The 114,553-nt window shown below is 40.2% G+C and overlaps 8 protein-coding genes across 22 annotated transcripts in view; 3 read left to right on the forward strand and 5 right to left on the reverse strand.

The window, feature by feature from the left end:
• Positions 1-272: 272 nt before the first annotated feature.
• mib2 (mindbomb E3 ubiquitin protein ligase 2) lies at positions 273-39,394 on the reverse strand. Of its 7 annotated transcripts, XM_034876547.1 has the most exons (20): positions 39,226-39,378; positions 36,359-36,409; positions 28,322-28,720; positions 26,839-27,010; positions 19,555-19,661; positions 18,051-18,245; positions 17,562-17,704; positions 17,110-17,217; positions 16,846-16,950; positions 16,106-16,268; positions 15,434-15,567; positions 14,436-14,584; positions 13,863-14,019; positions 12,735-12,889; positions 5,383-5,509; positions 4,984-5,241; positions 2,842-3,020; positions 2,423-2,616; positions 2,162-2,227; positions 273-1,525 (listed from the first exon to the last, which is right to left on the reverse strand). In XM_034876547.1, exons 3-20 carry the CDS (start codon positions 28,542-28,544, stop codon positions 1,284-1,286), a joined length of 2,877 nt encoding a protein of 958 aa, XP_034732438.1. In that variant the 5' UTR covers positions 28,545-28,720; positions 36,359-36,409; positions 39,226-39,378; the 3' UTR covers positions 273-1,283. The 7 variants fall into 7 exon arrangements, with proteins under 7 accessions (XP_034732438.1, XP_034732439.1, XP_034732436.1 ...); XM_034876548.1 differs by lacking the exon at positions 36,359-36,409 and having other exon boundaries at positions 39,226-39,394; XM_034876545.1 differs by lacking the exons at positions 36,359-36,409; positions 39,226-39,378 and adding an exon at positions 38,051-38,096.
• Positions 39,395-41,375: 1,981 nt separating this feature from the next.
• On the reverse strand, positions 41,376-45,624 carry ubiad1 (UbiA prenyltransferase domain containing 1). 2 transcript variants are annotated; one of them, XM_034876589.1, is made up of 3 exons: positions 45,383-45,624; positions 43,702-44,315; positions 41,376-42,231 (listed from the first exon to the last, which is right to left on the reverse strand). In XM_034876589.1, the coding sequence occupies exons 2-3, from the start codon at positions 44,261-44,263 to the stop codon at positions 41,744-41,746; spliced, it is 1,050 nt and encodes a 349-aa protein (XP_034732480.1). In that variant the 5' UTR covers positions 44,264-44,315; positions 45,383-45,624; the 3' UTR covers positions 41,376-41,743. The 2 variants fall into 2 exon arrangements, with proteins under 2 accessions (XP_034732480.1, XP_034732481.1); XM_034876590.1 differs by lacking the exon at positions 45,383-45,624 and adding an exon at positions 44,953-45,254.
• A 1,837-nt stretch (positions 45,625-47,461) lies between these two features.
• Positions 47,462-56,101, forward strand: mmp23ba (matrix metallopeptidase 23ba). Its single transcript, XM_034876586.1, has 8 exons — positions 47,462-47,843; positions 51,116-51,252; positions 52,055-52,194; positions 52,630-52,797; positions 52,908-53,072; positions 53,934-54,044; positions 54,996-55,122; positions 55,687-56,101. The coding sequence occupies exons 1-8, from the start codon at positions 47,709-47,711 to the stop codon at positions 55,859-55,861; spliced, it is 1,158 nt and encodes a 385-aa protein (XP_034732477.1). The 5' UTR covers positions 47,462-47,708; the 3' UTR covers positions 55,862-56,101.
• A 1,046-nt stretch (positions 56,102-57,147) lies between these two features.
• cdk11b (cyclin-dependent kinase 11B) lies at positions 57,148-71,910 on the reverse strand. 5 transcript variants are annotated; one of them, XM_034876567.1, is made up of 20 exons: positions 71,805-71,910; positions 70,276-70,406; positions 69,669-69,808; positions 69,385-69,512; positions 69,149-69,293; positions 68,422-68,558; positions 67,995-68,120; positions 67,389-67,487; positions 66,931-67,047; positions 66,760-66,834; positions 66,064-66,284; positions 65,852-65,942; positions 65,643-65,764; positions 65,429-65,534; positions 65,149-65,270; positions 62,894-63,001; positions 62,432-62,548; positions 61,273-61,421; positions 58,306-58,495; positions 57,148-57,761 (listed from the first exon to the last, which is right to left on the reverse strand). In XM_034876567.1, the coding sequence occupies exons 2-20, from the start codon at positions 70,384-70,386 to the stop codon at positions 57,669-57,671; spliced, it is 2,397 nt and encodes a 798-aa protein (XP_034732458.1). In that variant the 5' UTR covers positions 70,387-70,406; positions 71,805-71,910; the 3' UTR covers positions 57,148-57,668. The 5 variants fall into 5 exon arrangements, with proteins under 5 accessions (XP_034732458.1, XP_034732456.1, XP_034732457.1 ...); XM_034876565.1 differs by having other exon boundaries at positions 68,422-68,597; XM_034876566.1 differs by having other exon boundaries at positions 69,657-69,808.
• A 5,081-nt stretch (positions 71,911-76,991) lies between these two features.
• Positions 76,992-81,036, forward strand: szrd1 (SUZ RNA binding domain containing 1). 2 transcript variants are annotated; one of them, XM_034876604.1, is made up of 4 exons: positions 77,000-77,334; positions 78,636-78,685; positions 79,184-79,453; positions 80,236-81,036. In XM_034876604.1, exons 1-4 carry the CDS (start codon positions 77,290-77,292, stop codon positions 80,345-80,347), a joined length of 477 nt encoding a protein of 158 aa, XP_034732495.1. In that variant the 5' UTR covers positions 77,000-77,289; the 3' UTR covers positions 80,348-81,036. The 2 variants fall into 2 exon arrangements, with proteins under 2 accessions (XP_034732496.1, XP_034732495.1); XM_034876605.1 differs by lacking the exon at positions 78,636-78,685 and having other exon boundaries at positions 76,992-77,334.
• Positions 81,037-84,647: 3,611 nt separating this feature from the next.
• Positions 84,648-103,977, reverse strand: atp13a2 (ATPase cation transporting 13A2). 2 transcript variants are annotated; one of them, XM_034876538.1, is made up of 29 exons: positions 103,727-103,977; positions 98,050-98,126; positions 97,510-97,677; positions 97,054-97,112; positions 96,866-96,932; positions 96,709-96,788; positions 96,436-96,513; positions 96,279-96,348; positions 95,968-96,102; positions 95,806-95,872; positions 95,095-95,226; positions 93,816-93,977; positions 92,712-92,822; positions 92,498-92,544; positions 92,198-92,386; positions 91,894-92,100; positions 91,028-91,132; positions 90,123-90,276; positions 89,878-89,989; positions 89,627-89,751; positions 89,362-89,516; positions 88,692-88,784; positions 88,351-88,430; positions 87,962-88,114; positions 87,724-87,820; positions 87,227-87,450; positions 86,887-87,038; positions 85,677-85,846; positions 84,648-84,955 (listed from the first exon to the last, which is right to left on the reverse strand). In XM_034876538.1, the coding sequence occupies exons 1-29, from the start codon at positions 103,746-103,748 to the stop codon at positions 84,788-84,790; spliced, it is 3,459 nt and encodes a 1,152-aa protein (XP_034732429.1). In that variant the 5' UTR covers positions 103,749-103,977; the 3' UTR covers positions 84,648-84,787. The 2 variants fall into 2 exon arrangements, with proteins under 2 accessions (XP_034732429.1, XP_034732428.1); XM_034876537.1 differs by lacking the exon at positions 103,727-103,977 and adding an exon at positions 98,751-98,815.
• Positions 103,978-105,157: 1,180 nt separating this feature from the next.
• On the reverse strand, positions 105,158-108,791 carry LOC117947555 (succinate dehydrogenase [ubiquinone] iron-sulfur subunit, mitochondrial-like). 2 transcript variants are annotated; one of them, XM_034876597.1, is made up of 8 exons: positions 108,550-108,791; positions 107,446-107,579; positions 107,267-107,352; positions 106,976-107,112; positions 106,688-106,804; positions 106,161-106,262; positions 105,511-105,633; positions 105,158-105,429 (listed from the first exon to the last, which is right to left on the reverse strand). In XM_034876597.1, the coding sequence occupies exons 1-8, from the start codon at positions 108,613-108,615 to the stop codon at positions 105,349-105,351; spliced, it is 846 nt and encodes a 281-aa protein (XP_034732488.1). In that variant the 5' UTR covers positions 108,616-108,791; the 3' UTR covers positions 105,158-105,348. The 2 variants fall into 2 exon arrangements, with proteins under 2 accessions (XP_034732488.1, XP_034732489.1); XM_034876598.1 differs by having other exon boundaries at positions 108,553-108,713.
• A 1,501-nt stretch (positions 108,792-110,292) lies between these two features.
• LOC117947531 (ATPase family AAA domain-containing protein 3-like) overlaps positions 110,293-114,553 on the forward strand; it is a 10,690-nt gene continuing 6,429 nt past the window's right edge. Inside the window, exons 1-6 of the mRNA XM_034876539.1 lie at positions 110,293-110,542; positions 111,099-111,176; positions 112,669-112,745; positions 112,880-112,981; positions 113,089-113,148; positions 113,232-113,301. Coding sequence (XP_034732430.1) covers positions 110,425-110,542; positions 111,099-111,176; positions 112,669-112,745; positions 112,880-112,981; positions 113,089-113,148; positions 113,232-113,301 — 505 coding nt within the window. The 5' untranslated portion in view covers positions 110,293-110,424. The remainder of the gene's footprint in view (positions 110,543-111,098; positions 111,177-112,668; positions 112,746-112,879; positions 112,982-113,088; positions 113,149-113,231; positions 113,302-114,553) is intronic.

Consider the following 114,553-nt stretch of genomic DNA (forward strand, 5'->3'; position numbering starts at 1 on the left):
CTAATGAGAATGACATTTTAAAGGTTGCTAAAGTCAATAGTAAGTCATTCACTATGCACAACTTTATTAATAATCTCTTCTTTCAGTGACCCTCCAATATAATGATCAGTGCAGTTCCATCTACTGGTGTGTGTGTGTGTGTGTGTGTGTGTGTGTGTGTGTGTGCGTTTGTGTGTGTGTGTGTGAGTGTGTGTGTGTGTGTGCGTGTGCGTGTGTGTTTGTGTGTGTGTGTGTGTGCTTTATATTCATACATCTGTATGAATATAAAGTTGGGGGGGGGGGCGCTCTTTAACCTGTTATGGATATCACAAGTGTTTTCAATGATTTGATACCCTGAGTAGAGGACATAGGCTTGGGGTGAATTTTAGTACAAACAAAAACATCTTTGCCAAGCAAACACCAAAAAAAAAAAAGGACATAACTAAGTAATACCACCTTTCTTTCACACATAAATAAAAACCTGTACTGATCAGTACATTAAAAACCACAAATGTAACCAGAGAGAAATAAAACAACAACGACAAATCACCCATGACAACACAGTCGTTTTCAGCTTTACAATATGCATATATTCATGCATATATAGTGTGTATTTCCCCTTACATACAGGCGAGTGGTTGGGGACTATATGGAGAGCCTTTAGTTATACCAACTCCCTCTGCAGAGACTAACACTGATTATTAAGAGACTGGTACAAATGAGAGCAAACATAATTCACAGGACAGGCTGAGGGGGGAGAGGACGGGGACTGATTTTGTGCAGCCTTGTAAACAGAGGAGGCCACACAGCCAGAGAAGATGATGGGTAACAGACATCCACTTAAAGCAGCAAAGATAGGACAGATTACTCGAGGTGGAGGCTGAGTGGGAACCAAGAAAAGAATAGGTGTGGGGGCTTTTTCTTCCAGCTTACCATTAAAGTATTAAAAGTGGTAGCGTCACCTCACAACGTTGCCTCGTCTGTTTTCCGAAACATCAGTTCTGATGCCGAAAATTAAGTTTAGGTCATCGACATGTTCCTGCCTGCACTGCTCAAGAAGGAAACTACTCAAAATGTAACAAACGTGGACTCTCAGCAATGTAACACAGCATCTTATGGTAAAGAAACCTATGGGCTGAGTGAGAATTTGACAGGGGGGGGGAGAGGGTTGAGAATGAGGGTGTGACAGGCAGATATAGGTCACTGGGTCTTCAAAGGTACTGTAACAGCTGCCCACCCCCACTTCTCACCAGCCCCCTCCAACATCCTTTTAGGGTTTTTAAGAGCTGAGAGGACAGAAAAGCTCAGACAAATAACTGGATGCGCTCACGGATGGTCTGCCGACAGATCGGGCAGGTCTTGAGCGCGGCGCTGCAGTCGATGCAGGAGGCGTGTCCGCACTGGAAGACCAGCTTGATGTGGTTGTCTATGCAGATAGGGCAGGTGATTCGCTCCTCCATCTGACGGTAGCGAGACTGCAACTGCTCCAGCAGGTTGTGCTGCTCTGAGTTCTCTGTGCCGGGGCTGCAGTCCACCTCCGTTTGGTCTGGGGTGGGGGGTGGGGGGGTTGGAAGTGGTCAACATGTGAAGAAGAACTGAGTTTACAGACTTAGACAATAACTAGGTTATTGTTTTCTGATGTTAATAGAAGTCAAATTTATGAACACTGTGCAAGATAAGACTGTCCTGGTGTTCAAAGATAATAAGGTTGCACATACGGCAACTGACCATGGATATAGCATGACTCAAAATGTCTGACAATGTCATTGGTTGCTTGTCCTCAACACATTACCTCAAGACGGCTTACAAAGAAGTCCTGGGATGCCCACACAAAACGTGCACAGTGCATATGGGACTTTGACATCATTCAAACTCATGAATTAATATTAAGGCGAAAATCAGTCGCAACACTGAAAGCTACATTTAAACTGGTTTAGAAAAAAGAAACGGTACATGCAGATAAATTACAATATTGAAAAGTTTGCTTTTAAAAAAACAAGCAAACCCAAAAATTAAAGCTGTTTAGCCACTATCGGGCTCATCATTATGTTGGACAAAGAGATATTTCTGTCCTAAACATGAGTATATACTTATAGCAGACCTTAAATGTTTTGTCTGAAAATGTTCCATTATATCCTTTTCCTAATAACACATATAACAAGAAGAAGAGGCGTTTTCTTACCTTGTCTAATTTTCTTTGTGATTGTGACTTGGCATTTGATGCATTTCTTCATTCGATGGGCACACTCTGTTTAGACAAGGATCAGGTCAGCCAAGAGATACAGAAGCGATACAAAGAGAATACAACAAAAAATACACCTACAATATAAATAACACACAAATCAATGATCTGCCAGGTGATAACAGTGTGGCCCTTTGCGGCCGTTGGCATCATCAATAATGGCCATCAAAGAGTACTCCGCCAACTCCAGTCTCCACCCACCTTCACAAGCCACGCTGTGCTGGCAGGGGCAGAAGAGAACCAACAGAGCCAGCTCGGAGCAGATGAGGCATTCGCTGGGCCCCGGCGGTGTGGGAAGAACCAGGTTGGTCATGGTGTTGGGTGTAGTGTGGACCCGCCGCAGGCTAGCGCTGCTCAGGCCCTGTCCACTAGTGATGGCTTGCAGACGCTGCAACCTAATAGACAGCACACAGCAGTGTTTCATTTCTAAAGCTTTTTTTCTGCAGCAGCGGATTTCTGTTCCTCTATAAATTCTAGTTTATTTGCATTTAAAAAAGGGCATATGCAGTTTTAAACACCGCACTATGAAAATGGCGTTAACAATGTATTCTTTGGTTTATCAATCCAACCTATTTAATAGTAAAATTATCCAAAGGCATTATGCTTTTACAAACATTTACCTGTGTTTCTCAGAAAAGCTCTTGATGAGCTGCAGCATGGCGCTATCAGCCACCAGGTCCAGGGGACTCTTTCCCTTGTGGTTGGCGTAGTTGACGTCAGCCCCTTCCTGCGCTAGAAAACAAGCGATAGCTGTGCCAACACTCAGCTCGATATTCCCCAGAAGACCTGAAGCACTCAGCTGTGGATCCACAGGATGGCAGTGGGAAGAGAGGAGGTGAAAGACAGAACAAGGGAGAAGTTGCAGTCAAAACAAACACGTTTCTGAGGTAGACCACCACAGACACACGTACTCTTACAAAGGCTAACAACTAATCTTGTGGAAAAAGTAGTTGAGAATACATTAAAAACTTATTCAAGGACAGAGATTATAGTGAGGACAAAAAAGAAAATAGAGGTATAAAACAGTACGATCCAGCTAAGGCTGATACATAAAGCCGAAATGTAATCAGCACTGAAGAACTCCCCCAATAACTAACCTGCTGACAATGGCCAAAACAGCCCTGACCACTTAAGTCTAGCCACCTTCATGGTTGTGTGTGTGCGAGCATGCATGCATGTGTGCGTGTAGGTGTGCTTATTGTAGGTCTGCGTGCGTGCATTCGTGCGTGGGATTGGCAGGTGCCCAGGATGCTGAGTGGAGCTGCAGTGTTTGCGGTCATGTAGACTGGAAAGGACGTTCTTCATTGGTGCAATGATATTAACAACAACTGATGTAACAGTCATATATAAAGTGCTGCACAAAGCATGGTGTCAAGATCTCTTAACGAGGAATATTAAACTAGTTCTTGTGAGTAAATGGCTCTCTGACAAGTGTGATGGAGATTAAAAGGGATGCTGTGACATTATAATTTTGATCATCAGCAGCGGGTGGATAAAGTTACAATGTTACATTGCAGGTATTTAAAGCTGCTCTAATGAGTACTTTTTTAAATTTGAATTATAACCTAACATTGCAGTTCCACTCAGCTCTACAAAGCATTTTTTGTGTCTTTTAGCTCATTGTTTTAGTTTTATGACCCACAACTTCACGGCAAAAAATGCTTAGAAACACCCAGTGTCTGCTACCTGCTCAGCACCAAACAGCAAGCAGACACAGTTAGCAGCCAGCTGGTCAACATAGTGGTGCATTTAGCAGCTAAAGAACCAGATATTTTCCTCAGAAGTTGGTGGCAACAATAACAGACCTAAGACTAAATCAACCCCATAGACTATAAAGTAGGGTTGGGCAATATATCGATATTACATTGATACAGTGATATGAGACTAGATATCGTCTTTGATTTTGGAAATCATTATAACGCAAATGGCTCCTTGAGTGTTGTCTTTTCTGGTTTTAAAGGCTGTATTGCAGTAAAGTGATGTCATTTTCTGTGTTCCCAGACTGTTCTAGCTTTTCTATTTTACCTTTACCCACTTGGACATGTCCTTGTCATTATATCTACATTACTAAAGATTATTTATGTTAAATCTCATTGTTAAGATATTTTGTTAAAGCACCAAGTGTTAACCCAAAAATATCACCACAATATCGACATCAAGGTATTAGGACAAGAACATGGTGATTTGGGATTTTCTCCATATCCCCCAGCCCTACTATAAACAAAGACCTTTACATTTCTTCCCTCTGTTTTGTTTACCATTCCCTCCCTGCTTCAATTTTTAGTCCGTCCAATTCCTTTTTTCTGCACCTTTAATGTTAATCCACCTGCCTTAAGTGTCTATTTACCTATTATTCCATCTACATTTAATCCTCTTTGAATGAACATATACCATTTGCTGTGGCCTGTAAGTGTATGCAGCCATATCGTCAGCATGCTTTGTGAAGTAAAGTACTGAAGCTTACTTTCTGTATGTGTTCATATGTTATCAATACTCGAACATAAGAAAATGTGCCAGTTTGAGCTTTTTAATAATTTCTCCCCTAAACCAGACAAAACAAAGCTTTTGTGTTGATGAATGCACATTAACTTTCCTCCACCCCAAACCCTGGCAAACAGTTACTGATTTGAAAATACTGATTTTGAATTTCTTTTAATCAAACTCTATTTGCTCACTGTAGAATAAATAAAACTTTAAATGGAAAATTAGAAACCAGTTCAAAGAACAAATAAACATCATCCCACCTCCCCGTTTGTTCTCACCCTGCAGTAGAGCGATGTGGAGCAACCCTCGCTGCTCTCCTCTGTGCTGCTGGTTCCCACGGTGGGACTTAGCATAACATTGGCCAGCTGCGGGCGGAGGAGGGCAACGTGCATGGCCGTGTCACCGTCCTCATCCTCCATGTTGACGTCGGCTCCCTCGGACACCAGCAGCTGCACCAGGTCGATGTGGCCCTGCGTTACTGCCAGCTGCAGCGCTGTCTGGTTCCGGTTGTTGCGGATGTTGATGTCACAGCGTCCCTGTGGAAGAGGTTGTGAATGAAATGTATAAAACTATGGTGGTTGCGTACTGTACTGCAACTCCCGTTCTGTATTAATCTATACAAAAACAACAGAAAAACAGTTTTAAAGGAGTCTGATGTGTTACTGGCTTCAGCTTACCTCCTTGACGAGGATCTCGGCAACATCACGGTGGTTGTTGAGGGAGGCTAGATGCAAAGCAGAGAAGCCGTCCTCCTTCTTTACATCCACCAGCTGCCTCGCTCTGGCTAGGATCTTCTCTGTGGCCCTGCCACCAGGACAAACAACACAAGACTCAATCCCTCAAGGCTCATAGCTATATCTGTGATAGTTGCTGAAGTGCTTTTTACTGTACTGTTCCTCCCTTAAAAAATGGACGAATGTTGCTGTTAGCACAAATACCTTGTGCCCAGTAGTAAGGAAAAGAATTCTGATATTGGTCATTGAGGCAAATATTAATAATTTTCTTATTAATTGTGTTACTTTATAAAATATTAAAAAAGCCACTTTCATATCACGTCTTGGTTTAGCCTAAGTATTACATACAATACAGGAACCCGATGAGACACAATGGAACATAATACGTCCAACAACACTGCTGCAGAGAGTATATGCCACTCAGAATATCTTCCTGTGCCACAGTGTACTTGACATGAGCATGGACAGACATATAGCAGCTTGTTCAACTCTTAACAAGGAAACAATGAGGCACAATAGGCAGCCACTTCTCACTAAACACAATCAACTGACCTCTTGATTGACTAACCTTTTCTTCCCCTACCTAAAGTGTTCCAGGTAAACTGTTGCTTTAATCCTTAAACAACAGTAGATCCCTTTTATCCTTGTAGCTTGCCATCATCAGATTCAGTATTCAACCACAGTGTGCTATAATATGGACAGAATATCACAATCAACACCTCACAGCTCGACAAAACTGAGAGCAGTACGCTCAAATCTTTCCCGGTCAAACATTTTACATTTATTTAGTCAGATAACAACATGTCATTTTTAATGTGAGGAGCTCTCTGAAAGTTGTCACCGCGGTCAATAAAGTGAGAGTATTGCAAACGTATTTTGTGTGATTCAGGCAGTAGGCTGATGCTGCTGTGTGAGGCTGGTCTGCACTGTCGAGGAGTCCTTTGCTCTATAGCTGAGCCTGCTTTATGACATGTGAAATTGAAGCTGACAGCCCTAGCGAGCACCCAGGAAGCTGGCATGCCACCATAAAGGCTTAAGCACGACGTGACCCAATCTTCTACTGACGTAAGGCTAATTTTAATGTTAGTTATGATTTCCCTATTTAGGACTACTGGTGTTGCAGAGGTTTGATATACAAGACTGCTGTCAGTTTTTCAGATTGATCAATATATCAGGATGAAGGAGACTGATGGACAACACACAAGGGATGCTTGTTGCTCCCAGCAGAAAGGGGAATGCCACCTAAATTAAAGCAACAATGAGTAAGAATTTCTACCATCTAGCGTTGAGATCATAAAATCGCAACAAACTCTCTCTCGCCACGCAGTTTAAAGTATGTATTGCAGGTACAGTAGCCATCACGCTTCAAAAAGCGAAAGTGTACAAAAGGCCGTCTATCAGCAGTGGTTGTTGGCGTGCATGTCAGAGAGTGGCACGGACACGCGCTTCACACGGGGCAAGTCGTGTGCCTCCACTGAAATTTAAAAACTCAGCGCGAGTAAAGATGGCAGAAGGAGGGCAGCCACAGCAGTGTTTGGTGAGCAAAAAAGGCAAATCCAACTCTGTTGTCTGGGAAAAGTTAATGTTAGATAACCCTGCGGTCCCTCTGCCTCTCCGCTGTAGTAGACATTGTATTCCCCCAACACGCGTTATTTACTCTGTTTAAAACTTTTTCCAACTGGGTTCATATACCTACTACTGCTCAAAACCAACAGGAAAAAACATAGTAATGTTCCCTCAGCATTTAGTTTTTTTGTTAAACTGTATGTAAAATGACTCGGGACTCACGTAACGTTATTCTAAGGTCTATATGTGCTGGATTTTTCCTTAGTTTGTAAATAAGCCCACTGAGAGCAACATAATTGTTCATACTTTAGCACGTTTAGTAATGACAGTAGTCTAGTAGTAGTCATAGTAAGTAAAAATGTGACTTGTGATGCAATATTGTTTCACGTATCTGGAATTGTTCATTAACTGCGTAAAGTTATGTGTGAAAAGCTGAACCAACTCAGTACAGTAGTAAAACAGATTTTATTCTGATCCAAAGACTCTTTTTGTGAGATAAAGGACACTAAAGACTATATTCTGGACACTATCCATTTCATCCAAAGGTTAATGAGTAATCGTGATTTCAGTATTGAACAAAATAATTGTGATTATTATTTTTTCCATAATCAAGCAGCCCTAACAACAAATCTCTCTCCCTTAACTCTCATATAAACCCTCCCAAGTTTAATATTAAACAATTGTCCCTTCCTTAACCAACATAACAAAAGCACAATCTAAACACTCGATCCTTCCTGAAGCTCAATATTAGTCATTCTGCAACCTTTAAAACTTAAGAAAATTGTCCGACTGAATGAAATTAATTATGAGCCATTTATGCCCATCTTTTTTAAATGATGCATCTAGATAGTGTTATTAGGTTTGTATTACACTGTTAAAATGCCCCAGTAGCATAGAGGGAACTTGAGAAATGCAATTTTTTTTTTGCATCAGTGTAAAAAGGGGCCTTTTAATAACAATATAATAATAATAATAATAATAATAATAATAATAATAATAATAATGTATACCTTATTAATCCCACACGGGGAAATTACAATTGTACAATAATGAAGCTCCAATTAAGATAATTAAGAAATATCAATGTTTACAGGCTCATTAGTAGCAGATTGCTGATGCATTTCAAATGCATTACAGAGGGCTTGACCGCTGAGAGCCTGGGCTGCTTTAGTATGCTCCGCTGGGTGCATTAAAAGGGATGAAGGCTGTTGGGGAGACATTGTGTTGGAGGTCATTTGTACCTGCAATGCAGCTCCGTGTGTGTGTGTGTGTGTGTGTGTGTGTGTGTGTGTGTGTGTGTGTGTGTGTGTGTGTGTGTGTGTGTGTGTGTGTGTGTGTTGAAGGTATTGATGGAGGGAAATGCCGCTATTAAGTCGGCTCCAGAGCACCTTGGCTAGCAAAAGAGCTCACCCTCGCAGATCTAAAGTAGACACTGCCGTGTCAGTTGTGTCACCTTTGTGCCCACTATGCCTCATTTTTCTGCATTATTTCCATAATCTTTACTCCTGTGTCTTCATGAATATTCAGACTTGGGCTGACGTTTTGGGGCAGTTTTGTACAAACACTCCTTCACACAGCTAGAGGGCATCTTGGACACACTGGTGATGACTTTTCTGGAGACTTGAGTCATCATTTGGTTATTTGTGAGAGTCTGCATCATGCTTATTTGAAACTTGCTTCTTAATAAAAGAGAAAGAAAAGTACAAGTTCTAATTCTTGAAGTGACAAATGAAAAATATATTATATATAAAAATATTTCTCAGAGTGAGAATGCTGTGAAATCAGTTTACTTTGTACTGTCGAAAGGCACAAAATACTCCAGAAAGAGTAAGAGTAAATAGGAAGAATAGAATATACTGTTGGGAAACAAAAGGGATCTGGTGAAAGTGAGGAAAACATAGAAGCTACGTGGACGTGCGATTACAGGAAATTGGGAGAAATTCAGGCAAATATTCTTACCTTTCAAGTAATTACAGTAAACAGACTAATCATTCTATCCTACTCTTCTGTCAAGCTGAAAAACTCAAGAAGAAATCTGGCTGCTTGCCTTGTTTCTTTTCTTTCCCAGAACTGTTTGTGAACTTGGCCTTTAGCCCTCTTTTTCCATTTCCTCAGAAAAAGAAAATGCTTATAAACAAACAAAACAATCTCATCTTTTTGTCACAAAAAACAACCGAGGGCCACAGCTGCTCCAAACAGTGTCCCATCAAACAAAAACTCCACTTTTTCCTTTCCTTTAAAAGCGAAGGATAGTTAAGTAAAATATCAATGTATCAAATATAGCGGCAAGCAGAGATTTGCGGGTTCAAACCTTTTTCTCAATAGCAACTTCAGTGTAATTTCACACATCTGGTCCAGCGTCGTTATAAACGTATCCTGCAAGCTTTGTAACGATTGGAGAAACAATTCTACCGCTTCGCGGTTTGAACCTTAATTAGAGGAAATCTCTGAGTGTGTGTGGTCCCCGGCATGCGCAGTACAGCAGCAATGGCATGGAATAGCTGCATTCCTAGAGCTAGAAGGCTCATTAATTACGGTTCACCGGCAACTGGTGTCATATACCAAAAAGTGTCATATGCCCAATAAGTGGTCATCCGCCAAAAACTGATTGCTGTCTACTCTACGTGCAAATACAATCAGACATAGACACATGTTAGATGAATGCCCAGGCTCTTTGGCTCTCTGTCCATTCCAAGCAAGCACACGCTTCAAACGGGCACCGCACTAGTTACTATAAAATTCTAAATAAAAAAAGTTTCGAATTTCCTCCAAAAAAATGAATAGGTGATAAGCTGTGATTGATGACAAATTTACATATAAAAATTTGTCATTAAGCCAGAATTAACAAGAAAAACATACTATACAACAAACACAGCACATACACGATACAGATGTACCAACTCATGATATACGAATGAACTGGTGAACTAAGCCAATCCTGAACACTATAAATCCTGTGTCTCTACTTTTGGCGCAGCGGCTGATGTCAAGCTAAATGAGTGCTTGGGAGTGCAGCCTAAACTCCCAGCACTGCACATATGACAGTTGCCAGAACAGATTGGACATTTATTAAATGACTGTCTACTGCGGCCTCCACTTCTTTTTCCTCTCTCAATTGCAGTTATTGCTTGCCAACGGTCTTTTCTTCCCCTTGCTAAGTCTACATTTGTCCACACACTGCACTCAAGTACAATGCCGTCCTGAGATTAGATTTGCTGTAGGATCTTTTTTCTACTTGTGTATATGAGCTGCGAGGGGGATGGTTGTCACAGTGATGAGGAAATGTGGGTCACTGGCAGGTGAAGTTGGGAGGTCACAATTTAGCACTTCAAACTTTCCTTTGAAAAGAAAAATGGATCGACTTACAGTAATTTTTTTATTGGTTTAGTACTTGACAGACTGGCATAAGTAGATGGTGGAGTCTGCAGGAAAATAACCAGCTGGATGGTAATCTACTCACAGCATGCAAATCTTTATTAACAACAATAACAGGTCTTCCACATAGTATCCATCAAATTACATAAAATGCAAATCTCCAGTTGAAACCTTGAACGAATAGGCAATGCCTCAGGGAGAAAATGTACGGTGATGCTAGTGTTTTTTCATTCCTGGTTCCTTTCCTTTATGGCACCTCTTAAAAAAAAAAAAGAAAAAAAAAAAAGGGGGACAATTTTCCATTACATTGTTTAGCTCATGAGGTCATGAAAGCCCTGGAGCAAAGAAGCAGGAAGTTTACCATGGTGTGCACTGTGAATAATAAGTAACTCAGTACTGTGAGGGGATTTCCTATTTTTTAAAACATGTGGAAAAAATATAAATTTTCTTGATCTTAGTGATCTTCCTTACCAATGTGATTAATTTTGACTTAATAATAAATTATGCAAACATAAATCACCTGTTAAGATGGTTTTCGAAGCCTTTTACTGTAACGATTTAATTGTACTGCTAAAATTAACTAGCTGTACTGCACAGTGCACCTTGTAAACAGTCTTAGATATTCATATAATAATATTCAAAGGACAAGCTGCATAACTGTTAACGTTGGTTTGAGTCATGGGAGAAAACAAAGTAAATTATATAATTCTGTATATAAGCTAATATGTAACATTTAGATTTTAAATTGATTAATAACATAATATTAAAATAAATTCAGAGTACTACTGAGGACTTTCTAAAAAAGGAACCATTCATTTTGGTATATTCTCTCTACATTTCCAGGCTATTCAGGGTGTGTGGGTGCTGATGTGATGCAACATAAACAGAGCAGGACACACTGGCACACCGAAAAACTAGCCAGACAGAAGAGTTGTGTTGGAGGGATGAAACCTTTTCATTAGGAGAACATTAAGTTATGCGATGCATTTCTGCTTGCCTGGTCAGTGCAGAGTCAATGCTCAGCTTGTGATTAAGCACCTCCAGTGGCAACCAGCCGAAAACCAACCAGTCAGAAAACCAGTCAGAATCATGTATCCCTGGTTCGGCATTGCTGAAAAAATGACTACACTAAAAGTACAGTAGTTTGGGAAAAGACCAAGTCGATGTGTAGGGAAACAGGGTGCAAAAGTAAATGTTGCATGTTTGACTGCTAGCCTGCTGACAGCTGCAGAAGCTGTGTGGGTAATGAGCTCTCTATCTGTAACTGATAGTAGTGTTGAGAGTTCACCTATGAGTCCTCATTTGAATGCACAGGAGAGATTCTCACACACGTGCCCATAACCATGATTTCTAAGGCTTACATCAGATACAAACACTCAAATTACCAAGACACTGAAAACAGCTCAGCAGACTGAAAAGAATAGACATCACAGTCTGTATATTTTTTCACTTTGCATCTTAAGGAAGCACACTGTTGAAACGCAGTTGGATTTATTTAGTGCATACATTCTTGATGGCAAGCTAGATTTAGGGAATGCACATTCACAAAACATGGCTGTCATTTGTCCATTGTAGGGCTGACCCAAATGCTTTAAAGCATTTGAAGCTTGCCATGCCAATGGTATTTTAATCAACTCCCAAAATAGTATTGGAATGCATTTTTTTGTTCTGTTATCCAATCCTCACAGACTCTATTTTCCTTAAAGGTCTCTGCCAGTCATCACCCCAGACAGCTGACTTTAATTTCCCTTCCCATCGTAGCAAATGAGGGAAATCTGCCTGTAGCAAAACACACAAGCCCACAGACAGACTAGAAGCGTTGACCTATCAATTTAGACATGTAAAAAAACACTTGATTGCTGTTGCGTGAGATGTGCGACGGATGTCAAAGCGCCCAAATTATTGCCATTATTCACCATTATCTGATTATTGTCAGTCAGTTGTTGAATATTTTTCAAGCTCAATCAAAAAGTGACAAGAACCAAAGCTGAATGTTGGAGCAGTTACAAAAATGGTTACGTAAAACTAGCCACCAGCGCCTTGACCTGCTGAGTCGCAGGCACCACCATCAGTTGGCTTGAGTTGAGTTGAGGCAGGCAAGTTCAGACTGCTGCGACCTTTCCCTGGGACGTTCCAAAACGGTTTTGTCTTGTTGCGGATCTTTGGTATGAACTGGATTTAAGAGGCAGGTCTACTAATCCTTCTAAATGAAGATTACGAGAAAATACCAACTATATTGAAGTTTGGGTTTTATAAAATGTCACTTCTTGTAATATGAGTGGCCCCTGGGTCGTAACTCTTAACCAAGCATTAAAACATAGTTGCAGAAAGTTTTGTCTATAATTAGTACTCACAGTTTGTTTCCTTTAAGGGCAGCATGATGCAGCAGGTTGAAGCCCCTGTGGTTCTGCTGTGTGAAGTCAATGTTGGGCACCAGGACCATGATCTCGATGATATTGCGGAAATCTTTAGCAATTGCGTCATGGAGCGGTGTGTCCCCATATGAATCCTGATTGAGAAAAAAAAAGTACAGAGTATCACCTTAGTACAGAGTAGCACCTTAGTACAGAGGAGCAAAAAATGCAGTTTTGTCTTCAAACAGCATAATTAATCTATTAATCTATTATGTATAATTATATTATACATATAGTATATAATTTATAGATCTATAATCTCCTCTATAATACAAAGGTGTCAATCTGCAACCATGACATGATTTTGTTCACTAGAATTTTTAATCCTGAAATCTATACTGTATACTAATTTGGTATCTATATTATCTACGCGATTAATGTTTTACTACATTCTGCTTGTATGTGGCACAAATTAAAAAGTGTGGGCTGCTACCCCATGTTTTTAGCTGAGTAGGAACACTACTCAAGCAGAAAAAAATGCTGTTAGGGAATTCAGGGCCTGGTTGCAAGCATGTTAGACGGTCTGGAATATGCCCTACAATAGACACTAAATGGTTTTAATGAGAATGAGAGCTGAAATGAAGCAGGGTCACAGTCATGCTGACCTTAAAGCATGACTGTACTTCCCTAAATGTAAATGTGCGTGTTTACGACTGCTTGGAAGGGCAATGTGTGAGTTGCTCTAAGTCATGAGTTTACTAATCCTGACTGGTAAACAAAACCTTTACAGTAGTTGTAAAGTAAACAAAAAAATTATTATGGATGTATGGATTCTGCTTTTCTGTAAAAGTGTACTTGTGCGGTATGTGTATTGCTGTACAGAAATCAACTAACTAAGCCTATTTGAGCATGGATTTCATTAAAGAACCTGACTATGTTATCACACATGACAAAAATGTAAGCAACTGGATAATCATGTCATGTCTCCAAAGCTAACAATACTGTACAGTTGCTAAAACTACACCAGCACCGAGCTGGATTTCACTTGTTTTTTATGCCAGAGAATCAACCAACACCAGTTAATGCAGCTAAATAATATGTAAAGATAAAAAAACATGAGAAACACACCTGCAGGTTGACGTCAGCCGAATGTTCGGTCAGCACTCGCACCACATCAGTAAAGCCCTTGTTGACGGCAATGTGGAGTGCTGTGCACATTGAGTTGTTCAGAAGGTTGACATTCGCCCCCTTGCTCAACAGCAGCCGTGTGATCTCTGCCTGATTGCTAATCCAAAAGAAACCATAAACAGAAAAAGACACATACAGAGATTAATCCTCACTGTCCTCCATGGCCAAGCCTAATGGTTGTATGTTAATTAACATAAATAGCATCCTTTTAAAAACCTGCCACTTTGCAACCCAAAAAAGTTATATATACACAAGTACAAATTCCGGAGGAGATTTTGTTAAATGTTCTTCTACTTCCTGAGCATGTGTCATGTGGTGAGAGGAGGCGATATATTAGCTGACTGATTAAGCAACAGTTTAATGCAGTCCCTTCTGTGAATAGATTATCACATTACAAGAAAAGAGACAGGCAAGTGCTCTGCTGTACATCTGTCAGTCTCCAGGTCTTTCTAAAGCCACAATGAGCAGAGCTGCGTGATTGCGTGAGTGCAAAAACTGTGTTTGTGTCCTTACCCGAAGGCAGTGTAGTGCAATGCTGTGTCTCCATCTTCATCCTTAACTTCTATGGAGCTGTTGGCTTGCAGCAGGGCCTTCACTACCTCCATGTGGCCTTGGTGAGCTGCAACCTGTAGTGCAGTCTTGCCCTGGTTCTTTATATCCACCTGTCAGGAACACAAATGCGGTAAAGATTCACTCAAGGCGATGATAGCCTTCACACTATCAGAGCTGAACATAGACTGGCTGGAAATAATCTGAGCATGTTTGTCATACACTTAATAATCCACATAATCCTAATTAGGAGTAGAGTCATCACAGAGAAGAAATGTAGTCAAGACCATAACAAAACAAGTTCTTATATTTTGCTTTGATTTAATTGTGCAATGAATTATTACTTTTTTTACTATTAAAAAAACATCTTAGACAATATTTTACAATATATAAAATATATGCTCAAGTGATATGAAGAGGCAATTATAATATGTCTATTACTATGTCAACAAATGTTATGATCTACTGGAAATATTGTATAAATATATATCTATCTATATATATATACAAACACACCCGCACACACACATTATATTGATGACAATAATATAATAAAGAAAGTCAAGGGAAATGTTTATTGTCAAATGTTTATGAACAAGGGAATAAAAATATGCGTAAACAAAAGAAGAGCAACATATTCCCTAAATTATGTATTCTACATACAGTACTATATTTACTACAATGAGGAGTGGAAAGAATGCTCTGCCCCAGTGCTGTGTTGGAGCACAATACCCCAGAGTCAATACTTAAGAGTGGTGTGAAAACGTGTGGTCTAGTCCAGAGTCGATAGCTTCATCGGACAGACTGGCAAATGCCAGCGTACAGCATGTCCCTTGCCTAATCTGGATAACTAAGTCACTGACTCTGGCCCTTAAATTCCCAACCGTGTCTTGGTGTCCTGATGGAAAGAGCTCTTGGAACGGGCAGTAGACTGCAGCAAAGAGAAGGAGTGCTGCACTAACCTTGTCAGGATACTTCTGCACCAACTCCCGCACTTTGTTGGCACTGCCGTGTGCAGCCTCAATGACCAGCCGACTGGGATTGTCCTGCTCTGTGGACTGAGAGAGCAGCTTCTCCAACACTGAGATGACAGTACCTGAACCGGCAGATTTTTAAAGAGAGGAGAGACAAGAGAGACAAAAAAATGTTTATTTAGCTTAATCAGTCCAATGTGAACAATATGATTAGAAATGGTGTCGCAAAGCCTTCCACTGGGCTAAAATAGCAGAGATATGGGTTAGTTGAGCTTAATGCAACACCACAGGAATGAGTCAAAATGCCCCTTCATGCAGTGTAATCTGACCACACACATTCACAAACACATACTTCTGACATGATGACAAATGTCTGCTGTACTGCCAAAGTATCTCGCTGTCAACATGCAGGATCATGACATGCTTTAGAGAAGAACTTTTCAAGGAATGACACCTGGAAACACATTGCTGAAAAAAGACAGACAGGGAATGGCGTGACAATGGCCATGAAAGCCACAGCTGGAGTCTGAATGCAGTCTGAGCCTGCATGGCGGAGACAGAGCTGGAATTAGGAAGGATGGAGGAATGAATGCATGCAGAAGGTAAAGTTGGAGCTGGAGTGTTAGAGATGAGCCCCCCTTGTCACGGCATAGGCCTTACTTCCAGATTCGTTGGGGTTCTCGGCTGTCATTAGGTTGGCGTCCACCTCCACGCTCTGGGCCGAGAGGCACGCTGGGTTAAATGTCCACGTCTGGCCTCCAAATGCCACCCGTAGGTCACCATCCGCATATACTTTCAACACCTTCCCGGCCTGGCCAAGCACCTAGGAACAAAACCGTAAGTAAGGTGGATGTGGAGTGGATCACTTTAGAGGACCATTTACTGTGCTTCTGTAATAACCAGGCCGCATTCAAGCAAGTGTCTCTGAACTTTATCACTTCCTGATGTACAACCAATTTTAAGGAAGTAGGTCAAGTATAATTCAGAGGTAGGTCTGCCAAGTAAAGGCTTTACTTTAGCAAGTGACGCAGTTTACATCATGCACACAGACGGGGAGTAAGCTTAAGGTTTCCAGAATACAGAGGGAAGACAAAATCATTGTTTTATAAGTCTTAGTATAGTAAATAAATAAATAAATCATAATAAATCATTGGTTGGTCATTCAAAAACAAAAGGTTAAATTAAGTCATGAGTCTTGGTGAGAAAGTTAAAGTTGAGTTAAAAAACGGATTTTGGATTTTTTCAAGTCAACTCTAAAGTCCTCATGACTTTAGTCTAAAGATTCATGACACAATGACACTTGAGTCCACACTTCTGCCTCTACAGTTTGGCATGAATTCAGCCTTATTAACTAACTCTGAAATACCATGAAGAATTAGTATCAGGCTAAATGAGCATACAGGAGCCATGCTGTCTGTCCACTCTCCATGGCCAGCCTGCAGTCTCTTCACACTCTCGATGTCCTCCAATACTCTTACTAGTTCGCCAACTCCAAAAGTGTTCACCTAGTGGAAAGAAAGACAAATTGTTAACACATTTGTTAAGCTATTAAAATTAAAAACTGAATACATACTGATAACCCAACTACACTCCTGTTAACGTTTGGAACCATGTAAGATCCTACTTTCAGGTCTTCTGGCCGAAACTAATCTCTAACTCAATACCTTGGTGAGGGCCCCAGGATGGAAAGTCCAGCGGATGTTGTTGCTGTACTGGACTCTGACATCTCCTCGGTCAGTGATTCTATGAACAGTTCCGATCCGGCAAATGTACTGCAAACATAAATTGTCTGTGTCACCCAGGGTCTCCCTCTGCATGGCTGTGACCTAAATGTTCCCTTTAGCAGCTGTGATTTGAGAGTTGGATGCTCAGTTTCCTTTCACTCTGTTGCACGCTAACATCCATCTGAGCCACTTATATGAATATTCTATATGTCAGGCTCAAGAGGCACATGTGTTTTGAATCTGAAGGCATGTTTGTCTAAAACATAAAGAGTACATACTATGCGCAAAAGTACAATGAGTTCATTGCAACTAAAAAAGAAAATACACCTATTGTGTTAATAGGTTTGAAACTGTGTGATTTGTCCTTCTGGCAGAAGAGAAGACTTTCATACCTCAGCCATTTTGGGGTTCCATCCTCCGTGGCCCTCCTGCATCTGTCGCAGGATGTCCACCTCCAAGAGACATTTGACCTTGTCACCCTGCTGGAAGGAGTGGCCATCAGCACTCTCCTGGCGCTGCAGCTCTGCATGCTCTCCTGGAAGGACAGGTGTTATATTGGAGACTTACGAGGGTTTCTGAAGTTTGGTTTTGAAGTCAACCTGTCGGTGGTTTCTGCAGACTTTCATATTCACATAGTTGTAATGTTTAAAAAAATGTTATGCAACAATACCAAAACACATTACAATAATACAGGGCAAACTGCCACCCAACAAGTTTTTGACCAATTCCTGCAACAGACAGAAATTATTTCTAGGTTGAGGATGAAGTGGAGCTCAGCCCTTCACTTCATCCTCAACCTAGAAATAATTTCTGTCTGTATTAAGAAGTGACTATTGAGAAAAAAATGAGCATACTTTGAAACAGGAATCAGTCAGTCTTACCGAGCTTTGGTAGGTGGTCTTTGTAATAGAAGCCCCCTTGGCCGTCAGATACGTATTTGAGGTCTACCTTGCCCTTGTGGCCCATTCGGTAGACATTGGTGGTGCCATTAGACCAGGTGACGCTGGCTACACTGCGACCAGACTCTGTGTCCCAACCGCGAATGTCCACTACCTTCCCAACCTTACCCTCCCCGCCTACACACACACACACACACACACACACACACACACACACACACACACACACACACACACACACACACACACACACACACACACACACACACACACACACACACACACACACACACACACACACACACACAAATATGCAATAAACATTAATGCATCATTGTGTGGGAGAAGTGGGAGATAAAGCCAATGAAAGAAAAAACAGCAACAATTTTGCTGTAGAGACATAAGCTGACAAGTGACATTCACTTCCATTTTTTAGAGCCAGCTCAGTTCTTAATGGTTTCTTCATATATCAAAGACCTGTCAAAACAGAATTCCCCTTCTTGATTCAAATACAAAAACATCAAAAGGAAAAAAGAATAAGAATCACCATTAAACAATAAAACACTTCACAAGATGGTTTCAGATCTATACATCAGGTTTTATGATGTAAGAAAACTCTTGTTGAACCATTAAAGTCATTAAGCTACCTCAGTGCCCGACCACACCAGCTAAACCAGTGACCCGTAAGACTACATGGTGGGCCGGGGGCTTCTGAGCATGCTCAGAGCTGCCTGTATGGCTTACCGCATACACCATTTAAGCCTGATGAGTGACTTAACTAACCCCAGGGCGCTGATTTCAAAGACACCAAAAGGACATTTTGACTCATTCGCTCTAGCCCAGGAAATGGGAACGTTGCTATTCTCAGAGAAAACGATGACTCCAGATCAGGAAACATAAAGACATATTAGCATTCCATTGTCCCCCTAAAGGGAACATTTAAGGGCTTTAATTAAGCCCACTAATGTGGAAGATTGCTTTCAATTATTTAAACTATTCCAAACATTAGCCAATGCGGGCTGGCTGTATCTGAAAGAGAGCACAGTCAACAAAAGTGTAGATTTGCAGTTTGACACATGATGAAAAACTGCAGACATTCATGGAAGCCACAAAAAGACACTACATCTACATTATCTTGCAACATAGACTATATTTTAAGTGAAGGGGTTTCTCAGTTTATGCCACTACATGGGGTTGGAAAAAGAAAAATAAAGAAGATAAATGTTACGGAACAGGGGCTCTGTATAGGCACTCACAGACATCTGTGGAACACACTCATGAGTCACTGGCAATAAAAATCCACGCAGACACATACTAACACGACATTTCAAGGGTTTATGAGACGTGAGGTTAGAATGTTATTATGGGTTGTGGATGGTGAAACACTTTGAAGAGGTACAGCTCCATGCTCAAGAAGGTAGGGGGCCTGCTGAGTCGGCAGCACCAAGTTAGTGGTTAAGAACAATTCCCCCCACGCACCACTCACCGTCTTGGTTGCCCCAGTCCCAGTCAGGTCCACGAACCACTTTAACCCCCTGGAAGATTCCTTTGAGGATGATCCGCGGGAGATTCTGCCTGGGTGCCAAGCTTACTCTATGATAAAAGCATGGAGACACATCTGAACAAACTGCTCTATCAACCATCTAAGACCATTTAAAGACTTGATATGAATCCCTTAATAAAAAATATGTTCCAAGTATGCATATTAAAACCACAACAAAACATGTAACAGCTTTGGATCTGTGGCTAACCAAGGCAGACACATCCCAAAAGCCAGAAAATATGCAGTATCACAATATTTCTGAGCAAATACGTTTATGGTTCTTCATTATTCACAAAGAAAAAGAAAATGGCTACTGTGCATTGAGTATAAGACAAATCAAGTTGCTATGATCTCCTGACAACTGACTAAAAAAAATACCTTGAGGAGTTTACATGTACACAAGCTTGCTTTTGTTTACATTTATTGTTTCTGGCCATAACATAATGTCCACAGTGCTACCTGTTTCATGTTATCCGGTGCTCATGACATGTGCGTCTTCTGCCTAACAGACAACTTCTCATTAGTTTACTGAAGGGGTAGTTGTGGTAGTTCTTCAACAAATGGTCAAGAAATAAGTAGGCTAAATTCTACTTAGATAAGTGATAGTATTTCAGAACTGTGAACAGCTAAGATCATAAAACACACATTGAGAAAACCTGTGCCTAGCTGCCGTCATTAACACTCTACTATAACACACTGACCAACAGCCTCAACTGCAATTACAGATTCAGGTACTCAGGTGAGACAATCATATTCTCACTATTTGACATACCTTATGGTGAAGATTTGATCAGATCTTGTTGCAAAGGAGCTGCCTATTCCCATACTTTCTTGACGAGATCAAACCCCAGCTTCCATTTAAACCAAACAGCTTTTTGTATAGACTCAAAGTCATATAGAATCCAATGTGATCAAAAGAAAAAGAGCCTTGTGAGAGCTGTCGTCCTCAGGGAGCCACATAGAGTTTTTTACTGCTCCCACATGTTTCTCTAGCTCTGGGGGTTTTGCTTAAAATTAGACTTGGCTATCTTCATCCCGCGTCACTGGATAGATTTTCCAGGTTAATGGGAAAGATCAGTAAATTTGGCTCTGAGAGCCAACTATCTCAGTGTGGGACTGGGCTTGGACAGGTCTGTTCTGAGAACGTTGTGTATCTGTAAAAAGAGCTTTGAGCCTAATCCCTGGACAGCAAAGCAGGCCACCTCAGGGCAAAGTATAGAGCATGCACGTGCTTGCATATGTAAATATCTAAATATATGGACTGTATAAATGGAGAAACAACAAAAAATGCAACACACATAGTACATAGGATTTGTACAAACACATTTTTCTGCATTGCTTCAATGTATTGAATTTATTGTGTAGCTTTTATTCCCTTTTTTATTTGAGTAATTCGGGACATAAATTGGTACAACTGCGGCAAGCCCAACTACCAGATATAGTAACAGACTTCTTGAACTTGTAGTATTAAGAGTCATGGAGGGAATGTAGCAAACTGTGCCAATTTCCTGATGGCACAAAGCTGATTTAGCTCAGACTTGAAGGACTGATTGAAAATACACCAAGAGTAGTACTGTTTATGACGGAAGAGCTGGTTAGTAAGAGAAAAGACTATTATTTTTACTATTATTTACAGGAGTAAAGAGGATGTGAACTGAAGATGTCCCTAGAAACAAGAACTCAGTGTTTGACATGTTTGTCAATGTAGCTACTCTGAGAAAGACAACAGCTCTATCAAGGGATCAAGATTTCTAATCCTGCTCGGCCAAATGTCACCCCAGCACCCAGACAGGAACAGGACAAGATAACCTACACCTACTGACACGACGGACGGCTAAAGTCAACAGGCAGCCAAGGGTTATTTTTACTGTTTAAAAAAAGGCAGTGGAATAAAAAGAATTAGCATTTGTACGTAGAACTTAAAAGCACGAACACACACACACAAATAGGATTGGCGTGGTGACCGAAAAATACAGTAAGGCTACGAACTAGTGTAATGACACCAGTTGGGGTCAACCCTGTTAGCATTTACTGTAATGTGTTTATGGTACCTTAACAAAAAATTCAAATCCAGGTAAGAGCAGACTCATTTTTCAAAGCATACATTGTCTTATGTCTGACAACTCTGCTTAGTCCACACTTCACCTACTAAAGCACCAAAACCCTCTGTATACATACAGTCCCTGACACTGATGAGAAGTTAGCAGTTAGCCAACTACAACCAAATTCAGGTGAAATTCCAGGCAATTATGACTAGCAGACCAAGAAAGCACTGCAAAACTCTGCAGGCCAGTGGCCGGGTTGGGTTGGATGTGCATTAAACAAGAGTACTACTGTTGTGTACTACCGCTTCACCTGAATTGAGAAGGTCAGGTGGGGCAGTTAAGCTTGATGTGTGAGTGAAGGATTAGGCATTGAGTTGACCCGATGTGTTCCCTGGAACTCCGTGTGTATTGTTTGTATTGAAGAGCCAAGCTCCATACCAACCATCTCCTCCTGAACATACGCTGCCCTCAGTAATTGGCATGGACACACGTCTCAATGTAGTGTAAACCTATTTGTTTTAACAAAATGCAGCCATTCAGAACACTGAACAGCATGGCTAGGTATTGTCAATGACTTTCTGAATTGATTTCATTCTGATTAGCAAGGTCACTTTTACTCCTGATTGAATTCAAGTGGGTTAGGAACATTTCAGTTACAATACCAATTTTGCCTGGATATGAAAGCGATTCTACAATTGTCCAAGATTCCCCCTAACCTGCTGCCTTCTTAAAAGTACCAATGTTTACATACAAACAATAATACAATAAAGTGCCGATAACTTGAGGTGACAAAGGCACCCCTTTGAACAGGGCCATGCCAGTTTTTTGCTTACCAAAATATAGCCTAACATTGGAGGGTTATTTAACCCCTTTCCTAAAAAGCTAACATAGTTGGTAGCAATGGATTCCTTATGTTTTCATGTTTCATATGATACAGACAAAGATTTATTCTTGTATTTTTGAAATCTATTTTGGATCATTCAAATGAAATTTAATTTAAATCGGAAAAACATCCCAACTAAACAGTTATCTACAGTACAGTAAAGCCTCATAGTATTTGGATCAGAAAAACTACATTGCAACAATATTAAATCTAATCTATTAAAACCTTGTATCCTAAAGATTCACAGTAATGTCCTAATGTGTTTTGAGGAAACAAAACAGCCATCAGTCATCTAGGTAATTGAAAATGTTAACAAGCTAATCCTCACACAGCTGAGAATGTCTACATGCTAATCCAGTTAAATCTGTTGTAATTACAATAGAACACTTATGTAATGTTATTGTACATCCGGCTCAGGTCTCACACCATGTTAGTGATGGTGCAGCTCGAGTGTCAGTGAGCTGCAGCCGTTTATAGTGTTGACAACTTCTCAGTGCCCCCTCTGGACACCAACAAAGTTTCTGCCTACAGTATGTCAAGAACTACAAATAGATCCACTCTGCTTAAATCGTCACTCAACTCAACACATGTTTGGTCCACATGAAAGGAGTCCCTGTTAATCATGCTAAGCCAAAACCACAGTCTCCTTACATAAATCACTGCTGGCACAACAACAATAAGCCCCACTCATTATGAAACCAAACCAAATTTGCCTTTCCAAGAAAATATCAAGTGGGTCCCATGACTGCCAGGTTAAAATATGTCTTTTAAAAAGCTGTCAATGAAATATGGGTCAGTGTGGTCTGGAAATAAAGATGCCTTGTATGTTTAGCACCACATACTGTAGAGCAGATATCTTCAACAGGTGGTCCAGAACACCTAGGGGGTCCGGGGGCTCTCCAAATTATTGTTACGTTTTTTAAGTTTTTTCAAATGAAAATGTCTTAACATTAATTCTAACATTATTAGCAAACATAAACACCCACTGATGATAGGCTTTCTGGCCTATGGGTGCGGTAGTCACTAAGGCCATCCACAGATACAGTAAATCCTAAGGAATCACTAATGTACGTGCACATGTATGTTTGACCTTCAAATATTTATAAAATCCCGGCAAATTTTTTATTTTGATAGCTTAGTATTCTATGCACAAAAAAAACTGCACTGTCTCTCCTTCAGTTGAGGGGTCCTTGGTTTAAAAACATTGAAGGCCCCTGCTGCGGAGTGTTCTTCACTTTCATTTATCTGATGAGAAAAGAAGTGATCATCATGTGATGTTCTGCCACATGATCCGTCTCTCCCACTGCTGTGTGACAATCACAACTCCATTTTCACTGAGATTATGGAAAGATGTCTTTAAAGAAAGCATGAAGAGAGACGGCAAGAACTGAATGTTATGAATAGATCATTTCATGTTAATATGATGAGCTGTAAAATACATTGATCAAAAATCTCTCTTCTAATTTATTTATCTTTGTTGTCATGCACAATTTGCAGACATTCACTTGTTTCTTCATCACTACCTGTAATGAAGGTCCTCTTCATCACTAATATTTTGCAACATTATTACACTGTAGCTCCTTATGTTACGGGTTAATGAAATGAGGCACAAATGTTGCGAATGCTTATTGGATAATATTAACAATCGGTTTTGTGGAGGTCGCAGATAGTGTTGATTGGAGGCCAGCCCTGTCAATAGAGACACATGTACTCAGTTTGCTAGTTCTGTTACTTAAACATGTGCAGTATGGTATAATCTTTTCCTGATAAATTGAATGCAGGTTAACAGTTGCTGTTTGTGCAATAGTAGAATGTTTGTGTTCAAGTAATTCATCCCTGTTCTGTGCCCAAGGGAGCACCATTTTAAAGGTTCCGGCAGATACCATGTTTCAAGTAGAGAAGGGGTGTTTCAGTTCTATGATTAACTGTACTTTGATGAATTGTTCAGACTAATGATGTTTGATTGTATTAGGTGACATAATGCAAGTAAATTGAGATAACAGTAGGGAAGTAGTATTGTATTCAATGTGTTGGTTGTATTTTGTATGATTGTTTAGATTGAGTACATTTCAGAGATAATGTCAGTGGAAGGCTACAAAAGGCTTCCAGTTTCCATATAGCACTGCTGCTGTCAGGATAACATGCGGCTTGTGGTGCTCAATTTGCTTCCGGTTCAAATCCCCGTATGGACCCAAAAGGTTGGGAGCATAGATTGGTGCCTGGAGAGATGCCAGTTCACCTCCTGAGCACTTCCAGGTGCTGTTGAGCAAGGCACCGTACCCACCGACCGCTCAGGGCGCTGGTTCAGCTGGCACCCCACTCACTCTGACATCTCTCCATGTATAGTGCATGTATAGGTCCTGAGCATGTGTGTGTATTTCAGGCCTGTGTGTGAGTACTAACAAAAATCTTATCTTATTATCTTATCTTAATTTAGGATAATAAATGGAGTGGAGGTGGACATTTTGAAGGCAGACTAACAGGTCTTTGAGGGTCAGAATTCTAGCTGATAGACAGGTGTTCAAATACTTATTTGCAGCTGTATCATACAAATAAATAGTTAAAAATTCATACATTGTGATTTCTGTTGTTTTTTTAGATTATGTCTCTAACGGTGGACATGCACCTACGATGACAGTTTCAGACCCCCCATTATTTCTAAGTGGAATAACTTTCAAAATAGCAGAGTGTTCAAATACTTATTTTCCTCACCACACACACACACACACACACACACACACACACACACACACACACACACACACACACACACACACACACACACACACACACACACACACACACACACACACACACACACACACACACACACACACACACACACACACACACACACACACACACACACACACACACACACACACACACACACACACACTAAATTATTAGAAATCATAATATTCAATAACATGTCTCAATTGGCTTGTCAGAATAAATGTGTTTTTTTGTCCACAGATGGTTGGGCAGTGAAATGTTCCGACCGGTTTGGAAGGTCACACAAAGGTTTGTTCCAACAACAACAAAAAAACATAATGAAGGACACTGCTGAGCAACATTTGGGCATCCATGACAAATCAATACTTGAAGAGAAACTGGTGTGGGAGACGAAATTAGATTCCAACTACTGTCAGAATGCTAAATGATTGCTGCAGGCCAGGTTTCACTTAAAGACCAATTCTGTAATTGGTGTGCAACTCCAATATGCACCCCAACAATCAGAGTCAAAATGGTAAAAAAAATCTAACTTAACCCAACCTAAATCAAAAATAACTTTCAAATCAAAATCTTTTTCATTTTTCATATCTAGTGAGAATGTGATGACGGGACATAATAACAGGAAGTGAAACAAAAAAGCAGAGAGGTGGCAAGTCATGACCAGGTCAAGATTTGGAGCTAAGGGTATAACAGTTCATTTGTTGCACTGCTGTATAAATTAAACCATTTCAATGACATGTTAAACATTTGTCATGCTGTCTGTGTTGTTTTTGATACAACCACCTAGAGTCAAAGTCAGAAATTTCCAAATCCTACATATTGAGGGTTTTAATTGCCATACACTTTTGGCTTATCCTGACTGGATCAAATCATTGTTTTGCAAACTCTTAAGAAAAGAAAAAAAAGTATAACCAATGCCACTCTTGCACCTAATACCTAACTAGAAGATGTATTCAAACCAAAGCAAAAGAGTAACAATTCTCAATTCTTGACCCCATTTCCACTACTTACTGGACAGCAGGCACAGGAAAATGAATTGAACTTGGTGGACCTGGACTAGGCTAAACTATAGAAGAAATCTGGGTCACACATATCACCTTGTTAAAATGAGAACAGGCCATCCAGCTGACATTCAGACAATGCCTGAAGCAGTTTGGAGCTTTACTGTGAACTGATGCAGAAGAGTGGATTCTGAAGGGAAAACTCACTCCATTTAATCTGGATACACTTGGAATCAGCTAGGCAAAGTGTGATTTGCCAGAGTTGACTTAAGGCTAGCCACTAATTTAAAAATACAGTAATCTAGTAGACATGTAGAAGAGTGGAGAACCTGATGATATTGCTGTCAAAGCCCTACCTTGAACTGTTGGCCTGTGTAGACAGACATCAGTCTAATGAAAGTTAATTGGAGGAAACAACACAAATAAGGTCTTATCTCCTATGAGTCAAACTGGATTAGAACAGAGCAAGCTACTCGAACAGAGACATTGTTAACGGAAGCCACCATAATTACAATTGAAATGAGGATCAATTGTGCTGGGGAAGTGGCAGTGCAGTACTCACGGCTGGGAGTGTGCTGTCTCATAGCGCTCAAAAGCGTGGCTCAGGTCGTGTTTGTTGTTCATGTAACACTGGGTGCACAGGTCATAGTCAAAGCACACCTTGCACTTCCATCGCATTCCCATGATGCCATGCTTCTTGCAGCTGTCACAGATGATGTTGGAGTGACGCACGCCTGAAGAGGAAGGAGAGTTGGTTAAAGAAACGTGAGTGGGTTTATAAATTCAACATGCCTGAGGTTGAAGATGTAAGTATTAGACTACTATTTATCTCCCATATGCAAGTCACTGAAGCAGTCAAGGCATAGGCAATGTCCTTACCAATGTTAGTTATTACAGTAGCTTATATCATGAGATGTGGAAGAACTGAGGCACAAACATCCTGACAAAAATAGCCCCCACCCCCTTAGCTCCTCATCTCTTCTCTTCCTCTTCTTTCGCTCCATTAATTGAAGGGCAAGCTTCTGAGGCAGAAAAATGTCGCTTTAAATGGAGTAAAATGCTAATGGGTCTGCACTATTGTACGTGTCAATCAAGTCCAGAATGAAGGCTGGTGATGAGAGATAGTCTTTCCTGTGCCCTGCTACTCAAACTGGGCTTTTTGTGAAGGCTGTGTGCGTGTTAATAGCTGATATTTGCGCTGAATTTGATCATCGGGCCGTAAAACTCTAGGATAATGATGCTTGGACCAAGTTAAGGCAGGGTTCTCATTCTTGTCCAGCCAATGGACACATTTTAAGGTCCCAAATTTTCATGGCCCCAGCAGCAAAAGTAGGAATGTAAATTTTAGTATGGGATGGGCACCTGCAAATCGATTAGATAGAAAGGCTGAACTTATTTTTTTAATTAAAAATACATTTAACTGTCAATAATTCTTGGGAAACAACAAACGCCTGTATTTGGTATCCAATAGGAGTGTGATAAGACAGTCAGCTTACGAGACAATACATGATATTGGGTTTACAAGAGCAAGAAGAGATTGTAACACTATTTTAACAAAAAAAAAATGTATTCAATCAAAAGTCACAAAATGAAAAACGAGTACTGTAAAAGGTTTCGCCACAAACTCAAACTTCTCTCCTGTATAACTAACCTCTACAGACCTGTAACATGGTCACAGGATCTTTTGTGCTAATAGTCAAAGCTAGACATCACCATGCTGGCTAGTGCTCTGCACTTGTGTACTGATGTCGGGGGACAACTTTTCACCCCAATGAGAAAAATCGCCCCATTTTAATATTGCGACATCTCGTCACACCTGTAGTATCAAGCTTAAATTATTTTTGGATAACGACCGAAATATAACTTAATTGTATCAAAACTATGAGGTCTCCAACACTTGCATTTAATGCTTGTGACATAATGTAACATATCAAAATCAATTTGGTATACTGAAACTCGTGTTTTGTATTTGCACTAGCACATTTCAAACTAGAATCAGCTCTAGTTGGCCCAGTATTTAGTACTGTGTAGTCATGAGTGCTTACCAATTTGAGCGTTATCATAAAGAAGCAAGTCGAAGGAACCCTGGTAGCCAGTGCGGTAGTTGGTCCGTGTGCCGCTGTCCCACTGCACCACCACTGTCTTGTCTGGCGTGGTAGTGCTGCCCTGCCGCCCGATCTCCACCACAGTTCCTACGTGGCCCTCGCCGTCATCCTGGTTTCCCCATTTCCAGTCCAGGCCACGCACCACGCGCATGCCCACCTCCATGCTGCCTCTTCTGGGGCCTGGCCTGGGGGCTGAGCGCGACGGTCGGGGCCTGGCAACGCTGTCACTTCCGCTGCTGCTGCTCCTCCGGGGCTTCTGAGAGACGGAGCTGGCTCGTGCCGACAATATTGCAGGAAGGGACGGCACCGTGGGTATTTCCGGGAACAGATCAGGGGTGGCTGGGGGTAAGAGACAATAAAACTTCAGTGAAACCTGGTAAAAATACAGCAGCAAAGTCCAAACAGGACACTGCTAGATTAGATAAGATAAGATAAGATAAGATAAGATACACTTGATGGACCCCACACAGGGTAAGTTCACTGCAAGTACAAATTAAAGTAGATAGATATGTGTTACAAAGTAAGAATGCAATAATAACGGCATCTCTTTTAAAGTCAATACTTAACATAAACAGCTGCTTTTTGCCAACTTGTCTAGCGTTCTTATCAAAGCTTTACTCGGTCCTCTGAAAGTTTTTGATTTATTCCTCTTCTTTTAAATCAAGGAAAGCACACAACCTGTGCATTTTCTGACTACAGGTCTGTCAGTGGCTGCTCAGGGACTTATAAAGCAACACGCCATATGTCTCATAAATTTCCAAACAGTGTTTTTCTCTTTGCTTGTGGATTATTCACTGGAGGTCTTGCTGTGTGTCATGACACATTTCTGTAAAGAGCAGCTGGACAAGACAACGATACCCCTGACCTAATCAAGCCCTGACCTGACACACACAAACACAGACTTATACTTTCATCCTAAGCAAGACGGTCCATTGGCTTCACTCATGTCAACCATAACATTCAACTGCTAACCCCAACATAGCGATCACGAGGTACGAGTACCCTACATCCTAAAGCAAAACAAAACCTATTTTTGTTAGTTCTGGAGGAAGCTTTAGGGTAAGCTATGTTCTCTGAATGGTGGATGTACATTGTTGGGATAAAGCATGACATCTGTGGTCCCTCCGCTTTGACTATCTATTTGCAAGGGCAAATTACCTCAGACAGAAGTAACTGTATGCAGAAGCAACCGACTGCATCACAAACGCTACTAATTTCTTCTATGAGAGGCATCTGCTTAAGCGTGAAAACATATGGTATGTAAGGGATCAAAGGAGGGAAAGCAGACTGCTTAGGCTATACTCCAATTCCTGTCTAAAAATGACAGCTTAACCTCTTATATGCACCGAAATAATACCCCAGCCAATCATCAAATATTTCACCTGTCAACAGAGGAGCTTTTGCGAGAAGTGGACGGCTTTTACATAGCTCCCAGCATTCTGTGTGTGGATGGATGTAGGAAATGGCATGTTGGAGTAACAATAACTGAGATGACGATGAATGTCAAACTGACCTAAAAACACAACACTTAAAACCACACAGAAAATACTTTGTTCAACAATTTCAAACACTGAAAAGCCTTACTTCAACAGTTGCAGTAAAGCAAGTCCAAAATCTAGCATTCCGGATTGAGGAACTGTTTTGCAGACACAGACAGAAAAAAACGTAACCTACCAGCTACATTTAAAATGCATGCCCACCCCCTCCCACATCACCAACTCTGCTGCCCTCACACTGTATGTTCCAGAGAGAATTCAGGCCAAACACACTGATATTAATCATAATTAAAAAGTAGATGCAACACAGGGGATTCAGGGGATGACTACACAAGCTCATTAAAAAACATCTACAGGGAGACCATTTCTTAGTGTACACTTGATATTTTGCCTCTACAATAACATCAACCATGCAAACCCCAGAAAAAGGGTTAATACACAGTTCAAACTGCACTTGCCAAAGATATTTAGTAAATCTTCTTAAATCCCAATGCCCATTATTGTTTTGTGTTGACAGATGGTCACTGATAGAAAATAAGAGTAAATCCCAAAATTGGCTCCTAAACAGCAGTGAGCAATTACTACATACCAACAAAGTATTACCTCTTGCTAAAATGTGTGACTGCTGATGAATGTATTAAGCAAAGCAGCTTTGAAAATCCCGACTCAGCAGGTGTTTGCACAAACACACTTCTGGTCTGAACAGTCTGGACTCTAACTTCCATTTTTTGTTTCTACACTTTTGTGTTTACTTATGCATTTTACATATATGGTATGTAATGTTATCTGCAGAAACAGCGAAGTCTAGCAGATTAGTAGGGGTAAACCAAAAGAAGTTTAAAGCTAGTTTGGCAGGAGACTAGACTGGATAAACCCCACCCACTCTGCCAGCGATTTGATTTTGCCCTCCAGCTTGGTCTGGAAAGCCTCACATTTAATTCTACAGAGTCATTTGAACTTTCTAACTAGCTTTTGAACATAAAACCTCTTGGGCATAGAAAATACAGAGCAGGCCCCCCTCACCAATGCTCAATCTCAGATCTATTGAGCTTGGATTGGTCTGGTGATGGCCAGACTAGCAAGAGATTGCTTACTGTTACTAAAATCACTCAAATCTAATTTGACCCCTATTAACCACAATTGAAATTTCACTAACTAAGCATAACCTGGACTCCGTCAGCATTGGAGGATGAAATCGTAAAGATTCAACAAATCCCAGTTTATAGATGGACTGAGGGCTAAACCAGGCAGGATTACAGCTCTCTGCTTGCAATAACAGATGGACCGGCTTCCGTCATACACACTGCTGAGGGCCAATCTGTGAGGGCAACGTCAACCTCCTTCACACAAACAACTAGACAGCCGTTTGGCCACAACACAACTAAACACACACACCATAAACAAATGCTCGAAAATGCTCAGGAATATTATGTCATTTCCATGCAACACATGGTGTTTTATACATCAATATACAATAGGCAATGTACTAGCAAAATCATTTTATATTTTTGTAAACAAATGAGGTAGAAATTAATGAAATGCTATGTATTTCAAAACTGAATTACATTACATTTTTCATTTGTAACTGTACAACTGTACCACCTATATATTTATGCTTTATCTGTCTTGGAGATGTTAGGCAAATTTATTTTAAATTTTGTAACCAAGGGGGCACAATGTAAAATGTGGTGCATTGCTTCTATACTAGGCCATTGTCAACTGAAGTGTTGCAATGGGACTGGGATGCCACAGGTTCAACATGATCACTATCACCAGGGAAGCGAGTGAAAGTGAGACGTTGGATCTGTGATAGAAGGAAGTAATGATCGCAATTTCTGCAGGTGCAAGAAGTAGTCCATCACAAAACTGTGTGTAGTTTAGGACTGCAACTACAAATTTTTTTTTTATGGATGATTATTTTCTCAATTAATCGATTAGTGTTTGGTCTATAAAATGTCAGAATAGGAAAAATCTTGATCAATGTTTTCCAAAACCCAAGATCACGTCCTCAAATCTCTTGTTTTTGCCACTTGATATTCAATTTACTGTCACAGAGGAGGGAAGAAACTAAAAAATATTTACATTTAAGAAGCTGGAATCAGAGAAAGTTTTACTTTTGTTTTCATGGAGAAAAAAAAAAGAATTATCCTAACCAATTGATCGATTCTCGAAATAGTTTGATCAATTTAATTGTTGACAACTCTTTGATTAATCTTTGCAGCTCTAGTGTTAAAGTTCTTTGTGACTATCTGGTTGGGTTGACGTAATGAAACAAAACGTTTTAGAATCAATACAATAATGGTACACGTGTCCCTCAGGGCAGGGGCATGGGCAACTATTACACAATAAAAAAAGTCTAATTGTCAATATTTTTACATAATATGTTTCTTTGTTTAACTGCAATTAATTGCTAACATTAGCTAAGGTGCTAAAGAGTATGAATATTGATGGTCATTGTTGACTTTGTTTGTTTATTCCAAATTTTTATTATACATGTATATGGTCAGACTGTTAAGCTATTGCTATGCTAGTTGTCGGCACTTGACCCTACCCACATTAACGGTTTCACGACGCTAATAAAGCATATTTAAAATTCTTTACAAATAAGCATACAGGCAGACCTACATTAGATCCACTAATAAAAGTCACTGAGCAGCTTCAAAATGGAAAATGAGTCAGGAGTATTATTACTGGTGGACCCAGTGCCATCACATACGTGCTACTGTGCAAAGCAGCGAAGGCCTTCTTGTGCTGCATGTCCTGTGAAACGTGGTCTGACTGGCTTATAGCCTCACTCTAATGTCTAATAAGAAGAGGCGGTTTGCCTGCGCTGTTCTTTTTATTTCAGTAACGCTTGACCTAAATGCTTAGCAAATTGCAATTTACACACAAGGTCTATGGCTATAGCCTCATCACCCTTATATCAGTAAAATGAGTAAAAGCCTGCTGGAACTGGTTTATGTCAGAAACATCTGGTGGACATAGGACTTCCACTAAAATCAATAAGGACACTGAGTAAATAACACATTCACAAATATTTCTTCAGAGTGAACTAAAATTAGACTCTACATTTTCCATTTCAGCCTTCTGCTTGTTCTGCCTTCCATTTCTTACATCTCACTCAAACAAGCGCTGCGTACTGTAGAGTGTGGAAAAGAATAATAGTCACATATTAATTAATTAATCGGAACAACCTTAAAAAGTACAAATGTGTTGTCTTGTCAGCTTTGTCCAAAAGCATTCTTGCTAAGCTTAATGTCCGCAACAACAGATTCAAAAGGCAACTTGATACTGGCAGAATTGTTCCCATCAGCAAACTCTGTCCCTGAAGCATTTTACAAAAACACTCTACCATAGCAAAACCATGATACCCTACACATTCTGTACATTTGATGACACTGGGCTGAGATTATCATACCAAATTATCTTGGATTATCATACTCACGCCCCATGATCTTCAGACCACTTTTGAACATGTTGGAAGATTTATGATTCCTGTGTGCCACGAGCCCTGCACTGCTATGATCCCAGGTCCCCCAGCAGGACCATCTGAAATCCTGAGTGCTACGACACCGTCATCCTACAAATAGGGGGAGTAAACCCTTTCTGGCACAGTCTTTCGGTTTGCTGTGAACTTTGCTCTTTGTTTTGGAACATGCAGTTCTATTTCCCTGTTTTGTTGATTTTTTTGTCTGACAAATGTTGCTCAAGGACTGGATGAGACTGATGCCTTATCTGGAAGAAAAAACATGTAAATGTATAAAAAAGAAGAAAAAAAATTGAAAAATACTTTTAAAAGAGCAGTGCTGATTCTACAAGAGATAAATACATTACTTTGTGGGGCTACAAAATAAGGGACCCCAAAGTCTAGCATAGGGCCAACCTGTAGTCCTTTGCCTCATGTCATTCCCCCCCCTCTCTCCCACTTTCCTGTCTTTAGCTGTCCTATCAAAGAAAGACCAAAATGCCAAAAACATATTTAAAAAAAAAGATACATTACTTTGTATAATAATGGGGCATTGTCATATCACAATCAGTCTCTTGTAAAATGAGCTTAATTCACACAACAGTAAATCCCAAACTATGCTCTAACAGTCTGGGCTTAAGCCCCTGACACACCAAGCTGACCAGTGGCCGTCAGTCTAAGTTTGGCCGAAGGTGAGCGACCGTCGCCCTAGTTTGTGCAGTGTGTCCCGCACACCCGCCATGCGCCGGCCTTAGACCAATGCAAGTAAAATGACATTTCAAAAGTCAATCTTGAGTCACATGTTGCTACATGCGCATTAAGCTCTCACACCCAATTTGTACTAACTTTACCCAAAACAAACAGAACACTCAATCTAACCTAGGCAATGCCGGGGTAGGATCCTTTTATTGAATGCTTGAAAGATGAAACTCAATACGCTATTGTGAGCAACTCAATCACCCTCCTTAAATGAAGCCAACACATCCACTATATGATTAAAATCTCTTTGATACTGATTCTGACAGCACTGTAGACATTGTCTGTATGTCACATTTAAGTAACAAGCATCTAATGTTGTAATAGCTAATCAAAAAAGTCTAACCTGGGCACTGAACATGCTACCTCCAATAAATAATCGACAAGCTGGAACCTTTAACTACTTGCACAAGTTTAACAAAGCCACAGTTACAAGTCACGAAAACAATTTATTTGCCTGTTTGATAGTCACCAGTTTGTTACACAGTGATAACAGCGGCCAGTAAAGCCAGATGTCTGCCTGCCTGCTTAGCATGTCTACTAGCTTTACTCTCTATTGCAATGACATGTGGCCCAATTGTGGTAGCATGGCCATTTACCGATTGTAAGCGTGACTGCATGGACATTTACCGACTTCATGATCATTTTACCTTTCTAAAAGGGAAACAGTGAAATCAGCCAATTATTTGTACACTATGACGGTGAAAGGAAAACAAAAGCAGCCATATTTTATTTAAGACAAAGGGCGCTGTAAAGCTGATCTTATTTCTGAAATACCAATCTTATTTATTTAAAAAAGATTCAAACTGAGAAAATACAGCATCATCACATGGATTTTAATGTCTTAAAAAACAGACGTGCTAGCGTTACCCAAACAGTCAAGACTGAAACTGCATCATTTGATAAATAAAGCCTGTCCTGTTTAGCTGGTTTACCTGTTGGTATAGTGATGTGCAGTAGGGTGAATAGAAAGACCGAAAAAATAGGGAAGGAGAGGAAGCAGCTCCTACCTCCTGCTACATAAATACATCAGATGGTGGAGAAAAAAAAAAACATCTTCCAGCGAGATAAAAAAAAAAAAAAAACGCCTCCTCAGGGCTAAAGCCCTGTTTCAATGCCCACCGTGAATAAACCGGCCAAGAAGGAGGAGGGGATACAGGGGGTGAAGGAGGTTAGCAGCCAGGCCGGTATTCCAGAGATGTGATATACAGATGCAAGCAGTCTTACGGAAACAGCGTCCTGCTGTCCAGGCAAACAGCCTGGCTGTAATGGGTCAGAGCTGGAGGAGGAAGAGGTGAGCCCTGCTGCTGGAAGATGCAGCCAGCATTTAGTCCTTTGTGCGTTGTGTCAGCAAGGATTACCACCGCGGAGGAGGAGGAGGAGGAGAGGAGAGGAGAGGGAAGAGGATAGCCAGGGAGAGCGGCTGCCCGATGAGCACTGCATTCAGGTTGTCGTTCTCTTGCTCTCCCATAAAAACAGGCCAATTGGCTTTGCTCCGCTTAGGATGCCTCTGATGATATATCTCATCACCAAGGTCGTGAGCATCAGTAACGCATGTGAAGCCAACACACTGTGTTTACTAATCAATATTTACAAACCACATGCGCATCAGGCTCTACATAAAGATGTGCAGCCCTCTCTTTCAAAGCATCTGTTCTACTGCCAATGAGCATACAAGCAGAGGACAGAGGGGAGGGGGAGGGGCAATATGTTTGAGGGGGAGGGTCTGGGTGTTGTTATTTTTTGGGTGTGTGTGAGGGGGGGGGCTCAGGGAAAAGAAAAGGGGTGGGCTGGAAGAGATTTTGATGAATGGGCACCTGCCATAATAGTCATTTACTGTGTGTGTGTGTGTGTGTGTGTGTGTGTGTGTGTGTGTGTGTGTGTGTGTGTGTGTGTGTGTGTGTGTGTGTGTGTGTGTGTGTGTGTGTCTGTGTGTGAACAATACTCTTTACTGAACATGTCCACAGCTGTGGGAGACCTCAACAATATGGTTCCAAGAACCAGCCAAAACGGCATTCTGTTATTGTTGGCACACACATGAATGTACAGCTGGTATTGCCAGGACATGAGTAGCCAATGAATAACTGGGGGCTTAGAAGGCGGTCAAGACACTGGCTTATAATAAAGTTTATTACACCACACTCCCCTCTTTTCAACAAAGCTGCAGTTATCTGTAATAGACTTGTTGGTCTGCCTCATTTAAAAAGGGAGCATTCACTTATTTAGCTCCTCTTTAAATAGACAATGAGACACAGGCACATGAACATGGCAGTCATCAGACCAGGAAGACTGCTGAAACATGGTTACAGCCTGGGAAAACACACAGTTTAGACCCTGGAATAAAGCTGAGAGGTGTGTCTGATCAACCAAACCTTCTGGCTGGTACCAAACATTGTTTAAAACCTTAAGTAAATTACAAAAGAGTAGAGGGAACCGAAACATGTGTAGGACTCTGCATAATCCAAATGAAATACTGTGCATTTTGGCCTGGTGTACTTGAGTAAGCCATCCTTACTGCTCAGACTAAAACCCATATCAACTCTGCCTTGTGAAATTAAACTTGACTATCGCCATACGGCATGCCACCCTTTCAAACCAGACGACTCTGGGAAGCACACATTGCAACTCAATCTTTCATCTTTTTAACTATTACAGGACTGGCTTGTGGCCAGAGGGCTGTTGGTCTGAATCCTTAGTCCAGCTGGGAAGATCCTGGGGGGGAAACAAGTAAACAAGTTGCAGTCTCCTCTTTCAACTTGTGTCAACTGGCCATTAGACAAATCATGGGGCAGGCAATACAGATAAAACCAGGATGAATTTGATTTTATATTGTGATATAGATATATATTGTGAGATGAAGCCTTTTCTGGAAAGTAAAATCAAAAACCATCAGCACATATGTATCTTTTCATGCTGCTAACATATCATATTGCTCCATAACAACAACGACAGACAAAGCACAGTGCAACAGCTCACTGGCCAACAGTATGAAGTCTGACTGCACTGGTAGTAGGCAGGCTTAATATGACAAAAATGCTTTAATTAAACAACAAAATACTGGCCCATTAGTGTCATTGAGTAGATATATAATGGCTGGTGGGGGGAGGTTTAATGATTACATATTGTATAATTGAATCAATATCACTGGTTCGCAACTTTAGATTGAGGATCTTGAAAGAGGCTGTTCCTCCCAAAGAGTGATTGCACTCCACTGGAAAGTTAATTACCACAGAATGGTCACATTTTAAAGCCGGAGGCTATTTGGCATTAATTCTGCTTTCTGCAACCTCAGTCAAAACATACTGGTGTTGGCCTGCAGCAAAGCATACTGGTTGCTGTGAAAACTGTCATTCTATTGTGGTGACAGCTACTGTCAAGCTCCACATTGGGATATCATGCCCGTCTGGCGCCAGAGGAATGCCTTTTTCCCCCTCAGAATTTTAGCCAGATAATGTTCTTAATAAATACACAGTGTGTTTGAAAGATGATGTGGAAACAGTAGTTAGCATTCCTCAGTCAAACAAAATATAGCTAGTGGCTATATAATGCACAAGCTAGCTTCTGTACTTATTTTTTTGTCCCTGTGCTGCTGCAACACCCAAATTTCCCCCTCTGGGGATGAATAAAAGCTTAACTTGCATCGATAGTTATGGTTTCCATTAATTCTTTAAAAAATATATGACATAAACACTGAGTCTGGAGTCATAATATCAAGGTTATTTCTCATTCAGTCTTAAACTGCTAAAAAGTAACATGTGCAGAGACAAACGCGTTCCAAGAATTTATGAGAGGTCTAATCAGAGGCCAAGCACTAAAATACAAACAGACAAAAACTAGGTCCTGTAATACTAAAAGCTAGTTTAGCACAATGTGCCTTTAAATTACCAATAGAGAGATGAACATAGTGGGGACACCTTTCTTAAAGGTATTCCTAAATGTTTAAACTCTTACCTTGATCATTTCCAAACAATATTTTCCCCATTCCTTTTCAACGGCAATCAACTGGTCCCCTCTGTTCAGTCTAAACTAGTCATTTCCGTGTTATAAGCCAGCAAGCATTTCAAGCTTGAATATTGTGATTTAGATTTGTGGAGCCGAGAAGGGACAACAAGACAAAGAAAGGCTCCCAAGTAGGTGTGGCTGAAAGCAATCCTGACTATGTCCAGTTGCAGCTCCAGTGTGTGGCAGCTGCTGCTGGGCTCTGCTGCATCACTACCAAATGACCAGAAAGATGACAGGTGTAAAGCGTTAGGCCAGGTCTAGTTCCAGGTCCTAATGATGTCATAGTCCTAACATGTCAGTTCAGCACGTTGTAGACTCAAGAAACAACTACAGGCATTTTTTTTTCTCAAACAGTGCTCATATCATTAATTAAATAGGCTTAAGTCAAGTGTGCTCCGGACACTTGCTTCAGGTGACAACTGGTCCTACCATACAACACAATATAAAGTACAGACTGACAACTTGGCCCACCCACTAGTCAGCTAGCCGGAGTACGCTTAGCCTACTTGTTAGAAAAGTGAAAGGCAGAAAGCCCTGATACTGCCCGTTGTCTAATGTGGAAAAAGCGTCACACCTTATTTTATTCAGTCTATAGTGCCACCAAACGTCGTTCAGAATTGTCCACCCCAACGTTAACTACTTTCGTTTATATGAAGAGCATTTGTACGATACAAATAGGACAGACTTTTGACGAATTGTTAGACGAAACTCATCAGCAACTGGCGAACATACAACCACCAACATGTCTTCTGACAACGTTAACGTTCTCTCAAGTGTCAGTTCCTAAAATGAACAGCTATTGTTAGCGCTAAGAATCAGGTCAAGCTGTACCCTGTCCCCTCACCTGATATTAGGAAGATATTTGACAGGAAAATAATCTGGCATCTTCGCAGACGTAAAGCGCCGATGAGTGGCTTACATGCAATGTATCAATAGCAAGCAATACGCTAACATATAACGACACTCGGGGTAACAATAATTTGGCTATGTTGTAAATTGAACTCAAGGACGGTGGGATTAACAATAACATTATGCGTACTAACGTTGACGCTAGCTAGCTAACTTATGTCGGTCCATCCTTTATTGGTATAAAAACAACTTCTTTCATGGGGTAAGCTACTTACCGGGTCAAGAATGTTTACTCTGAGGTAAAATATAGTCCCATGTCGCTGTCCGCCACCAACGCTGACATGGCGTTTTTTTTTTTTGGACAAATAAGTATATACTATATTAGAAGGTTTTGCAGCACACAGCCATGACAACACGCCCATGCATTGCGTCACTACCAATGTTGCCTTCATGTGATCCTCGTTATAAACATGACACATCCTGAATTCAACTACATTTAATATCAAGTAACCAGCCGCCAAAAGTAAACGCCTCTCATGTAGACGTGCTTATACTTTGCTGCATTTTTTTTAAAATTTTGAAACTTAATAGAATTTTCGTCAAAAATGCTCAGCAGTAACCACTGCACATTACTACCCCAAAACCATTGCTTAACAGACTGTACTTAATAGGAATAATATAACTTTATTAGAATATAGTAAAGTACACGTTTTAACTTTGCAATGTGCAACTGTGCAAAATAACAATTTACACAAATCATTTGACATAAATTGAAATAAAAAAAACTGTAATTTGTTCAGAAAAGTTGCCTTTTAGGGAAAGTGTGTATATTAAAACAGCACAAAGAAATCACATTGTCACAATTTCCCAAATCATCACTTCAACAGTCTGACCTTTAGTTGGCTCATGCCTCAGACCTGATATGTGGCCTCTCTCTCATTTCTCATCATGTTAAATTAACTTCAAGTGTAACATTAATGCATGCAAGGAGTCACAGGGTAAAACATCTTGATGGCTGTACTTCATATCAGCCAAATCTCCCATTTAATTTCACAGTGTGATCATATTAATATTATATTTATATTCTGAAACACAGACAATGGCTGATGTAAACGTGTTTATTAGAATTTAAATAATATTTACAACATGGGAGTGACAATTTATAATTTCCAATTCAGGGCTGTGGCTGTAAACTTGTGCACTCACAGACAACCCACACAGATACAGCGAGAAGCAAGTAATTATTAAAATTAAGCTTGGGGTGAGCTTCTCATTGAAATACTATATTAAAGTATTTAAGTCTAAATGTACTTAAACACTGTAACTAATGGGAAAATGCTTTTTCCAAAAGCAGTGAATGAATAAAGGACAATGAATACTACATGACGCACAGATTGCATGGAAAGTAATACAAATGTTACATCAAAATACTTGCTGTAATGTCTGATAATGATAGGCATTCTGTGCTTTCTACTCTTTTGTTTCCACATAACGTTCTTCAGAAAATGTTTAAGGGAGTTTCTAAGAGATAACACAGGATGACATAAATGATAATATACTGTATGTTACAGGAGAGTAAGTTAGCAGTTTAAGAACAAATGAAAAAGATCTAAGGAAAAGTTGTGCTACAGTTAGGGTATGTAGCCCAATCAAAATTTTAAATTTGTATATAATCATTTGAAGACACATCATGTAGATATAATTAGACCTACCAGTTCTGACTGCACAGGAAGAACAGAGCCTGAGAAGGTTTCAGTGCATGTTGGCTTAAAGGTTGTCCAATACCGCCCCCTGCTGACAAATACCATGCTACACATATTCAGAGTTTTATGTAAATGTCCACTTTCGAATGCAGACTGTGAAAAAAAAGTAATATAATCCTGCATTATGGGCAATTTAATTGATATTGACTCTATTCAATTACTGAGTTCGGTTTGTATGATTTGTTTGAATGAAACAATAGAGTACATTTTGATTAAAAACAATAATGTGACATGTTGCCCTAACTTTGTATCTTTAGCAACCTAAGGGAAATTTAGTCGACGTAAAATATGTGTGGTCAATCACACCTAGGGCTTTTATTTTTGGTCCAACAAAATTTATAATTGTTTTCCATTTTGCAATTAAAAAACCCATCTGACAGCCATTAACCGCCACATTTGTACACACATACAGTGCTGCTTTATTACTGTATGTACTACAGTAGGTTTCATGTCAAATGAAGCCTCAATGGTTTTTCAATGTTCTAACGTGTAAATCAAGTTATTCAAACACTGTTAATTCACTTGCCATTTATCTAACATTTAACATCAAATTTCTCACTTTGCATGTTATATTTTTATCTGATTTGTTTAGTCTGCAAGAAAAGTGAATTCAGATCCAAAACACATAAAACATTTGGGTCTCCAAAGAATAAAAATGTCAGTACAATTTTGAGAATAATGGTTTATTGAAGTTTTTAGGTATCATGTTATTTTGCATCTTGGAGAAAAATAGATATGGCAACTGTAGGTGTCGTTTGTCCTTACATGGTGAAAATGTTGCCTGCCTATACAAAATGACACCAACACTTGTTACTTTCACCAACACATTACAGCAGGCTTAATACTGAAATTATACCTCTGATTAAACCTTATCACAGAGGAGGACCTAAACTAAATATCTGTTCAACATATAAATATGACAATAAATTAAAGCCAGTGAAAGCCCTCAGATAGCTTTGTACAAATACAAATAGGTAAATAAACTAGTCTGTATTAAAACAACAACAATTGAAATATTAACGCTAATTAATCACAGTGACGGCAAGCTGCCAGGAGGTGCCAGAATTATCCCAAACACGTAGAAAAGTCCCATGAGAAGGTTGAGCTTGGCCGTCTTCTGGGGGATCTTGGCGTAGCATTGGCTGCGGAACTGCTTCTCCAGGGGAAAGGCCATGGGCAGCGTGAGCAGAGGCAGCGCCATGCTGATGGTGTAACGGGTTGCGAGGATGCAGAAGAGCACGTAGGGGACAAAAAGCAGGAGGTTGTACAGAACGTAGGACAGCGTGGGGCCTATGAGGATGGCCAGAGTGACGATGCCCGCCTGCTTGTCAGAGTCCATGTCTCTAGTGTTGTTGCTGTGGAGGATGGCTTCTGTGTTTAGGGCCAGCGGGATGGCGTACACCAGCGGCAGCACTGACAGATAGCCAACCTGCACCGCGTGGGAAAACATGACCGCCAATGGACCAAAGGTGATGAGGATTACCACGTCTCCCAGGGCCACGTACTTGAGGCCGATGCCTGAGGGAAAAAAGTAAATAGAAGCCACATTTAACCTTTTGATCAGTGGTTGGCCTCAAAGTGCCATCAATTTCTGAAAATACAGAGGTATAGCATCAGTTCATGGTTTGATTCATACTCTCTTGTCCCATTGGTGCAAATCAGTAAATTGAAGTGTTATAGTGAGCCTCACAGGCAAACTCAATAGGCTAATATTCATAAAAGCGGTTTAAATTACTATGAACATTGTCTTCTTCAGTCTTCTTACTTGTAGTAGTCCTTTGTATGGGTCATGCTTAAAAAACACTACATCCTTCACGTCACATAATTAGTGGTGGAATGTAACTAAGTGCGTTTACTCAAATGCTGTACAAACCCAGGTTGTAACGCAGTGTCTCTGTTATGCATGTAGTCTAAAAGCCCAAGCTGAGATAACTCTTCTCCAGAGCCAGAAAAAGCCACTGTTTTCACCAGATGAGTAGCATTAACCACAACAAATAAAACAGACCTTTAAAAAGGTCCCATGGCATCAGAATTTCACTTTATGAGGTTTTTTAAACATTATTATGCGTTCCCCCAGTGGCGAGAAATGGCGACTGGTGTAAACCGAGTCCTGGGTCTCCTGCTCTGCCTGTGAGAAAATGAAAGCTGAGGTCACAAGGACATAAAAGGTACAAAGAACTTTAAGTTTCATATCTGAAGTTTGCATTTTTATACATTTAATTTACCAGAACTATTAATATATTTTGATGGTCCTCTGTTCTATTTTGACAATGAAACAAATTATCATATTATGTTAGTGAGAACTCATAAATAACTACAAATAACTAATGTTAGGAAAATCTGTTTATGTTTTCTAACGCGTTTCCGGATTTTTTAAAATGTAAATATACATCGGAATATCGAATTTAAATAATCAAAGACTTTTTAATCGGTATTGGCCTTAAAAATCCTTCGTCATTGGTCGGGCTCTAGTCTTGACGCATAAACCTTAACTATTTGAGTAGCTAAGTAGGTAAGATTAGTATGTTTTGTAAAACAAAAACAACATGCAAATTTAGTAAAAACAGAGTAACCCCTTTCCTGGTATCATACGCAAGTTCCTATTATACAAACACTAGTCTCACTTTGCAAGACCCTCCTCCACAGTGTTGAAGAGGGTCTGGCTAGTCCACACTGGATTCTGCGATGGGATGAAAAGAACATGCTCTGGTTTATTGCCATTTCTTTAAACCAATCACAATCGTCATAGGCAGCGCTAAGTACATGGAACATGTATGTTTAAAAGTTGTTTTAGTCGTGCAAGAGAAAACTCAGATTGGACAGATAGTCTAGCTAGCTGTCTGGATCTATCCTACAGAGATCTGAGGAGCAGTTTACCATAGTCCTCATAATTCCACAGAATTTAAAATGTGTGTGTGTGTGTGTGAGTTTTGAGTGGGGTGGCAGATGATGAAGTGAGGCAGCAATCCAAGTTAATATTTCACTCACCTCCAGTGTATAAAAAAGAGCTGGACAGTCCCCCGAAGTAAATAAGGGCTAGGTGCTCCAGTCTAAGTGTAGACAGAAAAAAGAGCAGAGTGGCACACAAGCACCCCAAGGAATATAACAATGCTCCAAACATAACAACATCCTGCGGTGCCAAGATTTCATCCACAAGAGTCCTATCGTCACTCTTCTTGTGGTCAATCCCTTTGGAGAAGTCATAGTAGGTGTTTACAAGGTTGCCTGCCCCATGGACTACAAGGACAGTCACCGCACACACCATCAGAATGACCAAGTCCACAGAGCCGTCCAGTTTGTACGCCAACGCGCCGCCGAGGGCCACTGGTGTTAGTGAGGCACTGAAGCTCCACGGTCTCAGTGCTAGCACATAGGCCGCACACTTCTGCCTCACATGCGAAGCAACACGGGCCATCCTCGACATGTGGTTAGTGCCTGGAGGATGATTGACCAAGTTACTCAGACCAGTCTGCCATTGTTGAGTAGTGTGACCATTTGATCCAGCCAATACAAAAGTTTGTGCCATGCTTTGTTTCTGCTCTTTGGCCATTCCTCTGCAAAGGGTCAACAGTACCAGAAATGTTCCCAAATGTCTGGTGTTCCTGTAGCAGTAAAAACAAACAAAATTACAAGACAGTTCACGTTGCTTTACAAGCAAAAGCCTTGATAGATATTTCACCAGTTCTTGTATATAACACTAGGGTTGAGTAACAGATTGCAATACTTTGAGGGCCAAAGAAATGTGCAGTAGCATTGTATATAGAAATTGTCCAACGTCGTAGGTTGGCATTAGTTACTTGTGTGTTAACTTGTTCTTAAAAGACATATTTCCATCTAAAACAGGACATGTAGGGGTCTATTTAAGTTAGTATTAGTGAACATATATGCAATACAAGAAGTAGCATAGTTTTTAAAATAAAAACATGACTAACGTTACTTGTTTATTGCCCACAATAACTAGCAATGAAAGTATTGCTTTGGCATTAATACAGAAAAAAATTAACTGGTATCATAGAAGCATCATTAAATATTTCCACAGATGCCTAGCACTAATATTAAATATTGAAAACAAATGCCATACCACAAATGTTGCCTTCCTTTCAGAAATACCCAGATCACTGAATTACATATTTTTCTAAAAGGTACTTGATAATTATTTGTTTACATAATCAGACAATTTAAGATTTTTCTGGGACTTGCAGACAGAGTTGTTCAAATTATTTCACAGAGTACACTTACTTTTCAAGTATGAATATGTATTACATTGCAAACATTACTGCTGCAACAGATCAGATCCTAGCAGGCCCACTGGCCAGAGAGGGAATAGTCTGTTATAGATGCTAGCAATGTAATAAACTGACTATGACATAACGTTACAGTAACGGTGCTTGACTTGAAAGTAAAGTGGTTGTTTTCGAGGCTGTAAATCAATGGCTAATTGTTTAGCTTGCCAATGACACGTGGCATTTCGGTAAATACCACCAACACTCAAATCCTGGAGACACTACCATTGGGAGAAACCAACATATTTGCACCTAGATAACGGGACCATATCCTCAGGCTAAAAACTCAGGCTAGCTAACTGCTGAGATTATGGGATTAAAGCTAACTGGTTAGCCACCGACCTAACGTCTCTGTGCAGGGACAAATGTCTGACAGCAGAATTTACCTGTTATGTCTTCAACATACGATACAAACTTGTTTTCTCTCCACTTAAAAACATACTTCTGTGCCCGTTGAGTCTGGTACAGTGAGAGACAATTATATATCTAACGTGTCAACTTCGAAAGTAGTGGTTGGCAACTAACCGTTCGGCATCTGACAGGCGCCATTTCCTCCGCCCAAAGTGCAACTTTGCACAGAGGTCGAAGAAACCTCTTGTCATACATTGGTTCCGCCTAGTTCTTTGTTCCTACAGGCAATTTGACACGGATCGTGTACCGACACTGTCTGTGGGCACAACCACAACACGAAAAATAATGAGCTAATAAGAATGTTCAGTTTATATCGAGACGTTTACATCGAAACCTTGATTACGTACAATTGGCTCTCTGCAGATTTTAAAGAACAACAATTTTTTTCACAGAAGCTGTTTTTAAATTATTAATATATTCTTATCATCACAAATCAGAAAAGGTTTTATTGCCACAATAACTTATGTGGAATGTGCTTTGGTGAAATACAAGGTGAGAATATTTCCATGAAATTCGAGAATGAAAAAAGGTTTTGGTAGACATAGATCATAGTTAATATCTTCAAAAGTAGGCCATGGCATTGTTTCCACCCACCCAAGCTCTCTGTGAAGACAGTAACAAATGATGATGCAATCTAATCTAAGTGTCTAAGAAAAAAACAAAGCAAGACAAAATCACAGGAGAGGAAATTTCGAGAGAGGTAAGTATAGGCTAAAGTGTATCTATGGAACCATTTTATGAAAAGAAAATTGTAACTGTATGACAGAACAAGTCAGACCCACATTCATATAACTAAGCCGAACCATTACACAGCCCTGTTGCTACCAGAGACTGAATCTATTTAGAGTAGTAGAAGCCACTTAGCTTCACTGTCCAGATTGGTACTGGATCACAAGTACATTTCCTTGCAGAAAAACATTTTATGTAAAATAAAACAGAAGTAGATTATTTTTAACCATGTGTGTTCACTAGAAACCCAAGAAGGTTGTCCCTCAAATCTAATGTACACAGGGTTTTTAGAACATTTCATTGAATGTTAACAGCGCCTTAGTGAAAAATGCCTAGGTTCGTGCACAGCACGCGCACACTGTGCTTGTTACACACACACACACAAAACACACACACACACACACACACACACACACACAGGGAAGCGCAGCAGCACACAAACATGCAAAAGATTAAATATAAAATATGAACGTGCCAATCCGCCATCATAATAGCAACATACCAAGATACAAACACGCCCTAAACGCACCTGCGCCATGTGCTTCACGCCGTCCGCTTGGATCGTTAAAACAGGGCCCCATATGCCTATTGTTTTGGTATGAAGGTGGTGCAAGAAAACTGAATTAACGGATAAGATTTTTTTTAATTTTTTTTTTTTAGATATTCTGTTAGTGGGGGGCATTTTAATGAAATTAAACTCATGAAACATCCGTAGGAGTTCCTAAACTGAACTTTACTCTGACCACCCAGAATTACCACATGTTATTCAGTTTAGCTAATAGTATTCAATGTGTTGCTCAAAACCACATTGTCTATAGCACATTTTCACCTAATCTATAGGCTATGTTCCACATTCAGCAGTTGCGGACCATGTATCCCACACTTTATGGCATGGGCCAGAACGCGCCATGTAGGCTAGCAGACACTGCCTTGCACAAGGGGTCAGGTGTCTTGTGTGCAAAAGTAGGCTACATGCACCCCAGAGTCCCTTCAATCTGGCAGTAGGCCACTACAACCTAAACACACTTTGCCATGTCAGGGTGATACCCTGTTTTGTTTTCTACCCTGCCTTGAAACTGTCTGAGCATGCCACACTGGGATAGGGAGAAGACCAAACAACGGATTCCCCAGCCCTGCAGCATTAAATTAACTTTAGAAAGTCATGTTCAAAATAGGCCAACTGATCCTGCTTTAACGGAGCTCCAGTGGTTGCAACATCTGGTTTGATGAACAGAGCGGTTGTCAGCAATTTGGTTTTCATAAGATCGTCTCGACACTGACCCCCTGCCCCATCTACAGTAATATGAGCCCAGATTTCTGGCGGGCGTTCTGTGCGGAAGAGAGCTGCAGAGCTGATGCAGTCTGCACTGCTGTCACTACCCGGTCCGTACGGTCCGCAGGTTTAACTGCGCTGCCGCACACTGCACCAGCAGCTACCCACGCAGTAGCACACTGCCCGAACGGGCAATGGCCAAGAAGTAGGGTTTACGGGCATCTATGGTAAACCTGTGCAGTGTTCGCTGAGGGATTATTTGAATATTATTTTTTTCCTGGAGGTGTGATATCGCAGCCATGGTGAGCTGTCAGACTCCCAGAAGTTTACGCTGGGGCGACCGGGGCTTCGCTCCTCTGCTGGCTGCCGCGCTGCTCAGTCTTCTGTTCGCAGGGATACAGCAAACCACAGCTTTTCCCTCCTGGAGGTTAGAGGTATGCTGGGACCACTTCATAATATGTAACAAATGTGACTGCAACTGTAAACTCCAATGTCTTGTCTGGTTTGACAATGTGAATTGAGTTAAGTAAGTTGTTTCCTTTATTGTTTAAAAAAAACACAACACCAAACTCCATTCAAAAATATGTGACTCTGTGAAGCTACATATCCTGCTAGGAATGCTAAGGCTTGAAATAGTTTTTAATTAGGCTATTAAAAGCCAGTTTTCTGTTCGGCATATACAGCAATTGGACTTGTGTCAAACACTATCTATGTTTTTAAAGTAAATTATAGGCTACAAATCCTATTCACATGTGAACCCGAATGTAGAAGTTTATATTACATTGAAATAAAGTAGTACATGGTGGATCCTTTATACCCCGAATTTACCAAAAGTACATAAAGAATTAACCTACCTTATCATGTGTTGTACAAGTGTGGTATATTTGACAGTGAGTAAAATACAATTAAAAGCTAACATTCTTTAGTGAAGTATGGTCCTCAGAACGACAGGTCTCAGGACAAGGTCAGAACTATAATTAACAGTCAACGGTTTTTCAAAGTAGCCTAAGCATCCTTCACACAATTTTCCTTCACTAGTATCATGCTGAAGTTCTGCATAAGAAAACTGTCCATGCAATTTCAATAATTTCTCCGGTTCAAAAAATGCAAAAAGTCACAAGCCATTTCATAAGACATCAGGTGCTGAAGTTTGATAAACTGCATAATTAGATTAGCCAATGGAATGGATGACATGTGCAGGGAATTGGGTAAATGTGCTCCTCCAGTCTGCCACCCACCCACTGGGATACAGAGCTGGAGGGATAGCTTTATGTCATTTCCTTCGCCACACACTCAATATGTGTCAATCAAGAACACTGCTGTGGAGAATTACATAACTGCCTTAGATAAGCTTCTTGGCTAACAGAATGAATTACAACATAAGTAAAAGACACATTGGAGCCTAAATTGATCAGTTAGTGAATAAATTTAGGTCAAAATGCTGTCAATGAGCATTGTTTTCTTTTCTGTAGACTGAAAATAATGCACTCATTTGCATGATTCATAATCTATAGATGTATCAAAATGTGTATAAAAACACAAAGTATACTTTGTTAATAGGCTATAGGAACAATGTTTTCTAACATGTTGACACTCAATGATACACTTGCAATCTACTCAGAATATTTCACTTTGTTGAAGGATAACAAGAAAATAGCCTTAGTTAAACAAGGATATAAATCATAATTTAACCGTCTCTCTGGCACTGAGGTTAAACTCTTCCAGACTAGCCCCAGGATCTTCTGGGATTCGTCCTCAGATGTGTTGCCCTCAGAGTCAGCGCTCCACCACTGACTTCAAGGTTTAGTCTAGTGCGTTTGTTCGGCCCTTGTGGTTTATGGTTCATCTCCATTGGTGCCAAAAGTGTGAGATTACATTTGGAGTGAATATAAGAAGACACGACACTGAAAGAACTGCACTGGCTTTACTACATTAAACCCCTCATAAATCACAAACTCTGTGTGTTAGCTAATATCACGAAAGCAACTGTTAAATAAAATGAACAGTACGTATAATAAAATACAGAAACATTATATTTAACATCAGAGCAAGAAAGGCCATTCAGTTTAACAGCAGTCTGGGACAGTCTGCCAGACTGCCTGCCCCTGTTTCACTATTTTGGAAGGAAATGAAGGAAGTACTGCATATATTTGTCTTGACTGGGTGAAGCAGGAACAGGAACCAGAGGATAGGGTGTAGAATACCAAGTGAAGGGAGTGTCTTTGATGTTTGCTCTCCATCTTCAGTACTTTTTCCCAGTAAGAAAACACGCGCTGGTGCACATGTTGCATAGGTTGTGAAAGAGTGACAAATTTGAATTATTTTTTATGTTCGTAAGAAGTGAAATGATCAAATTCATGAAATAATAAAAAAGATTTAAATACAAACAAGCCAGAAAATTGAGTAGCATTTTTTTAGGCTATAGCCCAGAGGACAGGAACCACTGCATTAAATGCCAATGATTTTCATACTAGTATATTAGTCTGACCAGGTTTACAGGCAAAAGAATTTACAGCTGTCTGAATGGACACACTTGAGGCGGCAAAAAGCCCTCTGTCATAGAGACAAGTGAGACAATGAATTGTAAAAATGGGAATAACAGCACACACTTTCTGTCAGACTCTCCACAAAGGAATTCAGAGTCTTGAAAAGTGATGGCAGTAGTTGTGTGAAAAACAAAAGCTTGTGACAGCCTACTTTCACACCTCCAGACACCTGGCCAAATGCCGTGTAAAGGGAGTGTTTGTTGGATTGTCTTCTCTGAAAGAACTTCAGATTCCGAAAGGACATTTTTTAACTAAACAATCGGACAACAACTTAGTTTGAAGTATATTAAGGTCTTTGCACTTCTCACTGCAACCTGTATGTTGATGGCACGCTCTCTTCACATCTTACACTTGATTTCCAGTTTTTACACTTGTCAGTCTCCAAGCTCATATAAGGTTAAAACATGTAAATTGGCCTTTGTAAAGAATCAAGATTCAAGGTTAATGGACGGTAGTGTAGCTTCAGAAGTTTTTCAGTTTTCATGCACATTTTCTTCAATCCTTCTTAATGTATCTGTCAGGACAAGAAGCCTTCCTGCTGTCGAGCACAGAATGGGCTCCTTTAGTCAGAATGGGGGTTTATTACTTAAACCCGCCTCCATAAAAAGTTATAGATTTTATCAACTGGTGCGATTACTATTATGGAATATCGCAGCCAAGGCAAACCACAACTTAACTTCGCTCAAAGAATATTTATGAAAGCACAAACTCAAAACACCCATAGCCGACCTTTCAAAGCAATACAAATATCGTAGAATCCAGGTGTGATGACTTGGAGTCGATGTTACCCATCCCCAAAGGGACATAAGACACAACCGATCTGTGAAAAGGCTCATACTTTATGTTTGGAAAGCACTTTTACTGCTGACCACTTCCCGTTTCCATGAGATGGAATGCCCTAGCATGAAAATCTAATAAGTAACATTCAGATGCAAGTCACTGAGCAAAAGAGTGCAGTTGTAACCATCAAGATTACAGATGGAGTTCAATGTCTGCAGCTTCAAAAGTCAAACCCTTTCTGTGGCTTGTAATAAACATTCAACTGACAAAAACAATGGATCTTATTGATTTTTTTTTTGGAATGCTGAACATCTGAACAGCTTCAGATGTTCCTTCATTTGAGTGTGATGTGATTAATTAAAGGTTTTTCTTTGTCCAAGGAAGAAGCTTACACCACTGTGTTGCTCATCGGGATCCGCAAAGAGGCCCGCTCACAAGTGCTCCACCTCTCCAGGAACAAGCGCTACACCCTCACCCCGGAGCAGCTCAAATGGGACAAGTTCAAGCTAACATACAAGTATTCATTTGCGATTCTTGCTCTAGTCAACACAACAGCAAAGTACAGTTGTAGAAAATGGAAGGAAAAAACTAGCTGAAAAACACCATGGTGAGGTAGACTGGTGTTGGTTTTGGCAGGAAAACAGATATTTTTTCAATTGAAATAGGCGAGTGGTGGTGTGTGTTTGCAGCACCATAATGGAAATTTTTTTCACCCCAATTTGAAGAGCTTGTCAATATCTTTTCAGCTCATGTCAATCAAAAAGTCCAATTAATGTTATGGGGCCAACAGTTACAGAAGTCTCTGCTTGCCTTTTGTCAGAGGGGAAAATAAAGCAGTGTAGGGGGCACTCTTGCACCCACACTGCAATTAATTGGTTACAAATAATTGGATTGTGTTGCACTAACTGTTTGGAGACAATCCAATGACACTTCTATCTGGATCTGTGCAAATATGATCCTATTAAGTTATTTATAAGAAGATTGGATTTAACCAAGGAGGTGTGATTACGGGGTTTTGGGGAACAAACTTTAGTGGGCAGTGGACCAAAATAATAACCAAATTTTGGTCTGAGTTAATTAAAACAATATCTTCATGTCATCCAAATTACCGACTGATCAATTCCTGATTTGTACTAAAAGTATCCATATAATTCTAACCTTAGCCAAGATATAAGAGAATATCAAGTAATGGAGCTGTTTGCAGTGCTTGTGGGAATTCTGTCTGAACAGTAGCCATTGTGTTTTGGCAGATTCCTCTGCTGTGGAAGAATGTGTGAAGAGGCCGGTAATAACCACATAATGCTTTTGTTTCTGAGCAGGTTGCTCTCCTACCCTACAAACTTGATAAATGCCAGTGATACGCGCCGAGGCATCGCCAAGGCTTTTGGCATGTGGAGCGACGTCTCACCTTTCAGCTTCAGAGAGGTGCCAGCTGACCAAGAAGCAGCCATTAAGATCGGTAGGTACTCTGCATGTGGCTGCATCAATCCCCAACAGATGTTCCTTGGCTCCTGAGCTCTAGACTCGCAGAAGTGTCTTCGCCTCCAAACGTATTAAATCAAACTACCTCGACTGTATTACCAAGCTTATATGGTAATTCTAAATGAAAAAAAAAGAAATGCTTAACAACTTCCATACATGTGTCAGCCTACGGTGAAGCAGTCTAAACTGTGCTTCATCTGTCCCTGTGGGTGTAAACTCCAGGCTCCTGCATATATTCTCAGTGACAGTGAGAGGAATGGTTGAAATCCTGTGGGGTGAAGGCTGAAGAAAGAGCTCTGTCTTTTGTAATTCACCCCCCCCCCACCTGCTGTTGTCTACACAGAGTGAAATAATGGAGTGAGGGTTTCCCTCCTCGGCTCTGAGGTATGTCTCTCTCACTCTGTCTTGGCAGGTTTCTACCCCATCAACCACACAGACTGTTTGCAGTCCTACTTGCACCATTGTTTTGACGGCATCACAGGAGAATTGGCTCATGCTTTCTTCCCGCCAACTGGCGAGATCCACTTCGACGACCATGAATACTGGATTCTAGGAAACATGCGCTTTAGCTGGAAGAAAGGCATGTGTCTTTATTATGTTTGTTGAAACTCCTAATATTTAACCAATAGGGTGCTGAAGGCAGCAGATGCTGAGCTGGGGTGCAAATAATCAACCGTACCTTTGTTGCAGGGGTTTGGCTGACGGATCTTGTCCATGTGGCAACCCATGAAATTGGCCACGTCCTGGGACTTATGCACTCCTTGGACCCGAAAGCTATAATGCACCTGAATGCAACTCTGACAGGGCGCAAGCTGATCACACAGGATGAGGTGTGGGGTTTGCACCGTCTCTACGGTATGTTCAGAATCCTTCTTACTTTTCTAATAGAACATTCATGGGAAAGCGCTCCTTTAGGGCTTTGACAATTGTTAATACATCTGACAATATTGTCAGTGATCCAAGACACAGGATGTCTAGTAGTAAGTCAAATTGACTAATTTGGTTTTGAAGTCCTTTTGCAGTTCATCCCAGGTGAACCACGGAAGCCTCTTGAATAAAATGGAAAACATCCTCGAGACCTAAACAGCAAATCCAGTTCTCCTGCTGGGATCAGACTACAAAATAGGTGTGAAGGCTCACCCTGTCAGGATTCAAAAGCGTAGTGGAAGACAACTGGCGCAGCATACAACAAACCTCACAGCAGTTTGGCAACTCTGCGAGTTCCACGATGTTGGCATTAAATGCTTTACATGCCAAAGTGGAAGAGAAATTATGTTGTTGGTGCTGTCAAGTGGAGAAGGGAAGTTATAGTCCCTGGCACCATCTTCCCGATCACCTGCACATGGAACACGACAAGCTCTGATTGTCTCTCGGCCAAGTCAGGGCAAGAATTCAATAATTTAAGTGATGGCTTCATCTTGACACAGTGACCATCTCCAAAGGCAAACATGTTGTGTAATCTGGTCCCAGCATTAGAAGAATTATGTCTTGATACATTGGTGAAGAACCAGCTGTACGAAAACCTTTAATTTATTTTTGGCCACAATCAACCAGAATGTAGACTACAGCATTTGTCTTTGAGGACACTGACTGTGGCATTAATGAATGTTGTACAAACTATTGAGTCATTTTCATTGGACGAAAAAGTAGATCGGAGATCCAAATTCTTTTGCTGCTGACTTGTCTGATCCTCCTCCTTCTCCCCCTCTCCTCTAGGATGTTTGGACCGGTTATTTATCTGTCCGGCCTGGGCTCGGAAAGGCTATTGCGGAAGCAAACGTAAACTGATGCAGAAGCACTGCCCCTCCAGCTGTGATTTCTGTTACGGTAAGACACAGCAGCAAAGCAGCAGCAGTCCAGGGGGAAAAAAAGGTTTTCTCTCAATTGAGCAGCGCAAGAAGTTGCTGTGAACCGTTTGCCAATGGAGCAATGGGAGCCAACAGGGTCCAGCCATGCAGAGCAGCCATAGGGGTTTTAAAGAATCTGATTCGAAGGGAGTCTGTGTGTAGTTCTGGAGAGTACCAGCATCCCAAGGGACCATATGTGTGTTTTGCCCAGAACACACAGAGCAGGCACCCAATAATTGCTGTCTCCCCACCAAATATTGATAACACATGAGCACCAATTTAGGTTTACTGTGGCATGCACAGCTGCTCAGGTCTCCTGTTGCACAACAGGAAATGGCTCCACTTAACCATCGCAGCCCTTGGATTGGGGCTTTCAGAGATTTTTGTCAGCAACAAGGGACAGTGTGGAGAGAGGCAAGAGGATATGATTCCTGGCTCGCAGTAATCTGTTCCTCATTGTTGATTGGGAGACGTTGTACGGTTGTGGAAAATTCCTAAGTGATTCCAAACCGCTGGAATTTCAGACTGCGGCTTGAGGGTTAGAGACACACAAGGTCACTTTGGATTTTTGCGGCTTTAACGAGAGTGACTGTTTTTTAAGCAGGCTCTCGGGTTGATCACAAGGCGGCCGGTTGTGTTTGTCAGAAAGCAGATGGGAGAAATTACATTGATAAGACATCCGCAGCTCCGGCAGGTCAGGGGTTGTGAAAAGCATATTAAGTGTCTGACGTGATAAGTTTTGTATCAAAAAGTTTGACGATAATCAGAGTTTCATGGAAAGTTGGAACATCTCCAGACAACGAGTTTTTTTTTCCTCATCTTGCTCTCAGATGATTGGTCAGGATCATTTTTAAGATCATTAAGGCTCTTTACTTTGGTCTGTCTTATTTTGGAGCATCAGCTTAAGTGTTTTCTCTCCACACCTCTCCAGAATTTCCTTTTCCCACTGTGGCTCCCACCACGACCCCCCCGAGGACCAAGCACAAGCTGGTCGTTGAGGGCAAGAAGCTCACTTTTCGTTGTGGGAAGAAAATAGCATCGAAGAAAGGCAAAGTATAGTGAGTATCTCTCTCTAATCTGTTATCAGTCCACCCAACCTGCATAGATTCGACAGCATGATTTCCAGTGGTGCAATGCAACAAAGCACAGTTACTCAGCTACTGTACAAATGTACAGTAATGTACAATGTACAAATTTGAGGTTCTTGTACTTTACTTATGTTTTTTTTTTTCATGACACTTTCTTCTTCTACTCCACTACATTTCAGAGGGAAATATTCTACTTTTTACTTTTTACATCTGACGACTCTAGTTATTTTACAAATTAAGATGTTTGCCCACAAAACACTCATATAGGTATTATAAATTAAAGTAGGCTACCCAACAATATTCATACAAACACTATTTGATTGTATCCAGTGTCTAAATTTGAGGACTTTTCTGCATTGTGATTTTAATACTTTTAATAGATTTACTTGAGTTATATTTTCAATGCAGGACTTGTACTTGAAACAGCTTATTTTATTTTTTTTAAATGTGGTATTAGCAAGTACAGGTTCTGAATACTTTGTCCACCCCTGATGATCTCACTGAGAGCCGTCTAACGTCTGACTCCGGTTTCAGCTGGTACAAGGACGGCGAGCTGCTGGAGTTCTCTCACCCCAACTACATCTCCCTAAAAGACGACCACATTACTATAGTGGCCAATGCCATCAACGAAGGCACATACACCTGCATTGTGAAGAAAAAAGACAAAGTTCTCACAAACTACTCATGGAGAGTGCGTGTGCGCTTCTGAAGGCTTCTGCACAATGAACAGGACGCATTTACACATACGCTCACAAAGGACACCTCATTCACCATGGGCACATATTTCTGTTTTTTTTCTTCTTTTGAACTGTCTTTCCTGTATCTTCTGCAAACAACGGTCTATTGTTGATTGTAATTGTGTAAATGCGTTTTAATAGGTGCAAATAATAAATGTCCCATGACAAGTAGTGCTCCAGTGAAAACACCATCTGTAAAAAGATGTTCATGACAGACGTGGTTTCCATTATATTTGGTGATGAAATATTCTTGCAGCCTCCGTCAGATGTGTGGGACAATACTTTCTACTCTGGATTTCTTCAATGCTCTTGCTAAGGCAGTGGTGGTCCAATGCCACCCAGGGGTTCTTGGGATGCTCCCAGCAAAATGGGAACTAATTAGATATCACTGTAGTTTGATTCAAAAGATATCAGCTAAGCTGGAGAATGTATAGGAGCATCTTATCATGTACAGTGAACCAAAAATATTCCACTAAATGTCCCAGAGAAAAAGTGTCTTCCAAAAAACAACCATGCCCCTAATGTGTTTTTGTTCAGGTGCCCCTGCTTATATGAATGCCCTTTGAATAAGTTACACACTGACCAAACTAACCCACTACAGCCAGACTAAGCAATGTTGTCTACAGCTTTTGGGACTATTTGGACCTTTAACCACATTTGGAACACCTCAGACGTCTAGCTTACTTTACTAGGCTCACAGTGAAGCCAGCCGTCTGGCCCCAGGGACCGAGCAGTCAGTTCCACTAGTCCCTCTCCTTCCAAGCTTATTCGACACACCAGGTGTAATAGTGTGCAGAAGGACACCGGTGGGGGCGGGGGACATATCAAACTGATTAATGAACCTTTCCATTTAGTGCTGGCTCTAGACGTCCCAAGACGAGGGTTTTTTCTGTTCCTCTTACTGTGAAAGCAGCGAGTGGTCATGCAGGGAATGAAACTGTACTGTACTGTTTACTTTTCTTTGGCTCAAAATCAAAGAATTTATTGGTTTAATTCTGAAATCACAGAGCCATTTAAAGACAAAGGCAGAGTCTGGGCCTCTTTTCCCCTGAAAGAACAAAGTACAGAGACAAAGTGTGCAGTGCAAAGAATGACATCACTTTTGGACAGCAACTACCAAGTTGGGTTCAAGGCAGAATTTCGTTTTTTTTTTTTTTTTGGCATGACTTCCCTTAATTTTTTTCTCCTCTGGCAATGAGCGGTTGTGTTTGCATAGCTTTGACAGAGTTTATAAATATATGGAGGACGGCAGACAAAACAAAGTTTCAAACTTTATTTCTAGCAAAAACATCGTCCCCCTGTCATCAAGAGACAGTCCTTAGTAAATTTCTCACATAATGCTGGATGGAAAGCACAGCCAATGCTGCATCATTATACAGTAGCTCAGGCAGCCAGGAAATACCAACCATTTAGAAAATCTGGTCCTCTCTCACGAAGTGTAAAATGGAAAATAGAACAAAAGTCAAACATGAGAGCTAAAATTCTAACAAATGTATGGTTGCGTATTCTATTTAAGAGCTAAAATTTACACATTTAAAATGGTGAAATGGATTGAAAATACAGAGAACACACCAAAAAGTTGAGCGAAAACTCTGGAGATTCAACATGTTTGAGCCACTAGTCTTGCTGTGAGACAGTCCTGACTATTTGGTAACAGTTGTATTTGATCAGATATTGATCTGGTTTGCAGCTGTAAACCAGCGACACCGTCCAATTCCAAAAGAACAAGTCCCAAAACTGTCCCAGAACCCGACAGGCAGGTATCCTGCAGTTTTGGGCTCAGAATTTGAGGCTAAATCCTGGACCGACTGCCGACACTCCCTGGTTGCTGGTTGTCAGGTGGAAGCCTGTGTCTCTGAGGTCGTCATCGCCCTGGAGAGATTATGGAAACAAAGTTAACTCATGGTTAATGCCTAGAGTCCGTTTCATCCCTCTTCCAATTTCACAGTTTCATTTCTTACGTATTATAGAACTGATCAGCACTACAATGCTTATCTTTAGAAAACCCTTATGACACATTTTCATTGTATTCCATACAAGTATGCATGGACATTTTTCATCTTTGATATTACTATAGTTAGTTTTTTTGTTTCACAAGATTTTCCACTTCTAAAAGAATAAAGCTGAGATAAAACACTAATACCTTTGGCAGGAAATGGTATCATTTGTCGGTAAGATAGCAAATAACAACACTAACTTTCATTGAAAAACATCATTATCAGCCTTAAGCTTCTGGGTGGGTAGGACCACTGCTGAAAACATTAGGGACTAAAAGGTGCTCATCATGGAAAACACAAGAAGGAAATACCAAGACACAAAGCAGAAGCCTGTAGGTCTGTAATCTATTTAACACAGACAGCGTTCAGAAAGCCTGGTAGCTGTATGTAATGGAGAAAGTGGAGCCTAATGCCCTTACCAGGTGACTGTAGCCCAGGCCTCCCTCGGGTGGACGAGGACTGGTGGCTCTCTTCACCCTCTGTTGCTCACTCTTGGCCGGCCAGGTGGGGAACATGGACGGCTCGATGGGCAACGGCGTCTCGCGAAAGTAATCGTGCTTGAGCCCCTCGTCCGATAAAATCCTCTTACTGGGGCAGTAGGTGAGGAATCTGGAAAAGAGTCAATGACCACGTTCATATGGTCAGCTACGTTTCAATAAAGCAGCACAGGTAAGCAAGGTAACCAGGTAGATTAAAAGGTAGCTTAAATTCTTGTCGACTTTTATTCTCTATACACATACAGCTGTGTTTACAAATGGTAAAACTACATGTTGAACTTGTTTAGGTAAAGACTTTTTTGTTGACTAAATAATATGTTGATTTGCAACTTTTGAGGCAGACGGCTAGCTTCAAATGAACCCGTGCTGAGTTCAAATTTAGCTGTAAATATTGGAAAAGGATGTGCTATATTTAAAAATCTCTGTATTAAAAATATAGGCCTAGTGGTGCGACTTTAATATCAGCTGTATAAACTAAACTACATCTAGACAGATAATCTGAACACGAGATGCAGGCCTGATGTGAGGGGGCAGTGGGTTTGTGCAAGGAGTCCTAATTGGTTATGACAGGATCAACGCAGCATAATGGGAGCTGTTAAATTGTGATAATTAGGTTTTTAACTGTCTGATTCCCATCTTCCATGTGAGTGGGAGCAGTGGAATAAATGATTTCCACCAGCATGAAAAGATTTTATTCAACACATTGACTTCTGTTTGTTTTTTAATGTGGAAGGAATCTGTGAGAAGGGTTACTAATTGGGATTAGACTGATACCACCTTTCTGTGGTATCAGTGCGTCCACATCATTGTTTAGGATTTCCAAGAATGTGCTCTCTTCCTGCACCAGTGAACGTACTCCTCCTCAGCACCCTAAGGACCCAACTACCCTGTTTATACTTGAGAAACGAGTGGATGGAAACTAGTAAGTACTAGGGCTGCACAATATGAGGACATTTTCTATTTGTGATTATTTTGACTGATATTGCGAAATGATTCACGTTATTAGAGGGAAGGGTCGCTTTTGTATCATTATTCTAATTTTCATTGAAAATTATAAACATTGAAAGGAATTTAAATGATTATAGTGCGATTTTTGCGAGGATCTGTACCAAAGATTTTTTCTTTAGTCTCTAGGATAGGATTAGTAGGTTGGGATGTCTCTGCAGCACCACAATACTTAATTCAGAATGGTTTGACTAAAAATTTTTCGATTGGCAAATATTGCACTAGTCTGCCATTTTGATAATATTGCAATTTATTGTGCAGCCCTACTAACTACATAGAATTTTCTAAAAACAGTATTCGGGGTCTTGAGGCCCCACATTTTATGGTTAACCTAAAGATTGAAATAGTAAATAAAGCAAGTTCATGTTGAAGTCCTTCCTCAGGTGAGATCCCAATCCTCAAACACTTTCCTAGACAGACAGGTGTGATATTCCAAACAGCTCTGTGGTGTCTACCTGCCAAATTACACCGCTAAACTTATCCTACGCCGCACTGTCTGAAGCATTTCAAACCACACTTCTCTACAAGTTGACCTCTTGAAGTCTGAATCTGTCCCTGGGTAAACGCCTCGCCAGTCTTCTCTTCTGACAGCTGGAAGGTTTTTGCTGCACTGAACAGGTGCCAAACTCCCATTAAACCGTGATCCCGTCACAGTGGACATGCTGTTGCCATCCGCTGTAGTTAACAACCAAGCAATATGTTTTTTTCGGCATCGGTTTTTATTTTTTCAACTGTTTGTGTAAAGCACTTTGACTTGCCCTGTTGCTGGAATGTGCTATACAAATAAAGCTGCCTTGCCTTGCCTTAAGAGGAGAGATGAAAAGCTTATTTTTCTTTTTGCGGCTACTAAACAATGTTGATCAACGGAATGTGCAAGAAAGAACTATTAACCAATTTCTATGTGTGAAAAGGATTTTCCGTATTAAATATGTGTTTTCTAAAACATTTTCCTGTAGTGTGGAGCATCACCATGGTGAGTGTGTGAAACGAGGATGGAACAGGACTGCTGCTGAGGCACGTTGAATTATCAGTCCGCTACCATTGTCATGTTTTAAGTCAGCTTGCAAGAAATGCACTTACTTACTAAATTAATAAAAGCGCTTGAATGGGTAACAGAATATGACAGGGTAGCAATGGGTTCATCCAAGTAAGGCAATTTTCACTGTAGGAGTCATGCTGATCGTTACTGACATTAGGGCCATTAACCAAAGTTTGTCAGTCGAATACGATTTGGCTGTTCAATACGAATATTCGACTAAGCATTCCACTTTTTCATAAAGAGTATCTAGCAACGCTTTATTTAAGTGTCAGGTTGGTCCTGTTTTTGTTTTGTTTTTTCCAATAGGATTTGGCGGGACAATTAGGGTGACATTCATGTAATAATGTCAACAAGCCAAATTATCCCACTGAGGTCATGCGTGCTGCTAACTACTGTAGCCCAGGGTAATTAAAATTCCATCGGCCCCAATTGATATTTGTCTTTCATGGATAATGGTCTTCGGGTTCTATCAATAATGGATGGAAAATAACGCAATATCTATGCGGCGATTTTTGAAGATCAATTCAATATTTTTGACCTTGAACATTTTTCAAACTATGTCAACTAACAATAATATGATTGTAAAAAAACATGATTACATGATTACATGTCAATTATTTTCTAATTTACTGGAAGAAATACGATATAGTGTACTCATCATACTGCAAGTGGTTTGTCAAGAACAAAATTATCCATCCAGCTATACAGTCATATGTGCGCACAGAGAGAAAATAGTTGGAATACCTCTGCCAGACTGAGTGTAGCGTAGTTAAGATGCAGTGCAGACTGTGTGAGGTGCAATGTTGTGTATTGTGCGTGGAATAAGAAGCCCACAATAATCCTACTTGTTCATGAGGTCAAAGCCTTGATCTGAGAGCAGCGCTCCAAAGCGCTTTCGCAGATTGTTGTAGGGATACTCTGTAAAAGTCATCTTCTTCACAGCGGGCAGCTCGCTGTAGCCAGGCCAGATCTTCTCGCTGGGTGACCCCAGATCCTACAGAAAACACACACATAATTCAGCAGACAGCATATTTTTAGTGCCAAGAGAGATGAATATGAGATATTCCCACTTTGGCAGAAGTATGCATCAACCACAGACAATAAACCAGTCCTAAGTACATTTCAATACTTTAATTCATAACAAGGTAATGACGGTTGGATGACATCAGTCCACACGGCTGTCATGCTTTATGCAGATCATAAGCAGGGCTGGCCAGGACAACCCGTTACCGTTTCCTCCTCTTTGCTGTGTCCTCAACAGCTTAACTTGTGTGAGTATGCTGAGACCTGAGAGAAAGCTCTGTTTTTGAAAGACTCTTTTGAGTCTTTTAGAATTTCTACCTTAATCTCTGTGGTTTGGAGTTAGTTCCACTCCTGTGTTCCTGTTTGTAATTTCACACATCAGCCTTCACCATTTGCTTCAGCCGTATCAGAGCTGTCCTTTTACTGCTGATGCAAACTGAACCGCCTACTGTTCCAGCTTCACAGTAAAGGTTTTCCACTTGCTAACAGGCATGCAGCTTTTATGGTAAATTAGCAGTGCTGTTCTTCAAGAACAGGTCTGATCAACCTGACACTGACATATTCTGTGCCATTTTAATCTGTTTTTACTATTGATGGAAAGAAGAACAGCACAAACAGTAACAGACACATTTAGCAGAAAAGGGCTGTAGGGAACAGCCTGGGTTTGTGACATCTCAAATAAGTTACTTTCTGTGCTGTGCATTGGAAAAACACTTACACCGTGCCAGTGCTCACGACATGGTTCCGCTTGACTACCTCCACTACTATGGAAAAACCCCTTTATGGTGATCTTCTCAGTTTCATAATAACTTCATCAGCTGGGTTTACGTCTACCAACATCTCCACCCTGTGGTGTATTAAGGAAGCCCATGCTGACCTCCTCCGACAGATGACAGAAGATTTACAGGCTGTAAACAGAAAAGCTTTACCCTTTATGGTGAGGATTTACTTAAATTTATAAGAGAAAATGAGGGCATTTACCTTAAAAACCTTGTTAATTTGGTCAATTTCAGATTTTCCAGGGAAAAGAGGTTTCTGGGTGAGGAGCTCGCCAAATATGCAGCCCACTGACCACATGTCCACAGCTGTGGAGTACTCCTGTGGAGAGAAAAACAAACAGTGGCAGACCGCAGAAACACAAAGTAGACAGTCTGCATGGCAAGCTTCTACATTGGAGTCTGTCTCGTGTGTGAAAGTGGATGTGCTCTGATGGGCTTCTGGACCTCTAACATCTGGATATGTATATCATATACTGTGAAACTTAAATAGTGTCTCAGGGGTATTTGGGTTATAAACTAGTCTTCTCTTGGAAACATATATCTTAAACCAAATCAATCAAGATGGTGTAACCACATACACGAAAAGTACATCACCTTAATTAGTTGTAGTTTTGATTATTGCATAGGTATTTCATCTGGTTCTAGTGTGACGTTGAATTCTCACCTTGGCTCCGAGCAGCAGCTCTGGTGATCGGTACCACAGGGTCACCACTACAGGGGTGTAAGGCTTCAGGGGCGAACCATACTCCCGGGCCAAACCAAAGTCGCCAATCTACAGTACAGGACGGTTGGCTCACATTAACACCACTACATTTCATTTTGGGTAAAAGAAGAATGTCTCGGCATTTATAAAGTTCTTCCAAAGGTTTCATGTTTTTGATGTCCAAAAGGAGATCAAATGACCATATACTCCAGTGTGGCAGGGTACAGCAAGATTACAAGATGCAGTGAGATTCATAATTTCTACTGTTTAAATCCCCTGCTGTAAAAATGTGGTCTATGTACACATGGACTTTGTCTGCTGTTAATTTTAAAATTCATGCTCTAATTGACTCATAGTAACCATGTGGTTTGTTCAACTGTGCTGTATTGCTGCTAGTTCGGGAGAAATTTCTACATAATCTAAAGATAGATAAAAACAAAAACTACTAAATTTGTTAATAGACATAACTATTAAATTCGGCAAATTTTAAGTTTAGAACTTCTTATCAACAAAACCACGCAAATGACAACTTTAAATTGTGAAAATATAACTTAATCCATTTGAGAGAAAAGATGACAGTGGAAAATGCCAAAAAAAGATCAATGTGAAGGAAGACTAACAATAAAGCGGGCCCAGGTGAAGCCTCGGGGTTGACTAAGGAAGCAAATGCTGGAGGGGCCCCCCGGAGAGCTGACGATGACGATGTGCTGAAGGCTATAGCATCGCTCCACTCAGAGCTAACACTCATCAAGTCAGAGAGTTGTAAGAAAATTGAAGCTGAGATGTCATAGGTTAACACTAAATTGTGAGGAGAGATAGTAAAAATGACACAGCGATTTCAGTGCTAAAAGCCCAGATGGACTCACAAAACCAAACTTTGAAAGAGTTAGCTGACTCGGCTAACAGCACTTCTGAAAAGCTGCAGGAGCTGAGAGAGAAAGTTAAGAAACTTTTGGCCCAAGTTGAGACTCTCAGCAAAATGCCTTGAGCTGGAGGGCCGCTTAAAATGACAATAGCCAGAATTGGCTTAAAACAAGGGATTTCGTGACTCAGATGTTAAAGGAGGTATTACACTTTGAAGAACCCCCAGGGGTAGACTGTGCCCACAGTGTGCTCCGGAGACAACACAGCAACAACCATCCCCCTCAACGCCTCATTGCAAGAATACATTACTGTTATGCTTGTAATCCAGAAGGCAATGTCAACCAAAAATCTGACATTCTGTGGCTAAAGGATCCAAATTCTCAGAGACCTGCCACCTGAAGTGGTAAGACATCGAGCTGCATTCACCCCGGAGGAGGCGGAACAGTGTGCCGAATGTCACTTCGGACCTTCAGGTGAAGTGTGAGTAGAAAGACTCATCATAATGGAACCCTGGATAATATAGACTTTTCATTCTTCTGGAGAAAAACTGAACAAGGTCTCTAACGGTAGCCTCATGCAGGTGAACATGGAATGCAAATCTAGCTGAGGGTTATTTTTAACATGCCCTGTTACTGTTTATAACGTTGCTCATTACAAAATGTAGCAGCCTGCTTTGTTCAAGGGCTTGATTCTGCCAATGAGCCAAAGCATTTGAGCTCTCGCTAAATTAATAAATCTAGGGTGCACAATCTAGCAGGAGGACAACTCTGTGTAGACAGCACTGATGGTTTTCATTTTTCTCGCTACTGACAGCACTCCAAATTTACAAAGAGCTACGTGTTGAAACCAACCTGAATTCTTCTTTAAGATTCACTATGCAGGCATTAGTCTTTATTGCATCTAAGTTGCACTACACTGGAGTGAGAAGGGGTGGGTGGACACCAGTGGGTTCCAGTTTTAGTTTTTTTTAATTAGTATTAGTAGTATTTTTATATGTATTTAATTTTTTTGTGGTTGTTACTGCTTTCAATTACTTCTATGTTTATCCATGTTGTTGTTTTATTGTGTTTGTTGGTGTGTTTTTTTATTGGTAATGCTGGACCCTTTACGGCTTTGTACAGTTTGTCTTTTGGTTCAGTATTTGAAAAGAAGCAGGATATCCTGTATTACTGTTGTTCTTAGGCTTCATAATCTAAATATTTCAAAAGATAAAATTAACAATAAAAATGATGGTGGAAAACAATGTTTAAATGCTCTGGACCCCATGGAGAATAGTTGTTGCCATGGTAACAATTAACTAGCTTTCTCCTTCAGTTTGCGGGCCCTGAGTGAGAACCTCAGTCCTAGCATACCTTGAGGATACCCTTGTGGCTCAGCAGCAAATTGGACGTCTTCAGATCACGATGGAGAATCCAGTTATCGTGGAGATGTCTGACACCTCGCAGCAGCTGAATCATCAGAGTCTTTACTTCACCTGAAAGACAAACATCATGCTTTAACGGAGCTGTTGTGAGGCAGAGGGTTTAATGCTAAACCCACAAACAAAGAAAGAAAATAAAGACAAAACTTTTTTTGTCCCATTCAACTTTTTACACACACAGTGGACCAGAGCTCATCAACGTCTCACTTTACCTGGCAGGAAGGGCTGCTTCATGGTTTCCATCAAACTCTTCAGGTCATGTTCTACATAATTCATCACAATGTAGATCTTGTCCATATTACTTCCCACAACTATTTCCTAATATAGCAGGAAAAGCACTGGTTAGATTTAGCTAGAACATTTAAGGATGCAGATTAACCAAAGTGTTCTTGTACATCTAAATAAGTCATTTTTAGTTTCACTCACCCTTACTGTGACGATGTTTGGGTGCTGAGCTTTCAGGATTGTATTTATTTCTCTTAAAGAGGTGATGGGGAAGCCCTCCTTCTCCTTCTCCATCTTTAATCTTTTCAAGGCCACAATTTCATCTGCAAACATGAGACCGTATTCATTGTTTCACCAATAAACACAGAGTGAACCCCAAAGGCAACCAACCTACATGTTTATTTTCATACCCGTCTTTTTGTCCTTGGCTCTGTACACCACACCATAGGTTCCCTCTTCTATTCGGTTCAAGCACTGGAACTCCTCAACACTGCGACAACCCTGAAAAATCAACAATTTAATTGAAGGCCTCAACATACTGCTGGCTTGCATTAGAGGATTACATACACATAAATGATTTGTTGCTTAGCTGCATAAACATCTGCGTTATGTTGGTACTGACCTGTAAAGCAGGCAGATATTTGGGCAGCTCTTTTTTCAGCTCCACAGGTGAAATTGGGGGGGAGTCTGGGATGTAGTTCTCTTCGGGGGTGGGAGAGCGAGAATGAGTTTGAGAGTGAGGAGTGGGGTCACCCTCTCCTTCATCCTCCTCATCCTCCTCCTCCTCTTCCTCCATGTCCTCACCGCTCTCTTCTGAGTCGTGATCGAAACGGGACTCTGGCACTGTGAAGCGAAAGGTGAAGAAGTTGGTATGGAGAGGTCAAAACTCCAGCTACGCTTTTAGAATAAAGAACAAATTTGTGTAGTGAGACCAACACACTTTGACTTGTTACCTTCATCATGGCCGGGCTATTATTGTAAACTAAAACAAGCAAGGAAAAAAATTCTTTAGCAAACTAAACTTTCCACTAAATAAAACTAAAATAAACTAAAACTAAATAAAAACTCAAACCTTCAAAAACAAACTCATACTACACCAATACTGACAGGTTTAAAAATGAACATAAGTTTTTTAGCTATAATATTTCACTACAAAATTAATAATAATAATAATAATATTAATAACTAAATACTTTTTAACAACACCCAACACAAAACATTGCTATTTAGTTGATCTGCAGGACATTTGAATAACTTTAAGAATAACTTCAAGAATATAAGCCTTTGGACAGACATTACGGGTGACATGTTTACTCACCTAAAAGTATGTGATTTCCATTTTCCTTCTCTTCTTCAAAGTCTTCCACTGACTGCTCCTCCTCACTCACGTCCTCTGAAAGGGAGGAAGCCACCCTGTTAAACCTGTGATGCTGTGTAACTGGACCCGCAACATGAGCCACACTAGTGGAGCAGTTTTCGACAGTTTCACCTGCACTCTGCTCAGACCTTCCTGAGCCTGAAACTGACTCCTCTTCGTCTTCTTCGCCCTCACTCTGGCTGCTTGACTCCTCATCCTCATCTTCTTCATCGGAGCCGGACCCTGATGCTGGTCAAGGTGAATAAGACACAAGAGCAATTGTTAAAAAAGAAAAAATAAGAATTGGAAGCAATTCAACTGCAATAGTGAAACTGCCAGGTCATCCAGCAGCTGTTGGTTCGGGTGGTTAGGTTTTAGCACCAGTACATTCCTGCAGTTTTGATCCACTTATCCCTTCTTGTAAAGTTTAAAGCTATAATGACTAACATAAGTGAATGATTATCCTCATTCCAGTTTCCTGATCATTGTCAGAAGTGAAAATGTCCAGCCAGAGTGTTCAGCTTTTTACAATAATAAGAGTAAATGGACAACCCAAGAACTGCAACTTTGTAAGTTATATAACCCTTTACCGATGGAAGATTCTCCTGAGCTGGTCTTCCTTTCACTGTCACTGATGTCCTGGAGGTCTGCGAGCAGGTCTTGGCCCTCTGGCTTCTCCTCCTTTGATGCTGCAGACAAAACCCAATGTGAGATATGCTGTAACGTATGAAAAGTTGATGATCTTGGGGAAACTTGGTATTTGCACATGATTAGTGTACCCCCAGGGATCTCACAGTTAAATCTAAGACATTAAGACCTTTTTAACACTACACAAGATGACACACAGCCCTATATTCAATTATATACATATATACCTACATATGTATACATATTCATATAAATACATATATACATATATACACACACACACACACACACACACACACACACACACACACACACACACACACACACACACACACACACACACACACACACACACACACACACACACACACACACACACACACACACACACACACTGTATTTAACACCTTTAAGGCCTTTATTTCACTTTTAAGATTTCCAAGGTACCCTGATGATTGATGATAAAGCATACATATAATATTTGTAAATAAGAGATAGTTTTTTCGGACTGTGAAATGATAAATAAATAAATGAATAAATAAACTCACTTGCACTTTTTCTTGGTTCGCTGAGTTCGGATCTCTCCCGAGGTGTACGGTTGGGACTTCGGCTATGATGACCTTGTTTTGATTTATCCTCATACTCATCAGGTAGCATCCGATGGTGAGACGGCACTGTGGACAGGAAAGTCTTTTATTACTCTACAATACAGAAATAGCATCACAGCCGACAAGGTTTTACAAAACAAACCTTATAACTTGGATAGAAACTCTGGTTGCTTTGGATTTTGAGAGATTGTTGAACATTTTAGGAAATAATTGCTCTCTTTCTGAGAAAGAGATGAAAAAATCCATTTCAATCTGATGTTTGTATGTAAACTACATAGCTGGAATCAGGGCATGTTAAGCCTCGCTTAGCATAAAGACCAAAGGCAGAAGGAAACACCTAGCTTTCCAAGGTGAAAAACCCACTGACCTTCTCGTCTACCACCTCGCTCTTTGCGTCGCTCCTCAGCCCTCCTCTCCCGATCTTTCAGCTCCCGTTGCTCTTTCTGCTGTTCGCGCAGCTTTCTGTCCCGTTCACGCTGGCGCTCCAGCTGTTCCAGCCGGTCCCTGTGGTCCAAAAAAAACCCAGGAGAATCCAATCGGGGTCTGTCCAGACAACCAAAAGCCCAATCTTGTCAATGTTTGTTTATATTTAGTTTGGTTTGTTAAAGCTTTTCTTACTCAAACATACAGTTGGTTTATGGCTGCAGCATTGCTCTGGTACCTTCACAGATGTATTTAATGATTATCATATAGTGTCATGAGATAACTTGAGTCTGCATTGCTTACGTAGGCTTGATTGAATTGGCCTATAAAAGAAAACACACCTACAAACTTGGAAAGGTCAAAATAAACTATAGTGATTTTTAACAATTATGGTTCTGTGTGACTTCACTACTTTGTACAGCACATCATAATTACATGTACACTAACAGTACAGCAGCTATGGTTGAATTTTAGATCCAATTCATGTTGCTCGAATGTTGCTTAAACATGCTGGCAAATAGACTACTTACTACAACAAAACAGCCGTTGGCATTCAAAAACATGTATACTGATTAAACTCAGGTGGAAAATCGTTAAGGAACAAATACTCCTGCGTCTACATTGCTCTAAGCTAATTTAACATGCGGTGCCTTTCCAGGGTCGGCGCTCACCTCTCTCTGCGTGAATGAGCTCTGGCCTGTTCCCTTCGTTTCTGCCTCTCCCAGTCTCGCCGGGCTTTGTCTTCCTCCCACTGACGCTTCCTGCGATCATTCTCTCGCTCTTTTTCTTTGTCTTTGGGTCGTACATGTTTCCCTGCTGTAGAAGTTAAACGTCGTGAGTAGAAGCAGATTCTTAAACAGTTCAAACATGTTGTATTCAGCTGTACAACTAAGCAGCATTCCCACACCTCCTTCAGCAGAGTGACTGCGATGCCGTCTTTTATCTTTTCTCTTCTCCTCCTTTCTGTGGTGAGACTTGTCTTTTCTTGCTATTTGCTGTGGAGGCTTGATTGCTAATGATTCGTCTTCCTCACCCCTGCATAAATGTAAGAAAACATTGTGAGACTCTAAATAGCCAGCTACACTGTGTTACATATAACTTCTAAATACATACTTTGAAGTTAAACTATTACACGCATATTACTTCCACTTTTAAAATACAGTAATTTTTGTTTCCTACAGTTCCAAGGACCTGTCCTCTGTTGAGTCCTCCCGTGTATACGGGGAATTACGAATTGTTATTTCCATCTTTTGATCCCGTAGTTCTCCTTCCTCCGGAGTATCTCGTTTGGCTTCCCGATCATCCGACTGTGGAACAAGGCCCTGTGGGAACTGTGCAAGAGAAGAAGATCACAATATGTGGTTAAAGCTAAGGAGACATCATAAAAAGGTTCCCAGATAAGGAATAAGATTGTCAATACTAATACTAGCATATTTGGAATGTATCTAACAATATTCAATGTCTTCAAAAAATGTATCCATAAAAAAATGTTTGTTCCAACCAGACGTTTGTTTTTCTGTTTTGGTGCAAAAGCTTCAGAAACAGTATTTAGAGAGTCAGTGTCCTTAAACTCATAAAAGCACAAAATAATAATGAAAATTACAAAAACGCAAGAAGAATTTTTTTAGATATTACAAACCTATACATTGAAAACCTTAATTTAACTTACCATGGTGAGCTTTAATAGAAAAAAATCTTCAACAACATGTGTAAAAGAGAGTAACTCGCAATTATTTTCTATCCCTGTGACAACATGTAGGGGTCATATCGGTCTTAAATTAGCTTTGAGATACTTTACATTTTTCTGGCGCTTGGGGTCTGATCTCTCTTCTAATTCTCTTCTGCGTTTTTTCTCCTGTAGTATTTCGTCAAGAGTTTTAACTTTCCAGGTCTCCTTTTCGTCCCCCATCAGCGTCCACTCTCCACCGCCTGCTCCACACACACATTCAAGACAAGTGTTCATTCCACATCATTTAAGTTCAGCCTCATTTGAATCATGAAGAGTAAGGTTTACACAGAAAAAAACAATAGTTACAATAGATCAATAATGAAAGAGAAACCCTACCACTTGTTGGTCATTGTTTTTTTCCCATTTATCATCCATTTTACTTTTATGTACGTTGTCATAAATTGAATCATCATTGGTAAATTTGATTAGAATCTTACAGTTTGTCCCACTGTTACAATATGCTTAAACTCCTCCAGTTTACTTCCTTGGTCAACACCAGGAATCTTAGAAAGAAGGAAGATTCAAAGTCATTAGAATTCTGTATTGGTGCCAGTCTTTGTGTCAGTTCTATTGAGGTTAATATTAATAACAATAATGTCTACTTTATTAATCCTGCAAGGGGCAATAACAATGTTTTCACTATGTTGTGAAAACACACAGGCCTGAATTACACACAAATGTTTGGTACCTATACAAGCACTCAAGCAGTGCCCACTGCCAAGGTAACTGGCTGCTCTCCAGCTACCAGTCCACCACCATACTTTGGTCCGTATTGGGACTTAAACATGCGACCCTCCGGTTCCCAACCCAACTTCCTATTGAGCTACTGCCCCCCCATGTGGGCAAGGCAAGTCCCACTATAACCCATCATATAGCTATACGTTTCAACTTTGACTGACAAAATGCTTCCACAAAAAAGAAGAAACACTGCTAATGTCAGCGAAACAAAGTGCAAATGTTGAGGTGTATACAATTTGACTATTACTAGCGCCACTTGATGACAATTAGCTAGCAATATTACTATTATGATAGAGCTGGCTAACGGTAGCCATCATGAATATTATTAAATAAATATTAACAATTTGATGGTTGTTTAATAATTTATAGCAAAATGCTCGATTACAATTAAATACATGTACGGTTGGAATGCTACAGGCTACACACGTTGTCTGTAATCGGTGTTCAGCTAAGTTACGTTAGCTAGCTAGCTAGCTAACGTTAAAAGGCCAACTGAGGCAAGTTAACGTTAGATAGCCCGCTGACGAAGTTTATAGTTAATTCTGAATAAACCAGTGGATAAATTGTAAGGTACCAGCACATTTAACGACATATTAGATGAGTTAAGTGTTTTGAGTCCAGTGGTAGGGGCTAACTCTTTAGCTAACGTTAGTTAGCTCGCTAGCTAAAACTAGCATGGTCGACTGTGGCAACTTTGAAAGGCTAGCTAATTGTCATTACATGGTTTTCATCTGAACAGTTAGTACAGTTGGTATATCTATATACTGGAGAGCCTATGACTGTGTCCGTAACTATACCTAAAAGCCTAGGTACAGAAAACGATGCAATAACCAGCGTGCAGATGAAATGGTTAAACAAACCTGAAGTTTGCGCAGCGGTATTATGGCACACCGGAAGTCTCAACGCGTCAGTAACGTCTGTAAAACCTCCGATGTGAAACAAATATCCAATCGTGACTGTACAGTCTATGTATATGCAGGCTGCTACGAAAAAGAAACCATTTTACAGAAGTTCAGTGCACAACAGACAGACTGAAGACAGACTGACTGGGACAACTAGTTGAAGTCTCCGGAGTTTGCTGCTGCACATCATGTTTTCATAGTGTTATAAATGTTATTTTAATAAATTCAATAAACTCAAACTCAAATACAACACATATTGCAGTGAATTTGTAAGACATCTCCTCATCAAACAGATACGGATAATGGCATTTACAAATTGCATCTGCGGTTTGTGAAGGAATTGTTGAAAGTGGATACCATTGCTCTGAGTCAACATCAGATACTGTTAATCAAACAGAGGAGGCCTCACAAGGGACTCAATTCAAGGAAAGATTGTAAACCTTCTCCTGGCACCTGCTGCATAATCAAATAATTTTGAAGCAAGACAAAAGCAGTGCTCATTCAAAAACCCAGAACATGCCTGTGAATTTCACTAATGGCTGCATTGTTTACATGGGGAAAATCACAGTACATTTATAAGCCCATTGAATCTGCTGTGACCTGGTTAAGTCACAGTTACACAAAAAATCCTCAAAACTGAGGCTGCTGAGATTGCTGTATTTCTTTACATAAAAACACAGGTGCACGACTGCTGTTATTCTAGCAGAAACATAGCTTCAACATGTCTCTTCTCTGCAATTAAGCCAAAGAGCAGAACTTTGAAACAAAAATGTGATACAAATCCAACCAAACAACATTTTCATGCAGGAGAGGGAGTATCATGAATATCTGCAAAACTAAGTATTTTGCTTTGCAGTCCATTGTCTGCACAGGATGTGATGAAACCGGAGACTACGCTTGAATTGTCCTTTATCACTGAGAGTCATATAAGACAAGTTGAAGTTTAACCAATGGATTTATGACAGACTGACCTCAGTGAACACATGAACTACGACCAAGGTCTCATACTAAGCAGGAGATATGGCTCTCTCAGTCTCAGTCATGGCTTTAAAAGTGAGCAGCAGCAGTCTTTAGACAGGTTGGTAGGTGTTTAAGACTCATACAGGTGAGCACCAGTTACGTTTATTTGAGCGTGGGGATATACTGGAAAGTGAATTCTGCTTTGGATGACAATCATCAAATCACTGCTATTGAGTTTGATTCTTATCATAATTTTTGTCATGTGGTCAGATTTGATTCTGGATAGAGTAAACATTGTGAATGCTTGTCTGACATGATACATTAGCACCTAAACTAATTTATGAATGTCATGTTTACACTTTATTTACAGTGTATGATGATGCAAAGCATGTAGGTTTATTGGCCTTTTTTGACAAATTGACTGCCATAAGATCCGTTGATTCTCATTATTACTACTCATAATGATACCACATTCAACTTAACATTAATTGGCAATTTTTACTTTAACAAAGAAACCTTAAAATGATTAATGGACATTGTTAAGGTGTCCAGGCTGAGCAGTGAAGCGGTGAGTGAACAGTGATTCTTCAGTGATTGGAAGAAGGACTTCCAACATGGACTCCAACAGTGCCGGCAGCGTGCAATATGATCGCTGGAACGAGGACAACATCAACATGAAAGTTGATGCATCACAGTCTACTGTGATGAGGTGAGACAAAGTGATGCCTGACATAAAGATGCATCAAATATAAAGTTTTCATGTTTGAGAAAATGTTCTGATGCTGTTGAAGAACAAACATAAATGTAAGAAGATGTGGATGAGATAAAACCGTATGTGGACATGTATAGACTAAAATGAGGGTTTAAAGCTGACACCAGTTGAAAGCCAAAGTACTAGTAGGCTTTGTAAATCATTTATAGTAAAAATGAAGCGAGAATGTTAATTGTTAAGTGTTAAGCCAGGTCATAAAATAATGTCAGAATGACAACAGTCGACCAAATGCTGAGTTGTCCTCCCTCTCTGTTACATTCACAGGATCTACGACAGAGTGTGTAACGGCAGCGTTGGAGTAGCAGTGAAGGCCACAGGGGCTTTGGCTGCACTGGTGTCCATTTACATCATAGGATACGTGACAGGCTACTACGTCCATAGGTGCTGATGACACTCCCTGTGAAAGGAGCTCGGAGATGTTGGATAAATCACAAATTAAAAAAAGTTTTGTTAAATGAAAAATCAACCAAAAAGTTTGTCTTTGTAGTACTTATTATTATCACCTCTGTCCTCCCTCAGCCTCTTTGTCATCAGAGCAGAAGTCTTTTTGTTGCTTTACAGAGACTTGCACCACAATAAACCCTGACTGGCGTCACCCCGCTGTTCTCACTGGCTTTAGCATCATTGGTGTTCTTCTTTTGTCTTATTGGACTCCAAACACTACACTAACAGACTACAAAAATGATTTTTCAAAAGCAAGTTCATTAAAAAATACATTCGCGGTATTAAGTGTCTGTAAACTCTTTTCAGGAAAAATGACATTTTCTGCAAAGAATTAAAAAACTATTACAGCTTGTTTTAAAGAACTGGGCAATGTTATGAGCACCTATAACAACTACAGGCGAACAGAAAGATGCACTACAAACACAAACCAAAAGTTCATTCAAATAAAATCTGGTACTTAACACTTAACTAAACAATGGGTTCTGAATAAAATGGATTTGCTCTGCAATACCATGTCACATATGCATTTCAAATAAATACCATACCACTTTTTTCATAGACTATCTTGTCTGTTTTGTTAGTGTAAATGTCTGATATATTCACCACTGAGGATATTTAATCTGTCCCTGACACTGGGGACATGTGGGGCTGGATGTGTTGAGCAGGAAATGACTTAACCTAAGGTCTTGATTTCAAGTCAAGTTTAAGAGCTTGTTGTTAGGTTTGTGGTCTTCATTAGTGTCTTCCAAAATATTAAAAAGTACATGTAGTGCTCCTTGAAAGCAGTGAAATTAATCTCTCAGATATCTCTACAGACTTTAACTACTGGACACATTTCTATGAAATTTGTAGTGCCTATTATTTTACAAATGTACTCACTCTTAATGACAGTTACTTAAGACTGAACAATACAGATTTTTTATGAGTGTCAGAACATCTCAGAAGAGTGCGTCCTTCATGGGTTTTTTCTTTTGGACAAAGGTCCAGTCCTGGGGCATTAAAGGACATAGGTAATCAGTCCTCCTGTTCATACAGTCCATTAAAAGATTCCTTCCTAACATGCTCCCAGTCTAAGGGATATGGGCCAAAAATGAACAGTTCTCGATTGTTGAAAATGTGGCAAAGTCTATGACACCTTTACAGATCTGCAGGCTGGCTCAACACCTGATCTCAAAAACAAATCTTCGGTCATCTGTCTGTACACTATATCAGCTTCACTATATCCGCTCCAAACCATTATTACAGCTCACTATTGGTGTATAAAAATCTAAGGACACACTTTTGATAACGAGGAAGCAATTAAAATTCCGGTGGCAATTAAATTCTTACTGGTCTAGTCAGGACAATGTACAAAGTTCAATAAATACAAAACATGTGCTTTGCCGTTATCAATCAGTCTAATTTTCATTGCAATACCTTCTTACAATACCATGTAAACCTCCAAGGTGTTTAAGATATTTGCATAATGTTACACACACACACAAACACACACACACAAGCACACGTGATGCATATCATTATAGACCACATGCTCTGATGAAATGCAATCACACTGGACAGAGATGTTAAGCTAATCGGATTTTGTTTATCAGATTATATCAACTCTTGAAAATGGGTGGTTCAAAAGGGAAAGAAGGAATCTGAAATCAGATTAGATCACGGAATTCAATCCTAGTTTGTATCTGGATCAAACCTTCTGGTTTGTGTTGTTCAAAACTTGTCATTAGGATTTGGATAACTTTCATCCAAAAAAAAAACGGATTACCCTGATCCCAACAGGGTGTAGGATTTTAAAATGGATTCCAGGAACAAAATGTAGAAAAACTTTAAAATTGGTCAAATAATACATTTGTATCACTTAGTGTAAACACTTTTATTTAAATTTTGCACTTGACTTGTGTAACCATTGTAACAATGGTAAAGTAGATTGGCTACCAATTAAGCTGTTCAGTATAGTAAAGTAAAAATGTACAAAGAAATAAAAAATCTTGTCCCCATGAAACAATCCTCCAAACAGATTTCAATAACAAACAAAACTAATACATTACATTGTTCTATCATTCATCACCGTGTATTAATTTCAAAGAAACAAGCATCAGAGATGAGCCTGTCAAAAATAATTTCTGTTCTCTCTCTCTCTCAGAGGAAGAAGAACCCTGAACATTCTATATTTTTGTTAACTATTGGACTTTTAGCCTTTTTATAATTTAAGAGGTTTTCAAAATATCCACAATGTATTTGTTAATGTACATTTGTAGTTTTTTGTAGTGGTTCAGATGTGTCATAAAAGAAATTATGACTAGAAGTGGATGTTTATGTTATAGTTGTGTTTTGTCTCAAAATAAGAAACACTTACAGTGACCCCATGTTGGCTCTTCTACCTGTTCTCGACATTGTTCTTGACATATGTTGTCCTAGCACTGGTAATCCAGATTTGGTAATCTTGAAAACTGTGTATCTGGATCAGGGTGATCCAGTCCCATGTTGCTTTGAAAAATGGGCATAAATGTAGGACGGATTACCTGATCCTGAATAGCAAAAAATGGAATTTCCCAATCATTTTGTTTTTAGAAGGAGCTTTAGAGTCACAACTTCTTAATAACAGCATTGTAGTATTGCATGTAAAACATACTCACTTGTATATACTCCACTCAGTGGACAAGGCAACTTTCCTTCAATGCCCCTATTTCTACTGTGCCTACAGCCTTTTTTCTTCCCCCAAAATATTGCTATTATAATGTTTCTTCATAAAGCTTAACCTGTATGGAGGTTCAGGGTAGCCCATTAAAAAAGGAAATAATTTAAACAAATTTAATTTTCTACGTATGTGTATTCGTAAACTACATCCTGTTAATATTTCCCAGATTATTTCAATTGATAGATACAATAGTTTCAATTTATAATTTGTATAATCTACTGTATTATCTATCGGTCTGTCTATCATCGTTGATTGTCACATATGTGGGAGGGCCCCAGCAAATAAGGAAGCAGTCACTAAGAACCACAGTTAACATACCTGTAGCATGTTTGGAGCAAACAGGAAAAACGTCTTTTACTTTTTCTCACACAATTAGGGGGTTATTTATTGTCACTTCACTGAAACATTGTTAGCCACTTTTAGCCCATTTTTATTTGTCTTTGTAGAGCGGTATTATGCGGAGGGGAAATCCGTCAGTGTGATGTCAAAGCCTGTGGACAGTCGAGAGGCGGATCTGAAGGAGCCCAGGACGTCCACCACCTCTACAGCGTGTCTGAGCAAAATGAAACATGGATGAGGAGGTCGCGGAAAGTTGGGAAGCTGCTGATAGTGGGGTAAATAATGAAAGGCTTAATATACATTCAGCTAAAGGCTGATATCCTTTTGTTAGCTACTCTAGATTCACAGGGTTGCTTTTAGAAGTTCTCACAACGTTGTTCTGTGTTACCGACTCCCACGGGCCAACAATGTGGCTAAAGCTAGCGTTAGCTTTAAGAAACTTGACGCGCTAACGTCAAGTAGCGTTAGCTAGCTAGCGAGTGAGAAAGGCTTAATGAGACTTCACCAACTTACTAGCCAATTTTACTATTGCTAACTAATTTCGCATTAAATAACATAAATTGTTCTAAGTACTAGCTAATGACTCTTTAGTTACATGACGCGAGCTAAAGAGTTCCTGGTGAAATGTTTGTTTGGTTGACAGGGGCTAATGCTAAGCTAGCTATTTATTTAATGGCTAACACGGAAAACGTGTTAATTGAATGTTGGCTCACTTAATGGCAAATGTACACACCTCGTACAAGACAGAAGACCCATCCGCGAGCTTACGTAGTCTCGTAGTCACCTCGGCATAACGTTAACGTTACATTTTATAACACTTGACAACATGATTCAAGTTAGCAGCAGTGTGGATCAGGTCAAAGTGAGATAAGTAACTTTGCTAGATCGATTCAGATCTTACAAAGATTGAACAAATTATTTAGCTAAATGTGTACAGCAACGATCACATGATCGTTTAGCACGTTTGTAATGGAGTGTGGTATTCTACATACTAATGTCAGCTTGCCTTAATGAATTGGTAATTTCCTGCAGTTTACAAGGCCAAGTAGTTGGTTGTTGTGGGACAACAATTTCGGCCATGTTGTAAAGTAAATTAAACTGGCCATAGTGGCCTGGGGACGAGCTAACGTCAGTTAGCAATGTGGCAAAAACCGGAAAGTTGCCAGCATTTAGCTGAAATCAGCTCTTCTCGCGGTAGTTCGGTAGACTACTATAGCTAGCGTGTGACGTCCTGAACATGGCTATGAGAAGGAGTTAACGTCAGCAGCTTGTCAGTTTAAAGTTACACATCTTTTTTAAGATGTCTTCATGGGGTTAGTCTGCACAAAATGCACCACGTCAAACCTCAAATAACCATTTTCGCTTGCAACATCAGCCGGCCAATGTTGCTAGTTGAGTACTTTCTGTTATGACTTGGCAGCTGTCCTACACATGTATAAATAGCTTGTAATTGTATCCTGCTTTACATCCACTCTCCAACTTGGTTACTACCGGCTGCACTGTTCTTTCTGCTCAAATTCAATTAGTCCATGTTTGTTTACATGAATATATGTTTGCACTATTTTTCCCCCCGCAGGAAATGGAAAAACAATTAGAGGAGAAGCTAAGGATCAGCCAGAAAGAAAAGTAAGGTCTTAGAAAAATACATGGCCCATATTTGTGACTTTTTAAAAGGATTCAAAACAATGCTGTTTTGCTATGTGTCTTGCTCATCTGTAAAAGTACAAACCTGGACATAACCCAAGACTTTTTTTTTACTGATTCTTAAGAGCCACTCTCAGCTCATCTTACAGGTGACCTACAAGAGACAATTTATTTTTAGGGATTCACAAATTCAATTCACTTTATCTATTTTTGTGAGTAATTATTTAAGTCTTTTTATTTTTTTAAATGAGGTTAATTCAGAAAATATTTGTAAACCTATTTGACCTAGTATGTTACTTTGCTGATGAAGCAGGGAGAATCTAAATACGTAATAAATGTTTTTGGATTTATGTTCTAAGTCTTTTGGCGATGGATGTGTCATCTAGCTATTATTGGCATTGCTTCTCTTGCTTCATTGCCTCTTCCTGTCTGTCATATTACTAATTGTGGGTGGACTGTGTTCTGTTGGGCTGCTTCTAGGGAGTCCAGTAATAATTCCTCGCAATCTCCATTGAAGACAACCATGGTGATACAGGACGACTCTCTACCAGCAGCACCCCCACCTCAGATACGCATTTTGAAGCGGCCTACAAGTAACGGGTCATTGGGATCACCCTTGAATCACAATAGGCCTACACCACAGGTCAAGTCTCTGGCCCAGCGTGAAGCAGAATACGCAGAGGCCAGGAAGAGAATACTGGGCAGCGCCTGCCCAGAGGAGACAGCTCAGGACAAACCCAACACTGATAGGTAATAATCCACAAATGTTGACAGTTTAGTGGTTTTACCCACAGGCTAACAACACCTTGCTGAAGGGCTCTGGGAATTGGTATATTCCACATTGTGCTAAAGACTTTTTTTTTTTTTTTGTGTGAGCTAAGTATCCAATTTAAAGAGGACAGCAAATGAACAAGCATTATTTTATGGTCATTCCATAAACCTTGATTCCAGAATTGTGTCTATGTATGTGTTTGTCACCAAAGCGTAGTGTCATCTATTACTCTTATTCCAAAACAATGTTTCTCATTTTGCACACAATTTAATTTGATTTAAGAATGTTTAACCTTTCTTAAAACGTCTATATTACTTTTAGACTACAGTCTTGAACTACATAGGAAAAAAGGGCATTTATTTAAAAAAAAATGTAAACACTATAAATAAACTTTTAACAAAACATAATGGTACCAACACAAGCCAACACTCAGAACGATGACTCAGGCAGTGGCCACGAAACACAAGACCACTTCCATCTAAATTGCAGAATCCATGTCAGTAAGGTTGTGATGAGCCTTACTGACGTCCAAACAAAAAGCTAAAATGGAAGTTTTGAAGCACTAAAACTTAGAGGGAACACTATAACTAAAAGCATGTGTGGAGATCAGGGATCCTGTAATCAGAATAGTTCAAGAGAAAGACATCCGTTGACAACAAGAATGCTGCTGAAACGAGTTAGGAGTCGTGGATGTCCAGCAGCTGGCATGTGTAAAAGGCTGCGGTCTGTAATTTATTCCTCTTTCCCCTTTTTCTGCCAGGGCAGGGCGTAATAACGCTACATTGCCTTCAGAAGACACCCGATCAAACAATCAAACGGTCCGGCAGCCAGCCGGCCCAGATGGCACCCAGGGGTTCCGACAGCACAGATAAGTGGGTCGTGGAGGCCGCCCAGCCTTTGAGGGGAGAGACAGATCAAGGGCCACCAGAGAGCAAATACAGCACTGTATTCTTAAAACCTCCTTCAGTTCCATTATATCGGATGGGCCGGGAGTACAGCCACGCTGCTGCTCAACTCTCCCCACTAGCAGGGTCGGGGAGCAAGGAACTCCAGGAGGAAGCGAGATGGAAATGTGCTGTCCTCTCTCCCCACTCCGGTCTGTTTGACACTGTGATTATGAACATCTTCAGGACTCACTGTGATGATCCCTTTAAAAGACGCCCTACGGCACCATCTCTCTCCTCCAGCGGCTTCGTCTCAGGACGCTAGCAAGCCAGAAGCAAAGACTTAAACTAAGGATGGCAGAGAGAAGGGGAAGTGACAGGCCATCGCAAAATAACATGAGCTGGAACTAAGGCAGAAGCTTCTCCTCAGCAATAATACCAGACATCACTTCTCACACCTTTTTTACTTGTTTTTTCACGTTTTATTTTCAGATGTTGGCTCATAACATTTTTGTCTTTTTGTTTTTCTTGCTCGTCGTTGTCTATAGTAGGGATGATCTGATATCTACGGAGTACAGATAAATATACTTTACAATATTCATACACCACCAAGAACCTGTTCATGAAAACAGTATTTAATAGTGACATTTTTTTACAAACTATATTTACAGTGTTTATGAAATAGGAAGATTTCACATTTCTATTAGTGATAAAATAGCCTCACGTCACTATGTTTTGGTTTGTCCTTACAGTTTAAACACCCACACCGTGCACAGCACCTTGTGGTGTCATGTCCCCAACTGTTAACTCACCACTAAAGCTGCACACTTAACTGGTACCTACCCGGTAACTGGGCTGTTACCATTATCTGCGCACCCCTAGTATGTAAATCGCCATTTCTTTTTAAAAACTGAGAGAAAGGGTCACGTGTCAAGTTGTATATCCGACAAGTTCTGTTTACTTTTTGTCTTCTGTTTTTTAATAAGGCTTTTAAGCGATCTTCTGTGGACTCTTACATTATTTGTATTTAAAAGTTAAATCAAGAAACAAAGACAAACAAAAAGGTGATTGTGGATTTAGGTCTGTTTTTTTTTCTGCCTTTGAGATGTCAGCAGTATTTTAATTGAAATGAACCAAAATCCCATTGTAAAATCAACCTGTGTGTGTGTGTATATACAGTATATCGGTTAATTCAGTAGTCATTATTTGAAGGTGGTTTTGGCAGCAACTCAAGGGAGGGGCAGACGAGGAAAAGAATTTTTCTGCTGTATGCCTCTTCGTCATATCTCCAGCTTGTCAGCGGCGTGCTCGTTTCCTCATCTCCTTCACTGACGCACAGTACGCAGGAACTCAGGTGCAAGTGAACGAGACTGAATGAATGAAATGAACTAAGATTGTATTTTTCCAGCGGGTTTGATTGCTCAAGCAACAAATGTCCGTATTTAAAGCTAGAGCTGGCACTTTGTTAGAAGCAGTGCTATACAGTGAAATTTACCTGAAACAATGTCTACGTCCCAAGAATGAATGTCTTTTTTTTAACATCACCGTGCTGAAATGGAACATGGAGACGCTGCTATCTGTGATCCAGAGCGGTAGTGGCCACCTGTATGACCAGGACCATTGTGCCCAATAGATGTTCTTTAATTGTTCAAACAGAGAAGGGATCTCAATAAAGCCATATTCAGTGGTGCACATCATCAATAGAAATGTTCTTCTAATGGCTGAATTCAGCTTGTGCCTCCTGTATCACATCTTTACTTCCTGGTTGTAACTGTAGCTCAAGAAACTGAAAATATCCATGTGAGAATACACAATACTGGCAAAAGATTTTAGTTTAGAAAATAAAGCAGCAGAAAAGGAGGCAAGACGGTTTTAGCTGAGCTGAGTGGGAACACAAACTGCCTGGGAATACTGATTAAATAAAAACGATTTGCAAAATATTGTCTTTCATTTTGTTATTCATTTTAATACTTAACATTCAATTAGCAGGCACTTTTGTCCAAAGGGGATGCTTATACATGCATTTGAAGTTGAACAGGAACATTATTCGGTTAGACGTACTTCCAATGAACACTTATCACTGCAAGCGCTAGGGTTGGGTGTTTGGGTTTTTCCCGATACATAAAACAATACTTTTAAAACGGTGCCGGTGCGTGAGCCAATTAAAAAGAAAATTAAGAGTAGGCCTACTAAACAACCATCAGCATTATGAAAGATGTAATAATAGTGTAATAACTAACTTATAACAATAACTTATTTTACCAGTAAAATGCGGTTGAAAGACAAAAACAAACACAAGATGGGAAAAGGGTATTTTACAAGAACTTTGAATGCACCACGAGGCTACCTGTGTACCGTTGTGTTAAATTCCGACAACAGCAGCTGTTGCGCGGCAGACCAGACTGTTGCGTCCAGGTGTTGGAATCTACTACAGTGAAATACAGTCACACTTCACACTCTTTGACGTTATTGTCAGAATTTTAACGGTGTGTAATCCAAATGTTAGCCTAATGTAATGTTATGTAAAGTCAGGCACAAAAAAGTGATGTAGGCTAGTGGAGGCTAAACGCACGTAAACACCGTTAATGCACCTCTCAATATTCGGAAATGGAAATGGTTATAACCACCTCCAAAGTGCGTTTATCCACCTCTGAATATCCTATCGTCACAAAGCCATTCTAAATTAAGCATGTGTTTTAGTTTCATATTGTTCATTATTAGTTTCATAGGTTGTTAAACCTAAGAAGAAGTCTATCATATTGCGCTGCGTTACTGTCAGTGTTGACCAATCTCTTGCGGTGTTTGGGGTGCCTGAAAGGCGACGTTGGGGGAATATACCCCAAACACCGCAAGAGATTGGCAGCGCTGCCTGGAAGGTATTAGGATTGAGCGGTAGTTGAGTGCCTTGAAGTCACGTTTGCAGCGCTGCCTTAAAGTCGACTCTGGGGGCTTAGAATATTAAGAACATCGCGGGTACTGTAAACGTTTCTATGGTAACAGCGAGTTGTACCAATCAGAAACGTTGCTGTTACGCTAATGATTTTGGGTAATGTAGTTTTTATACGTAGGATAGTGGATAATTGTTTTTCTTATAATGTTACAAGGTGGATATCATACAGACTTCTAGCTTCATCAGGAGCAGAAACTGGGTCAGTCTAACTCGGATGATTTATACATTATAGCTGATAATCTAAATTCATATGGAGAATATCAATGGGGTTTTTAATAAATTGTAATCACCAACTATTTTGACAATCGATTCATTGGTTTGAGTAATTCTTTTTAAGACACAAGTAAAAAGGTATTTGATTCCAGATTGTTAAATGTGAATAATTTACACATATTCTTGTTGTCTCTGTTTTATCATTTAGTAAACTTTATAGTTTTCAACCATATAATCCTTCTTGGGTCTTTTTAGCAAGAACTTCGATTAATGTATGAACTGAATGCTGATTGAGCCATGAGGGAACAACCAGTGATAAATGACTACAGCAATGTCATCAGGATACAGCGGTAGGCCTTGGTCCACCTGATCACAGAATTTATAGTTTACCCACCTCTTTTTTTCCCACTACACCCCTGATTTTAGCCATACATATAGTTGGATGTTAATGTGTCCCTCATGTTAACTAACGACAGGATTTCTAGAGAAGGGATAACAAGGATCTGCACTAAAATAAACATGTTAAATTCTTCCCAAGACTCCTGTTTATTTTTATATTGTAAACGGTTTTCACACTTCACTCATAATCTGCATTTATTTTATAGACGGACATTTAATTTTAAGTGTTAAAAAAACCTACGAGATATTTCAAGTATTTTATTCATGATAGCTGACGCGAGCTTTTACTTTGAAAAGTAACAGAGATATTGTTTAAAGTATTTTATTTCAGATGCGAGCTTTTATTTTGAAAAATAGAAGCTCGGGATGGCATGACACGTTCCAGGCTGCTGCCAAACAATCCTGACCGTTTACATCGGCATGCGCTTTGGTACCCAACCCTAGCGAGAGCTGTAGATTATCCATGGCAACTATTGGCGAAAATGTTGCGGCCGAACATTTAAATATTTGAAGCTTTGAGCACCACATATTAATTAATACTATATTGGAGAAAAGGCATACAAATCAAAACCTGGACAAATCCAACCTAAGCTATATGCGTCAGGTCAGATCGAGAGAAAATGCTTTTGTAATCTGGTTAAATTAATTGGCTAATAAGTGCAATATGGTCCTTTAACACTCCCAGGACTACACTATTAAATCACAACATCTTTCAAAACAAACAAGTAGTTTATTTTATAAAAATAGTTTTTTATTAATAAAAGGTAAACATAACTTTGTATTGTTGATCAAGTTGGGGATGTAACTCCTTCACAGCATCTTTTGGATTGGGTTATGACAGTGTCCAACAGAGGGGCAAGCAGGTGCTAGCTAAATTGGATTACTGTGTAATCTCTGGCTGACAGCGTTTGATTAAGGGGCGGCCATGAGGGGGATTCAGACAGAAGGATGTTCAGACGTTTATACTGTTTCTTGGATTCACGTCTGCCACGCAGCAAACGAAGACAGTTCAGCATACCCAAATCGATCAGTACCTGGGGGAAAAAAAACAGCAACAGTACAGTTAACAAGAGCTTTTAAGCAATATACCAAGCTTAAACAGGTTGTCCATTTGGAGTGGTTAACTATTAATGATGAAACCTCATGCCTTTTTTAAGAGCAGACCTTTGACTAGCAGCCAAGGTCTATCCAACTGTCCCAGTGAGCCATGACAGTGAGCCAACACTAAATGATGTGCTTTGCTAGCTGACATTCCTGTCTTTGTAGAATAGAAAGTTATATGTTGTGCGTTGTGTTAGCATGAAGCCTGCTTCCACCCAGTATTGTGTATGCTGGTTATTAAAGTGGTCAACTAATCCCCACCAACACATAAATGTATGAGATCCAAGATGGCTGTAATCATACATGACAAGCGCTTATCAAGTCAACAATAACAACAGCTTCAGCAGGAAGTGGAGGTAGGGGAAGTGTAAAGGGTCAAATTTTTTAGGGTTGTTGTGCACGCTTGTACATGAGCATGAAGAAGTTACTATGGACATTTTTATAGCTTTTCCACAATTAAAACATGTCACCATTGATGTCAATATTAACTGACATGAACTCAAGATAGATTATGTTTGGGGTATAAGTTATCAATGATATCCATAGACTGTCATGCGTCTCATCTGGTTAATGTTGGAGCTAATGATTGAAACAGCAATGTTGCATTAATATTTGTCTGAACAGGGAATATCAAAGTATAATGCCATCACTCACCTCCACAAAAAAACAAATGAGGAAGTTAAGAGCAGCCAGAGCGATGAGCAGCATTTTGAAATTCATATCAAAGAAGTCGTACAGGTCAAGTATTTTCAGGAGAGGCCCAGGATTCAACATCAGCCAAGTCATCAGGGCAAAGAGGATCAATAGTAGACAGAGGAAAATCCCTGGTAAAATAAGAAGAAAAAACACCTGAGTTTAGGGTGAAATATGTTTCACTTGTAATATTGTTGAAGCAAAGTTGGTGTCACCTTTGTCCTGTGGTGGAGGAGCACAAAACCGCATGTGATGAGTGTGTGAAATGTTTGCTTGTATGAAGATTTATGGACCATTATGGATTATTTTAGGTAACACCCAGAAAACCGTTTTCAGTGAGAAAAAAATAAATACCATCGAAGGCAATGAGCAGAAGTGGGAGAGTTATTACTCTATTGTGCTACATCGGATGCAGCCTCTTAGTGGCTTTAACGTTTAGGCAATGCTGCTACGGTTATATTTAACTAGAAGGCCTCCCCATTAGGATCCACACCAAAATGCAGTGGGTTCTTCCTTAGCCTGTTCTAGACCCTTCCTCCAAGTTTTCCATAATCCTGCTGACAAATTAAAGGGGAAGCTATACTATGCTTTTTTTTTTTTTAGCTAAATTTACCTTAACTGAACAGCTTTGGAGTCATTGGAATGGTTTTATAACTTTTTTGTGGGCTCTTTAACTCTTTAACTTTAGCATCAGGAAGTATCGCATGATATTAGGTCTCAAGTTGTAACAAATTGCTTCATGGCACTGCACACATAGGCCTACACGCCCCCATTCAGGAACCGGCTGGTTATAAGAACAAGGTAGTGATAGACTTTTTCACACTATCGTTATGGCTGAGCCGGCAAAAAAGATGCAGAAACTTCGGAAAGCATTATCTGAGGAACAGAGAAAGAAAAAACTGCGGACGGACCAAGCAAAGAGTCAGACACAAGTAAACATAGGAGCTTCCAAATATCTATTACGGAGCTGTAGGGGGAGCTCTATAGAGAAACCTGCAAGCAAAAAGCTAGAAAAGAACGACGAAATTCCCCAAACTGTAAAATGAAATATAACCTCATTGGCAGAAGTAATAAAGAAGTTAAAAAAAAACGAGTCATTTGACAGCATGAGTCTGTATGCATCACCCCTCCATCCCCAAATTGTCATCCTTGTACATTTCTGATGACTCACTATTGTAGTAAAAGGGTTTCTTGTGAGGGTATCCCTTGGTGACCACCACAGCCATGATGATGTACTGGAAACCTGACAAGGCAAACACACTGGTGTCCTCCATGTTTGGGAGATTGGCTGCGCCAATACTTGTTGAATTGATTGGAATGTACCTTTAAAAAAAATATATATATATCAAAGTGAGATATATCAAAGTGCATCAAGTGTAAATGTGATGGTTTATCCTTTTCCAAATCTGAGATATTGGATTTTGTTCAGTGAATGTAAAAACAGAGAAATATAACATCTTTCTTTAGGAAATTGGAATGAAAGCTCTTTGAATGTGTGTCTTTTTACTGACCAGTCCTGTGAGGTGGTGATGAAGAGCGCAGCCAGCTGGCCCAGAACAATCATGCAGGTGTGGATGAAGAGGCTGCCCAGCACAGGCACGGACAGCAGACTGGCTGAGGGTCTGGAGGGGTCCAGCTCGTCACTGGGGCCTCCTCTCCCCATCACAATGGCCAGTGTTGTCACCAGAAAAAAGTCACAAACCAAGAACTGCGAGTCGGACAACCTCGTCCTCATCTGGACACACATCAAGAAGTCACGTTTAATTCTAAGCTGCTTTGGTGAGCGGTATGGCGTGTGTTTAGAGTGTCAGTGTGACATGTTGACAGCTGATTGAGGTGCAAACAAATGGCTTTGGATTAAAATACATGAAATTGTTACTTTTACAATTCTTCTCATCTTTTTTTTTTTTTAATTTAATAAGAATGGATTTGACAGATATACAAATGAATGGCAACAATATGATGAACTTTTGAAAGTGAGAGTGTAATGAGCTCCACTGCTACTCACTGTGTAGAGGGTGAGGACAGAGCAGAACTGAATGAGGCTGTAAATGGCCATGTATCTAAAGAGACTGAAGGAGGTGACCAGAGAACACCGGCCCTCTCTGTACAGACAAGGAGAAAAAATGAGTTATTTTTTTCTGCTGCCGGTACGCTACCACGAACATTACTGGTTTGATCTGTTTTCAACAGACGTCATCCATATTTACCCCGCTATTCTAACTCAATGCCTCCTACTTTCTCACCTGATAAGCAGTGGCACACAGCTGATGTTTTGAGTCTTGGAAGTGAAAGGTGATGCAACTGAAGCCTCGGCTTCAGACAGAGAAACCCCAACATCAGCAGCTCTAAGGGCCCCGCAATCGTTGGCCCCGTCCCCACACATGCCCACCTTGTAGCTGTGGTAGAGAGTATTATTTAAGTCAGGTTGTTTAATTATATAAATGATTACAATGTCAAATATTAGACATGTTTCATGCAACTCGGGGAAGCCCTTAACTTCAGATGCAACATTTTATGTGGATTCCACAAATAGATGATTGACTGCTATTGAGAGTCAGTATCCTTTATACTTTATAAAGTTAGTGTCATTTATGCATAACTGAAAACTCAAGCCTTTTTTGTCTGAACTTACTTAAGTTTCTGCAACTTCTTCACTAGCTGGGTTTTCTGGTCAGGAGCCATGCGTGCAAACACTGTGGTTCGCAGCAAAACCTACGATGACAGCATGTCAAAAGTTGAAAAACAATTGATCCCATCTTAATTGTATAATCATCATCTTCGTTATTAAAAAAGGAAAATGTTGATTGAAATACAGGCTGACAGTCTAATGCTTCAGTTCGAACCAAATTATAATTTTGTTAAATCATTGTGCCTGTCACAAGTCCCCTAGTTGTTGTATGCATGTGTCATTTGATTGGCAGACTAGGGGGATATAGTAGAACATTCCGGCTGGGATAACAGAGCATACATTACCTTTGGCAAATACTCAGGGAAGTGATCACAAAGGGCAGCAAAGGACTTGCCATTAATAGCCAAGTGATAGTCAAAACCACCTTGGTACAGGCCCTGAGAGGAGAAAAGAAAATTATAACAGCAGCCAAAATTGATCCTCCCTGTTTAAAAAAAAATAATTGAAGTAGGTAATGATTGTGCTCATTGTGGGTGCTATCCTGATAACTACTTAATCAGGATTGACAGAACCATGATTAAGTAGTTATCCCATACATCGGTTAAAGATCTATTCTCAGAGAGAACAAGGGAGACTTAAACGGTGCAGTAAGCAATGCTGCGCAAAGATTGTTGATATTTTAACTCAACTGGCAAACAAATAACAACCCGCCCCCCCTTCAGAAGCTCTACCCCCCAGATTAATGGATAAATCACTACTGGCCGGCCGGCACATTCACATGCTGTCTCCCCTCTTCCATCAACTGTTGCCGCCTGTTGTCAAATGTTTTGTGGCTCTTGCACTCCTTTCTGTCTGTTATCCATTTACAAAGCGACAGCTGTGTATTAACTAGGTGACCGTGAGGCAATATTCGCTGCATTTGACAAAAAGTGTTTTGGATTAGCATTGCTTACGGCACCTTTAACCAGACTGACGAGCAGTCCTTGAACTGCGGCCTGTATGAGCAGGACCAACCTGAGTGATGACCTGCCCTCTGTCTTCCAGGCTGAACCTCAGAGTGGGTATGGACTGGGCAGTGTGGGGGGTTGCATTGACGAATATCACCTTGTCATCAAATCCTACCATCCCACAGCTTTTTGCTACACTTACTGCTGTTAAAATGTTGTCCCCTATGTCAAGAAAGACAAAACTGGAATTAACAGGATATTGATGGCATTTAAGATGCCTGCAATAATAAGGCTTTAATGATAATAAAAAAAAAGTGCAAGATATCTCTCACCAGTGACCATGACACTGCGAAGTTGTGCCGCTCTCAGCATCTTAATAACCTGGGCACTCTCTGGCTTCACCAGATTCTTCATCATCATCAAGCCCAAGAACTGCATGTCTTTCTCTACCTCCCCTCTGTGGAAAGACAAACAGCTGCATTTCAGTTTGACTGGATTTACAACACACTTCAGGTGTAGAAAAATAAATTTTGAAGGAGCTTTGGAGCCACAGGCAAGCCAGAAATATGGACTGGGTTTTCACCGTTCAATGGTGCTTAAGTCAGTGTTCCTGTCTACTGGTTTATAGGCAAGTGCAAGAACTCGGAGACCTTCACTGGAGAAACTTTGCAGTTTGCTGGAGAACTGCCCCGGGACTGTTAACATAAAGTATCCTGTTTAGTATGAATGTAATATAAAAGAGTAGACACAATGCAAAATGAATTTCAATCCAAAATCACAAAAGAAATCCTGCACTATAGTTGTATATATACACAATAAGTTACTGACCAGTTTCTGCACGGCAGAGGCTAGCCACCATTTCTGGGGATCCTTTCATGAATGCGAGAGCCGAGCGTCCGCCGCGGGCCACCGTCACCACACTCATCCTCTGCAGTGCCGAGGAGAAGGGAAACCTCTGAACAATGGCCACCGCCTCGCTTGTCTGACAGCCAAATGAAACATAAAATAAATCAGTTATGCATAACTGAAAACTCTAGACCGATACTGACTAAGAAGTGGAAGGGCCTTAGTGCTGAATGCTGATGTACCAACTGGTGTTCACCTAATTAGAATTTAATTCAGTTTACAATTACATGCATTTGCCACAATGTCAAAATCTAAAATGAAATTTAAGTAATGGAAAGATCAATAGCTGTACAAAAGCAGTTAAGGGGATTTGACGTGAAAGGTCTACTGAACAATCCTTATGAGAGTGGTTTTGCTTTGCCAGACCTTCTTCCACAGCACTGTAAAAGAGGGTCTGGCTAGTCCACACAGCAATTCGGGATAGGAGAAAATGTGCTCTGGTTTATTGGCATTTCTTTAAACCAATCACAATCATCTTGGGCGCCGGACGGAGTAACAGCGCCTCTGCAAAAAAGCCTCAGGAAGAAACGTGTTTTGGTAAAACGTGTACGTCCAAAGGCTGTTTTAGTCGTGCAACAGAAAACTCTGATTGGAAAGATAGTCTAGCTAGCTGTCTGGATTTACCCTGCAGAGATCTGAGAAGCAGTTAACCATAGTCCTCGTAAATCAACTGTATTTTAGAATTACATCACCAAGAAAGCCGAGGGTAATGGACATCTGGCTGAAAAGAGTGACATCTAGCGGAAATTCAGGTGGCATTGGAGAAATCCCGAAAATGGAACGTCATAGATATAGACCAATAAGAAAGTGATGGTAGGGACACTCACAGCTCCTTGAGGCTGTTGAGTAGGCGGTCTCAAAACAGCCAAAATGCTGTGGCCTCCAAACTCTGCATCCAGCACATTTCCGTCTCCTTCTGGCTCCTGGAGTGTCTGGGAAAAAATACACAATGTAAAGATACTGATTTAGATTAACATTTTATAAAAGATGTTCACAGTGAGATAATATGTTATGCATGGGAGAATGGCTCTGCATTTGCTTTAGGAACGTTAAAACAAAAAGTGGTTCTTGCAATCCCTGGTGTGAAAACGATATGTAATAAAAAATTTGAAAAGCGCAACATCGGTTCACAATGATAGGGGAAAACTGCCAATGTGGATGTCATGTTTTACAATGATTGTGTACCTGATGGCAACAGAATAATTGCTATATTGGGTGTATTTACAAATTCTTTCAACAATTTCAAGTCAAGCTTGGAGCCTGATATCCTCCTACTATAAACTAAAACTCCTAAGTTCAAAACAAATTTAAGTTTTTATTTTCGTTAAAACAAAGCTTTGCCTTTTAGTGCTAGAAATATATAGCCCAACCTTCCGTACACGTCATCGTAACTTATATGAAATGGTTCAATGCACTTCAATTTGTTTAAGGATAAAATCTGTATGTAACTTTGTATTGCAAACGCTTTGCTGGGTAAATTACCGCAGTACAAATCCAGCTTACTGACACATTACTCCCGTAGCTTTAAGACGAGATCAATAGAGGCACTTTTTCTTATGGTCCCAACCATCCAAACAGAGCTGGGTAAATCTGCATGTCTGCATCTGCACTATAGCTTTTAATGACAAAAGAGTTTTTACCCGGTTCTAGTAAAGTACCTCTTGAATTATAAAATAACTTTATAGTGTTATACCCAGCCAGTGGACTCGACCATCTTGAGTTCCAGAGGGTCTCCGAGGGGCTGTCCTCGCAACAGTGTCACAGTGTGACAGCAGGCCAGCCCTGAGAGCATTGGACCTGGGAGCAGGAGTCTGGGATCCGGAACCAGCTCTGAGAAACCGGCAGGGCCCCCCTCCATCACTCCCCAAACATCCATACCGTCCTCCGTAAGAGTTCCTGTCTGGAGAAACAAAAGTACTCTGATGAAAGGCAATTTCAACATGTGGCCACAGCTGTTCTCTGCATATAAATACTTTAGCTAATGGAATCCCCCTCACCTTGTCAAAGCAGAAGAGTGAGACCTTGCCACAGATGTTGATGCGTGGTGGACTGATGCAGAAGACGCCCTGGCTCTTCAGCCTGCGCTGTGCATAGATAGTGCCAGTGGTGATGGCTGCAGATAGGGCAGGAGGCACTGCGATGGTCACAACATCCAGGCTCATAACCACCAACTCCAGCCAGGTCGCCTGGATACACACCCACAGAACAAGTCAGTGATATCACTGTCTTTATTGTTGGCATGCCAAATAAAGACAAGCCAGAGAAAAAATGGACTTTGCATTGTGGATTGCACTTACACCCAATCTATAGAGGACCACAAAGCTGTAAATGGTGCCAACAAAAGCTGTAACAAGATGAAAAATACTGGAGTTTTTTAATGTTCAATTATAGGTAAAAAACAAAAGGCTTTAAATAAATAACCTTGAGTAACTCAGTTGTACATACAGATAACATTAACTCCTTCATACAATCTTGACACAAACTTAGGCAGGTAGCTGTTAAAGCTCTTACCAACAAAACCAAGGATGAGCAGGAACTTAGCAGAATCTTGGTAGAAGCGGAAGTTGGTTGGCTGAGGATACAAAATGGAGCTGACCAGGTTACCTTTGGCTGTGAAAAACCCTTAGGATGAGATATAAACAGGAGAACTGGCTTGACTTGGAGAGAAACATAAGATCTCAAAGTTGTCCTGTGGCATTTCAACAACAAAATGTCTTGTATACAAAATATTGTGTGTATCTCCAGACCCCCATAAACACTGACACTCACATTGTTTAGATTCATGTTAGCTAGCAAGCAGTCTTTTCTTTTCTTAAAGGTCCCATGACATGAAAATTTTACTTATGGAGGTTTTTAACATTAATATGAGTTCCCCCAGCCTGCCTATGGTCCCCCAGTGGCTAGAAAAAGCGATAAGTGTAAACCGAGCCTTTGGTTTCCAGCTCTAACTTTGAGAAAATTCAGATGGGCTGATCTGGAATCTTGCTCCTTATGAGGTTACAAAGGGCAAGGTTACCTCCCCTTTCTCTGCTTTTCCCATCCAGAGAATTTGGCCCACCCATGTGAGGGACAGCATTGCTTTCAAACAAGCCAAGTGGCAGTTGGTCCAAGCCACACCTGCCTCCACCTTACTCCCCCCTCTCTCTTCCTCAAAAGCTACAGACTCAGAAATAGCACATACTAAGGAAAGCTCATTGTGGCTCTGGCTTCAGTAGCGGAATTTTGGGAAATAGAAATCAGATATGGTATTAGATATTGTATTAGGGGACCACTAAGGTCTATATAAAAACATCCAAAAAGCACCATGTCACGAGACCTTTAACTTCAGCATAGCGTGGTGTGTAACGCAGGTCCCATCGTAACTTCGTAAACTTGTAGATCAGTGGAATGGTGTGACACCATTGGCAGGACTATGTTTTGTGTATCCTGTGGTCACATATGCGCAAGTGCGTCCTTATGTGTGAGACAGACAAAATGGGTACCTGCTTATAGAAAAACTGCTTCATAACACTGCTTCACAGCTAGAGGTCCAGAACTCCACAGGTTAAACTTTTAACTCTTTTTTAACATCTTCCTAAAATGTTACAGACTCAGATCCTCAGTGTCTCTACTCACCGGTGCTTGTGACCACAGCAACAGCACCGCTGCCTCCTGGTCCTCCCCCTTTGGCCTGAATGAGCTGGGTACCACAGAATAGGGTGTGTCTACGCTCAGTCTCGGAGCTGTACCTCCCCATACCAGCTAGCAGTGGAGTCTTTAGCACTGGAACACTTTCACCTGGACACAGGAAGGATGAGAACAGCTGAACACAGTGACACCTCACTGGAAGATATAGAACACGCTGGAGGCACAGACTGTAAAAAAAAGTTGGCATCACGTACTTAATGAGTGGCCATTTGCAAAAACTTTTAACTTGATGCTGAATTGTTTTTAAGGAACAGAAACTGGATTTTGGTACCAATCAATTATTCACTCTAAAACTACATGGAACTAGAAAATGGGAGGCAGTCTTATTTGTTTTAGCCGGAAATTATATTAAATTGAAATTTGGTTTCACTTTAGTTTTTACTGAGGGGTCTGGAACCAGGGTTTTTGTGCCACATTTACTATATTTTCTTATTTTTTCCCCTCAGTTTTTGTTAAAAGGTCCCATATTATGCTCATTTTTAGGTCCATACTTGTATTTTGGGTTTCTAGTAGAACAATTTTATACGCTTTCTTATTAAAAAAAAGTTTTAGTTTTCTCGTACTGTGTCTGAATATACCTGTATTCACCCTATGTCTGAAAGGCTCCATTTTAGCGCCTGTCTCTTTAAGACCCCCTCCTTAAAAAAAAGGCCCAGTGTGCTCTGATCGGGTGTTCCACATCTGCGTTATGAGGGTTTGCACCGTCATTGCAGCTGGGGAATGACTGTAAGGGCACAGTAGGGGCACTTTCTAAATGTATATAGTATCGATGTGACATCAAAACCATACAAAAGTCCAGATGGCTCATTTAAAGACAGTTTCCGAATATGGGCTGTGTACATTTCTCTGTGGATTGAGCATTTTTTATGCTTACCTACTTACAGTATTTGTATAGCCCCTCAACCTGCTTTCTAATCAAAAAAGACATGGGAATCTCACTTTTTACAATACCACATTCACCGAGGGGCAAAAAATCAAAAGGTTTGAATCCTCACCACCACAAGGTTGTATACAGGTTAATCACTTTGATGAACTAGCGTCAATGTGCAGTCATCTTGAAAATCACTATTGACGGCCAATTTGTGACTCTAATTAGCCTCAAAGTTGTGAAATGTAACACGACCCCAGATTTTTTAATTAAATCCTACATAAAAACTGGAAAACAGTTCCGCTCCGCCTTGTATTATTGTTGCTGTTTGTCAATCACCTGTGAGCATGCTCTCGTTGACAAGACACTCCCCAGCCAGCAGGGCAGCATCACAGGGCAGCAGCAGACCTTCCTGAGGGATGATTAGACAGTCGCCGGGGGCCAGTTCCTCCGAGCTAACAAATTCCTCCACTGAGAAAACACACAACCAGGAATAAATGTCTTTGTACAGAGTTCAGGGTTTAATGCAAAATGACTTGACTTAAAATGAAAAATTATCTTTCATAACTTTCCTAAAAGTCTTCACGGTTACTTGCTTATCATAGAAGTGGGAACTGGGGACAACTAACCGTAAGCTGGTTTAGCTAGTTAAAGGCTTGCTACTATGACGCTGATGTTTACCCATAGAATGGTGAATTTTGAAGAAACTAATTTTTCCCGACCTCAACATGGAGAATAGTGTGGTATGGATCTTTAATGATTCTTCTAGTCTTTTTTCTTGCAGCCCTTGGTGTAAATATCCTTTTGGCAGGGTGGGGCACTGCCTACAATATGTTCAGACAAACAAAACACTCTCTGCAGGGCTCAGGGTCCTGTTCTCTGCCATTCCTATACCGGGCAGTGATGTTCACCATAAAGGACACTTTCAATGGTGCATAAGTAGAAATTCCTCAGTATTTGAGGGGATCTGGGATGATTTAGAGACTGGAGGCCATTTGAGTACAGAAATAAAGAAATTTACATTAGAAGTATAGATTTGCTAAATCATACCTCCGGAGTTTCTTCGTATTGTGACATTCGTGACCAACCGGGCCATGTTGCGAAGAGTGACGCTTTGCTGTGGAGTACGGTCAAATAAGGGTTTATTTAATAATATTTCCGAAGGTAAGGACATAGATTTTCATCAGATTGAGTATCCCACTACAGGCTCACCTTGCGGATCTCATAAAGTGAGATACTGATGGATAAAATGGAGATAATAAATATACAAATGGCGTAATAATAGTAATTGTCGACAATCCACAGGGTGATGCTGAACACTTGGAACATATAGAATGGGTTGAGGACCTAAATGGGAAGATCAAAAGAGAGAGAGAATTAACAAATTTCAATTTGATACTTCACCTGGATTTGGAACAAATTATCACTTCAAACATTCCAAAGCATCATTTAAAGTAAAAAACAAAACAAAAAAAAGAAGAATTAATCTGAGGCAGCGTGAAAGACCGATTTTTCCATCTCACCTCCTCAAACAACAGTTTCACGTAAGACTTCACCTGCACATCAATAAGGTTTGGCCCATACATGCGTCTCCTGAAAGAATTCACGTCATTAATTAATCAGCAGTGCCCTCTGAGATTAAAGAGTCTTTCTTTTCTTCATGCATGCATCCTTTCCTACCTGATGCTTTGCTCCAGGTGACTCAGGCCCTTTTGGAACCCATACAGGTCATTGCAGGTCCAATCCTCATTAAGGACACTGCAAATAAAGATGAAAAGTTTCAACATTATAGTTAATGAAAAGGAAATATTTCACTTTCTAGCTGTATATTGAGAACATAACTGAGTATAAGCAGAAAGTAGTAGCGTCTAAAACAGTCTCAATACAAATAAACAGGATGAATCTAGCTGCTCAGTACTCAGTGCTATGTTCCTCTTTTTCTTGTTTTAGCACCTGACACGACAGAAAGCTCCTTTCCTGCCCAGCCAGATGTACCGCAGTCCTTTAAACAGGTAGTAGCGCATCAGTGTTTTCTGTAACACAATAACGGTACTTTCAGCCTGGCAAAAAAAGATCAATCAGCACATAATTTGGCCGACTTCTTCCTTACCTCCTCCTTGTGCAGCTGAACTGTATCTCTCCATTCATTGTCCTCGAGCTCTACCACCATTTCCAAACTGAAAGAGACAAAGCAAGTAGTTAGAGGCTACATATAGTTTTTTTTAATTTTATCTGACTTTGTCAGTTTTTTCAGATATGTGTTGAAATACTGCGAGAGGATAGAGACATGTAGCTGACCTGCTGCTATCCATCTCCTCTGTGAGGACCTCCACCACATGCTGATGGCCAAAACTGTCCTGAAGGAAAGATGACACCGATACATCTGTGACTGCTGGGAACTAGGCACTTGACCAACCAAGATATGCAGTAAATCAGAGAACAACACAGAATACTCTCACAGACATGGTCCTCTTTACCATCTTACACTAACATTAATGCTTGGTGATCAGAATGTCATGAGGCAGAACCGATAAATATTCTGTAGCTAGTTGTATGTTAATTTGGAAAAGCATTTTGAACATCAAGCTTTTAAATTGACATTTTAGTTCAGGAGGTTTCATTAAAAAGACCTAGAAGCCTAGAAGTAAAACGCAGGTCAAATGCATTTCTTGCAATGCCAAGAGAAAAGTAAGCATTATTGCCAAGTGTCAAGTGGGTTTTTAAATCTAAGTACAAATTAATTCATTTCCTCACTCTTATGAGCAGAACATCTGCCAAAGCCAGAGGGCAGGAGCAGCAGCGGGCAAGGACAGCAAGCCTTGGGTACCAGTGAAACACAATCAAGAGGATACCCAAGGACAGCACGGCAGCCAGACGACACATCCACAACCGCCAGCACACCCACTTATAGCCCTGAACATCCTGTTGGAGCAAAGACGTCAGACAGTCCATTCAGATTCAAACAAACAAAGATTAATTTCCCTACAGCTGGTTTATCAGCACCCATTTCACATTATAAACAGCCACTGGGGCTTTCAACAAGTGTGATAAGAAAATATTCAAAACCAATGATTTCTCTGTATCTGTTAAATATAGCAAGATTATATAGACCATGCACATCTCTAAGTTCTACATCTACAGGTGCCTTATTTCATACCACGTTTAAGCAAGTTAAGCACAGTACCACTTTCACCTGACTTATCTGTCAACAAAGACTGTGTAAACACCACACTTGTGGCCAGTGTGGGTATAGCAGTAACAAATTAATAAAATGGAATCAGTGGAGATTCTTACCATGTGAGAGTCCGGACTGAGCAGTGGGTCTCGTGGACTGGGTGACGGGAGTCCGCTCTGCGGCTCCAACACACTACCTACAGAACAGGTACGCACTGTTAACACAACTATCCTACTCCTCTCTCACAACGTTTGGACTAAGTACACAACACACACCCTCTGCAGCGGTCTAGTCGAGTTCATGTGGCAAATTGCAATAGGATACAATACAAACATTCAAACCTTAGGAAGACATGTAGCCTACTGATTGTGGGAGGTCACTATAACCAGTAAACACTGAGTTTGACGGAAACACCTCTTTAGAAATGCCATAGTAGCCTATCATATGTTTGCTAAGCCTAGAAATCTAGCTAGCACCCTAACGGCAGCAAATATCATTTGCAGCTAGTGCGGGTCTGGCTTGTCAGGCTAACGTTTGCTATGAACTCGTAGTAAGGTCTACATATTAAGAGTATAAAATTACCGAGGAACTTAAATAAAAAATACCATAAGTTGTTATTGGTTTGTTTAACCAGATGCTCGCTTCCGCATCCGAAGACGACAAGGGGACAGTCAACACAAACTTATTTCGTGTTAAAACACATTTGAGAAAAAAAAGAAGCTCATCGCCAACTCGAAACCGTACATATTATATATTTTCCCGAAATTATAAAAATGTGGACTGTAGACTAGAGTGAGCAAATGCCGCTGTTGTATCCTACCTTCCTTTTTTTTAACTGCGTGCGGTGTCTCGAGCGTCTGCATCGGACTACTTCACTTGTTTAACCAGTTTTTTTAAGTACTCTGATACACGAACCCCCAAAGCCATTTCTGACCAAAAATATCTAAACAAAGAGGAAGGACATTTGATGCTTTTATTCTATATTGTTGCAATGTCACAACGAGCTGCACCAAAAAAACGGACGCTCCATGATTGTATAGTCTACATAAAAACAAAAATGAACAGTTTTGTTATGTATATGTTGTCAGTATATTATTGTTTATATGACGCCACCAGCAACCTGACAGGGAAGGCAGACATCTCAACATTGTCATATTTTGGGATAAAGAAAGGCATCAATACATCTGATGGTTTTACTCTTCCTTGGCACCAACATGCATCAGTCTTATCAAAGATTCTACACATCAACAAAATTTAAACAATTAGTTTAACATCAAGTCACTAAGGTAATAGTCTCCTCGTGATAATAGTATGTTGGTTGTGAAGGACACAAGAACAAGTGTTATATTATTTGTGTCCTAGGCCTATTTGTTGTGCTTGTACTGAGTGGGTATTCATTGTGTCATCTGTTTTGTCATACTGCACATGATTGTAGCCTAATCATGTGAAAGGTGTCAAATGGCTTGTGTTTAAAGTCATTCATTGTGGTTTGCTGTGTGTCAAAGCTACACAGTTACAGCCAAATTACAGCTGGTTTCAAGTAACCAATCCCACAATACTTTACCTAAATGTCTTGACAGATAGGAATTCAGATTTTATATGACCTTTGTCCCCTAGGCATCAATATCTAATTTTGTTCAAATGGACATCTACATTTGGAGGAGAGGAGGACTTCCAACAAGGCCATAGTGGATATCACTACAACTATGACTTTATTAATTCTGCTCTGTCTGATTGGCTGTAGATTACTGAAAGAAAGCCCAGACTTTCAGCTTGATCATCAACCAAAACCATTGCACGAAAAGTTTCTACTATCTTGAAAAAAGGAAACAAGTATCCGCAAGTAGCAGACACCCGGCAGTCATCTGAGCTGACAATACAAAAAAGACAACCTTAACCTCAAATAGGACCACATCAGCTTCTTCTACAGTACAAGCAATGCCAAAACTGAAAGCATGGTTGGTGGACAAGTCTGACTCTTACAGAACCTTTAGAGTAAGCCAGAGAGATAAGTTACTTATCAGCCTACAAATAAGATGAATATTTAAGCCCATAACGGCTAATTTATTGATTGGGCTCTGATTGAGGTCTGTGAAGGATTCTATATAAAAACTAAATTTAAAAAAAGTTCTCAAAAGAGATGCTGCTGTCTAATTTGAATGTCATTTGTCACAGCTGTGAGGACATCAAATGAAATTCCTCCCACTTCCATTGTAATTGGGGAGTGTGAGGGACCAAGCAGTTAAGCAAGGAAGTCACAAGGGAAGTTCAAAAGTAAGGGTTTTTATTTCCCAAAAATAGCTACATCAAAACAAAGATAAAGTTTTGAGCCCTTAAAAGAAGTCAAATAAACAGACGGTAACTAAAGCTCTGAACATGAGACTCAAAAACACAACTAACCCCCTACCAAAGAAACAAAGGGAACTTATAAATTGGCTGATCAGACCAATTTTGACACACAGGCAGACACTAACAATAACACTACTACATAAACTGCAAATAACTAAAAACATATTCCAAAAGACATGCACATTAACTTAAAGTTAATTCAACAAAAAATACTCATTATTATATAAATCCAAACCCCAAAATATCTAAGGAGAGAATAATTTACCCCCCCCCGGGACATAACAAGCAGTGGTAGTGTCCAATTTAGCGACCTCCCCTATAAAGCTGCGCCTACTCAGACTCTAATGCAAACCCTCTGCCCATCAGGTACTACTTGAAAGGCTCCATGGCCCATTTGACTGCCAAGGCCTCCTTTTCCACTGTTGAATAGCGGACCTCTAAGGGTAGAGGTTTCTGATTGATATATGCCACAGGATGGTGTTCCTCCTTGGATCCCTTTAGAAGCACATAACATAACCAAGACTTTCTGGCCAGGTTGAAAGCCTCTCTGTCAAGCTGACTTGTCATACTAAGCTTTTTGGTGCTTTTGGGCCTCCATCATGTGTGTCTGGGCTAGTTCCTCCATTTGCTGCAGTTTCTCTCTTATCTGGCCAACATAGCAGATTACATTAATGGTCCCTTCTCTCCCCTGATCTCCTTCCCAAGTGTCCCTCAATAAGGCTGAAGGACCCCTCACCTCATGACCATAGAGTAATTCAAAAGGGGAAAAACCTGTGGAAGCCTGAGGTACCTTCCTGTATGCAAAGAGGTAGGGAAGCTAGCGATCCCAGTCAGATCCAGTCTAATTCACAAATTTACGGAGCATTTGCTTGAGGGTCTGATTGAACCGCTCTGTAAGCCCATCTGTTTGCGGGTGGTTGGGCATAGTTACTCAATTACTGACTTTAAATCAAGGGGGTAAGCCTCTCCTCTCTAAGTGAAGCTCCTTGTGGCGCCATTTTGATGCTACCAAGCCATCACCCGCCGTTAGCACACCATTGACTGCCATTCATTTTGGCGTCACTTTGACAGTGAATAACTTCACATCTAAAGCGTTTCGAGACTCTATTTATTAGTTGTTATTTCTAAAAAAACACAACAATGTATAAAAGTCTCCATTACCTCGTGTCTCACGTTATGGCTCTGTAGCAGACCTTTTTGTAAAAATAGGCTAATGAATGCGTTATCACTTACCGTCGCATACTCGACAAATCACCGTAATGTCAGGAGAAGCACGCAGACAGTTTTGACTTCCATTATCTATTTAGGTTTAATTACTGACGTTAACTAGCATGTTAGTTAGCAGTAATTAGTCAGTGCCTATGTTATCTCCTTACATATAGCTACGTTCTCCGTCTCTGCTGACAGGAACGATTGAGATTTCTCTTGGCACAGCTACTAGAAGACTTACAACTTAAAGACACGTTGTCCACGTCACATCTACGTCATCAAGTTGAGTTGGAGGCTGCGCAGTAACGCCTAGCCATTTACACCTGAACAGTAACATTTGTAAAGATATTGATAGAATGCTTTTTGACTTCATCTGGGAAAAATCTTACCCATTATATCAAAAAGTGTTGTCATTAATAATTATGAGTCTGGTGGGCTCAACTTTTTGGACTTCAATACTCTAAATAATACTTTTAAGATTAATTGGGCTAAGTACTTTCTTAAAAACCCTGTCTTGATGTGGAATTGTTATTCCCCACTATATATTCTCTTGCTTTGGCTGTCTGGGCTTTATTTTCAACTGTAACTATAATGTAAACAAACTCCCCGTAAAACTGTCCACTTTCCACAAGCAGGTCCTTTTAGCATGGTGTCTAATTTATAAGCATAACTTCTCACCTCACAGATACCTAATTTGGAATAAGATATTTTATACAAAAACAAATCACTCTTTTTTGAGAATTGGGAAATCAGATTCTGCTGGTAGATCAGCTATTTAATGGAGAGGGGCAACTTTTCACTTACAGAGAGTTTTTATCAACATATAACATTCCTGTTACGCCAAGAGAATTCACAACTGTATTTGACGCAATCCATAAGGCACAATAATTTTCCGATATACTTTAGACTTTAGACTTCCTCCTACTTCTGTCTCCCTCCCCGATGTGGCTGAATCACCAGTTGGAAAAATCCTCCTCGCAACAATACCATCCGTGCTTTATTTCAGAAAGAAATTGTTTCTATTCCAAATGTTACATTTTATTGGAACCGATTTGTTAATGACATTGACTGGAAAAAGGTTTGGATGATTCCTCACAAATACTTGATAGTAGACAAGGTGAAAGAAGTATCGTTTAGAATAATTCAGATATTACCCTGCAAATCATTACATGCTAAAATTTAAAAGAGACATCAATACAAACTGTTCTTTCTGTGAAGATCACCCAGAAACTGTTTTGTACCTTTTTTGGTATTGTTCATACACCAGAAGATTTTGGCAAAACCTCAGCAGATTCATCATTGACCATATCTATAAAGACTTTTCCTTATTGTGGGAGAATGTTGTATTTTGCTTTTATAGAATTCAAAGAAAAGATGTATTAAAAATGTTATAATTATTTTGGCAAGGTTTCACATTCATAAATGTAACTTCAGCGCTAAAAATAAATAATGTTATACTTCATCTCCATGAAGTTTTACTTTACATAAATCTGATTTCGGGCTCCAACAACAAGAAGGCAGTTAAAACCGGTAACATTTGGTCCACCTTGTCTTAGTAATGTCCTTTAAGCTTCCCCTGGCTACATTGTATTCTGTTTACCTCATGTATGTTTATATGTTATTTTGTATACTCTTGTGTTCTGTTTCCTATTTTTGCAATAAAGGGGAAAAAAAAGAAAAGTAACGCCTATAGCCATCACCGGAAAAGTGCTTCTATTTTCCTTCACTAGTCTCCGTCCAGAACAACGGGATCTGTTGGTCCATTTCTTTAACTGTCTATGGTCCAGAACAACGGGGTCTGTTTGTCCATTTCTTTAACTGTCTATGCTTTAAATATAGACTCAAAACATATCTTGCAAAAATGGCTTATGGACTGACTCTTTTATTTATTTTTTTGAGATGACTATACTTTTTAACGATGTTTGATGATTGTTTGTTTGTGAAGTGACCTTGGGTGTCATGAAAAACGCTTTAAATAAAATGTATTAGTATTATTTACCCAAGTTCACTAGCTAGCTAACCCTGTCAACAATAAGTTGAGTATCGTTAGTGTCCATGGCTACCGCTAGTAGCTAGCTAGCTGTTGACAAACAACCGTTCTTTTTTGGTGTTAAGCTTACAGTTAACGGTAGCGAGCAAGGGTCTGTCAAAACGAGACTAACTGTCAGCAAACATCTGTATAGCTTCAGTCTGATCTTGGGAGTGAAGAGTTGGTTAACAGCATTCAAACACACTTACCATGTCTAACGTTATCCATCATCCACTCAAGATGACAGCCTCCACATTACCTTTCACACCATCATAACCTAAATATGAGACTGTCTTCTAACCAGACAAGAACCATAAAAATTGAGCGAGCTAGCTATCCCATGATCATCCAGCTGTAAACTGTACCCTTGTACGGAAAGTCGCGTTGTCCAAAACAGTCACAAGCGAGCCAATACGCCGTACTGCCAGCCTGCTTAAACAGTCACAGTAACGTTTACTGTGAACCGTGTTTCTGCTCAGCTCCTCCATATATACGATTTCATAGTTTTATTTTGTCATGATTAGCAGTTTTATTTGAATGCATTTGCCAATCTCCTACACATTTAGGAGTGTGAAACTTAACAGAAAACCAAAACTATTTTTATTTGTAGGTCATCGTTTGCAAAGTGCTGACTTAGGAACTGCCTTCTTGTTGTTGGAGCCCGAAATCAGATTTATGTTAAGTAAAACTTGATGGAGATGAAGTATAAAATTATTTTTTTTAGTGCTGAAGTTACATTTATGAATGTGAAACCTTGCCAAAATAATTATAAAATGTTTAATACATCTTTTCTTTGAATTCTATAAATTAGCAGTTTTATTTATGGACCATGAGTCTAAATAATAAAGGCTATCTATTTGAATGCTTTTGCCAATCTTCTACACGTTTAGGAGTGTGAAACTTAACAGAAAACCAAAACTATTTGTACTACTACTTTACTACTTGTAAAGTGCTGACCTAGACTTTAAACTATTCATTAATGTTTTGTAGCTTTACTATAAGCCATTCATAACACAAATTTATGGTTGTGAGTTTGTATAACCCTTTGGCTGGTGTTTATCCTCCTATTGCATTGCACTTTTTAAAGGAGAGAAAGAGATGATTTATAAACTGAAATATTAACCTCTAGATTACCTGTTTATATGCAGCTGGTCAGTAGATTCTCTGCAAACCAACAAATACCTCTGTAAATTTAACATTAATGATGACTTCATTACACTAAGTGTCCCAGTTAGCCATGTCAGTGAGTTATTTTGGACAATACCAGAGCCCTGGAACTGGCTCATAAATAAAATGCAGCCATCATTAATGTTACAGATTCCACCTGTTTTTCCAAATCAAAATGTGTTATGAAAGGTGACTTTTTGGCAATTAGAAATGTCCCATTATATTCTTCAATATTGTTCATTGCAGTGTAAGCTGCAAAGTTGCATAATTTTTTTCTTTCCTGATCAAAACCATTCAATTTCTAAAATGAGCCCATGACATCTTTTAATGAACACACATTTAAATATGTACAGTCGGAATACAATTTCATAAGCTTCTACCAACGAGCCTAATTCAACAGAGCCTAGTATTTTTACGCTGCAGACAAATGGCAGGAATGTGGTGCAATATTGCATCACTCAAAGTATTTCACTTAGGTCTTTCCAGCACCCTTTTCTCACAATCTTCTGCCTTTCCCCTCCTCATTAAATCCCACTTACACACTCACTGAAACCACAGAAATGTGCTGATGTATGCATATGTTTCTTGTTGGCTCTTCTCTGCCTCTTTACTTAGTTTAAGGTATTATTAGTGGAATAGTTGAGCCAGCTGGATAGTCATATGTTCACGAAGCTGCTGCTTTCTTCTCTTTGTAAGTCGCCATCATTTTCTTGATCTCTGCGATGGCCTTTCCTGGGTTGAGTCCCTGTGGAACAGTGTTTCAGACAGTAAAAAACTAAACCTCTATTAACTCTACAACAGTCAGAGTGAGAATGTTTTAAAGTACCTTGGGACAGGTCTTAGTGCAGTTCATGATAGTGTGGCAGCGGTAGAGAGAGAAGGGGTCCTGAAGTTTAGACAAACGTTCCTCGGTGAATTCATCACGGGAGTCAATCATCCACCGGTAAGCCTGTTTGATAATAACATAGTTGTCATCTCTTGTTTGCTCCATTGTGAATATATTTTGAATCAACTGTTAAAGTTTGAGCTTGAGACCAAATTACCCATGTCATGCACTGACCATGACATGAGCCGACATGATACCTAGTTGTGCCTCGAAGTATAACCTCAGCTGGAACAATGCTGAACATCAGCATGTTAACATCTACTAGTTGACAGTATTGTGCTGAAAGCACAGATGAGCCTTAGTAAATCTGAGGCAGTTAAAGTACACCTGAGTACAAGATGTACAAAACAGCCACCTACCAGAAGATAATCTCATTAAACATTAACAACATGGCCTTTTCTCTGACACCACTCTTGTGCTTTCCTTCACTAGGGTGAAGATCTACCAAATGTTTTCTCTCTTTGGTTTGTTATGAGCATTACAGGCTTACAAGGCCTCTTGTGTGGCTCTGGACTTTAACTCTTGTTACCACATATTATATTTTTAAGTTACTGGGGACATGCATCTCACAACTAAATTTGATTACACACCTGCATTAGGACAGCAGGTCCCAAGTATTTGTCTCCATTCCACCAGTAGCTGGGACAGCTGGTGCTGCAGCAAGCACACAGGATGCACTCATACAGGCCATCCTGTTGGGTTAAGAAGACTGTGACTCCACAGACAAATCCTGATACTATCATTAAATGTGTAATTCTGCTAAATATTTCCACTTGCAATACATCAGACACAAGACAGGTTGACAAATGTGTGTAATCTGGCTAAAATCCTAGTTATGTAATGAACACTGTGGCCGGGATATTCCTGCAGCAGCAGGCCTTATTTCAATTGTGGGAGGTCTGTTTTTCTTACAGTAAGGAGTTGGTTTATTTAAAGATTATTTTTGGGGGATTTTCCCTTTTATTATAATGGATAGTCTTGAAAGGGGGAGAAAGATGGGGATAAAACGCAGCAAAGGGCTGCAGGTTAGATTCAAACCCGGGCCGCTCTAAGACTCCCTTGGGAGAACACTTTTATTGGGTGAGCTAGAGGTCACCCCAGGCGTTGGTTTATTTACCAGTTTTTGCCTGTCCTCCACTGACTGGAAATACTGCTCCTTTCCTTCTTGAGTGTCATCTTTCTTTTTCAGGTAGGGCTCGATGGATTTGTACTGTGCATAGAAGTTGCTCATATCCTGTTGGAAATCATACAAGAGAGAACTAATAACAGGCACTCTGCCAATAAATGCATCATAAATATATTCCTTTTTAAATTCATGTCACTTTCACACACTGTTCATCATCATCTGCTGTAGGACTTTCAAATATGGCTGTGGAAACAAACTTTCTACACTTGTAGAACTTACAGGCACCAGATCTTTCACCACATACATGTGCGGGAGCGGGTAGATCTTGGTTGGTTTGCTTGTGTTGCTGTCAATTTTGTTAAGGCATGCCAGTGTGTTGCCTCCATTAATGTTCATGGCACATGAGCCGCAGATACCTAAAGGAATACGCAACAATGGGTCACTGACATCTGGCACAAAGGTACATTTAAACAAACCGGTTCATTTGTCCAATTTATTTGTTTTGTTTTTATCAGAGTGAAAATTGTTTACAATATTATGTGCATGCTTAATCTATACTTTGTTTCTTACCCTCACGGCAGGAGCGTCTGAATGTGAGCGTGGGGTCAATCTCATTCTTAATCTTAAGTAGAGCATCCAGCACCATTGGACCACAGCTATATTGACGAAAACAGGTCAATAGACTATGACACTTATTGAAGAAAATGCAGCTCGGCAATGTACTGCTCATGGATGTGGTTATGACTTACGTGTTGAGATTGATTTCATATGTCTGCATTCGTGGTTTATCTCCAGCGCAATCTGGGTCCCAACGGTAAATCTGGAACTTCTTGATCCTGGGTTCAGGAGCCGGGGCAGCGGCCATCTGAGCATGCCGTACCATCTGTATCGCAGATAACAAACAAGAGCTGCAGAACATGATATGACTCACAGAGAAGCATCAAAAGGAGATTCTACAGTTGGCCTAGTAATTGGTATTTTCTTTGTTCATCCCTTCTAAAAAAAAAGCACTTCCTTTTAGGTTAGAGTAAATTAAAGAGCTATAAGAGCATGAGGTATGTACGAAGGAACACATCATAATGTGACCTGGCTGCTGTTTACGTCAACTGAGGCTAAAATAGGAAGCACATGGTAATTCTATCCTGTAAAACCAGGGATACTACTGGTACTAATACATCAACTCATGCTAACAACTACAAAGATGGCAACTAAAGAACTGACACTTAGTGCTTTACAGTACAATTGGGAGGCAAACGATAATAATTCAAAACATAGGTACCATAAAATCAAAACAACCCAAATAATATAATGTCAAAAGCCTTTGTAAAAATATGAAAACTACAATAAGAATCTTTGAGACGTCGTGTGTACTGCTTTTTGCATAAGACGGTATAGAGTCTCCATCTAGTGGCAGCTTGAATGAACTAACATAAAAGTGTTACAAAATCACTTCGCAGACGGATACATAACTGTGACTTTCAAGACAAAGAAAGATGGACTTGAGCATAAAAACTTAATTAGTTTATGAGAAGTAGACATCTTTATGAAGCCTAACAGCTATACATAAGCTTCTAGCTTCTATACAAGCCTTTAATGGATGAATAGGTCATCAGCATTTATTATGGTAGGCTAGGCTTTATTGATAATAAAACGTGGGCTGCAGTTTGCTGAAGGTAAATACTTATATATTCACACTTTACAGTGAATCAGATAGTACTAGAATAGGTTTAAATTATGTAACATGTACACACACATACACACATACACACACTTACACACCATACACTATTTAAAAGAAACCCAAACATGTCTGTTGTTACTTCTTACAATGAATAAAAATATGATGTACTCACCACCATCGAGCCAGAATTCCTAATAACCAAAACACTTCGACTGAAGGCGCCACCAACCACCGACATGTTTCTGACTGGTTGAGTTTGAGCAGAGCCGGGTTAGCTATATATTTGGTTTGAGTTTGAAACACAGAGTGAACTAGACAGCTCACTCTTCTCAACTAGCCTACAGTATGTAAGCCTCTCTCTCTCTACGTGCATCCAATTGACGTAAGGGGCGTGAAGTGCGCTACGGTTGTTGCCTTTTGCAAGCTCGTACCATTCTCATGATGCATCCATGGCATCTACCCGGCTCTTTCTTCAGACCACAAACTGGCACTCAGACATTCTGTTCTGCAGCCCAATAGTAGACAGTAGGCAGTATATGACAAGGAAATATGGCATCGTTCAAGTTTCGAAATAAAAATCCATGCTTTACACATGCTTGGATCGTAAGTGTACACTTCAGCCATGAATATTCCATATATCCGACAACACCTGAAGGCACCATAAATGAGAGCCTCTTTCACAACCAACATTGCTGTAAACCAGGGTCAGTTACGTATACATCCATAACTGAAAACATGCGTCTATGCAGGTGCAATTACCATATAACAGGTTGATGATAATAGTTATAATTTTACTTCCCTCCCAATCGTTCTTATTTGATAATAGTGAACTTTTACTGATTTAAGTATAGCCCACATATATGTTTGCCCTTTATAGAATGTATTCCATATGGGAGTATTTTTTAATATTGTACATTTTTCTCATGGATTCCTTCTTTGTCTCAATGTGTAATTTTAATCAAGTACTTTAGATACGATGTTATACTTAGCACGCATTACAAAATATTTCCTGGACCTATCCATTTTTATATGCAATATGCCATTAATGATTTCCTGCCACAATAGTCCAGTTTCTGCAAACAAATCCCTTAAGTTAATAAGTAGTCCCTTTTGATAGACTCCTCACTGTGTGTTGACTTTTCAAAGGCCAATACAAAAGATAAAAGCCACTCTGTGTGATTGTAGTATGTCTATTTTATGTATGTAATGTAGTAATGTAATGTCTGCCAGTCTGTTCTCATTCAATATGCAAGACTAGTCCGGGACAGAGATTTACACAGTAAGCTATTCAGATGGGAATGCATTTGAAGGTCGAGGGAAAAACTCATGTACTCATGTAGATTTTAATGTATTCAATGGTCTTTGTTCACATGGTCAATAAAATTGAACATTCACAACTCACTCTTCAGATAGGAAACATGCACACATCAAATTAGTTTACACAACCCTTATTTTCACACAAATAAACATATACAGATAACAATACACTAATAAGAACCCCTGGACTTCACAGTTATAATAGCCTACATGATATTCAAATATTAATAATAGGGCCTACATAATACTACGTGGATGTGTACAATATCAGAGGCAGCCTGAACGGATTTTTCTTTCCGAAGTTTTGTTCAGAATAAAGACATATAGCAGGATATAGAACTCCACTTAACCAAAACTGACATTTCCGTTTGAAAGAACATTGGTCTGATTTTCGGGATTATTTCTTATGGATTATTTTAATCATCTATTTCATTTGCCATGAATAACGGTAATAAAAACAGCGCATACATTACCCTAAAACAAGCTGGGAATGGAACATTTTGTACAACAATCTACCGTATATGACTTGAATAAATTCCTCCTCTGTCTTTCCGTTTCACAGTGTATAAAACGTTCATCTTTGTTTTATTTCGAAAGGTTTGCCCGGAAGTGTTTTCACCTGTTGGTGTACTTGACTCTGGTCCAACAAGCATGAACAACTCGACAACTGTGGCGAAGGCTTTAAAACTTCAAGTACTGCAGCCTGTTGCTCCGGCGCTGTTGAGGCAGCATGTCTTGGCTCTTCGGCTGGGGGAAGGGCTCCGGTTCGCCGCCAGCGGACGAGGAGACAGCGGCCGCTCTGGCTGAAGGAGCCGGAGGTGAAGCAGGAGATCCAGGGGGAGGCAAACCCGGTGTTCCGGTTTAACGAGAGTCCATGTTAACTGGCGACCGTCAGCATAAAGCGTCTGTTGTTGTCGTAGTTACGACAGCTGTTGAAAACGGGAAGAGAATACGTAGCTGTCCGCGTGGATGCCTTTTTGTTAAGTTGTCATTAAAATGTAAAACATAACGACGTGTACATTATCTCTCTGATTTGTCTTTGGAGTCTAGTCTGAAGAAACTTTTTAATATTAACTATATTAACTACTTTTAATAATAACTATTTAATAAAACGTATTCTAGACATTAACAGGAAGAGCAACGCTGTGTTCCTGTTTTCCTTAACAGCAAGTCACGTTCCAAACGCGACGGACAAGTTTCTTCAGACTAGACTCCAAAGACAAATCAGAGAGATAATGTACACGTCGTTATGTTTTACATTTTAATGACAACTTAACAAAAAGGCATCCACGCGGACAGCTACGTATTCTCTTCCCGTTTTCAACAGCTGTCGTCACTACGACAACAACAGACGCTTTATGCTGACGGTCGCCAGTTAACATGGACTCTCGTTAAACCGGAACACCGGGGACAAATGGAGCAACTTCGACCCGACTGGGCTGGAGAGAGCTGCAAAAGCTGCACGGGACCTCGACAAATCACGTGCGTCATTTTAATAGCATTTAACAAGCTAGGCTATACTCTTTTTCTTTCGTAATTGCAATGAATATATTTTATATTAGCCACAGTAATTGGATAAACTTTCCTAATGTGGAAATTATTACCATGGTCGGTTAATACTTACAAGTCTATGGTTGGTACGTTCTGTTCATTTCTGATATGGTCCCTTGCGTCGAATTCCACAAACAAATGTCAGGTAGAAACTTTAGTTTCTACTTTGCAAATGTGCAAACTTTAAATAACAGGTTGTCACTAATGTGCACTGCCTAACTGTCGAGTGTGATCCTTTAATCGGCATACGTCTACCAAATTTAGCGGTGCAACATAGATAACCTTTCAACTGGTTAACCTCCACCAAACACCGGAGGCCAGGGTCCGCAAAAGCTACGAGCCATGTTCTGCCTTGATGTGATGTACACCGAGGATATCAGAATACTATAACAATTATTTAATCTAGAGGTATGTGTAATATGGGAGTCGTTTTAAATGGGTTGGCTTGCTGATTTCCCATGGCTGCTCAGATACATTTTGTTTAACATGTTACGTCTTTGCTACAAGTTTGCATGCTTGTTTGAAAAGTTCATTTCTAAAAGCCATTCTGGAAATGGATAAACCAACACTAGTTTGATATTACCTTAATACAAAAGCATTTTTTTAATATATATAAAAACGCAAATGTTTTTGCAAACCCTTCAATTGACCTCCACATTTTTTTTTTTTGTGTGGGGGGGGGGGTCGTTTGCGGCACATGAAGTGTCCTGGCAAGCTCAGCCCCTCACCTGTCACATACGTCACGCCCTTCATGTCAGTAGTGCAGTTGAACATGCTCACTGCTGTTCACTGTATGGGGGTATTTTGCCTGTCAAGCACAACAGCTCCACCAGATCCTCCACCCTGACCCTCACCACACTTTCCCCTAGGGCTTCTTGAGCTTCGAGCTGCCGTCCATGATGGGGAGACCTTCACATCCGTCCAGCACCACCACGTTCAGGAACAGCTTCATTCCACAACATTATTTTTTTGAACATGCTTTAAGCTCATCGCATGCCACTTTACCCTAAAACCGCCTATCTTTATATAACGTTTTAGTGTGTGATATACATCGATATGTTTCAACTAGAACTATTTTATGTCTTCGATTCTTATTTAGTGTTTTTTTCTCACTTTTCTTAACAAGTTAAATTAGCATTGTTGAAAGTAGCCTGAGGCCCAAGACGGCTTCTGCAGTGATTGTGCACCTGTAAATAAATAACTTAAATATAGTACATATTTACTTTATTTATTATTTATTTTTTTAAATAACTGCCGTGCTCTATGCAAACGCACTAACAGGCTGGTTCGTGTCATCTTGTAGTGCCAGTTTGGACCCATCTACCCAAAAGTGTAACTATAATTGGCCTTGTGGTTAAACTTTAAATAGTTAAATGAATAAAGCAGCATAACTCACTGTTTTATTTATTTGAAATGTCAACAGGACATGCCAAAGAAGCGCTGGCCCTGGCTCGTAGGCAGGAGCAGACTGTACAGTTGGAGCATGAGAGTAAAGTGAAAGTAGGTGTTGGTGGAGGGAGATTCTTTGTACAGTGCCTCACATGTGATTGGGTGATCAACTGATACAGTGTTCAGAACAGGTAAACCCTGATGTTACACATAACACAAACGAACCCCCCCCCCCCCCCCAACAGGAATATGAGGCAGCTTTGGAGCAGCTGAAGGGCGAGCAGATCCACCTCCAAGGTGAGGAGAGACGCAAAACACTTGCAGAGGAGACCAAGCAAAACCAGGCAGTATGGAATGAACACCGCACACACCTTGCCCTTCTTCACCCGTTTCACCTACCAGATGTACCATGTATATTTTTTATTTATTGAATTATTTTCTAAATCGCCTCCAGAGGGCACAATATCAAGACAAGCTTGCCAGACAGAGGTGTGATGACCAGCTCAGGCAACAGGTAAACCTTTTAAAAACACTTGAAATGAACACCTGAATACCTAAAATGGAGCATTCCTCATGTGTTCTTTTTTTAATCCACAGCAATTTCTCAATGAAGAGAACCTCCGCAAACAAGAGGAATCAGTTGTGAAGCAAGAGGCCATGAGAAAAGGTAAAGATAAAACCAAATTCACCCTTGCATTTATTATTCATCCACTCATAATGTCATGCAAAACATCTCCTTTATTACCCTACTCCAAGATACTCTAAGTAGGATTTGTGCTGCTCCAAAACAAAGAATGCTGAACATGTGAAAGGGGAGAGAGAGGGGGAGTGACATGCAGCAAAGGGCCGCAGGCTGGATTCAAACCTTGGCCGGCTGCGTCGAGGAGTAAACCTCTGTATGTGGGCACCCGCTCTACCAACTGAGCTATCTGGGTGCCCAAAGAATTTTCTTTTAATTTAACCACAAAAAACCCACAAATAGACCCTTTTGTAATGGTGTTGTAGTAATTTAATTAAGAGAAACTGTGTCTTTTTAAATCCGTTTAATCTAGTTTTGGCATGGTGTTAAGTTATACCACCATGATTTACAGTGGTGTGAAAAAGTGTTTGCCCCCTTCCTCATTTCCTGTTCCTTTGCATGTTTGTCACACTTAAGTGTTTCGGAACATCAAACCAATTGAACAATAGTCAAGGACAACACAAGTAAACACAAAATGCAATTTTTAAATGAAGGTGTTTATTAAAGGTGAAAAAATATCCAAACCATCATGGCCCTGTGTGAAAAAGTGATTGCCCCCCTTGTTAAAACATACTATAACTGTGGTTGTCCACACCTGAGTTCAATTTCTCTAGCCACACAGGCCTGATTATTGCCACACCTGTTCACAATCAAGGCATCACTTAAATAGGAGCTGCTTGACACAGTAAGGTCCACCAGAAGATCCTTAAAAGCTACACATCATGCCGAGACCCAAAGAAATTCAGGAACAATTGAGAAAGAAAGTTATTGAGATCTATCAGTCTGGAAAGGGTTATAAAGCCATTTCCAAAGCTTTGGGAATCCAGCGAACCACAGTGAGAGCCATTATCCACAAATGGCGAAGACATGGAACAGTGGTGAACCTTCACAGGAGTGGCCGACCGCCCAAAATTACCCCAAGAGCGCAGCGACGACTCATCCAAGAGGTCACAAAAGACCCCACAACAACGTCCAAAGAACTGCAGGCCTCACTGGCCTCAGTTAAGGTCAGCGTTCATGCCTCACCATCAGGAAAAGACTGGGCAAAAATTGCCTGCATGGCAGGGTTCCAAGGAGAAAACCACTGCTGAGCAAAAAGAAAATCAAAGCTCGTCTCAATTTCTCCACAACACATCTTGATGATCCCCAAGACTTTTGGGACAACATTCTGTGGACCGAT

This window comes from Etheostoma cragini, chromosome 7, assembly GCF_013103735.1.
Source record: "Etheostoma cragini isolate CJK2018 chromosome 7, CSU_Ecrag_1.0, whole genome shotgun sequence".
Taxonomy (NCBI): Eukaryota; Metazoa; Chordata; class Actinopteri; order Perciformes; family Percidae; genus Etheostoma; species Etheostoma cragini.

Excerpts from the sequence above, each read along its gene's own strand:
- ubiad1 (XM_034876589.1), bottom strand. The coding sequence starts at position 44,263 with ATGGCCAAAGAGCAGAAACAAAGCATGGCACAAACTTTTGTATTGGCT. Across the intron at positions 42,232-43,701 it reads CTCTTTTTTATACACTGGAG|GCATCGGCCTCAAGTACGTG; the intron begins GTGAGTGAAATA and ends TTTTTCCCTCAG.
- szrd1 (XM_034876604.1), top strand. The coding sequence starts at position 77,290 with ATGGATGAGGAGGTCGCGGAAAGTTGGGAAGCTGCTGATAGTGGG. Across the intron at positions 78,686-79,183 it reads AGGATCAGCCAGAAAGAAAA|GGAGTCCAGTAATAATTCCT; the intron begins GTAAGGTCTTAG and ends GGCTGCTTCTAG. Across the intron at positions 79,454-80,235 it reads GACAAACCCAACACTGATAG|GGCAGGGCGTAATAACGCTA; the intron begins GTAATAATCCAC and ends TTTTTCTGCCAG.
- mib2 (XM_034876545.1), bottom strand. The coding sequence starts at position 38,081 with ATGGGGAAAATATTGTTTGGAAATGATCAAG. Across the intron at positions 12,890-13,862 it reads CGGCTGACGTCAACCTGCAG|GATTCATATGGGGACACACC; the intron begins GTGTGTTTCTCA and ends TTTCTCAATCAG. Across the intron at positions 5,510-12,734 it reads GCCCTTAAAGGAAACAAACT|GGCCACAGAGAAGATCCTAG; the intron begins GTGAGTACTAAT and ends TCCTGGTGGCAG.
- cdk11b (XM_034876563.1), bottom strand. The coding sequence starts at position 70,386 with ATGGGGGACGAAAAGGAGACCTGGAAAGTTAAAACTCTTGACGAAATA. Across the intron at positions 66,285-66,759 it reads TGGAAATCACATACTTTTAG|TGCCAGAGTCCCGTTTCGAT; the intron begins GTGAGTAAACAT and ends TTCGCTTCACAG. Across the intron at positions 57,762-58,305 it reads GCCTGGGCTACAGTCACCTG|GGCGATGACGACCTCAGAGA; the intron begins GTAAGGGCATTA and ends TAATCTCTCCAG.
- atp13a2 (XM_034876537.1), bottom strand. The coding sequence starts at position 98,793 with ATGCAGACGCTCGAGACACCGCACGCAGTTAAAAAAAAGGAAG. Across the intron at positions 98,127-98,750 it reads CGCAGTTAAAAAAAAGGAAG|GTAGTGTGTTGGAGCCGCAG; the intron begins GTAGGATACAAC and ends CCTGTTCTGTAG. Across the intron at positions 84,956-85,676 it reads TCATTTGTTTTTTTGTGGAG|GTACTGATCGATTTGGGTAT; the intron begins GTGAGTGATGGC and ends TTTTTCCCCCAG.
- mmp23ba (XM_034876586.1), top strand. The coding sequence starts at position 47,709 with ATGGTGAGCTGTCAGACTCCCAGAAGTTTACGCTGGGGCGACCGGGGC. Across the intron at positions 47,844-51,115 it reads TTCCCTCCTGGAGGTTAGAG|GAAGAAGCTTACACCACTGT; the intron begins GTATGCTGGGAC and ends TCTTTGTCCAAG. Across the intron at positions 51,253-52,054 it reads AAGTTCAAGCTAACATACAA|GTTGCTCTCCTACCCTACAA; the intron begins GTATTCATTTGC and ends GTTTCTGAGCAG.
- LOC117947555 (XM_034876597.1), bottom strand. The coding sequence starts at position 108,615 with ATGTCGGTGGTTGGTGGCGCCTTCAGTCGAAGTGTTTTGGTTATTAGG. Across the intron at positions 106,805-106,975 it reads TGGTGAAAGATCTGGTGCCT|GATATGAGCAACTTCTATGC; the intron begins GTAAGTTCTACA and ends GATTTCCAACAG. Across the intron at positions 105,430-105,510 it reads GCACTAAGACCTGTCCCAAG|GGACTCAACCCAGGAAAGGC; the intron begins GTACTTTAAAAC and ends ACTGTTCCACAG.